The following is a 135,254-nucleotide window of genomic DNA, read 5'->3' as shown; positions in this document are numbered from 1 at the left end:
TACACTACTGTTACAACAGATATGAGTGGTGGCACTGTGGCCAAGTGGGCCTGGCACACACTCTGGCAGACAGGCAACTGCAATTAGATTACACAAGCAGACTGATGTTTCACAGTCAAAAAAGTTTTTTTTTTAAATTTACACTAATGTTACACCAGATATGAGTGGTGGCACTGGGCAAGTGGGCACAGTATACGCTGTGAGCCTGGCACACACGCTGGCAAGCAGGCAACTGCAATTAGATTACACTAGCAGATTGATGTTTAACAGTCAAAAAAGTTTTTTTTTTTAAATTTACACTACTGTTACAACAGATATTAGTGGTGGCACTGGGAAAGTGGGCCTGGCACACATTCTGGCAGGCAGGCAACTGCAATTAGATTACAGTAGCAGACTGATGTTTCACAGTCAAAAAAGTTTTTTTTTTAAATTTACACTAATGTTACACCAGATATGAGTGGTGGCACTGGGCAAGTGGGCACAGTATACGCTGTGAGCCTGGCACACACGCTGGCAGGCAGGCAACTGCAATTAGATTACACTAGCAGACTGATGTTTAACAGTCAAAAAGGTTTTTTTAAAAAAATTTACACTACTGTTACAACAGATATGAGTGGTGGCACTGTGGGCAAGTGGGCCTGGCACACACGCTGGCAGGCAGGCAGGCAACTGCAATTAGATTACACAAGCAGACTGATGTTTCACAGTCAAAAAAGTTTTTTTTTAAAATTTACACTAATGTTACACCAGCTATGAGTGGTGGCACTGGGCAAGTGGGCACAGTATATGCTGTGAGCCTGGTACACACGCTGGCAGGCAGGCAACTGCAATTAGATTACACTAGCAGACTGATGTTTAACAGTCAAAAAAGTTATTTTTTTTTAAATTTACACTACTGTTACAACAGATATGAGTGGTGACACTGTGGGCAAGTGGGCCTGGCACACATGCTGGCAGACAGGCAACTGCAATTAGATTACACTAGAAGACTGATGTTTAACAGTCAAAAAAGTTTTTTTTTTTAAATTTACACTAATGTTACCCCAAATATGAGTGGTGGCACTGGGCAAGTGGGCACAGTATACGCTGTGAGCCTGGCACACACGCTGGCAGGCAGGCAACTGCAATTAGATTACACTAGCAGACTGATGTTTAACAGTCAAAAAAGTTTTTTTTTTTAAATTTACACTACTGTTATAACAGATATGAGTGGTGGCACTGTGGGAAAGTGGGCCTGGCACACACGCTGGCAGGCAGGCAACTGCAATTAGATTACACTAGCAGACTGATGTTTCACAGTCAAAAAAGTTTTTTTTTTAAAATTTACACTACTGTTACAACAGATATGAGTAGTGGTACTGTGGGCAAGTGCGCCTGGCACACACGCTGGCAGGCAGGCAACTGCAATTAGATTACACTAGCAGACTGATGTTTCACAGTCAAAAAAGTTTTTTTTTTTTAAATTTACACTAATGTTACACCAGATATGAGTGGTGGCACTGGGCAAGTGGGCACAGTATACGCTATGAGCCTGGCACACATGCTGGCAGGCAACTGCAATTAGATTACACTAGCAGACTTATGTTTAACAGTCAAAAATTTTTTTTTTAAATTTACACTACTGTTACAACAGATATGAGTGGTGGCACTGTGGCCAAGTGGGCCTGGCACACACACTGGCAGGCAGGCAACTGCAATTAGATTACACAAGCAGACTGATGTTTCACAGTCAAAAAGTTTTTTTGTTTTAAATTTACACTAATGTTACACCAGATATGAGTGGTGGCACTGGGCAAGTGGGCACAGTATGCTCTGTGAGCCTGGCACACACGCTGGCAAGCAGGCAACTGCAATTAGATTACACTAGCAGACTGATGTTTAACAGTCAAAAAAGTTTTTTTTTAAATTTACACTAATGTTACACCAGATATGAGTGGTGGCACTGGGCAAGTGGGCACAGTATACGCTATGAGCCTGGCACACATGCTGGCAGGCAACTGCAATTAGATTACACTAGCAGACTTATGTTTAACAGTCAAAAAAGTTTTTTTTTAAATTTACACTAATGTTACACCAGATATGAGTGGTGGCACTGGGCAAGTGGGCACAGTATATGCTGTGAGCCTGGTACACACGCTGGTAGGCAGGCAACTGCAATTAGATTACACTAGCAGACTGATGTTTAACAGTCAAAAAAGTTTTTTTTAAAAAATTTACACTACTGTTACAACAGATATGAGTGGTGGCACTGTGGGCAAGTGGGGCTGGCACACACGCTGGCAGGCAGGCAACTGCAATTAGATTACACAAGCAGACTGATGTTTCACAGTCAAAAAAGTTTTTTTTTTAAAATCTACACTAATGTTAAACCAGATATGAGTGGTGGCACTGGGCAAGTGGGCACAGTATACGCTGTGAGCCTGGCACACACGCTGGCAGGCAGGCAACTGCAATTAGATTACACTAGCAGACTGATGTTTAACAGTCAAAAAAGTTTTTTTTTAAATTTACACTACTGTTACAACAGATATGAGTGGTGGCACTGTGGGCAAGTGGGCCTGGCACACACGCTGGCAGGCAGGCAGGCAACTGCAATTAGATTACACAAGCAGACTGATGTTTCACAGTCAAAAAAGTTTTTTTTTTTAAATTTACACTAATGTTACACCAGATATGAGTGGTGGCACTGGGCAAGTGGGCACAGTATATGCTGTGAGCCTGGTATACACGCTGGCAGGCAGGCAACTGCAATTAGATTACACTAGCAGACTGATGTTTAACAGTCAAAAAAGTTATTTTTTTTTAAATTTACACTACTGTTACAACAGATATGAGTGGTGACACTGTGGGCAAGTGGGCCTGGCACACATGCTGGCAGACAGGCAACTGCAATTAGATTACACTAGAAGACTGATGTTTAACAGTCAAAAAAGTTTTTTTTTTTTAAATTTACACTAATGTTACACCAGATATGAGTGGTGGCACTGGGCAAGTGGGCACAGTATACGCTGTGAGCCTGGCACACACGCTGGCAGGCAGGAAACTGCAATTAGATTACACTAGCAGACTGATGTTTAAGAGTCAAAAAAGTTTTTTTTTTTTAAATTTACACTACTGTTACAACAGATATGAGTAGTGGCACTGTGGGCAAGTGCGCCCGGCACACACGCTGGCAGGCAGGCAACTGCAATTAGATTACACAAGCAGACTGATGTTTCACAGTCAAAAAAGTTTTTTTTTTTTAAATTTACACTAATGTTACACCAGATATGAGTGGTGGCACTGGGCAAGTGGGCACAGTATACGCTATGAGCCTGGCACACATGCTGGCAGGCAACTGCAATTAGATTACACTAGCAGGCTTATGTTTAACAGTCAAATTTTTTTTTTTTTAAATTTACACTACTGTTACAACAGATATGAGTGGTGGCACTGTGGCCAAGTGGGCCTGGCACACACACTGGCAGGCAGGCAACTGCAATTAGATTACACAAGCAGACTGATGTTTCACAGTCAAAAAGTGTTTTTGTTTTAAATTTACACTAATGTTACAACACATATGAGTGGTGGCACTGGGCAAGTGGGCACAGTATACTCTGTGAGCCTGGCACACACGCTGGCAAGCAGGCAACTGCAATTAGATTACACTAGCAGACTGATGTTTAACAGTCAAAAAAGTTTTTTTTTAAATTTACACTACTGTTACAACAGATATGAGTGGTGGCACTGTGGGCAAGTGGGCCTGGCACACACGCTGGCAGGCAGGCAACTGCAATTAGATTACACAAGCAGACTGATGTTTCACAGTCAAAAAAGTTTTTTTTTTTTTAAATTTACACTAATGTTACACCAGATATGAGTGGTGGCACTGGGCAAGTGGGCACAGTTTACGCTGTGAGCCTGGCACACATGCTGGCAGGCAGGCAACTGCAATTAGATTACACTAGCAGACTGATGTTTAACAGTCAAAAAAGTTTTTTTTTTTAAATTTACACTACTGTTACCACAGATATGAGTGGTGGCACTGTGGGCAAGTGGGCCTGGCACACACGCTGGCAGGCAGGCAACTGCAATTAGATTACATTAGCAGACTGATGTTTCACAGTCAAAAAAGTTTTTTTTTTAAATTTACACTAATGTTACACCAGATATGAGTGGTGGCACTGGGCAAGTGGGCACAGTATACGATGTGAGCCTGGCACACATGCTGGCAGGCAACTGCAATTAGATTACACTAGCAGGCTTATGTTTAACAGTCAAAATTTTTTTTTTTAAATTTACACTACTGTTACAACAGATATGAGTGGTGGCACTGTGGCCAAGTGGGCCTGGCACACACACTGGCAGGCAGGCAACTGCAATTAGATTACACAAGCAGACTGATGTTTCACAGTCAAAAAGTTTTTTTGTTTTAAATTTACACTAATGTTACAACAGATATGAGTGGTGGCACTGGGCAAGTGGGCACAGTATACTCTGTGAGCCTGGCACACACGCTGGCAAGCAGGCAACTGCAATTAGATTACACTAGCAGACTGATGTTTAACAGTCAAAAAAGTTTTTTTTTAAATTTACACTACTGTTACAACAGATATGAGTGGTGGCACTGTGGGCAAGTGGGCCTGGCACACACGCTGGCAGGCAGGCAACTGCAATTAGATTACACAAGCAGACTGATGTTTCACAGTCAAAAAAGTGTTTTTTTTTTTAAATTTACACTAATGTTACACCAGATATGAGTGGTGGCACTGGGCAAGTGGGCACAGTTTACGCTGTGAGCCTGGCACACATGCTGGCAGGCAGGCAACTGCAATTAGATTACACTAGCAGACTGATGTTTAACAGTCAAAAAAGTTTTTTTTTTTAAATTTACACTACTGTTACCACAGATATGAGTGGTGGCACTGTGGGCAAGTGGGCCTGGCACACACGCTGGCAGGCAGGCAACTGCAATTAGATTACATTAGCAGACTGATGTTTCACAGTCAAAAAAGTTTTTTTTTTAAATTTACACTAATGTTACACCAGATATGAGTGGTGGCACTGGGCAAGTGGGCACAGTATACGATGTGAGCCTGGCACACACACACTGGCAGGCAACTGCAATTAGATTACACTAGCAGACTGATGTTTCACAGTCAAAAAAGTTTTTTTTTAAAAAATATACACTAATGTTACACCAGATATGAGTGGTGGCACTGGGCAAGTGGGCACAGTATATGCTATGAGCCTGGCAAACACGCTGGCAGGCAGGCAACTGCAATTAGATTACACTAGCAGACTGATGTTTCACAGTCAAAAAAGTTTTTTTTTTAAAATATACACTAATGTTACACCAGATATGAGTGGTGGCACTGGGCAAGTGGGCACAGTATACGCTGTGAGCCTGGCCCATACGCTGGCAGGCAGGCAACTGCAATTAGATTACACTAGCAGACTGATGTTTAACAGTCAAAAAAGTTTTGTTTTTTTAAATTTACACTACTGTTACAACAGATATGAGTGGTGGCACTGTGGGAAAGTGGGCCTGGCACACACGCTGGCAGGCAGGCAACTGCAATTAGATTACACTAGCAGACTGATGTTTCACAGTCAAAAAAGTTATTTTTTTTTAAATTTACACTAATGTTACACCAGATATGAGTGGTGGCACTGGGCAAGTGGGCACAGTATACGCTGTGAGCCTGGCACACACGCTGGCAAGCAGGCAACTGCAATTAGATTACACTAGCAGACTGATGTTTAACAGTCAAAAAAGCTTTTTTTTTTTAAGTTTACACTACTGTTACAACAGATATGAGTGGTGGCACTGTGGCCAAGTGGGCCTGGCACACACGCTGGCAGGTAGGCAACTGCAATTAGATTACACAAGCAGACTGATTTTTCACAGTCAAAAAAGTTTTTTTTTTTTAAATTTACACTAATGTTACACCAGATATGAGTGGTGGCACTGGGCAAAGTATACGCTGTGAGCCTGGCACACATGCTGGCAAGCAGGCAACTGCAATTAGATTACACTAGCAGACTGATGTTTAACAGTCAAAAAAGTTTTTTTTTTTTTAAATTTACACTAATGTTACACCAGATATGAGTGGTGGCACTGGGCAAAGTATACGCTGTGAGCCTGGCACACATGCTGGCAAGCAGGCAACTGCAATTAGATTACACTAGCAGACTGATGTTTAACAGTCAAAAAAGTTTTTTTTTTTTAAATTTACACTAATGTTACACCAGATATGAGTTGTGGCACTGGGCAAGTGGGCACAGTATACGCTGTGAGCCTGGCACACACGCTGGCGGGCAGGAAACTGCAATTAGATTACACAGGAAAAAAAAAGCAGCCCTAAAAGGGCTTTTTGGGTTGCTGTCCTTACAGCAGAGATCAGATGAGTCCTTCAGGACTGTAGTGGACACTGAATACACTAGCCTAGCTATCAATTTCCCTATTAAATCAGCAGCAGCTACACTGTCCCTCCTCTCACTAAGAAAGCAGCTTCCGAATGAATCTAAAATGGCTGCTGTCCAGGAGCTGGGAGGGTCTGGGAGGGAGGGTCTGCTGCTGATTGGCTGGAATGTGTCTGCAGACTATGAGATACAGGGTCAAAGTTTACTCAATGATAATGAATAGGGGGCGGATCGAACATCGCATATGTTCACCCGCCGTTGCGAACGCGAACAAGCTATGTTCGCCGGGAACTATTCGCCGGCGAACTATTCGGGACATCACTGCTTATAACCAGTTATATCTATCAATCGATCAGTAGAATATTAGAATATAAAGCAGGCAATAGAGATATTTAGATTAATTACTATTCAATGGGTATTGACTATTATCTTGTGAATGGACACAATATTTCTATAAAATAACCTTAACTCAAAATAAATTGCTTATTAAATATCACACAGGAATTATACTAGAATAATTTATAAATAGCCAGAAAGTTTAATAAATTCAATATATATAGCTTATTTAACAACATTTGTATTCACGTATGTTCAAATCTCACAATGAAATCTTAGCTTAACTCCCACAATCTACAGGAATTTCCAGGAAAAATATAATTCACTATTTTCAACCCAATAAAATCTAATATACTTAGCTTAAACCCATATGCCTAGATTACGAGTCTTGCATTAGCCTTGAAAAGCAGCGTTGAGAGGTCCCAACACTGCTTTTTAACACCCGCTGGTATTACGAGTCTGGCAGGTACAGGTGTACCACTCACTTTTTTTCTGCGACTCGAGCATACCACAAATCCACTTACGTAAATTGCGTATCCTATCTTTTGAATGTGATTTTCCTAACTCCGGTATTACGAGTCTTTGAAAAAGTGAGCGGTACACCCTCTCCTGTCAAGACTGATACCGCATTTAAAAGTCAGTAGTTAAGAGTTTTATGGGCTAACGCCATAACATAAAACTCTTAACTAAACTGCTAAAAAGTACACTAACACCCATAAACTACCTATTAACCCCTAAACCGAGGCCCCCCACATCGCAAACACTATATTAAAATGTTTAACCCCTAATCTGCCTAACCGGACATCGCCGCCACTTCAATAACTGTATTAACCCCTAAACCGCTGCACTCCCGCCTCGTAAACCCTAGTTAAATATTATTAACCCCTAATCTGCCGTCCCTAACATCGCCAACACCTACCTACATTTATTAACCCCTAATCTGCCGACCCCAAAGTCGCCGCCACTATATTAAATTTATTAACCCCAAAATTTAAGTCTAACCCTAACCCTAACACCCCCTAACTTAAATATTATTTAAATAAATCAAAATAAAATTACTACAATTAAATAAATTATTCCTATTTAAAACTAAATACTTACCTATAAAATAAACCCTAAAATAGTTACAATATAACTAATAGTTATATTTATATCTAGCTTAGGGTTTATTTTTATTTTACAAGCAACTTTGTATTTATTTTAACTAGGTACAATAGTTATTAAATAGTTATTAACTATTTAATAGCTACCTAGTTAAAATAAAGACAAATATACCTGTAAAATAAAACCTAACCTAAGTTACAATTACACCTAACACTACACTATAAATAAATAAATTACCTAAATTAACTACAATTAATTACAATTAAATTAAATAAACTAAATTACGGAAAAAACCCACTAAATTACAGTAAATAATAAAATAATTACAAGTTTTTTAAACTAATTACACCTAATCTAATCCCCCTAATAAAATAAAAAAGCCCCCCAAAATAATAAAAATCCCTACCCTATACTAAATTATAAATAACCCTTAAAAGGGCTTTTTGCGGGGCATTGCCCCAAAGTAATCAGCTCTTTTACCAGTAAAAAAAAAGACAATACCCCCCAACATTAAAACCCACCACCCACACACCCAACCCTACTCTAAAACCCACCCAATCCCCCCTTAATAAAACCTAACACTACCCCCTTGAAGATCACCCTACCTTGAGACATCTTCACCCAACCGGGCAGAAGTGGTCCTCCAGACGGTCCAAAGTCTTCATCCTATCCGGGCAGAAGAGGTCCTCCAGACGGCCAGAAGTCTTCATCTAGGCGGCATCTTCTATATTCATCCATCCGGAGCGGGTCCATCTTCAAGACATCCGACACGGAGCATCCTCTTCTTTCGATGGCGACTGGAACAATGACGGGTCCTTTAAATGACGTCATACAAGATGGCGTCCCTTCAATTCCGATTGGCTGATAGAATTCTATCAGCCAATCGGAATTAAGGTAGAAAAAATCCTATTGGCTGATCCAATCAGCCAATAGGATTGAGCTTGCATTCTATTGGCTGTTCCAATCAGCCAATAGTATGCAAGCTCAATCCTATTGGCTGTTCTAATCAGCCAATAGGATTGAACTTCCAAGATGACATTATAACTAAACAGAACTCTAAAATTGCCAATCTGCAACTGCGTCTGGACGACCTGGAAGATCGTTCCAGACGCAATAATATTCGAATTATTGGCATCCCAGAGACCCAGGAATTCCAGGACTTATATCATTTTACATCTTATACATTGCCCCAGGCCCTAGGTTTCCCCCAGCAGAGGCTTCCCATTGTCATAGAGAGAGCCCACAGAACGGGCCCTAAAAATACTCAGTCAGAGGGATCTCGCCTAAATAGAATGTGCATATTTAGAATCCTGAATTACCAAGACAAGGTTGAATATTTGAGATTATTCAAAAAAAGAAGTGAACCACTCCTGTTTGGAAATAATAGAATTTTATTATTCCAAGATTATTCGGTAGAAACCTCCTCAAAAAGAAAGATAATGGCACCGCTCTGCTCGCAACTAATTAATAAAGGCTACAATGCATGGATGGTATATCCTGCTAGCATAATTGTTGAGCAGGACGGTGCCAGAAAAATCTATCGAGAAGCCGGGGAGGTAAAATTTTTTATAAATGATAAATAGTTGACTGCTCAGCTATTTAAGGTTTACTTTTGTCCCCTATAAAATGAAGGGTGAGTTAGATCCTAAAGTCCTCTATCTCTTTTTTGAGGGATGCATGTTTAGAAGAGTTAGGGATTTCTGCTTTGATATTTTTCAAAGGTCCTCTTTTCCCTTTTTTTTTTCTCTTTTTTTCCTCTTTTTCCTGCTTATCCTTCTCCTCTTATTTTTCTGCTCTTCATCGATTTCCCCCATCCGGGTCCGTAAGAGGAAACTTTTTTCTGATTATTCTGTTAAGAGTCGGTAGTGGATATTAAATTTTTATCTTGGAATGTAGGAGGGATTGTCTCTCCTATGAAACGTAAGTTGATTATTAAGCTATTGGCGAAACAAAAACCAGATATTGCTTTTATTCAAGAGACTCATCTTACAGAACAGGAAGCCGCCAAGCTTAAGATAAAATGGGTGGGAGAGGTAATCGCCTCTTCTTCAAGCAGGAGAAAATGTGGTGTGGCAATCTTAATCAGCAAATCGCTGGATTATAAGATCATACAAGTGGAGACGGATACGACTGCAAGGTTTATTTTATTACAAATTATTATTAATAATACTAAATATGTTCTTTGTAACGTGTACGGCCCAAACAAATTCTGTAGGGAATTTTGGGAGAATGTTAAAGTTAAACTTTTTCCTTATATAAAAGAGAACCTCATATTAGGTGGAGATTTTAATATGGCCATGTGCCCAGAAGTAGATAGATTCTCACAGAAGAACCTTCCAGAGACCAGGAGAAGCTCCAAATATTTTTCTAGATTTTCTCGTAAATTACATCTCACTGATATATGGCGATGCCTTAATCCGGATCTATTAAGCTTCACATGTGAATCTAAAGCACACAGGACATTTGCCAGGATAGACTTATTTTTAATTGCCGAATCACTTTCGATTGCTAAAATAGAGGCTGGAATTGGGGAGATTGTGACCTCGGACCACTCAATCATATCTTTAACATTGAGATGCCACGACAGCAGTAAACTCAAAAGGCCTAGGACCTTTTATTATCCATGTTATCTTTATAATAATCCTAGATTTTGTCAATGGTTAAAACAGTCTTGGAAGGATTACTGTACACGTAACATTTCTTATTTTCATAAGATTGAAACCTTTTGGGAGGCATCAAAAGCGGTTTTACGTGGTGAAATCATGTCATTTCTAGATATTAAAAATAAGAAACTACGTGCCCGAGACCTGCAACTTACTAACCAGGTTAAAAAAGCCTATAAAAAATATTATGGAGATCGCTCCAATAGCAACTGGAATAAGTATATAGCCCTTAGAAAAGAGAGGGACATATTCCTGACTCAAAAACATTTAGAAGAAGAGACTAAAACCAATCTATATTTCAGGAGCTTTCACGGTAGCTCAGCTAAAAATTTAGCTAGATTGGTTAAAGCTAGGAAAAGGAAGAACTTTATCTCAAGTGTTAAAGAAGGAAATTCTAGATATACCAATACAGAAGAGATATGCGGAGTTTTCTTTAAGTATTACAAGCAATTATATTCCAAACAGGAATGCAATTTCATTAACCAAGAAAATTTTTGGGAGAAGGTCACTCTACCTAAGATACAGAAGGAAGAATTAGATTCTTTGAATGCTCCGATCACTGCTGAAGAAATATTAAGAGCCATTAATGCTTCCAAATTGAACAAAGCCGCTGGCCCTGATGGGTTTCCCACGGAGTTTTATAAAAGTCTAGCGGTAGAAATAACTCCAATCTTAGAGAAATTGTTTAACAGTTACTATATTACTGACAAACCAATTTCAAGCCTTTTCGCTGCAGCAAATATATCACTAATACTGAAAAAAGGGAAGGACCCTGAAGATCCAGCCTCATACAGGCCAATTTCAGTCCTTAATGCGGATTACAAGATCTTAACTTCTATCATCTCTTGTAGACTTGCAGGGTGCTTGGACAAACTTATACATCCCGATCAGGTCGGATTTATGACCGCGCAAAACTCCGCTAAGAATATTAGGAGATTAACTACTTTGGTAGACTATATTTGGAATAGTGATCAGTTCAAAGATAGAACTAATTTAAATGGCAATGCAGTTCTCACTTTGGATGCAGCCAAGGCTTTTGATAGCATTGCTTGGACTCATCTATTTAAAACCCTAGATAAATTTGGCTTTGCAGAAAAATTTTTACACTTTGTTCAGAAAATTCATTGGAAGCCAGAATCCTTTCTGCTGGTTAATCGGACGTTTTCTCCTAAGATAACTTTAGAGAGAGGAACAAGACAGGGTTGCCCCCTCTCACCTCTCTTGTTTAATATCGCTCTTGAACCGCTAGCAACCAGATTGAGAGAAATTTTGCCGGGGATTCCAGATTTAGACCCAAACTTAAAAGTCTTACTTTACGCGGACGACATTCTAATATGTTTACAAAATACCAGAGATACAATCCCCAAGGTCATAAATACATTGGAGGTATTCAGCTCCTTTGCGGGATACAAGTCTAACTTAGATAAAAGTGAATTTATGTGGCTAGGCAAATACACTAACCGACAAACTAATTTAATGTTTCGTACGGTTTCAGCAATAAAATATCTGGGGTTGGAGATTCATAAAAATCCTAAATACTGGTATTCAGCTAATATTGATGCGCTCTTTCAGAAGATCAAAGAAGATCTTGAGTTATGGAAGGCTTTTCCTTTATCCTTATCTGCGTCTGTCAATTTGATCAAAACTATAATCTTCCCACGGATTCTATATCCTATACAAAATCTGCCATTAATTCTAACAAATAAAGATGTACGCAGACTGAATTCCTGGTTTTCCAAGTTCATTTGGAAAGCTAAAAAACCCCGTATATCATTGGAAAAATTGTCACAAAAATTTTCTAATGCTGGTCTAGCTCTTCCTAATATCAGACATTACAATATCGCAACACTACTTAAAATAGCTATAGATTGGCTAGCTCAATCGAATAGGGTTACCTCTTTTGATTTTGAATCCCGACTGACTAATCCATGGTCTCTGAGGGCTCTTTTGCACTGTCCGATACAAGAACTTCCACAAAAAGTCTCTATATTACAATCTTTCAAAAACCCGATTTACGCATGGCAGAAGTTCTGTTCTATATTAGAATTGAATCCTTTTTTTTCAGACTTTTTACCCATTAGGGGTAACCCGCTTTTTATGCCTGGAATAGACCAAAAAGTATTCTTAGAGTGGCAGGACAGAGGCCTTAAGGATATTTATCAGTTATTGAATGATCAATCCCAGATTCTTTCTTGGGAAACTATTGTCTCAAAATACTCGCTAGGCACGGGGAATCAATTCGCCTATTTCCAGGTCCGTCATTATGTTAGCTCCCAAAGTTGGTATTCTTCAATTAGGCCTGAGTGGTCCGAGGTCAAGATCTGTATCGAAAAATTCATAGCTGGAGACATATCGATTTCTTTAATCTACGATATAATGCTCACCAAACAGGGCATATTATTGAGCGAAAATTTGGTTAATTCTTGGATAAATTGTATCTCTACAATGGATCAAGAGAAGATTTCTCGTAGCCTTGAGTTAGTAGCTAATTACCCTATTTTGGTAAGCTGGAAAGAATCTCATCTTAAATTAATGAATAGATTTTATTTATCTCCCTCCAGGTTAGCGAAATTTTATCCGCTTAAAAAGGCCGAGTGCCCGCGGTGTTCATATGGCAAAGCAGACCTTATGCACATGTTATGGCACTGCCCTAAAATAAAACAACTTTGGCAGAAAGTTCAGTTCTGGTTTAACCCCTTAATGACCACAGCACTTTTCCATTTTCTGTCCGTTTGGGACCAAGGCTATTTTTACATTTTTGCGGTGTTTGTGTTTAGCTGTAATTTTCATCTTACTCATTTACTGTACCCACACATATTATATACCGTTTTTCTCGCCATTAAATGGACTTTCTAAAGATACCATTATTTTCATCATATCTTATAATTTACTATAAAAAAAATTATAAAATATGAGGAAAAAATTGAAAAAAACACACTTTTTCTAACTTTGACCCCCAAAATCTGTTACACATCTACAACCACCAAAAAACACCCGTGCTAAATAGTTTCTAAATTTTGTCCTGAGTTTAGAAATACCCAATGTTTACATCTTCTTTGCTTTTTTTGTAAGTTATAGGGCCATAAATACAAGTTGCACTTTGCTATTTCCAAACCATTATTTTTCAAAATTAGCGCTAGTTACATTAGAACACTAATATCTTTCAGGAATCTCTGAATATCCATTGACATGTATATAATTTTTTTTAGTAGACATCCCAAAGTATTGATCTAGGCCCATTTTGGTATATTTCATGCCACCATTTCACCGCCAAATGCGATTAAATACAAAAAATCGTTCACTTTTTTACAAATTTTTTCACAAACTTTATGTTTCTCACTGAAATTATTTACAAACAGCTTGTGCAATTATGGCTTAAATGGTTGTAAATTCTTCTCTGGGATCCCCTTTGTTCAGAAATAGCAGACATATATGGCTTTGGCGTTGCTTTTTAGTAATTAGAAGGCTGCTAAATGCCACTGCGCACTACACGTATATTATGCCCAGCAGTGAAGGGGTTAATTATGGAGCATGTAGGGAGCTTCTAGGGTTAATTTTAGATTTAGTGTAGTGTAGTAGACAACCCCAAGTATTGATCTAGGCCCATTTTGGTATATTTCATGCCACCATTTCACCGCCAAATGCGATCAAATTAAAAAAAACATTACATTTTTCACAATTTTAGGTTTCTCACTGAAATCATTTACAAACAGCTTGTGCAATTATGGCACAAATGGTTGTAAATGCTTCTCTGGGATCCCCTTTGTTCAGAAATAGCAGACATATATGGCTTTGGCGTTGCTTTTTGGTAATTAGAAGGCCGCCAAATGCCGCTGCATTTCACACGTGTATTATGGCTAGCAGTGAAGGGGTTAATTATGTAGCTTGTAGGGAGCTTGCAGGGTTAATTTTAGCTTTAGTGTAGAGCTCAGCCTCCCACCTGAAACATGAGACCCCCTGATCTCTCCCAAACAGCTCTCTTCCCTCCCCCACCCCCCAATTGTCCCCGCCATCTTAAGTACTGGCAGAAACTCTGCCAGTACTAAAATAAAAGCTATATTTTTTTTTTTTTTTTTTAGCATATTTACATATGCTGCTGTGTAGGATCCCCCCTTAGCCCCCAGCCTTACTGATCCCCCACCAAAGAGCTCTCTAACCCTCCCCCTCTGCCTTAATGGGCGCCATCTTGGGTACTGGCAGCTGTCTGCCAGTACCCAGTTTAGTGAATAATGTGCCTTTTTTTTAAAATAAAAACCCTTTTCTGCAGTGTAGCTTCCCCCCCCCCCCCCAAGATCAACCCCCCACCCCTTCCACATCAATTAGCTGTTATTTACACTTTAATTCAAGTACTTTTTAAACTTGATTTTTCTGTAGTGTAGCGGTTCCCTCCCGCTCCCGCCCCGTGCACGCGCCCGCCCGCCGCCCCCCGTGCACGCGCGCGCTCCCGTGCGCGCTCCCGCCCCTCCCGCCCCCGATCCCGCCCCCCTCCACTCCACTGGGTACATCGATGGCCGCCCACCCGCCTCCCAGACTTGCTCCCACCCACCAACGATACCGGCCACCGATGTCCGGTGCAGAGAGGGCCACAGAGTGGCTCTCTCTGCATCGGATGGCCAAGGGGGGTTATTGCAGGATGCCTCCATATCGAGGCATCACTGCAATAACCGGAAAGCAGCTGGAAGCGAGCAGGATCGCTTCCAGCTGCTTTCCACACCGAGGACGTGCAGGGTACGTTCTCAGGCATTAACTGCCTTTTTCTTGAGGACGTACCCTGCACGTCCTCGGTCGTTAAGGGGTTAATAGGCAATATAATGGGGCTTACTCGTTCTCTCTGGAAGATATAATATGCTTGATACTTAATCCCATGTCAGATTTAAAAACCCGGATTTTGAATACCATTATATTAATTGTTAGATACAATATTTTCAAATCCTGGATTGCTAAAACGCCACCCAGCCTAGGGGTAATTCTTAAAGGGATACAATCCCAAATTATATACGAATCTTTTCATCTATCACAGGCTTCAGAGAAAAAAATTAAGACCTTTTTGTTAGAATGGGCACCCACTATTAAGACTTATTCATTACAACTCCAGCGGCGGATCCTGTCTCCATTTGTCTCTTCTATCAGCTTTGCTGAGCTGGTTTTGCTACAAGTATTTCCCGATTCCTGGATAAGAAATTACAGAGATATTCCATAAAGTTATGCACTACCGCTCCTATGGTCGAGCCTCACGGATCCGGAGGGCTCCTATTTATTTATTTATTTATTTTTTTTATTTATTTATTTTTTTTTTTTTTTACTTTCTTTCTTCTTTCTTTTTCTCTCGCTGGCCCTTTCTTCTCTTTTTCCCGCCCTCCCTTCTTTTTTTTTTTTCTCCCTTCTTTTTTCTCCTTTTTAGGGTTAGAATGTCTGACTTTGTGATTTAAAAATGGCAATCCAAATTGGTTTGAAAATAGTTTAGAGAGTTCTTTTTCTGCAACTAGTCTATATGATTAGATAGAAGAGACAGGTGCTAGCCGGGAACAAAAATCAATAGGTATCTGTGATGAAACTTGGTATCAGAAATTATGTTGATTAAACATCGATATCCATATATGAAGTAATATATAAGTTGCTGGAGATGTTTTTTTTTTTTTTTTTGGATGTCTTTTCTTTGGTGGGTGTTAGTGCATATTATTTGATGATTTCTATGGATGATTTTAAACATATTGACTAACGAAAAGTATAATTTATGTGACATTTCGGCATGATTATGCTTTATTGAAAATTGAGTATGATTTTATGTTATTCTGCTAATTATGTTATATTACAGTATGAATATCTTGTACTGATACGAGTCACAATGTTTATGTGGATTGTCATTTATTTTTATGCTGAATAATAAAAAACTTTAAAAAAAAAAAAAAAAAAAAGAACTTCAATCCTATTGGCTGATTGGATCCGCCAATAGGATTTTTTTCTACCTTAATTCCGATTGGCTGATAGAATTATATCAGCCAATCGGAATTGAAAGGATGCCATCTTGGATGACGTCATTTAAAGGACCCGTAATTGTTCCAGTCGCCGTCGAAAGAAGAGGATGCTCCGCGTCGGATGTCTTGAAGATGGACCCGCTTCGCTCCGGATGGATGAAGATAGAAGATGCCGCCTGGATGAAGACTTCTGGCCATCTGGAGGACCTCTTCTGCCCGGATAGGATGAAGACTTCAGACCGTCTGGAGGACCACTTCTGCACGGTTGGGTGAAGACGTCTCAAGGTAGGGTGATCTTCAAGGGGGTAGTGTTAGGTTTTATTAAGGGGGGATTGGGTGGGTTTTAGAGTAGGGTTGGGTGTGTGGGTGGTGGGTTTTAATGTTGGGGGGTATTGTCTTTTTTTTACAGGTAAAAGAGCTGATTACTTTGGGGCAATGCCCCGCAAAAAGACCTTTTAAGGGCTATTTGTAATTTAGTATAGGGTAGGGATTTTTATTATTTTGGGGGGCTTTTTAATTTTATTAGGGGGATTAGATTAGGTGTAATTAGTTTAAAAAATTTCGTAATTTAGTTTAATTTAATTGTAATTAATTGTAGTTAATTTAGGTAATTTATTTAATTATAGTGTAGTGTTAGGTGTAATTGTAACTTAGGTTAGGAGTTTTACAGGTATATTTGTCTTTATTTTAACTAGGAAGTTATTAAATAGTTAATAACTATTTAATAACTATTGTACCTAGTTAAAATAAAAACAAAGTTGCCTGTAAAATAAAAATAACTCCTAAACTAGCTACTGTAGTTAAGAGCTTTATGTTCCGGCGTTAGCACATAAAACTCTTAACTACTGACTTTTTTATGCGGTAAGAGTCTTGGAGGTAGAGGCTGTACCGCTCACTTCTTCCAAGACTCGTAATACCGGCGTTAGGCAAATCCCATTAAAAAGATAGGATACGCAATTGACGTAAGGGGATTTGCGGTAGCCAAAAGTCACGGAAGAAAAGTGAGCGGTACACCTGAACCTGCCATACTCGTAATACCAGCGGGCGTTAAAAAGCAGCGTTAGGACCCCTTAACGCTGCTTTTTAAGGCTAACGCAGAACTCGTAATCTAGCCGTATAATTTTAGCCCATGTGACGACAAGCTCTGCCCACTATGGCATACTATGTAATTAAATTGTAAATAAAAATATACCATTTGTTTGTGTCCCCATTAAATTCCAGCCAAAATTGGAATGCACATGGTTGCATTCCAGTTTTGAATAGAAGCATTTGTGAGTCATTTTGATATGTTTTATTAAAGCTAGTAGTTTGACTGCATACGGCAGTTTGGATTTGATTATACACACAGTGGAGCGGATTACTCCGGGGAACAGTGAGCTGAAACACTGAGAAATGTCAGCAGGCTTGATACAGCACTTACGAGTGCTAGAAATGTTGTGAGCACCTTTCTATAGGGTGAATCATTAGTGGAGGTCCCTGCAGTGAGTGTCTGCACTACTAGGAGAAATCCTATCTTTTTTTATCTCTCCCTTATAGAGACCTGAGAGTTGTTTGTGAGTCAGTGCGCTGAAACACTGTGAGATCTCATCATGAAACAACAAACACACATATCTACGGCGCTCACCAGCTCCACGGTATCCACGGCAGCGTTGTTGGTGTGTGCACTCTTTCGCAGTAGCCTACTGTCCACTTACGAGGGTGCAACCAGACAGCGTCCTCGTTAGAACGCCAAAGGAAATCAGAGAAAGAAAAAAGTCTGTAGCAACTCCTCTTCAAAGGAAACAAAATATCCGTAAGGTAAAACAGCAAGAAAGTTTATTAGTTTGTAGCAAGTGCAGCATAAAAACACAAACGTGAGCACAAGGCTCACACAATCAGGCAGAAGTATCCAGTAGTGCAGAAAACGGCAGACATGTTTCGTGTGGGGCCTCCACACTTGTTCACTGCTGGATATTTTGTTTCCTTTGAAGAGATCTCATCATGCCCTACAAGCACATTTGAATGCAAGCACCTTTGTGAGTATAGTTCCATAGGGTGTGAATTGGTGAAGGATATCTACTGCAATTACTACACTAGGAGGCACCCTTTCAGTTGTGTAATGAAAGAAGCTGTCTTTTAATCTGGTATTGCCCAGGAGTAGAGGGCTTCAACATAAATAATGAGAGAGAGAGAGATTGATTATTTTTCTCTGTTTGCTGGCTTGATACCGCTTGTCTGCAACACTAAGCAAGTGCAGAGTAGTATATATATATATATATATATATATATATATATATATATATATATATATATATATATTGGGAAAAGCCAATTAAATGCTAAACTCTACAGTTTGTCAAACCATTTGGTTATCATTGCAAACTGGAACCAGTAAGACCTCTTAGTCACCCAAGAGTTGGGAGAGTGCAAGGCCTGCGTGATAAAGATCGTCAGCCAGGTAGTAAGCGGCAGAGCTATGGTGTCCCGGATAGAAGTTGATTGACAGCCTACCCCTCATTGATGCTCCGCGTAATATCCTGCCTGTGCTACACAGAGTGCGAAGGTGCATGTCCACGCTGCCTCGCACCTTAGAGAGAACATTGATAGAGACTAATATCCTATAATATTAGATCATATATATGATTATATATGTTTTTGTTTTAGTGGCGCCTTCTAGGTATAGATTATTTGCATGCAGCGAAAAATGGTAACACTAAAACAGTGAAAACTTTTACTAGAAGCATTTTTCCCAATACATGTATATTGCAAATGTGTTTCTATTCAAAGATTAAATTAATCTGTTTTCATTCAAATTTTGGCAGGAACGTCCCTTTAAGCCATAAAAAAAAAACTTTGTTACCGTGTTAAACCACAAGCACACTTGCAGATTTTCTTGTATAATCCAGGTCTTTATTAGCTGCTTTGGTGCGCCACTCCTTTTGTTGTTGACGTCATGATCCACATGTCCCCCCAGCTTGGATCATGACTCGCTGCAAGGGAGAGGACAGAGGGGCCGAATCTGTGCATGCGTTAGTGTGTAAACAATTTTAATGCGCATGCGGGCCGCCATGATGTTTCTACCTTGGTAGAACATCATTATCGCGCTCACATAACAAGTCTAATAATAAGTTTGGCTTAATAGGAATTTTACAGTACAAATTCCAAAAAAAAACAAAAGAAAATGAAAAGTACAAATTACAAATATTAACATTTATAGTAGTTTTTAAAAAGTTTAAATTTTTTTTTGAGTTTACTATGCTTTTAAATTGGGACGTAGGACAGTGTATTTTGTCACAGTGATACTGAAGTCACATGGGCTAAAATATAATGTGCAATGCCTCAGAAACCAAACCAGCAGAAACGTTAAGGCACAAATCAGCACAATTGTTGCACAAATTAATAGTATATTTGTATTTGTGATTTAATTACATGGAGGGCAAAGTAGGTGGAGATTGAGGTCACATGGGATAAAATATAATGTGTAGTATCGCAGAAACCAAGCCGGCACAAACGTTCATTTTTGCTGCACAAACCAGCACAAAAACGAAAGGTATAGTTTTATTCACAATTTAAATAGATGGGATGCAAAGTTGGCGAAGATTGAAGTAACATGGAATATAATGTGCAATATCTCCAAAACCAAATAGGCAGAGATTAAAGTTCTATGACCTAAAATATACTGTGCAACATCTTAGAAACCACTATTATGCAAGACATACTTTCCCTATGTGCTGCCACTGTTAAGTGCTGCCTGGGTCAGTGGGTCCTATGGTCTCACCTGGTCCAATGATAGAGCTGGCCCTGTATATTTAATTTCACAATTTAATCACATGGGGTGCCAACTTCACACAGCTCTGGTACATTGAGGCATCACATTACTTAAAGGCACATTGTACACTTGATTTTTCTTTGCATAAATGTTTTTTAGATTATGCATTTATATAGCCCATCTGGGAGTGTTTTTGTAAAAAGTTGCAGGGCCGTTTTTAATATTGACTGGACCCTGGGCAAACATTTTCTTGCCCCCCCCCCATGCAATTTTGCTCTCCACCCCAACATCCCAAAAAACAACTAAATCATTTAAAAAAAAAAATTAAATAAATTGCAATATGTGAAACTGCACCTAAGCAGTACTAATAAATATATCCTATATAATAAAAGGCCAAGTGTGTTTGTCCGAAGCTGTCATGCGCAGTAGAGACTGCGCGCAAGGACAAACACACTTGGCCTTCCAACTGACCTGGCATCTGGCGTCAGCGTGTGGTGGAGTGGGCATGGCCGGGTGGGTGTGGCGTGGACGGGCGGGTGCGACGTGGACGGGGCCCGGGCGTGATGTGGGCGGGGACGGGCATGAGGCGGGCGGGGCCAGATGCCAGGGCTGACTGCCGAGACAGAGAGCTCTAAAGAGGGGGGATAGAGAGAGCAGAAGAGGAGGGATAAAGAGAGGGAGAGAGACAGAAAAAGAGAGGGGGGAGTGCACAAAAGAGAGGGGGGAGAGAGCAGAAAAGAGAGGGGAGAGAGCGTTAAAGAGAGGGGGAGAGAGCACAAAAGAGAGGGGGAGAGAGCACAAAAGAGAGGGGGGAGAGAGCACAAAAGAAAGGGGGAGAGAGCACAAAAGAGATGGGGAGAGAGCACAAAATAGAGGGGGAGAGAGCACAAAAGAGAGGGGGGAGAGAGCACAAAAGAGAGGGGGGAGAGAGCACAAAAGAGAGGGGGGAGAGAGCACAAAAGAGAGGGGGAGAGAGCACAAAAGAGAAGGGGGCGAGAGCGCAAAAGAGAGGGGGAGAGAGCGCAAAAGAGAGGGGGAGAGAGCACAAAAGAGAGGGGGGAGAGAGCATAAAAGAGAGGGGGATAGAGCACAAAAGAGAGGGGAGAGAGCACAAAAGAGAGGGGGAGGAGCACAAAAGAAAGGGGGAGGAGCACAAAAGAGAGGGGGAGAGAGCACAAAAGAGAGGGGGGAGAGAGCACAAAAGAGAGGGGGAGAGAGCACAAAAAAGAGGGGGAGAGAGCACAAAAAGAGAGGGGCAGAGAGCACAAAAGAGAGGGGGGAGAGAGCACAAGAGAGGGGAGAGAGCGCAAAAGAGAGGGGGAGAGAGCACAAAAGAGAGGGGAGAGAGCACAAAAGAGAGGGGAGAGAGCACAAAAGAGAGGGGAGAGAGCACAAAAAAGAGGGGGAGAGAGCGCAAAAGAGAGGGGGAGAGAGCACAAAAGAGAGGGGAAGAGAGCACAAAAGAGAGGGGGAGAGAGCACAAAAGAGAGGGGGGAGATAGCACAAAATAGAAGGGGAGAGAGCACAAAAGAGTGGGGGGAGATAGCACAAAAGAGAGGGGGGAGAGAGCACAAAAGAGAGGGGGGAGAGAGTGCAAATGAGAGGGGGGAGATGGTGCAAAAGAGAGGGGGAGAGAGCGCAAAAAAGAGGGGGAGAGAGCGCAAAAGAGAGGGGCAGAGAGTGCAAAAGAGAGGGGGAGAGAGCGCAAAAGAGAGGGGGAGAGAGAGCAAAAGAGAGGGAGAGAGACAGCAAAAGAGAGGAGAGAGAGAGCAAACGAGAGAAGAGAGAGAGCAAACGAGAGAAGAGAGAGAGATCAAACGAGAGGAGAGAGAGCAAACGAGAGGGGGGAAGAGAGAGAGCAAAAGAGAGGGAGAGAGACAGAAAAAGAGGGGGAGAGAGAGCAAAAGAGAGGGAGAGAGACAGCAAAAGAGGGGGAGAGAGAGCAAAAAGAGAGGGGGAGAGAGAAAGCAAAAGAGAGGGGGAGAGAGAGAGCAAAAGAGAGGGGGGAGAGAGAGAGCAAAAGAGAGGGGGAGAGAGAGAGAGAGAGCAAAAGAGAGGGCAGAGAGCGCAAAAGAGAGGGGGGAGAGAGAGAGAGTAAAAGAGAGGGGGAGAGAGAGAGTAAAAGAGAGGGGAGAGAGAGAGAGAGCAAAAGAGAGGGGAGAGAGAGCAAAAGAGAAGGAGAGAGACAGCAAAAGAGGGGGGAGAGAGTAAAAAGAGAGGGGGAGAGAGAGAGCAAAAGAGAGGGGAGAAAGAGAAAGCAAAAGAAAAGGGAGAAAGAGAGAGCAAAAGAGAGGGGGATAGAGAGAGAACAAGGGGTGGGACCGCTGTACTGCAAAAAATGGCCCGTGTACACAGGCTTTAGGACTAGTAAATATGTAAATTCCTCCACTGTGGATTAATTTAATATGCTTTTGAATGTGATTCTGGTGTGAGGTAAGCTGGTTAAAGAGATTTAGGGCAGCCAACAGGAGCAAAGCAAGGTAAAGACTGAGGAGGAAGCATGAAGGTGCAGACAAATATAAGTGCATTGTCTTGAACAGCAGAACTACTATGGGAAGCTGTAAAATCTGAGACAGAGAGAAAAAAACTATAAAAATAAACCTTCCCTTAATGTGTAAAGTGTCAGCATGACACTATACATCAGCCACAGCAGCACATGTAACTTCTTTGCTAGGAACAAGTTCCCTCTCACCCTGCACTAGACGCTGCTGCATGGGGAAGGGGCGTGTGTACACTTATTCTTCCCACTAACACCTTTCTACAAAGCACTGTTCCCCTAACAAACTTCATTTAGTTGATCTTAGGGCCACAGTAGAAAGAGCGGGGCTAAGGGGACCAGCAGACTGGATGCTGTCTGCCCAAGGCTGCATGGATACAGTGTGAGATGAGTCACCCAGCCTCAAGACTGAAGAGAGCAGTGTCTGCAATTCCACAGATGCTCAAATCCTCACGTGCCTGCCTCTCCAGCTTTCTGCTGCATGTGCCTACAGTCAGCCCTACCCAGAAACTATCCCCACCACAAGAGTAGTTACCTGGTAGCAGTGGTAACCCCAGCAGGACCTTTTCTGATGCAGTGGGATTGGTTGGATGCTGAGTTAGCATTCAGTGCTGCACAGTGCACATCTAAAACAGCACATGGCACTAACTTGGCATGTCACATGACACTGTAATGGTCTGGCACAGTTTCTCACAAATAAATATAAGCAGAGAACTTTTGATTGTGATAGTATTAGGACTGACTGTGTGTGCCCCCCATGTCACATGACATCAGCAGTCTGGCATACCCCAATATTTATTTATTTTTTACTCTTGGGCCCCTCAACAAAGACTGGGCCCTGGGCAGCTGTCCCTTTTGCCCTGTGTTAAAGACGGCCCTGAAAAGGTGTAGTTATGATTATTTTTAAATAACATTGTGCTGATTTTCAGACTCATAACCAAGCTCCAAACTTTTAGATGTATACTGATGTCTACAGACTCCTGATTGTGTAAAGGGTCTTTTCATATGCAGGGAAGGGGGGGGGGGGTCTGCTCTCAGTCCCTTTCAATGGGTGTCACGGTCTAACCTCATCAACAGTGCTAAATTGGGAGCTTCTAAGTACATTTTTAAAAGGTTCTATACTGGGTTTTTATATCAGTATCTCTGCATATTCTTCTTTATAGTAGTGTGTATTACATGCAGTTATTGAAAATTGGTATATACTGTCCCTTTAATGTGAAATTGCAAGCGCCATTTTAAATACATAAATAGAGATATGAAACAGTACTCCTTTAGTAAATACAAATATGTGTAATCAAAGTAAACATAAATGGAAACAGATTGTGTAGAAAAAACAGTTAACATTTTTCTTGCAAAATAAGCACTTAGAAGAGAGGAGACATCTTTTGATCTGAAAGTGATTGTAAAGTTTAATGAATAAGTGCCCGGTATCTAAAAATAATCTTAAATCTTTAAAATTATTTTAAAAATACTTACCTTTGCGTTATGGTAAACATAACGCTGATCCTTCGCCTGCTGCTCCTGCTTTCATTAGCAGATTGATGTCAAATCTGACTCAATCGTTGTGTGCACTGCCACCTTTGGCTTCCAGTTTGTGGGGCATGCAACGATTGGAGGAAGCCGGACCGTCATGGATATGCTAATGAAAGCAGGAGCTGCGGGCGGAGGATGGTATTTTAAAAAAGAAAAGTGTCTTTGTAAAGTATAATGAATGAAAGTGCCCCTGTTTTTAAGATTATTTCTAGATACCAGGCACTTTTTCATTAAACTTTACAATCACTTTAAGTTGCATTCTGCCTCTTCTGAGCATGATCAAAATAGGCTTACTGTTTCTCTAGCATTTTCTTTATATGGCAGCAGTTTTGCAACGTTATACATTAGCAGGAGCACTAGATGGCAGCACTATTTCCTGTCATGTAGTGCTTCAGGCATGTGCACACTACCTACCTAGGTATCTCATTAACACAGAATAACAAGAACAAAGCAAATTTATTCTATTATTCTATCTGAATAATTCAATATTTTTTTGGGGTTTAATGTCCCTTTAAGTTAGTAAAGTCTAAAAAATTCATGACATCAAGCTAGATAAGCCTTCTTGTAGGGCTGTGACAGGAAGTAATTGATACTGCATAAATTAAGTTGAAAAAAAATAAATACTGATGAAAGATACATAATGCAACGATTTATATGAATCTACTGCTTGGTGCTTTTTTATCACCACAATGAAATAGTATTATTATAACATAATGATTTCGCAACCATTACATATTTATCTATAAACACATAGATGCATACATTTTGTTGTTGTTTTTCTCCTTTAAAGTGACAAGTAACTACGTTTATAAAAGAATAATATGCAGTCTGTTATGGTGGATAACAAATTGCCTGCAGAGCCTTTACAGTAACAGAACTAAAAGCTACATTTTTAGGTGGGGTGTAAGGTTTACCACTTCGGCGGAGCCTATAACAGCGTTCGTGGATGAGGGCTGGGGCGGAGCCTAGTCACATTGTTGATGAGGGATGGGGCGGAGGAATGGGGCGGAGCCTAGTTTCATTTGTGGATAAGGGCTGGGGTGGAGCCTAGTTACATTGTTGATGAGGGCTGGGGCGGAGCCTAGTTACATTGTTGATGAGGAATGGGGAGGAGCCTAATTACATTTGTAGATGAGGTTAGGGCGGAGCCTCGTGACAGCACTTGTGTGAGGCCTGGGGTGGAGCTTAGTGACAGCACTGGTAGGTAGGCGCTTGGTTGGGAAGTGTTTAGGTCACAAGCACCGCAGGCCGTTCGGCATCCAGCTTATACTTGAACGCAATGTCTCTGTACAGAAACACTATCTGGTTCATTAAGGGTCTGCGGGAATATACTAGGTAAGTGTGGAGCAGTGCGGATATATAAATATATACGCTTTAAAAACTGCATGGTTCTGCCAGTGTCTAGGATTTATTTTTTTAACTGTAATGCGAGTTCTTCTGTGCTTTTAAGCTTTGCTGAGTGGGACTGTACTGCTGCCAAGGGGAGTAAAAAGTAACATATATCCAGCTAATGTGACCAAAGCAATACAATTATCCAGGAATCATAATGTTTCATTTCCGAATTGATATAAGCTCAGTGAGATGCTGATGGGGGAAACTATAATGCTTGGCATCAGAAACAAACAAACAACCTTAACCACAATGTAATGCAATGCTTCTTAAGTAATGATCTATTGACTTTGGCATCATGTAAAAGCCATGTGTTATCTGGCTAGATTCATTCACATCACTAGAATGCAGGTGGGTAAAACAATAGAAAAGGTATTCTGGAAAGCTGGTGTGATGACTGCTTTGACAGATATTCTCTGACAGGCACAGTTATAAGTATAAAATGTGATCATTTATACTGCTGCATTACCAAACTAAACTAGGTTGTGTAACAAAGTTATATCACTCCCTAGAGACTGCCCCTTTGCTGGTTACACAAGCATGCATTGTATAAGTTAGATTCACACACAGAGTGCATAGGTCAGATCCTGAAACAAGGATTTGTCTGAATTGTAATCCAATGAACTCCTGCACATGGTATTGTGCAAAAAATTGTATTTAATTTTTTTTTTCTATCAGATAAATTGGCTGAAAATTGTCCAATTAATCAGGTTTAAAAAAATAACCAATAATATTTTTTTGCACAGTCTTAGTTGCAGGAGTTGATCAGATTAAAGCAGCTAGTGCTGTGCAACTGACCAACTAATCACAGACCACCTAATTGATAATGAGATTTGTTGAGCACTATTTTTATGATCAAACTTACTGATTTGTACTTTTCATTGTAAGCAATCACTATTATTTAAAGGGACATAAACTCAAACATTTTCTTTCATGATTCAGATGGATAATACAATTTAAAAAAAAGTTTCCACTTTACTTCTATTATCAAATTTGTTTTGTTGAAGAGATATCTAGATAGGTAGCGTGCACGTTTTTGGAGCACTACATGACAGGAAATAGTGCTGTCATCCAGTGCTCTTGCTAATGAATAACATTGTAGCAAAACTGCTGCCATATAGCACTGCAGCCACGTGCACACTCCTGAACTTCCTGCTTTTCAACAAAAGATGACAAGAAAATGTTATAATAGAAGTAAAAGTTGGAAAGTTGTTTAAAAAAAAAAAAATTACGGTTTTATGTAGGCTGACCATATTGCCGCTTTAAAAAGGGACACATATGAAAAATACATATATCAGGGCTGTTTAAAGAAATGGTTTTGTATAAGAACCCTCACATATGTATTTTTCATATGTGTTCCTTCTTAAAGCAGCAATATGGTCAGCCTAGTTTTATGTCCCTTTAAATGTATACAGAAGATATTAGCACCAAGTAAAATTTGGTGTAAATGAATTGTATCTGGTATAAAGAAGTATTTTTGGCAACTTGTGCAGCTCATATTGCATCAATGCTCACGTTATACAGTGATGCTGGCATAATGAGCACTCAGAACCTGCGAGTATGAGAGCACAATGCATATGTAAGTATGCTCCACAAATCACATGCTTATTATATTGATCACTAAAACAGTAAAGGCTTTCACAAGAAGCCTTTCTTATTAATGACCTTTATTTAAAAAATGCTAATTCTAATCAAAATGTAAATGAACAATTGTACATTTCAGATGTAAAGGGACAGTAAATCGCTGGTAATTACAAGACATTGCTATAGATTAATTTATCAGCCAAGTCTAAACTTTTTTAAAAACAAAATTAACATCTTTTTTTAGTGCAATTATTTTTCAATAGCCAAACTACACCGGCCATTTGCCTTATCTGAAAGAGCCAATCTGGGCTATAGTCCACAGACGACAAGGCAAGCCACAGTCATAAATTTAGCATAAAATGAATTGTTTTGCAGTTATCTGATAAGGCCAATAATGGACTTATATGTAGCAGAGTTATCCTGAGATGTCAGCAAGGTGTATTTCAAGTTCTCCGAATTAGAACTTCAAGAGCTAAATTACACAATAAGGGGGCACAATAAATAATGACAATACAGTTGTGCATAACTAAACATTTTATATAAAATAATGTCAAGTTTTTTGTCCCTTTGACTAGAATATCCCTAGTAGTTGTCTGCACAGGCACTGATTGTCACAAACATAAAAAGCCGCCTTTATATAGGAGTTTTATTAAATACAATGTCACTTCATAGCCAAACAAAGGTATAATTTATACTATGTTTTTTACACAGGCATATTTGTTCTTTATATACCCTTTAAATGCCTTTTCATTCTGTTCTCTTAAAGAGACACTAAAGTCAAAATTGAACTTTCATGATTCACATAGAGCATGCAATTTTATGAGACTTTCCAATTTACTTCCATTATCACATTTTTTGCAGTCTTTTTATATGCACACTTATTGAGGCACCAGCTACTAATGAGCATATGCTCAAGTTCAGAGTATAAGTATACTAGTGAGTGATTGGCTGATAGCTGTCACATTATATAGTGAGTAAGTGTTATTGCATTGTCTTTATTATGCACTTGCTTATGCAATTCTACTGTACTTGGTGGTCCTTTTTTAATTTGTACAAGTACCTTCATATAGAAATCATTCTGTGTGTATTTATAGAAGTGGCTATGAGGCGGCAGCTAAACTATTTGTTGCAGAAGATTTGGAAGTTGATGTTGCTGGAAGATCCTACATGATCACTGGAGCAAACAGCGGTATAGGCAAAAGCGCAGCAACGGCAATAGCAAAGAAAGGTAATTTTGTTAGTACTTAACCACCTTCCTGACGTTCGGATGTTCCATGCTGTCCTAACCGTGCTGGGCTTTAGCGACGTTAGTACGGCATGGAACCTCCGAGCTGTTTGGCTGTACAGAAGCCAACGGTGCTTCCTGAAGGGGGTGCCTAGCGTCAAATTGTTTGTGTAACTTCAGATTATTTTTTATTACTCTGCATTGTGTTTATATTTTGAATTCATAAAGAAATACTGTACATATATTTTATAATTATCTGTCTTGTTCTCCTACATAAGTGCATATTTTGATGTTTGTTTGCCTTTAATAGGTTATATAGAGTTTCACAAGTAACTACCTTCGGATTACCTGTATGTTCAGTATATATTTTAATGACCATCATTTACTATGTTTCTCTTGAAGCAGCATATATGTACTGATAAAGGGAAATATAAAAACTTACTCCACGTTTATGGATATTGTAATATAAAATGCTCAATATTCACAGTAACCTACACCTCCTTTTTTTTTTATTACAAACTTGTTATCTATTCAAGAACAAGCTCACATCTGTTCACTTATATCCTTGTTATTATGGTATTTCTGAAGTTGTGCATTTGCACTTGTGTTAAAGTTGCGGAAGAGTATTCACTGTATTGCTAACAAACTAGCAGTGTTTTGTGTGTGTGTGTGTGTGTGTTTTTTTTTTTTTTGTTTTGTTTTTTAAACTGTTGACAGATTGTGCTCAGAATAAAGTACAGCAGATGTGATTTGCACAAGGGAGCAAGAGTAGTGTAGGTTACTCATTTGAGGCTTTCACTAATAACATCACTTTGGCAATAAGCAAGAACGACAGGGCAGCATTTTCCTTTTCATGTAAATACCATGACAAGGCCTCTGATTGGCTAGACAGGGCAGCATTTTCCTTTTCATGTAAATACCATGACAAGGCCTCTGATTGGCTAGATTGCCCAAAACACAGAAAATGGACAAAAAGAGGCCTGTTTAGAGGGTGTAGAATATATAAACTACTAAACTTAAGCTTCCTTGTGTCAAACTGTTGATAGACAATGCATTACACCACTATATTATTACAAAAGTTAAAGATTGGTTTTATTGTAATAGTACTCAAGAAGCTTGCCCATGGCCCTGTTAATATGACAGATGTTCTAGTTTGCCCGTCAAGTTTGGACCTCTCAAATAAATAAACACTTAGATTTTTTTTTTAAACTTTTGCTTTCCAACAGGTGGTACCATTCACTTGGTGTGCAGGAGTAAAGAAAGAGCTGAGGAAGCCAAAAAGGAGATTGTGGAAGCCACTGGAAATACGGTACCAACACAACTACTATTGTCATTTATTCATTAAAGGGACATGATACCCAAATGTTGAAACTCTTGAAAGTGATGCAGCATAGCTGTAAAAAGCTGACTAAAAAATATCACCTTAACATCTCTATGTAATAAATGAAGATATTTTACCTCAAATTTCCTAAGTATTCACATCCTACTGTAAAGAGACTTTAAGTAGCCAGTCAGGATGCTTGTCCTGGGACAAGCTATAGGGAGTCTGCATCTGTCATGTTCAGGCACAGCCATGCTATTTTCCTTTTAAGTTGAAGTAAGTTCTATGGAATCTCAGTGAAATATCGTGAGATCACAGCAAAGGCAAAACATTACCTCAGCACTGCTGATACTGATTGGCTATTGAGAGATATATATATATATATATATATATATATATATATATATATATATATATATATATATATATATATATATATATATATATATATATATATATATATATATATATATATATATACTTTTTTTTTTCCCAACTTGTATCTGAAGCATAACAGTTTACACAGCACTTACTCTAGTGAGCTGAGGAAATTGTGAGGTAAAATATCTTCCTTTTTTACATAGAGATGCCCAGGTGATATTTTCCTGTCGGCTTTTTAGTTATTCAAGTGATTTAGCATATGAGTATTATGTCCCCTTAAGCAGTGCTAGGTCAGGATGTTTTCTGACCCATTTCACTTGTTTTAGTTTTGCTATGTAGGAAATGCAGTTTGTGAATCTGGTTAGTCTCCCCCTCACAGGCTGTTTTTAATGTAATTGTGCTTCAAGAAGCCAGTCTTCTGAATTCACTGGATATAGAGTTGTAGTTTCTGGCTTAGGCAGCTTCTGATTTGATTTATAATTAATAGAGAAATGGCACTCCATCCCCTAAGCCAAACCCAACTTAATCCCGTGAAAAAGGAGGCTGAACATAGATGTCGAAGCGGGTGGAGAGCGAGTGCAGACTCTAAAGGGACAGTTTACTCTAACATTTTCTCCCCTTTAATTTGTTCCCAATGATCCACTTTACCTGCTGGAGTGTATTAAATTGTTTACAAGTATTTCGATTACCCTTATATTGGCATTTAAAATAGCATATTTAGCCTGTGGTATCCCCACCTATCCTGACAGTTTTTGGCCTCAAGTCAGTAGAATAAATTACACTCCCAGTGGGTTATAGAAGAGATATGGTAATAACATGTTCATTTTCCATTGTTCTCTCCACGTATTGGTGATTGGTTTATGGACAGATATAAGATAAAGAAGCAGGAATATGTACACAATGTGATAAAGTAATGAGATCTGATTATACCTACAAGCTCAACCCATGTAATTAGGTTGTGACTTCAAAACACAAAATCAGCAAATTCATATAGACAAATAAGCCTTAAAGCAAATCTCATACATTTTATACTCTGCAGCTGGTAAAAAAATTAATTGGAAACACATTAAGGGAAAAACAATTTTATAGTATACTGTCCCTTTAACTTGCATTTGCCTATAGTTTTGCTTATATATCTTTTTCTAACCGTGAAATAAGCTCCTTGTGTATTTTGAGACAAACTCACCAACTTTCACCTGGTGAGATAAAACTGTGAGGCCTGCCACAGGTGTCAAATTCTCCTCTTCTCCCCTCTGCCTCGGAAATCTGTTCATTCTTTATATAGAAGAAACACTCCTTAAGCACACCTTACGGTTGACCATCCAATTATAGGTATTTGTTATTTTGTATGCTATATTTTACCAGACTCAAACTTTTTGTACTCAACATTGATTCTGTCTAAATGTCATATGTCATGTAACATAATATCTGTTTTGTACGATCCAATTTACTTTACTTTCAATAAATTTAGTTTAAAGAAAAAAAAAAAAAAAAAAAAAAACTGAAGCATGCAGGTGTAATTATGCATGGAAGATTTGTGAGAACATGGTTCACTTCAAACATGGTCAAGGAACTCCCCTGCTCAGTATACTCACCAAATCTATATTTTTTACAATAGAAAAATAAAGTACAAATTACATTTTCCTTCTTAATATGAGGAGAGTCGACGGCTTCATTCCTTACATGTGGGAAATGCAGAACCTGGCCACCAGGAGGAGGCCAAAGGCTTAAATACCTCCCCACTTCCCTCATCCCCCAGTCATTCTTTGCCTTTCGTCACAGGAGGATGGCAAAGAAGTGTCAGAAGATTTGGAGTAGACTCTTATGGAGGGTAGTACCCTTCGTTATGGGACTGGAGTTTTAAGTAGTCTTGTCAGCCTTTCAGTTAGAGCATTGACGAATGTTATGGCCTGGAGATGCAGGAAGAGTCTTTCTTCAAATCCATCCAGACTCATTAACAGCTCCTTTAGCAATCAGCATTGACGAGTTTTGCTGCCGGCTTTTCTTCACTCAAGTCCATGTCAGAGGCGCTGCTACAATCTGTCAACTTGAAGGACCATGTCACTGTTCCACGGCATAGATTCCGGTAAGATCGTTTCATTATTTTACACACATGTTAACGATAGAAGACAGGGTCATAGTGGGACTCCTTTAACTTTATGGAATCTAGGGTTAATTTCTCCTGAGGGGGATAATTGAGCAGTGTTATTATTTATGTGGTTTCGACTGCTTTATGTGTAAGAACGTTTGGGCTCTTAGGCTGATACGGAACGTACAGTTTTTTTTCATTTTGAGAGCTACGCAGTTTCTTTATGTTAAGCTGGCACACTTTTTCCTTAGCTAGGACAGTGCCTGCATGAGTGGTATGGTCACGTTTTTTTCCACCACTTCTGATCCTGACCGGATGTCTGCGGAGAGGAGCTGGGTCATAGGAGGTGGTGAGTGCCCCAGCCATGCCAGTTGTTTTTCCTTTCTATAATTTGATATAGACTAGTTATGGAGGATTCTGATCATTTAGAGGGGGATCCCTCCGATACAGAATTTGATACCTTTGTATATTGTGAGGAGGCCCGGGTAATCCAGCCTGCTCAATTATGTTCCGTATGCCGCAATAGAGTGTTCTCATAAACCAATGTTGAGATGTTAGAGACCACTGAGCCATCCGCCTCTGAGGACTCTTCGTCCAGTGAGGTGTGTTCCCTTGATTATGTTCCTACATATGCAGTTTTCCCGAGTTTCGATCCTCCTTCGTCTGTAAGGGGTTGGTCTGGTCTCTCCTGCCCAAGGATAGTTAGTGTCCAATAAGTCCTCTGGGCATGCGGCTCCCTTTAAAGCTTCAGAGGGAAAACCTCCAGGGTCAGAATCTGCTGACTTGGGTCCTCCGACTGCGGAGGGCTTAGAATTTAGATTTAGATTGGCACGCCTGTGTTTCCTTCCGAGAGATGTTTTGGCGATGTTAGAAATTTCCAGTACTGCTCCGTCAGTTGAATCTCTGTTCTCTAAATCGGATAACGATCTTAACATCTTTCTCAATCTTGCAGTCCTCACCTCCTGTTTCTCAACCTCCTACCCTTCTAGATTGTAAGTTCCCACGGGAATAGGGCCCTTAATTCCTCCTGTATGTGTTTGTAAATGTTCTCCTGTCTCTTAGAAGTTTTATATTATTGTTTTATTTAAATGAACTGTATCCATGGACAGTGCTGCGGAATATGATGGTGCTTCATAAATAAAGTATAATAATAACTGAGACGAGTGGAGTATGGTGATATTCCTTGTTGTCTTGTTCTACTTTTTGTTTTAACTGTTTATTTAGAATCCCAGTTCCGATCTCTATGGGGGGGTTGTGTCTTATGACAGGCAGGACCCCCCCCCGGTATTCTAGAGGAATTTTTAAGCCGGAGGTTAATTTTCTTAAATTTGATTACTCAGTTGTTCTAGCTTTGCTGGAACTTAAAGGATTACTTTCTGTTATAATTTTTAAGCTAAACAACTAACATATTAAAGTTAATAAACATTAATTAAAACCTACTGACCTATATTTTCTCAAAAACGAAGTTTCATAACGTTCTAAAAGTTATATCTTTTATTCGCCGATGATGTCACGTTATCCTGCCCACTATTTTCAGCACTGCATGTTCAAAATACTTAAACCAATAACTTTGTGTTTAAAGCGCCATTTTGAAACCTAGGTATTGTAAACGGATTGGTACAGAGCAAAGGATACCCACGGAGTGGGTTTGGAAAACAATTAAATTTGCAGACGAGATTTCTGATATACGTTAGAGATATATTAATGAAATGCTATTGATAAAAAGCGTATTTGGGGCAGTTAGTTAGTAACAGGCATAGAAAATATTTACTTACAGTGGCCCTTTAAGAAGTTTTTTCTCTTTAGCCCGGAAGTGTTCCAAAAGTTACTTTGTATCCTAGATGACAGACAGGACCTGTTGTGGATACCAGTTAGGTCTCTTCCTTCTTTCTACTTAGGAGAAAGTGTGTTGTGTGTGTTTTTTTTTTTTTTTTTTTTTTTTTTTTTTTTTTTTTTTTTCTTTCTTTTAGATTCCGGTCCAGGTACAGTAGGCCCATCTATCCTAGTTAACAGGCTGGACCTGTTTTAAGGAATTTAGGTATTATCTGGGATGGATGCTTGATACTGAATCATATGGATCTAGGGTCCTAGAGGCCGGAATTGGGCTTCTTTCCTGGGCAATTGTCTCGTCATAGAAGACAAGGGATCTTTTCAGTCATTGTCCCGGTATCTATCACACTGCGGGAAGTTTTTTTTTGTTGTTTTTTTTTTCCACTGTTGGTGCATGCCCTAATAGGGGGAGGGTCTTGCCGTCCTAATTGGTTTCTATGATGTTGAAGCAGAGCCGCTTTAGTTCCTTTTTTGATGGAGAATGTAGGGTTCTCCCTTCCTTTGTTCGGAAGAAGGATGTCTTTCCTGTTTCATCCTTTTTGTGCAAATTCAGTTCTTGGGAACCATATCTTACAGTAAACCTCTTTCTGATCCTAATTTTCCTTCTTGGGATTTGGGGGTTAAGGTAGCAGTATCCTGCTTACAGATTTTACTGTAGTTCCTGGGTCTCGGCTTTTTATGGGTTCCTTACCTTCGCCTGCTGATAGACCTTCTGGGTTTTTCTCAGGTCTTTTCGATCCTCAGAGTTGCTGGTGTAGACACCAGGGTGGCTCTTGGATGCTGTTTTTGTCTTATGGACAGGAATTTTTCCTGAGATCTTGAGAAATTAGGGTTATGCCCTCCAGTCCCCCTTCTGGTCTTCGTTGATGTGGGGATGGAGAGTGATATACTCAGCTGAGGCCGAGACTCCGGCATGGAGTTGGTGTATCTATCTTAACAGATTTTCATAGTATACCGGTTGGGGAAATCAATCCCATTGTTCCGTTCAGATTTCCCTGTTCTGAGAATTTTTTTTTCTCTTAAGCTCTTTTGGGGCGGGTTTGACTCTGTCACTTCCTTGTCTGTGGGGAGAGAGAGTGTCCTAGAAAGGTCTGCGGGTTGGGAGTTTTCTTCAAATTATTCCTTTGGTTCCTCAGCAAGCATTCTTCTTGGAGTATTTGGTCTTCATACCAGATGGGGCCTCTCAGTTTTGAAGATCTTCCTTCTTCTTTCTCTCCTCCTCCTTGCATACTCCTCAGGGTTCAATGTCCCATACCATCATTCCCTGCTCGAATGTTTGTATCTAATGGGGAAAACTATCAAGATTTCAAGGCATCAGTGTTTGCTTCTGTAGCAGGAGGGTTTGAACCCAGATGGGGCATCGGCCTTTTCATCCGGAATATGCTAGACATCTAGCATTCTTTAGAGGATACTTTTTAACCTTCTGCTCTTTCGGCTATGCCACGCTTTGTTGTGGATGGTTCGATCCAGCAGGCGTCTGTGAGATAGTTGGCTCCGTTTTTATATCTACGTTGTATCGCAGTTTAGGGGCTTTGTCTCCATGGACCTTGTTACAGGGATTTGCTGGAGCGGGGTTTTTGTGTCTCTGAGGCTGACTGCGTGGAATTGAACGCATAGTCTTAGCCATGAGAGGTTTTTTTCTGAAAGGATTGTTTCATACTCTCGTTTTAGCTCATAAGCCGGTGCATCGTTGCATCTATCAAACTGGGTGCAGGACGTACTTTTTTCTGGTAATGGTGTCCTACGATGACTTAGTGGTGAGCTTTGCTGCTTTGGAAGCTGAAAGTCAATAGTTCAAATCCAGCTGTGACTATGTATTATTAATGCAGGACCTACTTTTTCTAGTAAGTAGAGCGGGATTTCCCTTGGCATAAGGCCAGGTTTTCCAGGATGCTCTGGAGAAAGGCCTTTTCTGTGGCTCCCTTAGGGGACAGATTTCAGCTCTATCGGTTTACTGCTCGAGAGGCTCACAGAGCTTCCAAATGTCCAGTCTTTGGTTCAGGCTTTGACTAGATCAGGCCTGTGTTTAGATCTAGTGCTCCTCTGGGGAGTTTACATCTTGTTCTGCAGAAGGCTCAGTTTTTGACTTATGCATGGTGTTGATTTTAAGATTTTCTGTCTTGGAAGGTTCTTTTTCTGCTGCCTATTGCTTTGGCGTGCAGAGTTCTGAGATGGCTGCCTTGCATTGTGAGTTTCCTTACCTAGTTTTTCGTGCGGCTAAGGCTGTTCTTCGTACTGGGTTACGTTTTCTTCCTATGGTCGTTTCAGATTGCAACATCAATCAGAAGATTGTAGTTCCTTCCTCGTGTTCTAATCATTCTTTTCGAAGGAGTGGTTATTTCATAACTTGGATGTGGTTCGGGCCTTTTTTTCTTGTTCGTGTCTATTCTGGGAAGCTTAAGGGGTAGGAAGCATTACTCGCTTAGCTTATGAGTCGGCGGGATACAAGCCTCCTCAGAGGATGAAGGCTCATTCAATTAGAGCTGTGGTTTCCTCTTGGGCCTTAGGAGAATGAGGCCTCTGGATTAGATTGTAGGGAGGCTACCTGGTCTTCCTTACATACTTTTTCAAGATTTTACATATTTGACTTTTTTTTTTTTTTTTTTTGCTTTTGGGAGAAAGGGTTTTGCAGGCTGTGGTGCCATCAGAATAGGGTCAGCCTCTCTTTTTGCCCTCCTGTTTTTCATTCAGTGTCCTCTAGAGCTTGGGTATATGTTTCCCACAAGTAAGAAATATAGCCATGGACTCTCTTCATATTAAGAAGTAAAACATAAATTATGCTTACCAGATAATGGTAAAAATAAATGGGCAGACTTAAATGTTGTGTTTGTTCTTCTGGCACCATTTATACCCTGATATGTCTCCTACTGTTTCTTGTTCCCTCGGCAGAATGACTGGGGGATGAGGGAAGTAGGGGAGGTATTTAAGCCTTTGGCTGGGGTGTCTTTGCCTCCTCCTGGTGGCCAGGTTCTGTATTTCCCACATGACAGTAATGAAGCCGTGGACTCTCCTCATACAGAAGGAAAGGAAATTATCTGGTAAGCATAATTTGTTTTTTACTTTTTGGTACAATTTTTTAGCTTTGTATTTGAAAATTGCTATGTAAATTATTTTTACCCCTGCATAATGTAAATTAACATTCTGCTGTGTATTTTTTATACAAATTTTGTGTACTTTACCCCACGATTAAACACTTGCAGGAAACAGGAATTCACATGGATTGTCGATGCTATCATGTGACTTCAACGTGGGGATTGGACCATGGGGTACTGCCTACTATGTTAGGCACTTCCCCTCCCCCCCAAAGTCTGATAATTTGTTTCCTAGAAGCAGAATGCTGAAAAAGCTAAAACGTTCCATGCCGTGCTAATGGTGGTAAAGCCCAGTGCTTTTAGATTGGCATAAAACGTCATAACGTTGTCTAGAAGTTTAATAAGATATTTTCTATTGTGGTTTTTTATTTTTTAAATACTTTTCAAACTTATTTTATGGAGTATGATATTGTATATAATTAGAAAATGTGTATGGAAAAACTGCTAGATTTATATAATGTTGGAAGTGTATATTTAGCTTCCTAAGTATACACAAAGATACCGACTCATATATGAAAAATGAGAAGGTCAACAACTAGTTATTATGGTGCAGACCCATTAAATAGTTATCAAACATAAGACAAGAAGAGGTTTATAATAAAACTTCATAAAAGACTGGGAATTCAGCACTCTTTTCAAATAAAGACAAAAGCAACACTTGTTGCATATAAAGAGAGGTTATTTTTATTCTCACACTGTTGGGCATAGGCCCGTTGAAATTACAGCACCCAATCAAATGGATAAAGTGAATATCATGGTTAAAAACATTAGATATGAATATATAAAGACATGTGTAAAGACATGTGGTTAGTGGAAACTGAAACTTTCATGAAGTATACCAAAACTTGTAGTGCCAATATAGATATTGTAGGTAACTATACACAGGATTTAGGTCTCAATAGTGCTTTCACAGACCTGAATAGGTTTTAATACAACTGGAAATAAGAGTTACTACAGCTGTGCATAGATGCTTGTATCCCTATAGATTCCAAAAGGTTAAAAACCAATCATCCCAATACTATTGCTAGGCATAACATAACCTTAACATATTAACACACACATGTATACATTGGGTATAGGGTATAGATCAGTTTGGTGGTTTCACAAAGATACCTAAAAGACCAAGAGCAAAAAACAGGTATAATTATAATGGTCTGGAAAGAGCAGATAAAATTAGTCTGTCTGTCGGTATCAAAATTCCCCTAAACACAGGGATATTGTGTAGCGTCTTTTACAAGGTAACATAAGCCATGACAAGCAAGGATGTGTAATGAGTCATATAGCACTTGAAGCATTAATGTTAGTACTGCAGCAAGAGGAAAGATTTTGAGCAGAAGACAAAATGACAAAGATGCAGGAGGATATCTCTTGTTGTTTAGTATACCCCTCTGTCAACTGCATCTGTGTTATGTAGGGCTTAACATGTATAAACCAGAGTGGAAGCTAAGTAGTATGGCAGGTAATGGCACAAAAAACAAAGATGCAGGAGGATTCTACGTATATGCGTCCGTATCCCTCTGTCGACTACACCTGTTTGCTGCTGGGCTTAAACACTCTCTTTTTCTGATCGTTCCATCTAACGAACAACTAGTTGAAGTGTAGAATCCGCTACAGACCAAGTAGATAGCATCAATATCCTCCAGGACGTTCTCCGAAATAAACAACCTTGCTTTGACTCACAGACTTAGTTACACGCTCAAATTTCTCCACCATCCGTTCCACTAAACTAGTGTGTCAGGACACGAGGAGCGGCCAGCCAATTGCCGACGCACGTTTCACCACCTCGTCATATTTATAAAAATAAACCTAAAATATACATTTCCCATACATGTTCTACTCTGCAACTGGTATAACAAGTCAAACACATTAAGAGGAAACCAATTTTGCAGTATACTGTCCCTTTTAAATATGCAAGGATAGTCACTCCCCCTAAGAGGGCAGCAGTTTTCCTGAGCTTATCTGCTACATTGTTTAGATCAGGTCATGAGCTCATTTACCTCTGGTCATAATGGGTGACAATCAAATCAGAAAACATAAACATATGCTGGAGGGTTTTAAAGGCTTGTATCCCTGCACTGCTATACACAAAGGGACAGTCTACACCAGAATTTTTATTGTTTTAAAAGATAGATAATCCCTTTATTACCCATTCCCCAGTTTTGCATAACCAACAGTTATAATAATATACTTTTAACCTCTGGCCCCAGTCATATTACTTACTGTATTAGACAAACTCTTAGCTGCTTAGAAACACCACACTCTAAACACTGTGCAGACAGCAAGGAGTTAAGTTACAGAGAGAGCTGAAACAGTAAATAATGGAGATAAGAGGTGAGAGCCTGGTAATACTCGGCTGCCGATGAGACTCTCACCCCCTGGTCCGTTACACTGCCTCTGCATGATTACACGACATCGTTTCCATGCAGGAGTACTGTGATACCAGCAGAACCAAACTACTAATTTCTAAACTATGTGCAGACAGTAAGAGTTACGATCTCACCTCTCTGTGCTGTCTCCATTATTTACTGTTTCAGCTCACAGTAAAAAATGGAGACAGCACAGAGAGATGAGATCGTGGTAATGCTCTGCTGCTCTCAGCTGCAGATGAGACTCTCAGCTCCCTGGTGCGCCACAGATATTAGTAATGTGCGTTACCCAGCTGGTGTAGCATAATACAGATCCTGATATCTCCGGGTCAGGTTGGATCTGTCTGTGCATTGTGCACCAAGTAGCAGCTGATTACTCTCCTAGCCACACTACTGCAGCTCATGGGTTATTGGATGTCTACAAGCCCTGATAGACATACAATAACCTCTTGCCTCCGTAGGCTGCTTCTAGCTCTGAAACCTTGTGGTGCTCTTCTACACTGAGGGAACGTAGCTTTGCCGGATCTCTCAGGGTTTAGTTAATCTGCTTGAGAGCCAGCAGAGCTAAGTTCTCTCGTTGTAGAAGAGAACCACGAGATTTCAGAGCTAGAAGAAGCAATCTACGGAGGTAAGAGGCCTACAGCAATGTGTAGATGCAATTTTAATACACAGAATGGTGTGTGTTTTTTTTTTTTTTGTTTTTTTTTTGTTTTTGTTTTTTTTTTAATGCAAGTAGCTTCCCCTCTGCATCTGATATCGGATCAATCACTAGGGGCTAGTTCACCCTACTGCCGGCCAGACTACTTACCCAACAAGCAGAGGATGGTGACAGACTATGCAGGCACCAATGCAAACTCCTACTCTAGATATAAGCATTGGTGCATGCACGGCTATATTGATAGCAAGGGGTCCCTTAAATTACAGTCACTGTCTGAGGATCTGAGCAATTGCTCTATTCAATTTGGCAAGTAGAAGTTAACTAATTTTTTTTTTTCATACCTGCCGTGACCATTTGCTGCCGCTCCTCCCGACACTCGAGTGAGTCACATGCTCTTTTCAGCAAAAGGGACTCTATGTAGACCTCACCCAGGCCCCCACATGCTCCTTTCAGCCAATGGGAGCTTAGAAGACCGTCTGTGCCTAGACACCCTAATGCTAACAGATGGGTGACGTCAAAAATCCCTTAAAGGCACAGACCAAGCATGTGCGAAGTCCTCTCAAACAGGGCAGATTACCCAAACGCCCTGCCTGTGAGTACTTTGCAAATGCAAGTTTACAAAAAAAAAAATTATTTAAGAAAAAGAAAAGCAACCTAACAACAAAACAAAAACATTCCTAATTGTGCCACAAAAATGGCTTTTTATTTTTTTTATTTTAATTTTCCTTTCCACAAAAAGCTAGTAGGGCACAGCCCATACCGTCCTTATTAAGGAGCCTCCACTGTTTATTTGTATATTAAACATGCTATAAATGAGTTTGCCTAAAAACTTGACTATGCAAACCACCTTTATTTAAAACATACATACATACATACATATGTTATTTCAGCTTTAGCTACTAAATCCTTCTTGATTTGATGTAATACATAACGTTAATAGTTCTTCATAATTATCCATGGTGGAAATCTAAACCCTAAATGAAGTAAACCTTCATCTGCCAGTACTAATTAAAGACTATAACAGAGCAATACAAATGCTGTAATGTTTGCTCTATTGCTTGAAGAGAACTGCTGATCTGAGCAGAAAACAGCCAGAGATCTAATGACTAGCTGCAGTTGCATGACCCTGCTAAATACTGGCTGTGTTCAGCTCAGGTGATGCAGTGCTTGTTCTTCCCAAACTGAAATTTTTCTATGTGTTTTAACCCCATTTGCTGGGTTTAAAGGGACAGTCTAGTCAACATTAATTGACTCAGATAGGGCATGCCATTTTAAACAACTTTCCAATTTACTTTTATCATCAAATTTGCTTTGTTCTTTTGGTATTCTTAGTTGAAGGCTAAACCTTGGTAGGCTCATATGCTAATTTCTAAGCCATTGAAGGCTGCCTCTTATCTGAATGCTTTTGACTGCTTTTCACAGCTAGAGGGTGTTAGCTCATGTGTGCCGTATAGGTAACATTGTGCTCACGTCCGCGGAGTTACATATGAGAGGGTACCGATTGGCTAAAATGCAAGTCTGTCAACAGAACAAATAAGGGGGCAGTCTTCAGAGGCTTAGATACAAGGTAACCACAGAGGTAAAAAGTATATAAATATATCTGTGTTGGTTCTGCAAAACTGGGGAATAGGTAATAAAAGGATTATCAATCTTTTGAAACAATATCGATTCTGGAGTAGACTGTCCATTTAAACAGAGTAGTGCATACATTACAAATTAGTGATTTTTGCAATATGTCTCTTTAAAGGGATAGATAAAAATTTAAATATACATGGGTGCATCTCTGTTTTAAATAGAAGCATTTTTTCAATAAACTTCCATTAGCAAAAACTTCTAGTTGTCTTTTAATGGCATACGCACACAACACCTTGTCAGAAAGTCAGCAGTGGCTTAAAGGGACAGTCTACACCAACAAATTGTTGTTTAAAAAGATAGATAACGCCTTTACTACCCATTCCTCAGCTTTGTACAGCAAACATTGTTATATTAATATACTTTATAACACCAACCCTCGCAGGGTATGTGTTTATGCCACAGAAAATAGTACTAACTTTTGCTAGAAGTATTTTTGCTAATGGAAGTATATTTCAAAAATGCTTTTATTTTACTTTGGAATGCATTTATGCACGTTTCAATTTTGACCTTTCCATTCCTTTGACTGAGTTTAACCCCTTTTGCCTGGGTTAAACGCACATTTCGGTTCAAGCAATAACAAAACACAAGCACTCTTTTTATTCTTCTTTTTTTTTTCTCTTTTTATAATTTTTATTGAGGTGAAATTTGGCATACAACAAGATATTAAAACATTCCATAAGTGTTATCACAGGTTATATAATATAAGGTTCATCAAGCAATAGATATGGAGTGAATATAGACGTTATTAGTAATGTCCGCCAATAAGATAACAAGCAAAATATTGTTAATACTATTTTATAGTAAAACAATACGGTTCACCAACAATAACTTAAGCTCCTCTACTCATTGGAAGGGCCGCTCTTGGACCCACAACCAAGTTAGATTATTGCTACAATAGGAGACTACCTGGAATAAAGAAGACCACTCATGGGTCTAATTCTATTTACCTCAAATTTTTTAGATTAACAAACTATAGGGGATTGTAACAGGAGAAGAACATGCAAACATAACCAGATTCAATCCCTTTTAGCTGCCATTACAGACAGTTTGGCTATGAAAAAAAGAGAGTAATTAAGGTGCGGTACAAGCTAGAAAAACCGCTTAGTGAGCCCCTTCAGAAGAGGTACATTATATAATATGATATGGGGGGGGGGAGGAGGTGGGAATTTAGATAAAATTAGATGAGCAAACAAACTACGATAGAGCAAAGTATTATATCTATGCGAGGGACTAGGTGTGCATGGGCTAAGGCTGAGTTCTGCTCACTGAGACCCAAGAGTCTAAGCTGACGCAGGTTACAGGGGTTATGCAGTGCCAGTATTAAATATGCGGGCAAAAAAAATATGTAGCTAAATGCTAGCGCAGGACCAGCCTACGTCAGTTAACAGGATGTCTTGGTATAATAGTAGTCTGCGCATAAGACAAGTATTTATGTATATTATGGTTCCAGCACTCCTATATATGTGGTCAAATAAAATTAATATTGAGATCACATATGTTTGCCGTGATTATACAACAGTTGTAAGTGGAATATTGGAAACATGGCTAGAGCTCTACCATAAAGCGCAGTTATAAACAGTACGCAAGTGCAGTAATTTGCATTCTGGTGGAAAACTATGTCTAGAATTATGCTAGAGAGCTATACATTTAAAAGATATAGGTGTCCCGCCGCCCCGGCCGCAGGCAGCGGAACGTCACATACATAAACTGCAGATATAGAATTATTATGTGATGAGGTGTTTAAAATATATTTATAACATGGTAGGTGTAAATAAACAGTAGGGGGCATATATATGTAGTGTAATAAGCATGAAGAGGCAGAAGTTTTTGTATAGTATAAGAGTCAAATTATCAATATAGGACCCCAACATGACAGTATCTGATTGCAAGCAACATAGTACTTGTACTTCATATGCAAACTATTATGATCTATATATCACATTTAAAGCAGTATATGTATAAAATCACAAAAATCGTAGAGATACATAGAGCTCAGCCAAACAAGCCTAGAGTCCTTAAAGGTACAACCAAATAATGTAATAACATCCTCAGTATATGCAACGTGAGCCTGTCCATGCTCTATCAACACAGAGGCAACTTTTATATATATATCTGGAACTATATAACTATAGGTGATTAAACATAATAATACAGCTTGTGCGTGAAGATAGAGGAACTTTAGGTGTTTCTGAGGGGGAAACCCCTATGTCCGCTAAAAATATATTCTGCAACTCATGCTGCATTACGCATACATCAACTAATCTAGTACATGCAACACCCTTATGTATACAAGATGTAATAGTAAAGCCCCAAACAGAAAATAATAAACTTATATTTGCTTTATAGGGCAAATAAAAAAATAGAGTCAAGGATAGAGACTGAAATGGGAGCCTAACACAAGCTCAAATCAAATAGGTAAAAGCGTTCTGTCACCCATGGGACTCAGAAATGTCTATCCCACTCCGGTTGCACATTGCTGCAGGGAACCAGCCCGGTCATCGCTGCACTGATCTGATGCCGGGAAAGGTATGGGAGAAGTACCGGGGTCATTGCCTACATCTTTATAGCTCCCGGAGAGGCATAGTGGGAAACGGGCTGTAAGTAAGTCTACAGTGATATTTAGTCCAGCTGTAAGACCTGTGCGCCCGGCTTGCTTTTTCGCGTGGCCTCACCATCCTCTTTTCAATAAGAGACGACTTTGACTTTAGCTGGGGGCGACTCAGTTTATTAGGTGACTGGCCCGCTGCAGAATCACTGAAGGCCCTCTCTGTAGATCCATTTGCGCTAGTCAAGAGAAAAGTGCTCACCGTCTCGTACTGGGTTAATCTGGTAGTCATACGGTAATGAGCCTCTGTTACCGGTATCTCCTCTAAACCACCACAGAGCGCATCCAGCAGCGGATCTTGTAATACGGAGATAGAGTTCAGCCCTCTATCAGCTTCTCGCCTCTCAAGCTCATTTTTAGTGCAGGGCAATGAGGGAGATCCCTGTGCACGCAGTGAAGATGGAGGCTGCTGCGTGGTGATCAGACCTGCTGTGTACTTCTCCTCGCAGTCAGTTAAAACAGCCGAGACAGTAGTAGAGATAACGGAAGGTCTAAAAGCCTCAGCCATTGCTTCCAAAAGAGAGTCATTATGCCGGTCTAATAAATCCTGTAGTTGAGATAGTAGGAGCGCAGCCATGCTTTCATATACTCAGCGTTTCCCTGGGAGGTAGAAAGCTAGGGTTGAAAAAGTTTAGATGTATAACGCTGCAGGTTTCCTCCAACTGTACCCAAAAGGTAGTCTTCGATATAAGTCTCCAATATAAAGACATAGGAGGGTGTCATCAATGGTAAAACTTAGTAAGATCGTGGTAGATATTAGAAGCTCTCAAGATATGCGTCCTGCTTCTGTGGAAGTTGGCTCCGCCCCCCTCATTTTATTATTCTTTTAATGTCATGAAAACACTTTTTATAGCAAGTAAATCATAATGCAAAAATGTGCTGGTTCTGTTTTCTTATTCATATATATTTCATGTTTTGTTTCTCCTCTAGAATGTTTTAGTGCATCTGTTGGATATGTCTAGTCCAAAAGAAATATGGGAATTTGCTGAGAAATTTAAATCTGAGAACAAGCTAGATGTCTTGGTAAGTTGCCAACTGTGTGTATTTCCCCCTGAGAAGGTAAATTATCACTAAAACAGTAGCAGCACCGAGGGGCATCAGAAATAATAATAAAAAAAAATATTCCATTTTATTTCATTAATATTGTATATTGGGCAAAACAAGATCAGAAGTACAATAGTTTGAGCTTTTGATCTGAATTATAACTCTTAAAAAGAAATAAAGAATCCTGAAGAATAAAATGCTGAAGGGGTAATTTTGTTGTTGATCCAGTCTTTCCTTGTTTCTGGCTTGTTAGAACTGATACATGTAACTGGATATGTACTTTTTTATTTTGAAAATGTCTTCTTATTGCCATAAGTGATTCCCCCAGAGAATGATACATTAATAGATCTCGTTATCTCAAGCCATTTAGTAAATGTGCCCAGAAGGATTTGAGTTGTTAGTGGTTTTTTTTTTTTTTTTTTATATAACTTTATAGATTATGAACATGAAAGCAAACATTTTTAAAATATTTGTTACTTGTGATTCTAGAATGTTATTACTGAGATTTTCTATCACATAATGTATGGGTGAGGGCCAACAGCAGATTCCTCATATTAGTGAGGGAGGAAGGTAGCGTCGGTGGAAGAAGACTAATAACATAGTTTAGGGGAGTATGACTAGTGATTTAGCGCATGCCGTGGAGCTGCAATCTATATATAATGTCACATATTCTATTTTTAAATTTAAAAAAAGAAAATACTGTACACATTTTTAGTTTAACAAAGAATTATGTATTAAAAGGACCTGAAAGTCAGTTAATATGTCATGATTTAAATAGAGCATTACATTTTAAGGCACTTTAAATCTGTTATCAAATTTACTTTTGTTCTTTTGGTATCCTCTGTTGAAAGCTATATGTACATTTCCTCAGTAGCAGCAATGCACTACTGGGAACTAGCTCGTGATTGGTAGCCGTAAACATTTGTATCTTGCCATGTCAGCTTTCCGTAGTTCATTGCTCTCTTTAACTGCTGCAAACGGATTAAAGGGCCATTACAATGGACAAAATGCATATGCTCTAATAAAATAAAATGTCATTTTAACACTAGCAACTCTGTGTTTAACTCTTGCAAATGAGTTACACACATAGTTAAAGTACCAACCAAGAGCCACAAATCACTGTGAAATAGAGCATGTAACAGCTAGACCAATTTTGTTCAAATATATACAGATGTGTGTGTATATGTGTGTGTATATATATATATATATATATATAATCATACACATATATCATACACATATATGCGAGGCATAGAAAGGATCTAGCTGCACCAAGCTAAATTTTAGGTGCTGCAAGGGGAAGTGGGGGCACCCATGGGTGACTTTGAGACTCTGAACTAGGACAGAGCTCTAGTTTGCACTATTATGTCCCTTTTCTCAAATTGAGCCTTCAAATATTATGCATAAAAAATTGTAGTTTCTCTGATTTTATATCAGATGTGGATAATTTAATACAATTTGATTTTTTTTTTCCTTAATGGACATTTTTACTTGGTTTGGTGACTTTTCCAGTGTATTTAAAAATAGTTTTATTTATTATTATTCACACTGATATAGGGTTACATGAAACGTAATATGATAAATTGAAAGTGATTAATCTTGAAAACTAGCACACTCTTGTGTTTTATTTATGTCTTTAGTTTTTGTTGTTGCTGTGGTTTGGCAAAATACTCATAAATCATTTTCTTTATAGATAAACAATGCAGGATGTATGGTAAATAAGAGAGAGCTAACTGAGGACGGAATAGAGAAGAACTTTGCAACCAATACATTGGGTAACTATATATGTTTTCTGAGATTAATATTTGTCTTTTTGGAAGTATAAAAATGATTTGTTATCCTTAAGTGGAGACATAAAAAGTACAAAATGTTCATGATTCAGACAAAGGGGCCTATTTATCAAGCCGTCAACCGCAAATACGCTGGAATTCCGCAGCGTAATTGTGGAGAGCTCGATTCGCCTTATTTATCAAAGGCTACAGAACGGCAAAAGTAGAATTTTGTGATGTAACATACGATCCGCCGGTCTCAGTCCGACACAGATTAATGCTTACGTCACTACAGATGTTCCGAATGCAAATTCGGCACTATCTGACTACTTTTGCTAGTTAACAAATTCCTACCAGGTACGCTCGCCACTATTCCGGCCCAGCGTACATGGCTTTCAATTCGCCACACTGGAGGTGGCGGATGCCATTGGCATCAATGGGAGTCTGAAAGCAGCGAAAGCTTATGTTCGCTGCTGCCTGATATCCCATTGATTCGTATGGGAGAATAAAAGTTATGTTTGCACCTAACATAAGCCCTGAGTCTAAACACCCCTAACCTGCCACCGCCGCCACCTACATTATACTTATTAAACCCCTAATCTGCCGCCCCAACACCGCCACCACCTAAATAAGTTATTAACCCCTAAACCCCTGGCCTCCCACATCACTAGCACTTTCTAAACCTATTAACCCCTAAACCATCAGCCCCCCACATCGCCATAAACTAAATGAAACTATTAACCGCTAAACCTAAAACCTGCTAACCTTACATTAAGTATTAACTCATCCCTATCTTATAATAAATTTAAACTTACCTTTAGATTTAAATTAAACTATATTAAACTATGAATTAATCTACCCTAACTATTATACTAAAATTATATTAAATTAATGATTAATCCAAGCTAACTTTTAAACTAAAATTATATTAAAATAAAAATGAATCTAACCTAACTTTTATACTAAAATTACATAAAACTACAAATTAAATATATATTTAAACACCTAAATTACAAAGTTACAAAAAAATAAACACTAAGTTACAAAAAATAAATGATCAAAGCTTTAAACTAATTGCACCTAATCTAAGGGCCCTATGAAAATAAAAAAGCCCCCCCAAAATAAAAAAACCCTACCCTTTAATAAACTACAAATAGCCCTTAAAAGGGCCTTTTGCGGGGCATTGCCCCAAAGTAATCACCTCTTTTACCTGTAAAAAAAAAAATTACAAATACCCCCCCAACAGTAAAACCCACCACCCACACAACCAACTCCCCACATAAAAAGCTAACTAAAAAAAAACTAAGCTTCCCATTGCCCTGAAAAGGGCATTTGGATGGGCATTGCCCTTAAAGGGCATTTAGCTCTTTTGCAGCCCAAAACCCTAATCTAAAAATAAAACCCACCCAATAAACCCTTAAAAAATCCTAACACTAACTCCTGAAGATCAACTTACAGTTTTGAAGATCCGACATCCATCCTCCAAGAAGCCGAGAGAAGTCTTCATCCAAGCGGCAAGAAGTCCTCCAAGAAGCCGGCCAAAGTCTTCATCCAAGCCCGCAGAAGTCTTCACCCAGGCGGCATCTTCTATCTTCATCCATCTGACGCGGAGCGGCTCCATCTTCAAGACATCCGACGCGGAGCATCCTCTTCTACCGACGGACTAACGACGAATGAAGGTTCCTTTAAATTACGTCATCCAAGATGGCGTCCCTTAGATTCCGATTGGCTGATAGAATTCTATCAGCCAATCGGGATTAAGGTAGAAAAAAATCCTATTGGCTGTTGCAATCAGCCAATAGGATTGAACTTCAATCCTATTGGCTGATCCAATTGGAATAGCCAATAGAATGCGAGCACAATCCTATTGGCTTAAAGGGATACTGAACCCAATTTCTTTTTTCTTTCAGATAGAGCATGCAATTTTAAGCAACTTTCTCATTTACCATCTTTGGTTCAGAACCCTGGATAGCGCTTGATGATTGGTGGCTGCATTTAGCCACCAATCATCAAGCGCTACCCAGGTGCTGAACAAAAGATGGGCCGGCTCGTATGCTTACATTCCAGCTTTTTCAAATAAAGATACCAAGAGAAGGAAGAAGAATTGATAATAGGAGTAAATTAGAAAATTGCTTAAAATCTGAATCCTGAAAGAAAAAAATGTGGGTTCAGTAACCCTTTAATGCAATACTCTTGTTGTTTTTGTAGCAACAAATAATAATGAATAAAACATAACGAAAGCGCTAAAGAGGGAAAATGATAGGTTGACCACCTTTTGGGTTTCGACTTGTGCTAGAACTCCATTTTTATATTTAGAGATTATAACTCAACATTCAATAGTGGAACACTGTCATGACATAAACCTTAAAATACGAGGAGACTAATCTACCTTGGAAGCCGCAATAAATATTTATAGAGAATGTCTGACTAAATATGTTAGGTTGTGAAATATTCAATCGAATAGATGCCATGTACACAGACTAAGCCAACATATTAATTTAAGAGGAGGGGAATGTGAGGAAATATACAGGAAGCAGATAACTCAGGGCATCTATAGCTTAGCATATTCACTAGTATGAAATAATGCAGGCTTATTAATAATATTAAAGGGACAGTCTACTTGAAATATTTCAACATCAGCTAATATGCCATATTCAACGAGAATGAATTACTGTTATATCAACTAAATGCATTACAGCTCATCGCATTTACTAAATGTGCATATAAAAAAAACACATAATATCTAGTGGCATGTATAGGAAGATGCATAAACATACAAAACTATTTATAAAACCCAAATATACAGTATAAATGTAATAAATTAGACTAGATAAGGCAGACCATGGGGAAAAAAACAAAACTGTCACCCTAACTAACTCTAACCAAACCTAATTGAACATCGTATACACATTTTGAAGCATGAAACTAAAATTAAATGCAGTTCTTATATTGTAACTAAACTTAGTACTAGAATCAGGTAACCTGTGCAGAGCACTTCTCACATATAATGCTAAGGTATAACTAAACTTATGGAGTGTTAATCACATAATATCAAGTCAATATCGTCAGACTGCATGTAGGTAACCTAAAGTAACACCTAAACTTGTAATATGCAGTAGAAACATATGGGGAAACATAGTATAAGAAAATGATAGAGAAACAGGATCGTTAGCTGCAACTTCTGCTCTGCATGTCTGTAATTGCAGAATTCCATAGGGGAAACTCCATCTTAGATCTAATAGGTTTCGTGGCTAAAGTTAGTAACAAAACAAAAAAAAATGTTGTCCAAGTAACTTAGTCTGTGATAGCGCCACCAAAAAAGTGTGCAATATACAGCACATCTTGGGCACCTTCCTGAAGTAACATCTGTTCGAGATTTTTGGGGGTTAAGTCTAGCTGTACAACAAGGCTAACTTCCTCCTCCAGATCGTTGCTTACAATCTGTGTTTGGAAGCCTCCAATTGTCGCGTTAGAGTGAGCCGTTCCTGATGAAATATGCTAACTAGCAGGAGATTCTGGTAAGTCACTGCATGGATAGGAAGGAGTAGCTATCAATCTGATATCGGTTCTATTATGAATCTCCATCCAGGCCAATGAGCTTATGTCTTATACCCAAAGGCCGGCCACATCCCCTGTTTATTGGTCACTAATAGATGAGGGACCTCCTTTTTTTTTTTTTTTTCTTTTTTTTTCACTAGGGCTTTCGGTAATAAATCAAAGGATCTCTCATCTGGAGTACGTAGCTGCCTCCTTTCTCTTTTTGTGGCATAAGAGGATTCTCAACTGCTTCTTTCTCGGTGTCCCCCGTATAGGCCCTTGCTGCATCCACTGTACATATCGGAGCCACATGAGATAGGTTAGGACCACAGGGTAGGTATGTCGCTTGACAATATCAGCAAATGCTGGACAACAGTTAGCTCTTCCATAGCTTGGTCCCCTCTCTCACTGTCAAGGCTCAAAGTGAACTGCGTAGAAATGGTCTTAAGCAGTTTTGCGTAGTATTTGTCAAGAACCGCTGCCAAGCTATTTTGAAGTGCATTCATCATCCGCATTTGCATTACGTTAAAGAATAATAAGATCTCTTAGACTTCAAATGATTCAATAAAGATATATTTGCAATCTTCCTTTAAACATCTGTGGTAGGTGATGCAGCACTTTTCACTGCTAGTAACCTTGAAACATGCGGAAGCCCAAACAACACGGTTGAACAGATTTACAGTTGAGACATCCCTGGCTTGTGGTCAGTGTCCATGCAGTTTTTGAAGAACATATGAAGGTCCACCTTCTCTAAATGTACTCTCAAACTTCCCTGGGGGTTCCTAGGACACCTCAGCTAAAAACAATCCTGCTATTGTAAACACATTTTAAGGTGAAATAACCCCTAAAAGCCCTGTTAAAATCAGGAGCTCTTCACAAACACGTCCTCCGCAGCAGCTACAGGCTCCACCCCTTATGCTCATTTTATTGTGGCAGGTATTTTTTTTCCTGGCACATTTCATCATTTCATTTTCCTTGTGATAGTTCAGTGAGTAAACAGCTGACCAGCCAAGAAAGGGAATTAGTCTGTCCTGTTAGCAGTGCATATCTATGTGCAAATGGGGATAAACACATAGGTAAAGTACTGCTCGGGATCCAAAGAGAACTTATGTTCAAGTGGAAAATGCAGCTGATTCAGTCAGCATCACTAGATCCTCAGTCAGCAGAAGCAGCCCTTGAATTATTTGTACATAATAGTGCACTTCCTCTAACTTTTCACTTTTTTTAAATTTAAAGGGTTACAAACCCCAAAACATTTATTTAATGATTCAGATAGAGAATACAATTTTAAACAACATTCCAATTTACTATTATTATTTGTATAGCGCTGCTAAATTCAGTTTTCTAATTATCTAATTTGCTTCATTCTTTAGGTATTCTTTGTTGAACAAATACCAATGCACATGGGTGAGCCAATCACATGAGGCAATCTATGTGCAGCCACCAATCAGCAGCTACGGAGGCTATTTAGATATGCTTTTCAACAAAGGATATAAAGAGTGGAGCAAATTACAGAAGTAAATTGGAAAGTTGTTTAAAATTTGCACACTCTTTCTAAATCATGAAGGGAAAAAAAATGGGTGTTGTGTCCCTTTTAACCCCTTAGTGACCACAGCACTTTTCAATTTTCTTACCGTTTGGGACCAGGGCTTTTTTTTACATTTTTGCAATGTTTGTGTTTAGCTGTAATTTTCCTCTTACTCATTTACTGTACCCACACATATTATATACTGTTTTTCTCACCATTAAATGGACTTTCTAAAGATACCATTATTTTCATCAGATCTTATAATTTACTATAAAAAATAAAAAAAAATGATGAAAAAATTGAAAAAAACAATTTTCTAAATTTGACCCCCAAAATCTGTTGGACATCTACAACCACCAAAAAACACTGATGCTAAATAGTTTCTAAATCCTTGTCCTGAGTTTCGAAATACCCAATGTTTACATGTTCTTTGCAAGTTATAGGGCAATAAGTAGCACTTTGCTATTTCCAAACCATTTTTTTCTTCAAAATTGGTGATAATTACATTGTAACACTGATATCTGTCAGGAATCCCTGAATATCTGTTCACGTGTATGTATGTGTGTATGTGTTGTGGGGTTTTTTTTTTTTTGGCAACCCAAAGTATTGATCTAGGCCCATTTTGGTATATTTGATGCAACCATTTTAACGTCAAATTGCAATCAAATAAAAAAAATTGTTAACTTTTTCACTAACTTTAGGTTTCTCTTTGAAATTATTTACAAACAGCTTGTGCAATTATGGCACACATGGTTGTAAATGCTTCTCTGGGATCCCCTTTGTTCAGAAATAGCAGACATTTATGACTTTGGCATTACTTTTTGGTAATTAGAAGGCCGTTAAATGCCACTGCGCACCACACTTGTATTATGCCCAGCTATGAATGGGGTTAATTAGGTAGCTTGTAGGGTTAATTTTAGCTTTAGTGTAGTGATCAGCCACCCACCTGACACATCCTACTCCCTGTCACCTCCTTGCATCAGTGTGCTTAAAAAGGGTATTGCAGTGATGCCTCAATATCGAGGCATCACTGCAATACCCTGGAAGCGATCACGATTACTTCCAGCGCTTAAAACCCCAGAGGACGTTCCAGGCACCTCCTTGGTCATTAACTGACACTTTTTGTGGGACGTGCCTGGAATGTCCTCGTCGCTAAGGGGTTAAACAGTCTTTTACTGATCTTGTGTTTACTGCTGCTCTTTCATATACATAATAGAAACATTTTGAGTACTATATCCCTTTAAACTATATCTTTGCTTTATTATTTTAGAAACTTACAGATAAGGGACACTACGCAGCTAGGAAACTGCCTAATGAAGTACAGAGCATGCTGTACATTTTATCAAACCCTGACCTATCGGCTCCTGCTCAGACCTCAGCAACTCCCATCTATGTGCAAAGGAAGCCTTATTAAATAATTATATTCGCCAGCAGCCTTTTTTTAGCATAGAAAAGCACTATTTGTTAATGTTTTTGCACAATTTAAATTGTGTGTGTGTGTGTGTGTGTATATAATGCCACTGAATATTTTTTTCTTTGTTTAGTGTTTTTTGTGAGTTTGCCTTTTAAGGAGCTGCTGAACAACTAAAAGTATTTTTCAATAAAATGGGTTGATCTAAAATCTGTGGTAAATATGTTGTCCTAAAGTTTCTTTTGATTAGTACAGATCTGGTGGAATGCTAACATTTAGTAAGTGTTTTGTTGGCCTGCTGCCAGCTCTGGAACCTGAACAATCTACGGAGCAAACCAATATACTGTAAGCACTAATTAGAAGATGGAATGACCTACCTCCCTGCGGACATTCTGGTCTGTGTAATTGCATCACTTCATTTAGTGGTCGTATATTAAAGCGAGTAACATGAAAGTAATTTGATTTACAAATACAATTGGCTATTTCTATATCTGGTAATGTGTTTTTTTTTTGTATTTTTGTCAAGATCATTTAAAATTGACGGTGACCCAAATGTTTGAAGAAAAAACAAACAACCTAGATCTACCATGTTTATAAGTCAACAATGAAGCCTGGATAATTTTCTGTGCCAGAGGTTTAATAGTTCTACGGTAGCATTCATAAGTGCACATAATAGTTTCATGTTGTGCTGTTACAACTGCAGGAGAATGGATTAGTACAAGTAGAATCGCGATACATGCAGATAACGTTGTGACCGGTCACACATGATCCCTGTTTGCAATAGGAATGTATAAGTGGCAGAACCATTGGTATGAATATTGTAGAGGAAGGCTACTAAACTATTATTGCAAAAAGAGTTATGGAGTAGAGGTGATCCAAAGAAAGTGTGACCCATAATGTCTTCCATAGGTGCCACAGACCCAGGATAATGTCATATGCTATAGGGGAGAGGAGTCTCTGATCTTCCCAGTGCCTGCCCATAGCAGTGCTCTTCCACCTGGGAATTGTAGTCCAATATTAAAAAATAGCTAATATTAAAATCTTTTAATGTTTAATATTAAGTTATGTAATTTGTGCTTTGGATAGCAGAAAATGTATACCACTGCCCCCACCAGGATACTTTTATAATGCCCAACTGGCTGGCAAAAACTTTCTATGGAGAACACTGAATAGTACATGTGTCAGAAAAAGGCCTTTCAGATGATTTCCGACTCCCCTATCATAGGTCTTCTGGGTAATGGATGGATAATTTGTTTTAACTTTTCTTTAGCCGTTTTATATACTGTAACATTTCCATTATGTAGTAATATCATCTAACATAGCATCTATAAACATAAAACTTTACATTTATAGTGGTTTTGGGCACTCCGTAGTGCAAAGTTTACTAGTGAAAAAAAAAACCTATAGCACACATGAATATTGTTGAAACATTATTACACTTGCACATTAAGTTTATTATTTATGGACTGATAATTTACTTGTAAATAATTAATATACAGCTCATATTCTCTCCCCCTTCAGGCATGTACATTCTTACAACCGCTCTCATTCCAGCATTGGAGAAAGCAGAAGATGCGAGAGTGGTGAGAATTTTTGCTTTGTTTGATATCTGCTCTGATATGGGTCTTATAAAGCTGTAAATAAACACAGTAACATGGATTTAAAACAAGCCCAAAAACATTAACTAACTGAATAAAAATATTGCACCGTAGAATGGCAATATTCAATCGATCTACATAGGTCATGAGGTACATTATGACAGCCTGCTTATATGTACAAAAACTGTCTAAACCCTGTTATAATTTGTGTAAACATATTGAGTAAATATTCTATAACATATAAAAACGTCTACTTTAACCTCTCTTTAATTCTGTTTTACTGGAGAGACCAAGCCCTGTGGTGACACTGGAGTAACACTTGCTTGGCAGTATAATGCAGACGTCACTAATACTGCTTTTATGCTTCGGTTTTCTTGTGAAATAATCTTAAATATTTTACCAAACTGCAAACTTTGCTACCTCCTTGCACAACCTTGCACCTTTTTAGTATGATTTAGAGAAATAATGGATATGTGAATACATTTTTGATAAATACAACTGGATGTTACTTTGGGTACATCTCATTCTCTTGTGACCAGATCACTCAGAGGTATTCTATAAATGGGCTATTTTTCTGTAGCTTGTGGTATAGATTATTGCTTAAAGGGACATAAAAATGCAAAAAGAAAAGTCTGTTAGAGCATTTTATTAATGCACTGTTGATTGCATATAACCCTGCATAAGGGTTAAAATCCACTCCCGAGCTGTAATACACTACTGGGAGCTAGCTGGTGATTTGTGGCCAGAGCACGGGGTATTAGAATGGCACAGCTAGATTAAAAAGTAAGTTCCAGAACATCTTTATTAGAAGTGATCAATTTAAAGTCCATCTAAAATTAAAGCTTAAATCCTGGATCTTATGTTAAAACATTAAGTTTACCGTCACTTTAAGAGCCTTAAAGGTGCGCAAGAATAGGGTCTTTGTGTACTAAATGTGAATATTTCAAAATGTACCTGCTTTTAGAAGAAGCTAACCATTCCTAATACCACTTCTAATTTGCTGAAATTGTCAGATAAATTTGCAACATACAGAGTGTAATATAGTAGGAACCAGACTGCAAATTTTCATCATTTGACCTGTGTTAAAACACCCATATGTAGGCTCTTTAATCTAATGTTAAATCCAGCCCCACATGTCGTGCTACTAATTAATGTAAATATTGTGAATAAAGTAACTAACTGCATCTGAGATTCAAGAATTATGGTTTTGTAAAACATTCTTTATAAAGCATTGTTAGAGGATTCATTACCGATGGTTTAGTATAAGGGCATCACTGGGAGATAGGCAGAACTTCAAACTATAGAACAGGAAACCTATCCCACTCATTTCTTCCTCCAGTTTTTGAAGTTAAATTTAAAAGGACATGAGATCTTTTCATGATTTGTGTCCGAGATATATTGTTTCCTTTTGTTGATGAGTTAACTTTACCATAGTCTTATCCTCCTCTTTTTTTTTTTTTTTTTTTTTTTTTTTTTCTCCAGTTCCGTTAGACCATCTTCTCTGTCAAACGTTCTAGGTAATAGGGATAGAGCCCCATCATTGAGTGATTTTACTCACTCACATGATAAGAATTCTATTCTGACCACATTTTGGAATCTAACTTTGGAATTTCTGATAAATTATGGACTTCAATGCTCTTAACAAGTTTTTCATACCAGAAGAGAGGTCGGTGGAGAGGGGTGAATATGTATGCCCCTGTGCGCCAGGGATTGATAAATGGAGCTCTGTTTTTGTTTTTGTTTTTTTTTTACCTGTAAAACCTTTTGATCCTTTGGTCAAAATAACAAAATTACAAAAATGTTCTGTAGGGTCTATTTTAGGAATATATTCCGAACTACATGGAATAGTCATCCTGCAGATGCAGCAAGTTATTTCTAATCTTATAGATTGTCATGTTCTGTCTCAGGATATTTTGTGAGAGCCTCATTGTCTGGAACAGTTGCGTTTTTTTTTTTTTTTGTTTTTTTTTCAAACAAGCTTTATTTAAAGATATGCAATTACAATCCATGGACAATGTATAAACCGAAAACATACATTTAGGGATATAAGTATCGCTTTTGAAATGTAATTCGTCTTACAATTAGGTCAAAATAACATCTACATCAGTGTGGCAGTTCAAAAGTTCTCAAGTCTTCATATATGATTCCTGCCCGCTCCTAAGGGCGTACTAGATGCTCAATTGCAAGTTCAACTGTCCATATATGTTGGGGGATCAAAGCTTGGTTTTTTGTAACAATATTGCGTAACGTGGAGATATTAGAACCTTTAACATTAGTAAAGAAAATAATAACAAAAAGAAAAAAGCTCCAATCGGAGAAGCCCATATACACCAGGCCCATAAAGAAAGAGTAAGGAGAGAGAGAGAAAAAATAAAAAAAAAATAAACCAAAGGAGAATTTGTGAAGGGGGGAAGAGGGGGAAGAAGGATTCCCAGGATGAAACCCAAGTTATTCAGTGGTAGACTGTTTACATGCTCGGAGATCAGCAAATAGTTTAATCAGGAAGGGGGGATTTCCACATAGCCATCAGGGATTCCTAAACGTCAATTTGATTGCTCTGGAGATAATGTAATTTTTCTAGTATTAGCAGTTCATTCACGGCAGATCTCCACTCTGCGAGAGTGGGCACCTCCCCCGATTTCCATAATCTGGGGATCAGTCTTTTCGCTCCTGTTAGCATGATCAAAAGAAGGGCCCGACCCTGCCTGCCCATGGAGTCCGGTAAATGCAAAAACAAAATGGTCTCAAGGGAGTTTGATATGTGTACATTCAAAATTCTAAACATCTCCTCTATGACTATTGTCCAATATGTCGTCAACTTAGGGCAGGACCACCATATATGTGAGTGTTCCTATCTCGCCGCATCCCCTCCAACATGCCGCTGAGGCAGTCGGAAAGAATCGGCGTAACCGGGAAGGAGTATAGTACCATCTAGTGTGTAATTTAAGTTGTATCTCTTGAACCACTGCGGAAACGGAGGAGTGCTTAATCAATCTAAATGACTTGAGCCATTCTTCCTCTCCAACCACATTGTTAAGGTCTCTATTCCATGCGTCGGTGTATGTCGGTAATTGTATGTCAGGCGGCAAGAGAAGCAATTTATATATTTTTGATATAAGTCTTTTAGATGGTGTAGAGCTAGTGCATAAGGTTTCAAACGGAGTGAGTTCCCTAATGAAATCAGATTTATTATTGTGATGTGATAGAAAGTGTGAGAGTTGGTGGTATCTCAACCAGGATGAGAATATGTAATCGGAGTGTTCCTTCATTTCATGTTGAGATTTGAGTCTCCCATTAGTCAATGCGAAGTGTAAAGCGCCTATTCTCAGGTTGTATGGTTTATCTCTGATTCTACTTAGTTCGTAGTAGGGTAGGTCAGGATTTTCCAGAATCGGAATTAGTGGAGAAATGAGTTATGATATGTGTGCTGGTTGATATTAATCTATCCCATTCCAGTAGGGTTTCTGATATTAAATGATACTTTTGTAATATTTTTGGGCGCTTGTTTGTAGGGGTCCAAGCCAGAGAGGCGACATTGTTATAGTGAAGAATCTGCCCATCTATTCAAGAAGACAAATCGTCGGTAATCTCCTTAATAGATAAATAGTTATTTTTATAGAGGTCTGCTGCATTTGCTGATAAGTAAATGCCCAAATATTTCAGTTTTGTAGTAGCAAGGGGGACTTTGTGGAATTGTGCTAGGAATTGGGTCTGTTCGGGAGGGGAGCTAATGTTGAGAAGTTCTGACTTTGAAAGATTTAAATGGAAATTGGAAAGATCTCCATATTCCCTGAATTCTGATAATAATTCTGGAATTGATCTGTCTATATTGGTAAGTGTATACAGAATATTGTCGGCATATAATGCCTGTTTATGCTCAGTATCACCAATATAGATCCCACTAATATTAGGATTGAGGCGTATATTTTGAGCTAAAGCTTCAATTGATAATGCAAAAAGTAAAGGTGATAATGGGCATCCTTGACGGGTCCCATTAGTGATTTTAAAGGTGTCTGATAAAGTTCCATTTATTCTAATCCGGGCGTTAGGTGCCGAATAAAGAGCAAAAGACTAAGTCAAGAAAGGGGTTTCCAAAGTTCATGGCCTTCATGACCTGACGCAGGAAGAGCCAATCGACCCGGTCGAAGGCCTTCTCTGCGTCAGTCGAAAATAGTGCCATAGGCAATCCTTCAATTTGAGCATAATTAAGTATCTGGATTACCTTAACTGTATTGTCACGCGCCTCCCTACCAGGCACAAACCCTACCTGATCTGGGGAGACGAGATTCGGGAGAAATTTATTAAGGCGATTTGCTAAAATTTTGGAAAGAATTTTGATGTCCAAATTTAGTAGGGAGATAGGTCTGAAATTGGCTGGACTATTAGGGGGTTTGCCTGGCTTAGGCAAAACTGTAATGTGTGCCTCTAACATTTTTTTTTTGGAAAGTTCTGGCTGTTCGGTCAAGTTGTTAAAAAGTTGTAGCATTAAAGGCCCTAATATTTCAATATAAGATTTATAATACTTTATAGAGAACCCATCTGGGCCTGGACTCTTCCCGCTAGGGAAATCCTTAATGGCCTGTAGGAGTTCCTCTGCGGAAATTTGTGAGTCCAAAAAGTTTCTCTGTTCAGCGTCTAACTGCAGTAGGGACAACGCTGCCAAATACTGGTCTATCAGTTGCATTCTGTCCGAGTTATCTCTATTATGCGCTGTTGGGTCTGCAGGTTGTCTTATATTATATAACGTTTGATAGTAAGAATGGAAGGATTTAGCTATTTGTTTGCTGCCCTTGATCACTGAGCCATCCGTATTTTGAATTAAGTGTATGTGTGTTTTTAGTTGCCTTCTACGCACTGCCCTGGCCAGTAGCTTCCCTGGCTTGTTTCCATCCTCATAGTATTGCTGTTTTGTATGTAAGAGTTTACGATAAGTGTCAGTTAAAAGTGTTCTTAGTTCCCCTCTAGCATTATTTAAAGCTTCTTTAGTCTCCTTGTCAGATAAATCTCCTTTTATGTTTCTCTTCCAATTGTGCTATAGTATGCAGTATTTCTGTCTGTTTTAATCTATGTGATTTAGTGAGTCGGGCTTTGTGTTTCATGAATTCTCCCCGTATGACACATTTATGTGCCTCCCAGACAGTTGCGATTGAGGTATGTATAGGGTTATTATGTGATAGATAGTCTTCAAGGGACTTTTGGATGTCAAGTTTAATCATAGGATCATTTATTAGATAATCATCTAGTCTCCATATATATGTCGTGGGGTGAAGGTCAGGCCATTGAACCTGGCATGTCACCGGAGCGTGGTCTGACCAAGTTATGTGACCTATTGAACAATCGGTAACCATATCCAGTCCAGTAGAGTCTGTGTAAAAATAGTCTATGCGTAGGCTGACCATATTGCCGCTTTAAGAAGGAACACATATGAAAAATACTTATGTGAGGGTTCTTATACAAAACCATTTCTTTAAACAGCCCTGAAAACAGCCCTGACATATGTATTTTTCATATGTGTCCCTTTTTAAAGCGGCAATATGGTCAGCCTATCTATGCGAGAATATTTGTGTGGTGGAGAATAATATGTGTAATCTTTATGAGATGGATGTAATGTATGCCACACGTCATGGAGTTGGAGGTTTAAAATTGTGTTTTTTACAGATTTCAGTACTTTAGGAGGAGTGCTAGCTGTGCCATTGGATGTGTCTGACAGAGCATCCATTGTTAAGTTAAAGTCTCCTGACAGGAAGACCGGGCCCCTCGCATGATCCAACAGAAGTTTTGAAATTTTAGACATAAAAACATGTTGATCAATATTTGGGCTGTACAGAGTGGCCAATGTTATTGGGTGCTCATATAATGAACCCGTTAGAATCAAATATCTCCCTTCCGGGTCTCTTACTGTGTGTAATATTTTCAAAGATACAACATGGTGAATTAATATGCCCACGCCTCCTTGTTTAGATTGACCTGAAGCGAATAGGGCAGTGGGGTATTGCTGGTTGGACCATTTCGGTTCTTTTCCTTTTCGGAAGTGCGTCTCCTGAAGAAACAACACATGACTACACAGACTTTTTAAAGACCTAAAGGCTATAGATCTTTTGCCTGGATTGTTTAGGCCTTTAGCATTAATTGTAGTCAATGTTAGGCCATGCAGGCCGAATTTACTCTGTTTCCTGTCCATCCTGGGAAGAGAAGGGAAGAAAGAGAGAGGAAAAAAAAAGAGGACAACTCTAAGAAGTTAGAGAAGACAAGTAAGGTGAAGAAAGGGAAGTCAAGTTAGAAAGTTTTTGGACCTGTTGTATACTCTCGGGCCAATTAGTTATGCAATTTAGGACAAAAATAAACTTTCTAATTCAAAATATTCAACAACTGTTAAAGTACAGTAAATTATTATTGAAAGTTTTTTCAATCGGGGTAGTAATCCTCAAGCCTGTACAAAAAAAAGAGAAAGAATGATAAACTTTGGACTCCATATAACAGTGATTTACATTTACCGGGGAGTATATTGTATTTGCCTTCTCTCTGTATCAGAGAGCTTTAGAAAATTTACAGAGGACATAGTATTAGAAGGCGGGATAAAGAGAAAGAGGAGGAGAGAAGGGTAAGAAGATTTGAAAGGGTGATGGCAGGAGGATAGTGAGAAAATTAAGTAGAGTAGAGTGGGAAAAGGAAGGCTAAGAGAAGAGGAGAGAGAAGAGTGTGAGGAAGAGTACTCAGAAGGAAGAGGGAAAGCTATGTTAAGGTATGGGAGGGGATGTGTGAGGTATAGTATAATTACTGAATGGTTAAATGATACATTGACCCCTGCTTATGGATCTATCACCATATCAGTTATCTGTCTATTTGGAATCTAATATATTTGTAGTGACGATACAAACTATTCATAGGTTAGAATGGGTTATTTTGCTGTTTAGTTTCGTACTACCTTTGGCTAAGACAACATTGGTTATAACTTACATCTATTGCAAACATAGCATATAATAACATTTAAAACCTACAAAGATTGAAACTAACGTCAAAAATTATCATTGAAGGGTATCACGCTAACAAATAGTATTCAAGGGAGCAAATACCCACATTTTTAATCCCATCTGTACCGAACACATTTTTTGATGGTTCAGATCATATTGCCCTGTTTACATACCCTCCCATCTACCATTTATTTAAGTCACAGAAAATGTCTATTACAGCTTGTCTGTTGGCATTCACTCAAAATTTGCGCTAATCGCACCATGAAAGGATACAGCTCGTAGAGTTCAAAACAGAGAGTCAAACTTAGAAACCAGAATGATTAGGGTAACTTGTGGGCTAACTTTACTTTAGCCTTCTGCTGTAATGTTCTCTTAAGTGAGGAGACCTATTCTAGAGGTAGGCCTCTTTGTGGGAGATCCGCATCTATGGACAGTCCAGAGAGGAAGGCTCGCTCATCTGATCCTGGATGAAAAATGAAAGATTTGTTCTGGTATGCAGCAACCAAGGAAACTGGGAAGCCCCATCGATATTGAATTTTATGTGCACGTAATTTAGCTGTAATGTGGCCCAGTTCCCTTCTTTTCTGAAGGGTTGTTGGTGATAAATCAGAAAATTTTTGCAATTCCTCGCCTGCATGGTGGACTGGGTGTTTAAGGCGAGCACATCTAAGGATGTCTTCCTTGTCTCTATAATTCAAGAAACGTACAATAATGTCCCTAGGAGGAGCTTTAGGCAGTGGTCTAGCCCTCAGGGCACGGTGTGCACGCTCCAAAATTATATCTGGTGAAGATGGAGAGTCTTTTAAGGTTCTAAATAAACTTTGGAGGTAGCCATTGATGGCAGGAGGATGGATAGTCTCTGAGATTCCTCTAAATCGCAAATTATTGCGTCGGCCTCTATTATCTAGGTCTTCTATTTTATCAGCAAGTTGTTGGATTTCTTCTGAGTTGCTCTGAATGTCATTGCCCATTGAAGTGATTGATGTTGTATGTTCGTGTTGCTTGACCTCTGCCTGAGAGACTCTGCTATCTAATGCTGAGATATCCTTCCTTAGTTCATTAAAAAGATTTCTCATCTCCTGAACTGCTTCTTTAATGTCCTCCTTTGAAGAGAGATTTTTAAGGTCATCTTTTGTGATTATGTTTTGTATTGGTATATCCAAACCCTGTTGCTGCATGGTGTTAACTTGTGAGACTACTTCTGTAGTGACTTCAGGTGAGGATGAAGTGGATGTGTCCACTTGTTTTAGGAATTTATTCAAAGTACCAATTGAGTTATTTTTTTCCGCCTTATGCTGTTTTTTGCACGGCATCCCTCAGTGTCTTTATCCCAAGGTTGGTACTGGAGATATTAAGCTAACCTTTCTAAGATATTCATCTTTCTTTAGGCAGTTTAATATATGAAAAAGTGCCTGATTGCAAAGATGGGTATAAAAATCTTCAGAGCAGGCACTTTATCTGTGATTAATTTTAGTTTACCAGTAGTGCTTCTATCAATATTGTCTTTTGTAGTGACACCTATGCAGCTTTTGTGTTAGAGAGGAATTTATAAGCTATTTGTGATAGTAGACCCTCCACAACTCAATTGCTCCGTTACAGGTCCCTGGGGTTTAATATACTTCAAGTATTTGGATTCCCTATTTCAATCCTGAGTTACAGGCCTAGTGTGAAGGGTTAAGTATATTAAGAGATGTATGATCCTGTTTATTCAGGTATGAGTCTTTGTTTCGTTTTTTTTTTTTTGTGCTTTTTATTAGCCAACTCGTGGATTTACAGTGTCACTCTCGCACCTCTCATTAGCCCTGATCCGGGAGCAGTCTCTAAATCAGATGATGGGTTTCTGGTAAATACTCCTGATATAGTTGTAGTACTATCGGAAAGGACCCCACTTAAAAATGTTATTTGTGTAACGCTCAAAATGAGCCGTTAGCCTGGTCTGAGCTGCTTCATAGATCCCCAAAATGGCGCGATGCGCACTTAGGCCTAGTTGCTCCGCTGCGATGCGGTGTAAAGGCAGATGTGGCTGGCTTACCCGGAATGATGTCTAAGCGTATCCGTTTCCAAAACTCTTGCCTTTATTATGCTGCGGTATTTATCTGCCTCCTTCACGGGTGTATGCCAGGGAAGTAGTTCTGTTCGTTCGGCCCTGCTGTCGTGGGCTCTCTATCCCAGCGCTGATGTTTATGGCGCAGCTTGAGCTGTAGGCAGATGCTGTGATCCTGTAGCGTTAATGCGATCCTCACTTTGTCCTTTTATATGGCTTTTGTAGATAGATTGTGCCTCAATACTCCCACTGATAGTAAAATATATAAGCAAATGGAGTGATTATATACTTATATCATACTTTGTACGGCTTGAGGGTTGAGGAGCTCTCCTACAACACAGCCATCTCCCAGCGTGGCTTGGCTCCGCCCTTTCTCGGAACAGTTGCTTTAAATGAAGATTAGTAGAAGCCATATAGATTGAAAAGATATCAGATTTCTGTAAATAACAAAATACTTTGATTAAGCAAATACTTGCAGGGTATTTTTAATATATACTATTCAGGTATGTTATGTCCACATACGCCAGGAGTGGAAAGGAACAAACAAGTAAGAACTGATATAGGTTCAAAAGGAAAGTCTTTCTCCTGGTAATAACTGAAGTGCAGGATTTGCACAAAGCAGGAAACAACCTTGTAAACAGGTAGCAAGTTCAATGGTATAGAGGCCAATTTAACAAATGTCTTGCGGACCTGATCCGATAGTGCAGATCAGGTCCGCAAGACATTGCTGAATGCAAAGAGCAATACGCTCTCCGTATTCAGCATTGCACCAGCATCTCACAAGAGCAGCTGGTGCAACGCCGCCCCCTGCAGACTCGCGGCCAATGGCCCGCCAGCAGGGAGTGTCAGTCAACCCGATCGTACTCGATCGGGTTGAATTCTGGCGATTCCTGACCGCCTGCTCAGAGCAGGTGGACAGGGTTATGGAGCAGCGGTCTTTGTGACCGCTGATCCATAACTTGTGTTTCTGGAGAGTCTGAAGACTCTCCAGAAACACGGGCCCTCAAGCTCCATTCAGAGCTTGATAGATAGGCCCCAAAGTCTTTCTCCTGGTAATAACTGAAGTGCAGGAATCAAACTTGTAAACAGGTTTAAAGGTAAAGGCTTTGTTCTGGTAATAACTGAAGTGCAGGATTTGTAGAAAGCAGGAAACAAACCTGTAAACTGGTGCAAAGGTGAAGTCTTCCTCCAAAAATGTACAGAAAACCTAACAGCCAGCCTTAAATAGGGAGGTTTTGTAGAGGATTGGTTCTGAGTAAATCCAAAATTGAGAGCAACTATGATTTGCATAGGTGTAATTACAAGTAAGACAAGTACTCATTTAACAGATCTTTTAAGTTACATGCTATTGCACTTGAAACTCCTAAACTGCTAGAACTGGCTGTGGCTCAACATACAAGCAAACAGAGTATTAAACACAGAGCCACAGGTTCAAATCCCTGCACAGCCCTTTTGAGCAGAATGCCTCCCAGACCTTTTCTCTTTAGTCTGGAGGCTTGGTTCTGGACAGACGCCCCCTCCAAAGAGCGTACTCTGTGCGCTCAAAGCCTGTTCAAACATCTGACGATAGGTTTTACAAACCAGTGTTCCATTTGAAGCCCTAATACATTCAGATAAAGTTGATTCTTTCCTTGGAACAGCTGCCTGAGTTTGGGGACCCATAGAAGATTCCACTGTAGGCATAACAAGAGTTGAAATACAAAGATCGGTTTGATTTGGAGGTTACTGATTATGCCCAGCAGCTTGCAATGGACTGGCTGATGGGTAGAGTACCTCCGGGTAGGATATGACCTCTCCTTCAGTGTCAAGGAATTCATTATCTTTGTCATATATATCCAAATCAACCATCTCATCCAATTCTTTCTCAGTCAATGAGTAGCTGGGTGAAGGAGGTGCAGGGAGGTGTGGATCTTTAGATTTGGCAGAGTCTGATTCAGCTGGAAGGTTTGTCACTTATGTCTGATGAGTGACTTTTGTTAGAAAGATCTCCAGCCAGGGCAGAGACAAGGTAATATGCTGGATTTCCATGAAGTATTTTTGCAGAGTTCCCCAATGTGGTTGATGCAGAAACAGACGGAGTGGCATGGGTAGTGGATGTAGTTGGAGTTGTACTCCCAACGACCATCCATTTCAAATCTGGTACCATTTCTTGAAGCGTGTTAGAAATGGTTGCTTGTAGAATAGATGTATTCTCTGTAGCTGGGTCCTCTCCAGGGGTATCATTCAGTTTGCTAGTGGAAGTATCATTTGTTCCCTTGGCATCACAGTCCATTTTAGATTTGGCTGTATCTTGACTCAATCCTCTAGGGGGTCTTACTGGACACCCTGTGATGTGGTGACCAGTTCCCCCACAATAGAAACAGAGGTTAAGTTGTCTTCGCCAAGTCTTTTCCTCTTCTGTTAAGGGTTCTTTACAACCTTTTGTTGATCGGGAGGTAACTTCAGACAAGTTTTTTTGGTTGGGAGACATAACGTTTCCACCAGCTCCATAAAGTTAATCCGTATGTCCTTAAACTTTAATACTGATTCCAATACAGCAATAATCCCAGAGGGCTCTCTTTTATGGTCTTGACATTCTGTCATGTTCTGTCTCAGGATATTTTGTGAGAGCCTCGTTGTCTGGAACAGTTGCTTTAAATGAAGATTAGTAGAAGCCATATAGATTGAAAAGATATCAGATTTTATTTAAATAACAAAATACTTTGATTAAGCAAATACTTGCAGGGTATTTTTAATATATACTATTCAGGTATGTTATGTCCACATATGCCAGGAGTGGAAAGGAACAAACAAGTAAGCACAGATGCAGGTTCAAAAGGAAAGTCTTTCACCTGGTAATAACTGAAGTGCAGGATTTGCACAAAGCAGGAAACAACCTTGTAAACCGGTAGCAGGTTTAAAGGTAAAGTCTTTCTCCAAAAATGTACTGAAGTACAGAAAACAGGTTCTGGCTTGTGACAAAACAGAAACAATGTCAAGACCATATGCAGCCTAACAGCCAGCCTTAAATAGGGAGGTTTTGTACAGGATTGGTTCTGAGTAAATCCAAAATTGAGAGCACCTTTTGATTTGCATAGGTGTAATTACAAGTAAGACAAGTACTCATTTCACAGAGCTTTTAAGTTGCATGCTATTGCACTTGAAACTCCTAAACTACTAGAACTGGCTGTACTGCCCTTTTGAGCAGAATGCCTCCCAGACCTTTTATTTTTAGTCTGGAGGCTTGGTTCATGACATAGATATAGGAATAGACAGAATATTTTTTTTTTTATTGAAAAATGCGTAGGCTAACTACCTATCGCCTAGATTTAGAGTTTTGCGGCCAAAGGGGTGCGTTAGCTACGTGTGCTTTTTTCTGGCCGCACCTTTTAAATACCGCTGGTATTTAGAGTTCACAGAATGGCTGCGTTAGGCTCCAAAAAAGGAGCGTGTAGCATATTTACCGCAACTTCAACTCTAGGATTCTATCAGCCAATCGGAATTAAGGTAGGAAAATTCTGATTGGCTGATGGAATCAGCCAATCAGATTGAGCTCGCATTCTATTGGCTGATCGGAACAGCCAATAGAATGCGAGCTCAATCTGATTGGCTGATCGGATCAGCCAATCGTATTGAACTTGAATCTGATAGGCTGATTCCATCAGCCATTCAGAATTTTCCTACCTTAATTCCGATTGGCTGATAGAATCCTATCAGCCAATCGGAATTCGATGGACGCCATCTTGGATGATGTCATTTAAAGGAACCGTCATTCGGCTAGTAGGCGTCGTTAGAAGATGATGGATCCGCTTCGGCTGGGAAGAAGATGGCTCCGCTCCGGAAGAAAGAAGATTGAAGATGCTGCTTGATAGAAGACTTCATCCCGATGATGGACTTCCGACTTCAGCCCGATGATGGATTTCTTCAGCCGCCGCTTGGATCCAGACTTCAGCCCGAGGATGGACGTCACTCTTCAGCCCCCCGCTTGGGCTTGGATCAACACTTCCGAGGCTTGGATCAAGACTTCCGAGGACGGATCGGTGAACCTGGTATGGTGAAGATAAGGTAGGAAGATCTTCAGGGGCTTAGTGTTAGGTTTATTTAAGGGGGGTTTGGGTTAGATTAGGGGTATGTGGGTGGTGGGTTGTAATGTTGGGGGGGGGGGTATTGTATGGTTTTTTTTGTTTTTTTTTACAGGCAAAAGAGCTGAATTCTTTGGGGCATGCCCCGCAAAGGGCCCTGTTCAGGGCTGGTAAGGTAAAAGAGCTTTGAACTTTTTTAATTTAGAATAGGGTAGGGCATTTTTTTTATTTTGGGGGGCTTTGTTAATTTATTAGGGGGCTTAGAGTAGGTGTAATTAGTTTAAAATTGTTGTAATATTTTTCTAATGTTTGTAAATATTTTTTTATTTTTTGTAACTTAGTTATTTTTTATTTTTTGTACTTTAGTTAGTTTATTTCATTGTATTTATTTGTAGATATTGTATTTAATTAATTTATTGATAGTGTAGTGTTAGGTATTTTATTTAATTTATTGATAGTGTAGTGTTAGGTTTAATTGTAACTTAGGTTAGGATTTATTTTGCAGGTCATTTTGCAATTATTTTAACTATTTTAGCTATTAAATAGTTCTTAACTATTTAATAGCTATTGTACCTGGTTAAAATAAATACAAAGTTACCTGTAAAATAAATATAAATCCTAAAATAGCTATAATATAATTATAATTTATATTGTAGCTATATTAGGGTTTATTTTACAGGTAAGTATTTAGCTTTAAATAGGAATAATTTATTTAATAAGAGTTAATTTATTTCGTTAGATTTAAATTATATTTAACTTAAGGGGGTGTTAGTGTTAGGGTTAGACTTGGCTTTAGGGGTTAATCCATTTATTACAGTAGCGGCGAGATTCGGTCGGCAGATTAGGGGTTAATAATTGAAGTTGGGTGTCGGCGATGTTAGGGAGGGCAGATTAGGGGTTAATACTATTATAGGGTTATTGAGGCGGGAGTGAGGCGGATTAGGGGTTAATAAGTGTAGGCAGGTGGCGGCGACGTTGAGGGGGGCAGATTAGGGGTTAATAAATATAATATAGGGGTCGGCGGTGTTAGGGGCAGCAGATTAGGGGTACATAAGGATAACTTAGGTGGCGGCGCTTTGCGGTCGGCAGATTAGGGGTTAATTATTGTAGCTGGCGGCGACGTTGTGGGGGGCAGGTTAGGGGTTAATAAATATAATATAGGGGTCGGCTGTGTTAGGGGCAGCAGATTAGGGGTACATAAGGATAAGGTAGGTGGCGGTCGGCAGATTAGGGGTTAAAAAAATTTAATAGAGTGGCGGCGATGTGGGGGGACCTCGGTTTAGGGGTACATAGGTAGTTTATGGGTGTTAGTGTACTTTAGAGCACAGTAGTTAAAAGCTTTATGAACCGGCGTTAGCCCAGAAAGCTCTTAACTACTGACATTTTTCTGCGGCTGGAGTTTTGTCGTTAGATTTCTAACGCTCACTTCTGCCACGACTCTAAATACCGGCGTTAGAAAGATCCCATTGAAAAGATAGGATACGCAATTGACTTAAGGGGATCTGCGGTATGAAAAGTCGCGGCTGGAAAGTGAGCGTTAGACCCTTTCCTGACTGACTCCAAATACCAGAGGGCGGTAAAAACCAGCGTTAGGAGCCTCTAACGCTGGTTTTCACGGCTACCGCCCAACTCTAAATCTAGGCCTATGTTATTTGTACATGTAGTCTTGTTTTATTTTTCTTTGTTAATACCTTTCTCTGTTTATAGACAGGACAGAGTTGGAATTAAGTTTGGATACATTTGCTATTATATTGTTGTAGGTAAATGTCTCATCAGGAGGGATGCTTGTTCAAAAGCTGGATGTGTCAGACCTGCAGTTTGAAAAGGGAACATTTGATGGAACAATGGCTTATGCACAAAATAAGGTAATGTTCTTCCTTCTGAGTCTGGTTCATTTCAGAAATTACAGGTTTTTTAGAATAGCAACTGTAGGAAGTTATTACAATTTTTATGGCTATACTATAATTGGCAGATATAGTATTTACATTTAAATTAGTGACGTGCTAACATTTTTATTAAAGGGACAGTAGAGTAAAAAAAACCTTTCATGATTTTAAATAGGGAATGTAATTTTAAACAACTTTCCAATTTACTTTTATCACAAATTTTTGCTTTTTTCTCTTGGTATTCTTAGTTAAAAGCTAAACCTAAGAGGTTCATATGCTAATTTCTATCATGTAATTGGCAAGAGTCCATGAGCTAGTGACGTATGGGATATACAATCCTACCAGGAGGGGCAAAGTTTCCCAAACCTCAAAATACCTATAAATACACCCCTCGCCACACCCACAATTCAGTTTTACAAACTTTGCCTCCTATGGAGGTGGTGAAGAAAATTTGTGCTTGATTATTATGATTTCTTCTATAAGCGCTTCTAAGCGTTCTGAATCCCAATTCCTCTCAGAGTACAGTGTTTGTCAGAGGGATGTGAAGAGAGTATCGCCTATTGATTTTATGGTTTTCCTTGTGGGAAATCTTTTCAAGGGTTCTCTGTTATCGGTCGTAGGGATTCATCTCCTATCTCCCTTTTCTGATTGACAATACACTCTTATACCATTACCTCTACTGATAGTTTTCAGTACTAGTTTGGCTGTCTGCTATATGGGGATGGGTGTCTTTCGGTAAGTATGTATCATTATTTTAAGACCCTCTCAGCTATGGTTTGGCACTTTATGTATTAATATACAGTTTTAAATATATGTATTTTACTTATATTTGCAATGAGTCAGGTCTATGTATATTTCCCTTTGCAGTCTAAACAGTTTCAGTATAGGAATCATGTGTGGGAAGTTTATTTAAACTCTTTTCTTACCTGGGGTTCAGTCTTTTTTTAATTTGACTTTCTTTTTTTCGCTAGCAAATCTAGGCTCGCGAGGGTGCAAAATGCTGGGATTCTTTATTGCGTCATTTTTGGCGCAACTTTTTTTGGCGTAAAGTTGTGCCTTTGATGGCGCAAATTTCATAATTTCCTGCATCTTTGACGCTAGTTGTTTTAACTTTTTGCGTAATGAGTCATTTTTTTGTGCCAAATTTTAGTTATTTTACTCCTCCCTCTATTGCTCGCTATTTTCATGAACTTTGAAAGCTATTATGCCTGCTTTTGTTTTTCTCTACTGAAACTGTTACATTGTGGAAATTGAATGTTTTGACCAATGTTTTTTCTTTTTCTGTTACATTTTGCGAGATGTCTCATTCTGATCCCGACTCTTATGTTACTGTAGAAGCTATGATGCTCTGGAACACAATTCTACTAAGCTAAGTGTGTTCTTGTCATTTTTTTAAGCTGTTATTTCTTCAGCTCAATTATGTGGCATTTATCATGTTTTATGCTTGCAATGTTTCTACATGTACAATAACATTTACTGTTTGTTTTTTTTAAGTGTTTTTTATTGAGGAAACGACACATTATTACATACACGGCAGATAAAGGTACAAACAATATCTCAAAAATTGACAACCAGATAAGCACAATACTATACCAATACACTATACAGTTGTCTTGGCAGCCAATCTTTCCTGTTCCCCATTTTGGTTTTTAAAGATTTGTTGTGTCATCAAGGGATGCTAGCTCCACTGGTGGGAGCAGATTCTTTGGAAATGTGGATGACACCAGAGTTCATCTATGGTAGTGTCAGTTGACAGCACAGAAAGGAATCTGGTTTAAATGCTATATCCAGGCGACTCTCAGATAACAGTGCAAGTATAATAGGACATTAACTCAAAACAGTATATAACAACAATTACTCTAATAAAATTTTCAGTTCTGGTCAAGTACCCGAAATCAGGATACATTTAGTAAACTTGCGTAGGCATCTTAATTTTAAATAGTAAGGTACAGAAGTATAGACACTTTTTTTTTTTTTTTTTTTTTTTTTTTTTTTTCTTTCTTTCTTTTGTATTTAGGGCCCGAAGAATCTTTTATGACATATATAGGGGCAAGCTTTAAACAGGTTCTTCGAACTGAGCAGAGGCTACGAAACTCTGCCAGAGTATAAATGCGGAGGAAAATGTACTCGTCCCTTACCGCATAGGAGGGGGGGGACGCAGTAATGAGTGATAAACTAGCGATGATATGCTCCACAACTGCTGGCCTGCGCCATGGACACAACTATCATAGTTATGAAGAGCTTTAGGTAATATTAAACATAGATACATTTAATCCAGTGAGATCCAGATGAACATAAATATTAATGATAATGGCTGCTTAAAAACTATTCAGAGAAATGTATACAAACTTTTGCATATCTTTGCAAGAAGCAATCAATACATACAAGATAGGTACTTTTCTAAGGAATAGTTTATCTAAATGGTAAACATTTATAGCACAGGCTAGCAACTAGCACACAGTGAATATGTAAAAACTGCTGGTCTCTAGATCCTTATTATTATTCTGGAATAGAGGTAGTTAAATAGGACTTCTCAAAGCCCATTAGATTACTAGGGGTACACGATATACAGTGGATAGTCTAACAGACTAGTATACCAACAAGGCATAGTTTAGGTATTAAAATTATAAGCTGCATGAATTTGTACCACCATGTTCTGCTAGAAAAAAAGGGATTTGAAACATAAACTAATTTCTTAAGAGAATAAAAACAGTAAGATGTTAAGCAATAACCCGGATACATATGAGAGGTATTCTTAGGCAACTAAATAAGTACAGTCATTGTCGTTAGATCTCTATGAGATTTACATATAATGTCAACAGCAAAAGTAGTTAGTAGCACAGTCTGCATAATCTCTGATGTTATTCTTCATAAATGCAGATTTAATGATTCTAACTTTTAAGGCAGTTGTTTGGCAAGCCCAAACCTTAAGTTCGATCAGGAGCGCCTAGGGTAGGTAGGATTGAGCAGCAGTCCAAAACATTTGGCATCCACTGCCTCTATCAGGTTTTCATCCGACACCGACTTTCATGATGTCCCAACCAAACCTACCGGAACTTCGAGAAGGCGTCCGCCGCATAAGGGTAGCAGAGCGGCTGCAATGAAAAACCAGACAGTGAAGAAAGAGTCCACATGTCTAGGCAGAGTGTCTCTGTAGTTAGGACTTCTTGGACGGGCACAGCCATAAACCCTCGCACAGACATCTCGAGGGCCCCGCTTCTAGCGTTCCCCACAGCCGCTCCGTCCTTAATGTGTAGAAAGGTTCTATGCTAATCGCAGGCACTGACCGCATCTCCCAGATGAAAGGGATATGGTACACGGCCATTGCTCTTGCGAATTGAGGTAGGTTCTGGAGGATAAGCAGTCTCCGATAAAGGATGTCGGGTAGGAGACCCCTGGGAAACAATCACGGGTTTACCCGGAGCCACAGCCTCTCCTGCACAGAATTCAGCGCTACTCTCTTCAGCGCTTCTCTCTTCCTCATCTTGAAGTGCAACGGCTGCAATAAGCCGGTCAAATCTGCCCCTGAGGTTGCGGTCATACTCCTTAAAAAGAGCTAGAATAGTCATGTGGGGATCTTCCATGTTAGTTCCTCTGCGTGGCAAGGCCGCACTAAGTCTCTCCTCCAATGGGTCATGAAAAATCTGCTGAGTCTTCTCAAATCTGTTTTGCAAGCTCTTAGACAGGGCTCATAATATATCTGCCATTTAATATGGGTTATCAGGGCAAAAAGAACCCCTTAATTATCAATTGGAGCCAGGAGCAGGTTATATGTGCGTCTAGTTGCTTTGGTGACTAGCTCCACCCCCCTTTACTGTTTTTTTTACATATTCAGTTCATGTAGTTGATTTCATCTGCAAACATCACATATTGGTGCTTATATCATAAAAGATTATGACTGCTATTATGCCTTTAAATAAACTTACCAGGTCTTTTCAAAATTGTTAAGATTTATTTAATTTTGTTCTGACCGACGGCATATTTAATTTTATTCTACTGATGAAGGTTTCTTTGGCTCAAAGGATCCTGTATCAGACAGTTGGTTAAAAATTCTCCTTATTTTTATATTTGAACATTTTTTGTTCTTTGTTAAGGAAATGTTTTCTATATATAGCTTATAGGAGTCTAGTCCTCCTTTTTCAAATCTGGATTTTAAGATTTTTTTGCTTTGAGGTTTTTTCCTATTCAATATACTATCTGTATTATATTCTAGAGAATGCTTATTCTGATTCCCTCTTGGAACTGTACTACTATTTCTTCTATAAGGTACAACGAGTCCACGGATTCATCCTTTACTTGTGAGAAAAGTTCTTCAAGCAGTGGTGCCTTCTGTTTAACCATCTGTCTTGTCCCTCCCGTTCATCCGTGTCCTGTAGCTTTGGTATTGTATCCCACAAGTAAAGGATGAATCCGTGGACTCGTCGTACCTTATAGAAGAAAAGTAAATTTATGCTTGCCTGATAAATTAATTTCTTCTATGGTACGAGTCCACGGCCCGCCCTGTCATTTTAAGACAGATTATATTTTTTTATTTTAAACTTCAGTCACCTCTGCTTGAAGAATTTTTCTCACAAGTAAAGGATGAATCCGTGGACTCGTCGTACCATAGAAGAAATTAATTTGTCAGGTAAGCATAAATTTACTTTTCTATGGAAATTGGTATTTGTTTTCAGGATTCTTTAGAATTTGAATATAACCTTAGTAGAGCATATTCACGTACTGTTTATTTTTAGCTCAGCTTTATCTGTGGCTGACATTGCTGTTCTCTCAACCTTTGAACAGTTGGCATTCAGCAGTTTCAGATTCTTAAGTATATAACTCCTATTTACTTTAGATGTATTCATTTAATTATGTTTACTATATTTATTATATCTATCTTGTTAGGATAATAATTTGTTTGATTTCTATTATCTCTACTATTTCTGGAGGTTTAGAGGTGTGTGGTTTTTTTTTTTTTGGTTTTTTTTCTGCCCTACTTTTAGTCCGGTGATGTAGATCAGTTGGTAAATGTTTTGTTCGTTCTTCCTGGATTGTATTCTTAATGGATGCAAGTTTTACAGGTTGGGGAGCTGTCTGAGGATCTTTTGACAGCACAAGGGGTTTGGAAACTCCAAGAGGCAAGGTTTTCATTCGATATTTTAGAACTCTGTGCCATTTTTTCTGAGCTCTTTCAGGCTTGGTCTCCTTTAGGAGAGAACTTAAATTTTTTGCCTTCAGACATACAATATCACAACTGTGGCATATATCAATCAACAATAGGGACTGGTAGTTCCTTAGCAATTAGAATTCCTAGGATTTTTCAGTTTTTCAGGATGGTTTGAATAAGTTTGTCTGCAAAGTTTTTGAAGGGACAAATCTCTGTTCTTTCTTTTTTATATTCTAGAAAGCCTGTTAAAACTTCCTGATATTCACTGTTTTGTTCAGGCTTTGGTTGGTATCAAGCCTGTTCATTTATTAATTTCTCCGTTTTGGAGTCTTATTTGGTTTGAAAATTATCTACTTTCTTGGAAAGTGTTGTTTATTTTGACTATCTCTTCTGCTATAAGAGTTTCTGATTTATCAGCTCTTGTGTGTCTCCTTATCTTTTTTTTTTTTTTTTTTTTTCATCTAGATAAGTTGTTTTGTGGACTTCCTAAGGTTGTGAATTTGAACAACATTAGTAGAGAAATTGTTGTTCCTCCTTTGTGTCCTAATCCTAAAGAATTCTTTGTGAGTTCATTACATCCTTTGGATGTGGTAAGAGCTTTATAATTATATATCAAGGTTACTAGGATTTCAGAAGACTTCTAGTCTATCTGCTGTTTTTCTGGTTCCAGAAAAGGTTAGGAAGCCTCTTCCATTTCTTTGGCATCCTAATTAAAGCTTTTGTTTTTCAAGGCTTATTTCAAGGCAGGGCAGGCTTCGCCTCAGAGATTTACAGCTCATTCTACTAAGTTCAGTTGCCTTTTCTTGGGCTTTTTCAGAATGACGCTTAGGTTGATTACATTTGCAAATCAATAATTTGGTCTTTGCATACTTTTATTGTTTTTACCATTTTTATGTATTTGCTTCTTCTGAAGCAGTCTTTGGTAGAAAAAGTTCTTCAGGCAGCTGTTTCAGTTTGATTCTACTGCTTTTGATTTAAGTTTTTTGAGAAACTTAATTATTGTGTGGTTTTCATTTCTCAGTGGAATTAGCTGTTTTATCCCTCTGTAGTGACTCTTCTGTGGACTTCCACATCTTGGGTATTTCTATCCCATACGTCACTAGCTCATGGACTCTTGCCAAATACATGAAACAACGTAATTTATGTAAGAACTTACCTGATAAATGCATTTCTTTCATATTGGCAAGAGTTCATGAGGCCCACCCTTTTTATGGTGGTTATGATATTTTGTATAAAAGCACAATTATTTTTCCTGTTCCTCTTTTTGTATGCTTTTCTACTCCTTATTTTATCACCCCACTACTTGGCTATTTGTTAAACTGATTTGTGGGTGTGGTGAGGGGTGTATTTATAGGCATTTTGAGGTTTGGGAAACTTTGCCCCTCCTGGTAGGAATGTATATCCCATACGTCACTAGTTCATGGACTCTTGCAAATATGAAAGAAATGAATTTATCAGGTAAGTTCTTAATAAATTATGTTTTCTTAGACCTTGAAGACTGCCTCTACTCTGAATGCATTTTGAGCACTAGAGGGCATTAGTTCATGTGTTTCATATAGATAACATTGAGCTCATGCACGTGTAGTTACCCTGGAGATAGCACTGATTGGCTAAAATGCAAGTCTGTCAAAAGAACTTAAATAAGGGGGCAGTTTGCAGAGGCATAGATACAAGGTAATCACAGAGGTAAAAGTATATTACTGTAACCGTGTTAGTTATGCAAAACTGGGGAATGGGCAATTAAGGGATTATCTTTCTTTTTAAACATCAAAAATTCTGGTGTTGACTGTCCCTTTAAGTAGCTGTGCATAAATAATTACATTTGTTGTGCCAGTCTTGTTAGAATGGTGTCCTGGGGTAACTAACATTTTTCTCCTCCAGTACATTAGAGTAGGAAGATGTTTTTCAAGTGTATGGTTGTGGAACTGTGTGGTTTGCAGAGTAATTTGATAATATTATGTGACTTAAAAGTGACAACCGGGAGATTACAAAAGTGTGTTTTGGAAAAAAAATTCTAGTGATCTGTTTTACTGCTAATATTGGTTCAGCTTCTCATGTTTTCCTATATTCTATGTTTAAAAAATATAAGGGTGGGGTAAAGCGCTAAAAAAGCAAAGATACCAGGAGGATGATACCACTTGTATATATAAAAAACCCCAATTAGCTCCAAAGTATTACAATTCTAGAATGGTGTATATATAATACAAATTTATGAAATTAAGCCTATACGGTTTATTTTATATATATATATATATATATATATATATATATATATATATATATATATATATATATATATATATATATATATATATATATATATATATATATATATATATATATATATATATATATATATATATATATATACACACACCATTCTAGAATTTTTATACTTTGGAGCTTATAAAATAGTTTTTTATATATAAGTGGTATCATCCTCCTGGTATCTTTGCTTTTTTAGCGCTTTACCCCTACCCCTATATTTTTTTTATATCAATCTGGGAAGAGATAGATTGGGATAGAGCTTAAGAGATACCTAATTGAATCGCTAAAGCTAATTTCTTTCATGTAATTGGGGCAAGAGTCCATGAGCTAGTGACGTATGGGATATACAATCTTACCAGGAGGGGCAAAGTTTCCCAAACCAAATGCATATAAATACACCCCTCACCACACCCACAATTCAGTTTTTACAAACGTTGCCTCCTATGGAGGTGGTGAAGTAAGTTTGTGCTTAGATTTCTACGTTGACATGCGCTTCTCAGCATTTTGAAGCCCGATTCCTCTTAGAGTACAGCGAATGTCAGAGGCATGTGAAGAGAGTATCCCCTATTGAATGCAATGGTCTTCCTAACGGGGATCTATTTCATAGGTTCTCTGTTATCGGTCGTAGAGATTCATCTCCTTCCTCCCTTTTCAGATCGACGATATACTCTCATATACCATTACCTCTACTGATAACTGTTTCAGTACTGGTTTGGCTATCTGCTTTATGTGGATGGGTGTCTTTTTGGTAAGTATGTTTATTACTTAAGACACCCCAGCTATGGTTTGGCACTTTATGTATTTATATAAAGTTCTAAATATATGTATTGTACTTATATTTGCCATGAGTCCGGTTCATGTATTTCCTTGTGCAGACTGTCAGTTTCATATTTGGGGAAAATTAACATTTTAAGAGATATTTTTCTTACCTGGGGTTTAGTCTTTTTTTCAAAATTGACTACATTTTTCTTGCAGATTGCGGGCAGTATTAGGGCCGCGGGTGCGCCAAATGCTAGACTTTATTGCGTCATTCTTGGCGCAATAATTTTTTGACACGAAAGTACGTCCGTTGACGCAAGTTCGTCATTTCCGGCGTCATAGTTGACGCCGAGTTCCTTACACAGGGTTGCATCGTTAGTGACGCGAGTGTGTCATTTAATTAATTTAATACCCCAATGTTATTTGCCTCTTGCCATTTTCTATGTCAGAGGGCTATGCTATTTGCATTTTTTTCCCCATTCCTGAAACTGTCATATAAGGAAATTGACTAATTTTGCTTAATATGTTGGTTTTTATTTTACATTTTTGCAAGATGTTTTAATCTGATCCTACCGCAGAAGTATCTGTTGGAACTTTGCTGCCTGATGTTGGTTCTACTAAAGCTAAGTGTATTCTATTTCCGAATGTCATTTGTATTGGTTATCATGATAAACTTTTACATGCAGATATTGTGTCCATCAGTAAATAGTACATTGCCTGTTGTTGTTCCTTCAACTTTTTAATGTACATGTTATACCTATGAAATTTAAAGAATTTGTTACTGATTCTTTTCAGAAGGCTTTGTCTGCTATTCTGCCTTCTAATTAATATAAGGTCTTTTAAAACGTCTCATAAGGTTGATGAAATTTCTAATGACCGACAACATAATGAATTATCCTCCTCTGATGAGGATCTATCTGATTCAGAAGATCCTTCCTCAGATATTGACACTAACAAATCTACTTATTTATTTAAAATGAAGTATTTTCGTTCTTTGTTAAAGAAGTGTTAATTATTTTGGATATCATGGAAACTAGTCCTCTTGATATTAGAACTAGTAAATTATGTTTTTAAACCTCCTGTGGTTACTACATAGGTTTTTTCTTGTTCCTGATGCTATCTCTGATCTGATTTCTAAGGAATGGAATAAGCCGTTTTACCAGCAATTTCTATAGAGTTTTGGGAAAAGATCCTCAAAGTTGATGGGGCTATTTCTACTCTTGCTGAACGTACCTTTATTCCTATACAAGATAGTACTTAAGTTCCTTTTAGATAGGAAACTTGAATCTTATCTAAGGAAAGCTTATTTATATTCAGGTCGTCTCCGGCCTGCAATTTCTTTGGCTGATGTTGCAGCTGCATCAACATTTTTGTTGGAGAATTAGCGCAACAAGAATTTGATTCTGATTTATCTAGCATTGTTCGCTTACTGCAACATATTAATCGGTTCTGATGCCATTTTTTTATATCATCAAGATTGATGTTAGATCTATGTTTTTAGCTAGAAGAGTTTTGAGGCTTAAATCTTGGAATGCTGATATGACTTTTTAAGTCTAGATTGCTATCTCTTTCTTTCCAAGGTAATAAGAGACCTAAGGGTAAATATAGAGCTTCTAATCATTTTCGTTCTTTTTGTCAAATAAGGAACAAAAACCTAATCCTTCCCCATGGAATCTGTTTCCAATTGGAAACCTTCCTTAATTGGAATAAATCCAACCCATTTAAGAAACCAAAAGCCAGCCCCTAAGTCCGGGGCTCAACTGGTAGGGGGCAGATTAAGGGTTTTTTCAAGGATGTTTGGATAAATTCTGTCCAAAATCAATGGTTTCAGAGTATTGTCTCTCAGGTGTATCGAATAGGATTCTGAGTAAATCCTCCTGTGAGAAGATTTTTTTTTTTTTTCTCTCACTTATCCCAGCAAATCCAGTTAAAGCTCAGGCTTTCCTGAAGTGTGTTTCCGACCTGGAGTTCAGGGGTAGTCATGCCAGTTCCTTTTCAGGAACAAGGTCTGGGGTTTTATTCAAATCTATTCATTGTCCCAAAGAAGGAAATTTCATTCCGACCAATTCTGGATCTGAAAATTTTGAATCGTTATGTAAGCGTACCAACTTTCAAATGGTGACTTTAAGGACTGTTCTGCCTTTTATTCAGCAAGGACATTTTAGGTCCACAATGGACTTGCAGAATGTGTACCTTCATATTCCGATTCATTCAGATCATTATCAGTTCCTGAGATTCTTTCCTAGACAAGCATTACCAATTTGTTGCTCTTCCATTTGGACTAGCAACCGCTCAAATATTTTTTTTTTAAAGGTTCTAGGTGCCCTGCTTTATGGAAACCAGAGAGCAGGGTATTGCGGTGTTTCCTTATTTGGACGATATCTTGGTACTAGCTCAGTCTTTACGTTCTGCAGAATCTCACACAAATCAACTAGTGTTGTTTCTTCGAAAACATGGTTGGAGGATCAATTTACCTAAGTTTCTTGATTCCTCAGACTTTGTTTGCTGAATCCATGGTGCAGGGATTATACAAGATATCACAATTAATATCCTTAAATCCCAATGTTTGACACTCTCTGACGTGGTGGTAAAAACACCAGAGTTTAGTTAAAGGGGCTTCTTTGTTCGGCTAACCTGAACTATGATCAATACAGATGCAAGTCTTTCCGGTTAGGGAACTGTTTGGGGATCTCTGACAGCACAAGGGGTTTGGAAATCTCAAGAGGCGAGATTACCAATCAATATTTTAGAACTCCGTGCAATTTCAGAGCTCTTCAGTTTTGGCCTCTGTTGAAGAGAGAACCGTTCATTTATTTTCAAACAGACAATATCACAGACAGTGGCATTTGTCAATCAGCAGGGTGGACTCAGTCCACAAGCTATGAAAGTAGTATCTCGGATACTTGCCGTCAGACTTTACATCCTGCGGAGTGGTCCCTCCATCCAGATGTGTTTTCTCAGATTGTTCAGATAAGGGGTCTTCTAGAGATAGATCTGATGGCCTCTCATCTAAACAAGAGACTTCCCAGATGCCTGTCCAGGTCCAGGGATTTTCAGGCGGAAGCAGTGGGTGCGCTGACACTTCCTTGGTGTTATCAACCTGCTTATATTTTCCTGCCTCTAGTTCTTCTTACAAGAGTGATTTCCAAAATCATCATGGAACTATCGTTTGTGTTGCTGGTGGCTCCAGCATGGCCTCACAGGTTTTGGTATGCGGGTCTTGTTTGGATGTCCAGCTGCCAACCTTGGCCACTTCCATTAAGGCCGGACCTACTGTCTCAAGGTCCGTTTTTCCATCAGGTTCTCAAATCATTAAATTTGAAGGTATGGAAATTGATCGCTTAGTGCTAAGTCATAGAGGTTTCTCTGACTCAGTGATTAATACTATGTTACAGGCTCGTAAATCTGTTTCTCAAAAGATTTATTATCGAGTTTGGAAGACTTACATTTCATGGTGTTCTTCTCATAAATTTGTACAGGCTTTATTTCGTATTAAGCCTGTCATTAAATCAATCTCTCCTCCTTGGAGTCTTAATTTGGGTTTGAGGGCTTTACATGCGCCTCCATATTGAGCCTATGCATTCTTTGGACATTAAACTACTTTCTTGGAAAGTGTTGTTCCTTTTGGCCATCTCTTCTGCTAGAAGAGTTTCTGAGCTATCTGCTCTTTCTTGTGAATCTCCTTTTCTGATTTTTCATCAGGATAAGGCGGATTTGCGGACTTCATTTAAATTTTTTCCTAAGGTTGTGAATTCTAACAACATTAGTAGAGAAATTGTTGTCCCTTCCTTGTGTCCTAATCCTAAGAATACTTTGGAAAGATCCTCACATTCTTTGGATGTGGTGAGAGCTTTGAAATATTATGTTGAAGCTAACTAAAGATTTCAGGAAGACTTCTAGTCTATTTGTTATATTTTCTGGTCCTAGGAAAGGTCAGAAGGCTTCTGCTATTTCCTTGGCTTCTTGGTTAAAACTTTTGATTCTTCAGGCTTATTTGGAGTCGGGTCAGGCCCCGCCTCAGAGAATTACAGCTCATTCTACTAGATCAGTCTCCACTTCGTGGGCTTTTAAGAATGAAGCTTCAGTTGCTCAAATTTGCAAAGCGACAACTTGGTCTTCTTTTCATACATTTACTAAATTCTACCGTTTTGATGTATTTGCTTCTTCAAAAGCAGTTTTTGGTAGAAAAGTTCTTCAGGCAGCTGTTTCAGTTTAAACATCAGCAGAAGAATCAAAGTTTTTTCTTGTCATTAAAAGAATAAACTTATATTTTGGGTTGTGGATTATTTTTTTCAGCGGAAAATGGCTGTTTGTTTTTGTCCCTTCCTCTCTAGTGACTCTTGCGTGGAGTTCCACATCTTGGGTATTGATATCCCATATGTCACTAGCTCATGGACTCTTGCCAATTACATGAAAGAAAACATAATTTATGTAAGAATTTACCTGATAAATTCATTTCTTTCATATTGGCAAGAGTCCATGAGGCCTACCCTTTTTATGGTGGTTATGATTTTTTTGTATAAAGCACAATTATTTCCAAATTCCTTTGATGCTTTTTACTCCTTTCTTTATCACCCCACTACTTGGCTATTCGTTAAACTGAATTGTGGGTGTGGTGAGGGGTGTATTTATAGGCATTTGAGGTTTGGGAAACTTTGCCCCTCCTGGTAGGATTGTATATCCCATACGTCACTAGCTCATGGACTCTTGCCAATATGAAAGAAATTAATTTATCAGGTAAATTCTTACATAAATTATGTTATTTTGGTAAACTATATTCTATGTTTCACAAAACAATTCATCCCATTTTTCCTTCTCTGTGTAACCCACTAAAATGGACATTAAAACTGCTGGGCACAGGTACAATATGATGGTTACTACTGCTTTTATTTTAACTCCTGTGTCTCTAGCTTTTTCTTAAACCCTTACAGGTGCCGGTTGGTCAAGCTTCATACTGAGTGCCACCATCTTGGAGTTCAGGTGCTTTTTGATACCTGATACAAGTGTGCATGATACAAAGCAAGGGCTTTACATTTTTGTAGTGGCTGCATTGCTCTATATAAACTTTTAAAATATATTTAAAAAAAACTGCAAAAATGTTTTCCACATACTGTGTGTGCGCTAACACACAGTGTATGATACAGCTGTGAAAAAGCCGAGAACGTAAACTGAAAAGATGCAAAGCTTCACCAGCTGTCACCTGTAAAGGGTTAAAATAAGAAAACTCTGTAGAGAGTTGCAGGCATAGAAGGAAAAGCAATATCATGGTAATAAGTAACTATTCTGTTAAATTTGAGCCTTGCCGTTTTAATGTCACTTTTAAATTTTGGTCACTGTTTTAGATCTGACCCAGCACTTTAGTACCTCCGTAATAGAAGGATTGGTTCCATGTTGCAGGTGACTAGCATTAAATGGATGAATGGGTTGGGGCACTGGGAAGAACGCCCATAGGAAATGTTATCATTTTAACCACGATGAGCTGATGAAGCCAACATCATTCTCTGAATTGTATTATTAGTAGATACCATGTTCATTAAACACCAATATTTTATCCCCACACAGAGACAGCAAATCGTATTAACTGAGCAATGGGCTAAGTCTTACCCAAAGATCCATTTCTCTGTCATGCACCCAGGCTGGGCTGACACACCAGGTACAATTGTTAGTTTACTGTGCACATTGAATAACAAGTTTTTTTTTGTTTTTTTTTAGTTATATTGTTTTACTATGCATACAACTACTGTCTGTGGCCTATATTTAACAAGGTCTGGCGGACCTGATCCGACAGTGCGGATCAGGTCCGCCAGACCTCGCTGAATACGGAGAGCAATACGCTCTCCGTATTCAGCATTGCACCAGCCGCTCACAAGAGCTGCTGGTGCCACGCCTCTCCCTGCTGACTCGCGGCCAATCGGCTGCCAGCAGGGAGCTGTCAATCAACCTGATCGTACTCGATCGGGTTGAATTGCGGCGATGTCTGTCCGCCTGCTCAGAGCAGGCGGACAGGGTTATGGAGCAGCGGTCTTTAGACCGCTGCTTCATAACTGGTGTTTCTGGCGAGTCTGAAGACTCGACAGAAACACGGGCCCACAAGCTCCCTACAGAGCTTGTTAAATGGGCCCCTGTGTCTTCAATTTGTGCTGCACTGTTTTACTGCAGTGCTATTTAGCTCTAACTTAGATAATCCATTAAAAAAGAAGCTACCTGAGAATTTTCAAAGCTCAAAAGATCCTAGCAGACATTTTATTTCAGGTTTTTAAAAAAAAATAAAAAAAAAATACACAAATAATTTGGTTTTATCATTAGTAATTTGTTGCTTATATGATTTTTATCTTTCTAAACAATGCAGTAGGGTTTTCTTTGTGCAGTCAAGAAGGTTGCTTTTGGCCCACCTAATAATTTTGGACTTCAAGAGAATGGCAGAGAAGTCCTATTTTTTTTCTGTAAAAAATTATGTATTGCAAATATATACTAATGAAGATGTGCTTAATCACTGTAAAAACAAATGTGTTCAAAAGCACTTGCATACATATCAATATGTAATTATTTATCCATTAAGATTTTCCCATTATGTGACTTGTTTATATAGTATGGTTTCCTTAATATTATATCTGATCTTTGAATATTCACATTGGTCTTATTTTTTTATTTAAAAGCGGTGAGGTCTTCAATGCCTGATTTTCATGCAAAAATGAAGAATAAGTTACGAACTGAAGATGAAGGAGCGGACACAATTATTTGGCTGGCAATATCCCCTGCTGTAACAAAGTTTGCAAGTGGCCTCTTTTTTCAAGGTTTGTTTGTGGGGGGTTTTCTTTCCTTCATTGGAATACATACTGTAGAACAAGGATGTTTAGTTTTTTCCAAATGAAGGGTCACATTTTAATATTTATTTCATTAGATGAGTCCGCAGAGTCAGAACATGGTGTGAAAGAATTCCTGCCACTGGGTGGAGCTTTTAACCTCACCCAGTTTGTTCTTTGCCTCCCAGGTGAAAGATGAAGATAGAGGTTATCCTGAATATACATTTTTGGATTTATTTGGGAGTTCAGACTCATAGCCCCATTGGATATCCATATTTACTACAAAAGGGGCATAGGAGTACCAGGTTATAAGCACAGTAATTTACTGTTGGGTTTTCAGACATAACTACCTGCAGGTGTCGCTGGGGTATGTACTTTAGTTTCCTCCTGCAGGACTTAAAGTACTTTCCTGTCAGTTCCTCTGCGGTTACCTGTACAGGACTGGATGGGCTCTCTACTGGATAAAGCTGCATTTAAATGTATAAGCTCAGTGATTACCAGCACTCTAACACACAGACGATTTGTAGATACTTACACACACACACACACACACTATAGCATAGCCTTGGGGATGCCCTGCAAACTGACATTTTTTCTCCAACATAGGTGTGTCCGGTCCACGGCGTCATCCTTACTTGTGGGATATTCTCTTCCCCAACAGGAAATGGCAAAGAGCCCAGCAAAGCTGGTCACATGATCCCTCCTAGGCTCCGCCTACCCCAGTCATTCTCTTTGCCGTTGTACAGGCAACATCTCCACGGAGATGGCTTAGAGTTTTTTAGTGTTTAACTGTAGTTTTTATTATTCAATCAAGAGTTTGTTATTTTGAAATAGTGCTGGTATGTACTATTTACTCAGAAACAGAAAAGTGATGAAGAATTCTGTTTGTATGAGGAAAATGATTTTAGCAACCGTCACTAAAATCCATGGCTGTTCCACACAGGACTGTTGAGAGCAATTAACTTCAGTTGGGGGAACAGTGAGCAGTCTCTTGCTGCTTGAGGTATGACACATTCTAACAAGACGATGTAATGCTGGAAGCTGTCATTTTCCCTATGGGATCCGGTAAGCCATGTTTATTACGATCGTAAATAAGGGCTTCACAAGGGCTTATTAAGACTGTAGACTTTTTCTGGGCTAAATCGATTCATTATTAAATACATATTTAGCCTTGAGGAATCATTTTATCTGGGTATTTTGATATAATAATATCGGCAGGCACTGTTTTAGACACCTTATTCTTTAGGGGCTTTCCCAAAGCATAGGCAGAGCCTCATTTTCGCGCCGGTGTTGCGCACTTGTTTTTGAGAGGCATGGCATGCAGTCGCATGTGAGAGGAGCTCTGATACTTAGAAAAGACTTTCTGAAGGCGTCTTTTGGTATCGTATTCCCCTTTGGGCTTGGTTGGGTCTCAGCAAAGCAGATACCAGGGACTGTAAAGGGGTTAAAGTTCAAAACGGCTCCGGTTCCGTTATTTTAAGGGTTAAAGCTTCCAAATTTGGTGTGCAATACTTTTAAGGCTTTAAGACACTGGTGAAAATTTGGTGAATTTTGAACAATTCCTTCATGTTTTTTCGCAATTGCAGTAATAAAGTGTGTTCAGTTTAAAATTTAAAGTGACAGTAACGGTTTTATTTTAAAACGTTTTTTGTACCTTGTTATCAAGTTTATGCCTGTTTAACATGTCTGAACTACCAGATAGACTGTGTTCTGAATGTGGGGAAGCCAGAATTCCTATTCATTTAAATAAATGTGATTTATGTGACAATGACAATGATGCCCAAGATGATTCCTCAAGTGAGGGGAGTAAGCATGGTACTGCATCATTCCCTCCTTCGTCTACACGAGTCTTGCCCACTCAGGAGGCCCCTAGTACATCTAGCGCGCCAATACTCCTTACTATGCAACAATTAACGGCTGTAATGGATAATTCTGTCAAAAACATTTTAGCCAAAATGAACACTTATCAGCGTAAGCGCGACTGCTCTGTTTTAGATACTGAAGAGCATGACGACGCTGATAATAATATTTCTGAAGGGCCCCTAACCCAGTCTGATGGGGCCAGGGAGGTTTTGTCTGAGGGAGAAATTACTGATTCAGGGAACATTTCTCAACAAGCTGAACCTGATGTGATTACATTTAAATTTAAGTTGGAACATCTCCGCATTCTGCTTAAGGAGGTATTATCCACTCTGGATGATTGTGACAAGTTGGTCATCCCAGAGAAACTATGTAAAATGGACAAGTTCCTAGAGGTGCCGGGGCTCCCAGAAGCTTTTCCTATACCCAAGCGGGTGGCGGACATTGTTAATAAAGAATGGGAAAGGCCCGGTATTCCTTTCGTCCCTCCCCCCATATTTAAAAAATTGTTTCCTATGGTCGACCCCAGAAAGGACTTATGGCAGACAGTCCCCAAGGTCGAGGGAGCGGTTTCCACTTTAAACAAACGCACCACTATACCCATAGAGGATAGTTGTGTTTTCAAAGATCCTATGGATAAAAAATTAGAAGGTTTGCTTAAAAAGATGTTTGTTCAGCAGGGTTACCTTCTACAACCAATTTCATGCATTGTCCCTGTCGCTACAGCCGCATGTTTCTGGTTCGATGAGCTGATAAAGGCGGTTGATAGTGATTCTCCTCCTTATGAGGAGATTATGGACAGAATCAATGCTCTCAAATTGGCTAATTCTTTCACCCTAGACGCCACTTTGCAATTGGCTAGGTTAGCGGCTAAGAATTCTGGGTTTGCTATTGTGGCGCGCAGAGCGCTTTGGTTGAAATCTTGGTCGGCTGATGCGTCTTCCAAGAACAAGCTACTTAACATTCCTTTCAAGGGGAAAACGCTGTTTGGCCCTGACTTGAAAGAGATTATCTCTGATATCACTGGGGGTAAGGGCCACGCCCTTCCTCAGGATCGGCCTTTCAAGGCAAAAAATAAACCTAATTTTCGTCCCTTTCGTAGAAACGGACCAGCCCAAGGTGCTACGTCCTCTAAGCAAGAGGGTAATACTTCTCAAGCCAAGCCAGCTTGGAGACCAATGCAAGGCTGGAACAAGGGAAAGCAGGCCAAGAAACCTGCCACTGCTACCAAGACAGCATGAAATGTTGGCCCCCGATCCGGGACCGGATCTGGTGGGGGGCAGACTCTCTCTCTTCGCTCAGGCTTGGGCAAGAGATGTTCTGGATCCTTGGGCGCTAGAAATAGTCTCCCAAGGTTATCTTCTGGAATTCAAGGGACTTCCCCCAAGGGGGAGGTTCCACAGGTCTCAGTTGTCTTCAGACCACATAAAACGACAGGCATTCTTACATTGTGTAGAAGACCTGTTAAGAATGGGAGTGATTCATCCTGTTCCATTAAGAGAACAAGGGATGGGGTTCTACTCCAATCTGTTCATAGTTCCCAAAAAAGAGGGAACGTTCAGACCAATCTTAGATCTCAAGATCTTAAACAAGTTTCTCAAGGTTCCATCGTTCAAGATGGAAACCATTCGAACTATTCTTCCTTCCATCCAGGAAGGTCAATTCATGACCACAGTGGATTTAAAGGATGCGTATCTACATATTCCTATCCACAAGGAACATCATCGGTTCCTAAGGTTCGCATTCCTGGACAAGCATTACCAGTTCGTGGCGCTTCCTTTCGGATTAGCCACTGCTCCAAGGATTTTCACAAAGGTACTAGGGTCCCTTCTAGCTGTGCTAAGACCAAGGGGCATTGCTGTAGTACCTTACTTGGACGACATTCTGATTCAAGCGTCGTCCCTTCCTCAAGCAAAGGCTCACACGGACATTGTCCTGGCCTTTCTCAGATCTCACGGATGGAAAGTGAACGTGGAAAAGAGTTCTCTATCTCCGTCAACAAGGGTTCCCTTCTTGGGAACAATAATAGACTCCTTAGAAATGAGGATTTTTCTGACAGAGGCCAGAAAAACAAAACTTCTAGACTCTTGTCGGATACTTCATTCCGTTCCTCTTCCTTCCATAGCGCAGTGCATGGAAGTGATCGGTTTGATGGTAGCGGCAATGGACATAGTTCCTTTTGCGCGCATTCATCTAAGACCATTACAACTGTGCATGCTCAGTCAGTGGAATGGGGACTATACAGACTTGTCTCCGAAGATACAAGTAAATCAGAGGACCAGAGACTCACTCCGTTGGTGGCTGTCCCTGGACAACCTGTCACAAGGGATGACATTCCGCAGACCGGAGTGGGTCATCGTCACGACCGACGCCAGTCTGATGGGCTGGGGCGCGGTCTGGGGATCCCTGAAAGCTCAGGGTCTTTGGTCTCGGGAAGAATCTCTTCTACCGATAAATATTCTGGAACTGAGAGCGATATTCAATGCTCTCAAGGCTTGGCCTCAGCTAGCGAGGGCCAAGTTCATACGGTTTCAATCAGACAACATGACAACTGTTGCGTACATCAACCATCAGGGGGGAACAAGGAGTTCCCTAGCGATGGAAGAAGTGACCAAAATCATTCTATGGGCGGAGTCTCACTCCTGCCACCTGTCTGCTATCCACATCCCAGGAGTGGAAAATTGGGAAGCGGATTTTCTGAGTCGTCAGACATTGCATCCGGGGGAGTGGGAACTCCATCCGGAAATCTTTGCCCAAGTCACTCAGCTGTGGGGCATTCCAGACATGGATCTGATGGCCTCTCGTCAGAACTTCAAAGTTCCTTGCTACGGGTCCAGATCCAGGGATCCCAAGGCGGCTCTAGTGGATGCACTAGTAGCACCTTGGACCTTCAAACTAGCTTATGTGTTCCCGCCGTTTCCTCTCATCCTCAGGCTGGTAGCCAGGATCAATCAGGAGAGGGCGTCGGTGATCTTGATAGCTCCTGCGTGGCCACGCAGGACTTGGTATGCAGATCTGGTGAATATGTCATCGGCTCCACCTTGGAAGCTACCTTTGAGACGAGACCTTCTTGTTCAGGGTCCGTTCGAACATCCGAACCTGGTTTCACTCCAGCTGACTGCTTGGAGATTGAACGCTTGATCTTATCGAAGCGAGGGTTCTCAGATTCTGTTATCGATACTCTTGTTCAGGCCAGAAAGCCTGTAACTAGAAAGATTTACCACAAAATTTGGAAAAAATATATCTGTTGGTGTGAATCTAAAGGATTCCCTTGGGACAAGGTTAAGATTCCTAAGATTCTATCCTTCCTTCAAGAAGGATTGGAAAAAGGATTATCGGCTAGTTCCCTGAAGGGACAGATTTCTGCCTTGTCTGTGTTACTTCACAAAAAGCTGGCAGCTGTGCCAGATGTGCAAGCCTTTGTTCAGGCTCTGGTTAGAATTAAGCCTGTTTACAAACCTTTGACTCCTCCTTGGAGTCTCAACTTAGTTCTTTCAGTTCTTCAGGGGGTTCCGTTTGAACCCCTACATTCCGTTGATATTAAGTTATTATCTTGGAAAGTTTTGTTTTTAGTTGCGATTTCTTCTGCTAGAAGAGTTTCAGAATTATCTGCTCTGCAGTGTTCTCCTCCTTATCTGGTGTTCCATGCAGATAAGGTGGTTTTACGTACTAAACCTGGTTTTCTTCCAAAAGTTGTTTCTAACAAAAACATTAACCAGGAGATTATCGTACCTTCTCTGTGTCCGAAACCAGTGTCAAAGAAGGAACGTTTGTTGCACAATCTGGATGTTGTTCGCGCTCTAAAATTCTATTTAGATGCTACAAAGGATTTTAGACAAACATCTTCCTTGTTTGTTGTTTATTCCGGTAAAAGGAGAGGTCAAAAAGCAACTTCTACCTCTCTCTCTTTTTGGATTAAAAGCATCATCAGATTGGCTTACGAGACTGCCGGACGGCAGCCTCCCGAAAGAATCACGGCTCATTCCACTAGGGCTGTGGCTTCCACATGGGCCTTCAAGAACGAGGCTTCTGTTGATCAGATATGTAGGGCAGCGACTTGGTCTTCACTGCACACTTTTACCAAATTTTACAAGTTTGATACTTTTGCTTCTTCTGAGGCTATTTTTGGGAGAAAGGTTTTGCAAGCCGTGGTGCCTTCCATTTAGGTGACCTGATTTGCTCCCTCCCTTCATCCGTGTCCTAAAGCTTTGGTATTGGTTCCCACAAGTAAGGATGACGCCGTGGACCGGACACACCTATGTTGGAGAAAACAGAATTTATGTTTACCTGATAAATTACTTTCTCCAACGGTGTGTCCGGTCCACGGCCCGCCCTGGTTTTTTTAATCAGGTCTGATAATTTATTTTCTTTAACTACAGTCACCACGGTACCATATGGTTTCTCCTATGCAAATATTCCTCCTTAACGTCGGTCGAATGACTGGGGTAGGCGGAGCCTAGGAGGGATCATGTGACCAGCTTTGCTGGGCTCTTTGCCATTTCCTGTTGGGGAAGAGAATATCCCACAAGTAAGGATGACGCCGTGGACCGGACACACCGTTGGAGAAAGTAATTTATCAGGTAAACATAAATTCTGTTTTTTTTTTCCTAACAAAAAGCACTTGAAATGTCAGAGATCCTTCTCCTGACTATGCGACTTCCTCTGTACTCCTTTTTTAGAATAAAACAAAATGTTTATGGCCCTTTAAAGAACTGCAAAAATGCTTACTGCTGAGCATAGCAGTTGCAGTCTCTTCACTCCTGGGACCTCAAATTTGTATTTCTATTATGCATGTACCTCAGCAAACAGCAGTTCATACTAACGATGTGTCCTGCTCCAGTATTCATTATTTAGGGTCTATCTACTGATTTTACCCCTGAGTTTAAAAATAATTTGCATTGTACTATGAAATTTTAGCAAATGTTCCCAGACCAAGTAAGTGTACGCGCAAATCTGTGATATCCTACACTGAGAACGAGAAACAAATATCTGCATTAAAAGTAGTAGCAGTTTCTATAGACTTGCGCTCTACTATGGCTGAAATTCTAGCGACTCTTCCCAGACCAAGTAAGTGTTGGTGCAAGTCTGTGGAAATTGATACTACTAACGCAGATACTTCAGTTTCTCATTCTCAGTGTCTGATTTATCACAAACTCTCTCCCGGATTCTGATTCAGATAACTCTGGAGTCTGGTTGAAAAGAAGTGTCCTCTGATACTAACGAGCCTGCACCTAATTCTGATGCAGACTCCTCTTTCAGGTTTAAGGTGAATCATATCCACTTTTTGCTGCATGAGGTACGTAAAACTCTGGGTTTATCTGATAAGGCTGCTGAAGACAAACCAGTTAACTCTAATTTTTAAGGCTCCTCCAAAACCCTTGAGGTTTAACAGTCATCATTGCAAAGGAATGGAAAAACCTTCTATTCTTTTTAAACCTACTAACAGGTTCAAAAGGATGTATCCTATTATAGACAGAATATGGACTTATGGGAGTCTATCCCATTTTTACTTTAGCAAAGCGCACTACTATTCCCCCTAGAGGATGTACCTCTTTCAAGGATCAAATGGATCTCAAGAAAACTTTTTCTACAAACGGGACTTTTCCAGTCTGTGGTTGCAATAACCTGTGCTGCTGGTGTGCCTCATCTTTATGGTATGATTCGTTCGCTCAGCTAACTACTAACACATTTTCTTTAGATGATATTCAAAACTGTATTGAGTTCTTAAAATGTCAAATGCAATACAATACAAGAAGAGCCTTGTAGCTGAAATATTGGTCTGCTGACAGGGTCTCTAAAAATAGGCTGCTGTCTCTTTCCTTCCAAGGGTAGATTCTCTTTTGATCTGGCTTAGATTAAATTATTTTCACGGTTACTGGTGGTAAGTGAGCTTTTCTTTCTCAAGATAAAAAAATGCTGTCCTTCCCTGACAGATCAGTCTTCCACCATTAAGAAGACATACTCCTCTAAGCCTGCCTGGAAGAATTGTTCTTCCTGGCCAAAATCTAAGCAGAATAAGAAATTAAACTATAATCCTAAATCCGCATGAAGTTGCTGCCCCCATACCCGACACTTGTCTGGTAGGAAGCAGATTGAGTCTGTTTCTCAATGCCTGGACTCGTTCTGTACAGGGAATCTTCAGACCCATCTTGGATCTGAAATCTCTATGGAATTTTTTTTTTTTTTTTTTTTTTTAAGAGTTCCTACCTTCAAGATAGAAACAATACGTACAATTTTACTCTGATCCAACAAGGGTCAGTTTGAAAGATGCGTATCTGCATATTCCAATACAGAAAGATCACTATCAGTTCCTATTTTCTCCTGTTAAGTGTAGTCAGTCCACGGGTCATCCATTACTTATGGGATTATATCTCCTCCCTAACAGGAAGTGCAAGAGGATCACCCAAGCAGAGCTGCTATATAGCTCCTCCCCTCTACGTCATACCCAGTCATTCTCTTGCACCTAACTAATAGATAGGACGTGTGAGAGGACTGTGGTTGTTAAACTTAGTTTTTATTTCTTCAATCAAAAGTTTGTTATTTTAAACAGCACCGGAGTGTGTTGTTTTTTCTCAGGCAGCATTAGAAGAAGAATCTACCTGAGTTTGTGTATGATCTTAGCGGTCGTAACTAAGATCCACTTGCTGTTCTCGGCCATTCTGAGGAGTGAGGTAACTTCAGAACAGGGGACAGCAGGCAGGGTTCACCTGCAAGGAGGTATGTTGCAGTATATTATTTTCTAAGGAATGGAATTGACTGAGAAAATACTGCTAATACCGATGTAATGTAAGTGCAGCCTTAAATGCAGTAGTAGCGACTGGTATCAGGCTGATATGTATGTATGTTTACACTGAGGTATTTCTGGGGAATGGAACTTCACTAAGAAAATACTGTATACATTTAACTTATATTTGAGCCTCCACTGCAGTGAAAGCGACTAGCAGCAGGCTTATTAATAACATTTCATAATTTTATTTTTAAAACGTTTACTGGCATGTTAATCGTTTTTTTTCTGAGGTACTTGGTGATAAAACTTTATGGGCATGATTTTTACCACATGGCTGTCGTTTGTTTCTGAATAAAATCAGTTTACTGAGCTTCCCCACTGTTGTATTATGAGTGGGAGGGGCCTATTTTAGAGCTTTATTGCGCAGTAAAAATTCAGTCAGTCTTCCTATTTCTTCCTCCATGATCCAGGACGTCTCTACAGAGCCCAGGGGTCTCCAAAACTAGTTTTGAGGGAGGTAATCACTCACAGCAGACCTGTGAGAGTGTGTTTTGACTGTGATAAAAACGTTTATATTAAATTGTTATCCGTTTTTGGGTACTAAGGGGTTAATCATCCATTTGCTGGTGGGTGCAATCCTTTGCTAACTTAATGCATTTACTGTGAAAATTTGGTTGCTATAACTAATTTGGTTCATTGTTATTTCAACTGTGACAGTTTTTTGTGCTTCTTAAAGGCACAGTAACGTTTTTTATATTGCTTGTAAATTTATTTGAAAAGTATTTTCCAAGCTTGCTAGTCTCATTGCTAGTTTGTTTAAACATGTCTGACACAGATGAATCTTTGTTCAATATGTTTAAAGGCCAATGTGGAGCCCAATAGAAATTTGTGTACTAATTGCATTGATGCTACTTTAAATAAAAGCCAATCTGTACATGTAAAGAAAATTTCACCAGACAACGAGGGGGAAGTTATGCCGACTAACTCTCCTCACGTGTCAGTACCTTCGCCTCCCGCTCAGGAGGTGCGTGATATTGTGGCGCCAAGTACATCAGGGCGGCCCTTACAAATCACTTTGCAAGACATGGCTAATGTTATGACTGAAGTACTATCTAAATTGCCAGAATTTAGGGGTAAACGCGATCACTCTGGGGTAAGAACAGAGTGCGCTGATAATAATAGAGCCATGTCTGATACTGCGTCACAATTTGCAGAACATGAGGACGGAGAGCTTCATTCTTTGGGTGACGGATCTGATCCAAGTAAACTGGACTCAGACATTTCAAATTTTAAATTTAAGCTTGAGAACCTCCGTGTATTACTAGGGGAGGTATTAGCGGCTCTGAATGATTGTAACACGGTTGCAATTCCAGAGAAATTATGTAGGCTGGATAGATACTATGCGGTACTGGTGTGTACTGACGTTTTTCCTATACCTAAGAGGCTTACAGAGATTATTAGCAAGGAGTGGGATAGGCCCGGTGTGCCCTTTTCCCCCCCCTCCTATATTTAGAAAAATGTTTCCAATAGACGCCACCACACGGGACTTATGGCAGACGGTCCCTAAGGTGGAGGGAGCAGTTTCTACTCTGGCTAAGCGCACCACTATCCCGGTGGAGGATAGCTGTGCTTTTTCAGATCCAATGGATAAAAAGTTAGAGGGTTACCTTAAGAAAATGTTTGTTCAACAAGGTTTTATATTACAACCCCTTGCATGCATTGCGCCTGTCATGGCTGCGGCGGCATTCTGGTTTGAGTCTCTGGAAGAGACCATTAGCTCAGCTCCATTGGATGAGATTATAGACAAGCTTAAAGTCCTTAAGCTAGCTAATTCATTTATTTCTGATGCCGTAGTACACTTAACTAAGCTTACAGCTAAGAACTCCGGATTCGCCATTCAAGCGCGTAGAGCGCTGTGGCTTAAATCCTGGTCAGCCGATGTGACTTCTAAATCTAAATTGCTTAACATACCTTTCAAAGGGCAGACATTATTCGGGCCCGGTTTGAAAGAAATTATCGCTGACATTACTGGAGGTAAGGGCCATGCCCTGCCTCAAGACAGGGCCAAACCAAGGGCTAAACAGTCTAATTTTCGTGCCTTTCGTAACTTCAAGGCAGGAGCAGCATCAACTTCCTCCGCTCCAAGACAGGAAGGAACTGTTGCTCGCTACAAACAGGGCTGGAAACCTAACCAGTCCTGGAACAAGGGCAAGCAGGCCAGAAAGCCTGCTGCTGCCCCTAAGACAGCATGAAGTGAGGGCCCCCGATCCGGAAACGGATCTAGTGGGGGGCAGACTTTCTCTCTTCGCCCAGGCTTGGGCAAGAGATGTCCAGGATCCCTGGGCGTTAGAGATCATATCTCAGGGATATCTTCTGGACTTCAAAGCTTCTCCTCCAAAAGGGAGATTTCATCTTTCAAGGTTGTCAGCAAACCAGATAAAGAAAGAGGCGTTTCTACGCTGTGTACAAGACCTTTTACTAATGGGAGTGATCCACCCAGTTCCGCGGTCGGAACACGGACAAGGGTTTTACTCAAATCTGTTTGTGGTTCCCAAAAAAGACGGAACCTTCAGACCAATCTTGGACTTAAAGATCCTAAACAAATTTCTAAGAGTTCCATCGTTCAAAATGGAAACTATTCGGACCATTTTACCTATGATCCAAAAGGGTCAGTACATGACCACAGTGGATTTAAAGGATGCCTACCTTCACATACCAATTCACAAGGATCATTACCGGTATCTAAGGTTTGCCTTCCTAGACAGGCATTACCAGTTTGTAGCTCTTCCCTTCGGGTTAGCTACAGCTCCAAGAATCTTTACAAAGGTTCTGGGCTCTCTTCTGGCGGTACTAAGACCGCGAGGAATAGCGGTAGCTCCGTACCTAGACGACATTCTGATACAAGCGTCAAGTTTCCAAACTGCCAAGTCTCATACAGAGTTAGTTCTGGCATTTCTAAGGTCGCATGGGTGGGGTGGAAGGTGAACGTAGAAAAGAGTTCTCTATTGCCACTCACAAGAGTTCCCTTCTTGGGGACTCTTATAGATTCTGTAGAAATGAAAATTTACCTGACAGAGGACAGGTTATCAAAACTTCTAAATGCTTGCCGTGTCCTTCATTCCATTCAACACCCGTCAGTGGCTCAATGCATGGAGGTAATCGGTTTAATGGTAGCGGCAATGGACATAGTACCTTTTGCACGCCTGCATCTCAGACCGCTGCAATTGTGCATGCTAAGTCAGTGGAATGGGGATTACTCAGATTTGTCCCCTATGCTGAATCTGGATCAAGAGACCAGAGATTCTCTTCTATGGTGGCTTTCTCGGCCACATCTGTCCAGGGGGATGCCCTTCAGCAGGCCAGATTGGACGATTGTAACAACAGACGCCAGCCTGCTAGGATGGGGCGCTGTCTGGAATTCCCTGAAGGCTCAGGGATCATGGACTCAGGAGGAGAGACTCCTTCCAATAAACATTCTGGAATTAAGAGCAGTTTTCAATGCCCTTCTGGCTTGGCCTCAGTTAGCAACTCTGAGGTTCATCAGGTTTCAGTCGGACAACATCACGACTGTGGCTTACATCAACCATCAGGGAGGGACAAGGAGTTCCCTAGCGATGATGGAAGTCTCAAAGATAATTCGCTGGGCAGAGTCTCACTCTTGCCACCTGTCAGCGATCCACATCCCATGCGTGGAGAACTGGGAGGCGGATTTCCTAAGTCGCCAGACTTTTCATCCGGGGGAGTGGGAACTTCATCCGGAGGGGTTTGCCCAACTGCTTCAGCATTGGGGCAAACCAGATCTGGATCTCATGGCGTCTCGCCAGAACGCCAAGCTTCCTTGTTACGGATCCAGGTCCAGGGACCCGGGAGCGGTACTGATAGATGCTCTGACAGCACCTTGGGTTTTCAACATGGCTTATGTGTTTCCACCCTTCCCGATGCTTCCTCGATTGATTGCCAGGATCAAACAGGAGAGAGCATCGATAATTCTAATAGCGCCTGCGTGGCCATGCAGGACCTGGTATGCAGATCTAGTGGACATGTCGTCCTGTCCACCTTGGTCTCTGCCTCTGAGACAGGACCTTCTGATTCAGGGTCCTTTCAAACATCCAAATCTAATTTCTCTGAGGCTGACTGCATGGAGATTGAACGCTTGATTCTATCAAAGCGGGGATTCTCGGAGTCAGTGATTGATACCTTAATACAGGCTAGGAAACCTGTTACCAGGAAAATTTACCATAAAATATGGCGTAAATACTTACATTGGTGCGAATCCAAGAGTTACTCATGGAGTAAGGTTAGGATTCCTAGGATATTGTCTTTTCTACAAGAAGGTTTAGAAAAGGGTTTATCTGCTAGTTCGTTAAAGGGACAGATCTCAGCTCTGTCTATCCTTTTACACAAACGTCTGTCAGAAGTTCCAGACGTTCAGGCTTTTTGTCAGGCTTTGGCTAGGATTAAGCCTGTGTTTAAGACTGTTGCTCCACCGTGAAGCTTAAACTTAGTTCTTAACGTTCTGCAAGGTGTTCCGTTTGAACCCCTTCATTCCATTGATATCAAGCTGTTATCTTGGAAAGTTCTGTTTTTAATGGCTATTTCCTCGGCTCGAAGAGTCTCTGAGTTATCGGCCTTACATTGTGATTCTCCTTATCTGATTTTTCATTCAGACAAGGTAGTTCTGCGTACTAAACCTGGGTTCTTACCTAAGGTAGTCACTAACAGGAATATCAATCAAGAGATTGTTGTTCCATCATTGTGCCCTAACCCTTCTTCAAAGAAGGAACGACTTCTGCACAATCTAGACGTCGTCCATGCCCTGAAATTTTATTTGCAGGCAACTAAGGATTTTCGTCAAACTTCTTCCCTGTTTGTCGTTTATTCTGGACAAAGGAGAGGTCAAAAAGCTTCGGCTACCTCTCTTTTTGGCTTCGTAGCATAATACGTTTAGCATATGAGACTGCTGGACAGCAGCCTCCTGAAAGGATTACAGCTCATTCTACTAGAGCTGTGGCTTCCACTTGGGCCTTTAAGAATGAGGCCTCTGTTGAACAGATTTGCAAGGCTGCAACTTGGTCTTCACTTCATACTTTTTCAAAATTTTACAAATTTGACACTTTTGCTTCTTCGGAGGCTGTTTTTGGGAGAAAGGTTCTACAGGCAGTGGTTCCTTCCGTGTAAAGATCCTGCCTTTCCCTCCCGTCATCCGTGTACTTTTAGCTTTGGTATTGGTATCCCATAAGTAATGGATGACCCGTGGACTGACTACACTTAACAGGAGAAAACATAATTTATGCTTACCTGATAAATTCCTTTCTCCTGTAGTGTAGTCAGTCCACGGCCCGCCCTGTTGTTTACGGCAGGTCTAAAAAATTTTTATCTTAAACTCCAGTCACCACTGCACCCTATAGTTTCTCCTTTCTCGTTTGGTTTCGATCGAATGACTGGGTATGACGTAGAGGGGAGGAGCTATATAGCAGCTCTGCTTGGGTGATCCTCTTGCACTTCCTGTTAGGGAGGAGATATAATCCCATAAGTAATGGATGACCCGTGGACTGACTACACTACAGGAGAAAGGAATTTATCAGGTAAGCATAAATTATGTTTTTTGCTTTCCACAATAAACCTTTTCAATTTGTCAACCTTCAATTTGGGTTAGCCACTGCCCCCTGCATATTTTACAAAGATTCTGGGAGCTTTACTGGCAGTTATCAGAACTCAGGGCATATCAGTTGCCCTGTACCGGGACAATATTTTTCTGCAAGCTCCTTTTTTTAGTCTTAAACTATAGCTCACACTCACAGGCTGTTGCTATTTCTCCAGGAGCACTTCCCCTGGGAGTTTCAATAGACCCTGTGTCGGTGTGTTTGTCTTTAACAGAGCCTAGACGCTTAAACCGTCAAGGGGCTTGTTGTCTTCTCCAATGTACTGCTTCTCCAACTGTGGCCCAGTGTATGAAAGTATTTGGACTGATGGTAGTGGCTTTGGACGCAGTTCTATTTGCTTGCTTTCACTTACATCCTCTCCAACTGTCAATGGACATATAATTTTCTGCAGTTAGAGCAGCAGATTGTTCTGGATTTGTCAGACAATCCTTATCCTGGTGGATTGAATATCCTTCTTTGATCCTTTGGGCATCTTATCTTCGCTTTCATAGGCTGTGGGGACTACAGATGCCAGCCTATTGGGATGGGGCACTGTCTAGGAGTCTGGTCACCTCCTGGAGGCAAAGTTACCTATCAACATCTTAGATCTCCTCAGTCTTGGCCATTTCTGAAGAAAGAAAAGTTTATCTGCTTTCAGTCAGACAAGAAATGTCCTGGTGGTGGCATATATAAATCAAGGAGCACACACGTAGCCCCTTAGCTATGTAAGAGGTATCTCAAATTCTAATTTGGGTGGAACAGAATAAATGTTCTTTGTCTGCAATTCAAATCTCTGGTGTAAAGAATTGGGAGGCGGGACTATCTCAGCTGTCGGTTCATCCGGGAGAGAGGTCTATTCATCAAGATATTTTTCAGTCGGCTAGTGTCAAGATGGGGTCTAACAGAGAGAGACATCATGACTTCTCACTTGAACCACAATCTACCTCTTTATTGTGCCAGATCCAAGGACCCAAAGGCTCACACAATAGATGCCCTAGTCTGTCCTTGTAACTTTGATCTGGCTTATCTGTTCCCACCATTTGTTCTTCTCCCAAGAATAATTGCTCGGATCAAGCAAGAATCTGCTTTGATTATTCTAATAGTTCCAGCTTAGGTCCTGTCTCTGAGGAAGAGGCAAAAGAGGAGAACTGGGCTATTGTCCTATGGTCCTCTTTTTCCACCCAGATTTCAAATCACTAAATTTGATGGCATGGAGGTTAAACGCCTGATTTTCAACCATAGAGGTTTCTCAGATGCTTTTATTAACACCTTAATTCAGGCCAGGAAATCTAACTCCAAAAAAATTTGGAATGTATATTTGGTGTTTGCACAAGATTTCCTTCCATAAGGCAGGGAAGAGTCCACATCTTCATTCCTTACTGTTGGGAAATACAACACCTGGCCACCAGGAGGAGGCATAGACACCCCAGCCAAAGGCTTAATTATCCCACCCACTTCCCCTATCCTCTAGTCATTCTTTGCCTTTCGTCACTATAGGAGGTGGCAGAGAAGTTTCAGAAGATTTGGATAGTCCTGTAATGGGTATGTTGTATGTTTTCTTCAAGAAAGGACTGGAGTTTATAAGTAATCATGTCAACCTCTTAGTGAGAGTATTGATGAAAGACGAGTCTACAGATGCAGGGAAAGTTTTTTTTTTTTTTTTTTTTTTTTTTTTTTTTTTTTTTCTGCAAACCCATCCTGACTGTCGCTTACAGCTCCTGAGCAATTAGTGTTGAAGTAGTTTGACTGCTTGCTGTTACACTCAAGTCAATGTCAGAAGCGCTACTGCAAAACTGTCACACTTGAGAGGCTGTGCCTGTTCCACCGCATGGATCCTGGAGGGTAAGACCGTTTATATTTTAAAACTCTCTATACAGGGTCACAGTGTGGCTCCCTTATACTTCGATAGGCTCAAGGGTTAATATCTTCAGGGAGATTATTTTAATAGCTTGGGGAATTATATCTGCTTTATGTGAGTTTTTTGGGGCTCATAGACTGTTGTTTTTTTTTTTTTTTTTTGGCTTGGAACAAACCGGTTTAACTTTCGTTTTTGAAGTGTTGCGCAGCTCATAGTAGCTTAGCGCCCTTTTTCATAGCAGGTGAAGTACTGTCTTAAGCACCATGTGACCGGGTGCAGTCTCTTTCATATACTAAGATCCTGCTACAGACAACATTCCTGACGAGAGAGTTTTCACTGTTAGCTGTCTGGGTCTAGGAGGTGGTGAGTGCCCCAGCAATTGGGATTTTTTTTTTTTTTTTTATTTTTTTTTTAAATTAAAGCTTTTTGTTTGCCCTTCTGTGGGTATATACAAAGCTATGGAGGACTCTGATACTACATTAGAAGGTTCTTCTTCTTCGTCGTCTTCGTTTTCCCACTCAATTTTGTTCCATGTGCCTAAACACTGTTCTAAAGTCTAAGAAGGGAGACAAGCCTGCTAATACTCCATAGTGCTATTAGCCCTTCTGTGCCTTCTACTTCTCAGGAATCTGGGTCCTGAGAAATTACTACCCTTTCTACAATACCCGCTCCACATGCAGTTCCCTGTGGCTCAACTAATCCTCCATCTGGAGGGGGCCTTTTTCCAGTGGACTTTACCATGCAGTTACCATCAGCAGTGTCTGCGGCCCTAAGTGCCTTACCCAGCTCTAACAAACGCAAGAGAAAGGTTAAACATAGTTCTCCTGACCTAGAGTCCTCTAAATATCTGTCGGATTTAGCTACTATATCCCAGCTATCCGAGGATGAGTTAACCTCTGTAACTTCAGAGGGGGGACTTTCTGAGTTGGAGACTTCAGTTTCTAAAGCTTCTTCAGCGGAGGAACCCTTCTTTAGATTTAAAATTGAGCATCTGTGTTTTTTATTAAAGGAGGTTCTGTCTACACTAGAGGTTCCCGAGGCTACACTCCCTGAGGAACCTAAGATCATAAACCCTGTCTAATTTAGGGAACATAGGAAGGTCCCTCAGACTTTTCCTTTGCCAGTTAAGATGGCGAACATTATTAGTAACTAATGGGAAAGTGTAGAAACTTGTTTTCCCCTTTGTCTACCTTTGAAAAAATTATTCACGGTCCTTGACTCTCAATTAGATTTGTGGGGCTCCATCCCTAAGGTGAATGGCGCTATCTCTATGCTTGTTAAGCATACTACTATCCCTCTGGAGGATAGTTCTTCTTCTTTTAGATAGCCTATGGATAAGAAAATGGAAACCTTTTCTGAGGAAGATGTTTCAACATACAGGGTTTTTATTTCAACCGGCAGCAGCTGTAGCCACGGTTACTGTAGCAGCTACCTACTGGTGCGACACTTTTTTGGAGCTCATTGAGGTGGAGACTCCCCTTAGATATTCAGAAGAGAATTAAAGCACTGAGAATTGCCAACTCCTTAATCTGTGACACGAATATGCAGATTATTTACATAAATGCAAAGGCTGCTGGCTTTGCGGTTCTAGCCCGCCAAGCTCTCTGGTTGAAGTCTTGGTCTGAGGATATGACTTCTAAATTAAGACTCCTTTCTCTTCCTTTCAAGGTTACCGGAGGGAAAGGTGCCTTCCTACCGCAGGATAAGAATAGGCCTAAGGGACAGCAACTGTCTAATTGCCGTCCCTTTCGTGCTGTCAAGTCACAACGAAAGCAGTCCTCAAAGTCTGAGCAGCCCAAGAGTACTTAGAAGCCGGCTCACTCTTGGAATAAGTCCAAACAGACTAAGAAGCCAGCTGAGAACAAATCGGCATGAAGGGGCGGCCCCCAATCCGGGATCGGATCGAGTAGGTGGCAGACTGTCTTTTTTCAGACACTTGGTTCCAGGACGTAGAGGACCCTTCGGTCCTGGAGGTTGTATCTCAAGGATACAGAATAGGATTTAAGTCTCATCTGCCCAGGGGCAGATTCCTACTCTCCAGTCTGTCTACAAGACCAGAAAAGAGGCGTGCCTTCTTAGGTTGCATACGGGATCTCTCCTCTCTTGGAGTAATTGTCCTGGTACCTACAGCAGAAAGAGGTTTGTGGTTTTATTCAAAACTTTTCGTGGTTCCAAAGGAGGGAACTTTTCATCCAATTCTGGACCTAAAGTGCCTAAACCAGTGTCTGTGTTCCATTTTTCAAGATGGAGACAATACAGTCAATCCTTCCTCTGGTTCAGAAAGGACAGTTTATGACCACAATAGACCTGAAGGATGCATACCTTCATGTCTCAATTCACAGGGCACATTTTTAGTTCCTGAGGTTTTCTTTTCTGGACCAGCACTTCCAATTCATAGCTCTTCAGTTTGGCCTAGCTACTGCTCCATGAATATTTACAAAGGTTCTGGGGGCTCTTCTAGCTGCTTCCAGAACACGTGATATTGCAGTAGCACCTTACCTGGACGATATCTTGGTACAGGCACCATCTTTTCATCTAGCTGAAGAACATTCATAGTCCCTTCTCAATCTTTTTCGATCACATGGATGGAAGATAAACTTGGAAAATAGTTCTTATTCCAAGTACAAGGGTGAATTTTCTGGGAATCCATATCCATGAGAATATTCCACACAGATCAGAGATGTTGCAAGCTAACTTCTGCATGTCTTGCCCTCCAGACCTCCTCGAGACCCTCAGTGGCTCAGTGTATGGAGGTAATTGGACTCATGGTGTCCTTCATGGACATCATTCCTTTTGCCAGAATCCATCTCAGACCCTTAAAACTATGCATGCTGAGACAATGGAACGGCGACCATTCAGATCTGTCTCAACAGATCATGCTGGACAGCCAGTCGAGACTCCCTCTCCTTTTGGCTCTGTCCAGATCATCTGTCCCAAGGCACATGCTTTTTGAGACTGTCCTGGGAGATTGTGACTACGGATGCAAGCCTTTTCGGCTGGGGAGCCGTTTGGGGTTCCAAGAAGGCATAAGGTCTGTGGACTCGGGGGTCCTCCCTTCCGATCAATATTTTGAAAATCCGGGCAATCTTCAATGCCTTGAAGGCTTGGCCCCTTCTGGGTTCGTCCCGGTTTCAGATTCCAATCAGACAATATAACCTCGGTTGCCTACATCAACCATCAGGGGGGGGGGAAGCAGACCTCATCAGCAGGCAATCCTTTCACCTAGGGGAATGGTCTCTTCATCCCAAAGAGGCATCCTGCCTCAATACCAAGCTACCCAGGTACGGGGCGAGGGATCCTCAGGTGGAACTGATGCCCTATCGGTACCATGGAGGTTCAGACTTATATCTTTTTCCTTCATTACTGCTTTTTCCTCGTGTGGTGGCTCGTATCAAGCAGGAGCGAGCAGCTGTGATTCTGATCGCTTTGTTGTGGCTGTGAAGGACATGGTTTGCGGATCTGGTGGGGATGTTCTCATCTCCTCAGTGGAGGTTACCTTGTTGCAGAGTTCTGCTGATACAGGGTCCCTTCGTTCATCGAAATCTAGATTCTCTGAGGCTGACTGCATAGGGATTGAATGCTTAGTCTTAGCCAAGAGAAAGTTCTCTGAGAGTGTTATTGACACTGGTTCAAGCTCGTAAGCCAGTTACTCGTCGTATCTACCATAAAGTGTGGAGGACTTACTTGTATCGGTGTGAAGAGCGTGGCTTTTGCTGACATAAGGTTAAGGTTGCCAGAATTTTATCTTTTCTCCGGGATGGACTGGAGAAAGGTCTATCTGCTAGTTCCCTGTCAGTGTTACTGCACAAAAGATTGGCTGAGCTTCCGGAAGTGCAGTCCTTGTTAAGGCTCTGGCTAGGATCAGACCCATGTTTAGATCTGGGGCTCCGCCTTGGAGCCCCTATCTTGTTCTTAGTGTTTTTTGCAGCAGGCTCCGTTTGAGCCTATGCATACTGTTAATATTAAATTATCTTGGAAGGTTCTTTTTTTTTATTGCCTATTGCTTCTGTGCACAGAGTTTCTGAGATTTCTGCTTTGCAGTGTGATTCCCCCTTATCTGGTTTTTCATTCTAAGGCGGTTTTACATACTACACTAGGGTTCCTCTATAAGGTTGGTGTTGAATCGTAACATTAATCAATAAATTGTTGTTCCTTCCTTGTGTCCTAATCCTTCTTCAGCGAAGGAACGTTTGCTTCACAATCTAGATGTGGTTCATGCCTTGAAGTTCTATCTTCAGGCTACTAAGGAATTCAGACAATCTTCCTCTGTCATTTATGCAGGGAAGCGTAAGGGGCAGAAGGCTACTACGACTTCTCTATCTTTCTGGTTGAGGAGTGTCATCCGTTTAGCTTATTAGATAGCGGGACGAGAGCCTCCTGAGAGGATAACGGCTAATTCCACTAGAGCAGTGGCTTCCTCTTGGGCTTTTAAGAATGAAGCCTCAATGGATCAGATTTGTAAGGCGGCTACCTGATCCTCCTTACACCCTTTTTCTAAATTTTGCAAGTTTTGTTTATTTTCCTCGGCTGAAGCAGCTTTCGGGAGCAGTTTTGCAGGCTGTGGTGCCCTCAGAATAGGGTCCGCCTCTTTTTTTTTTTTTTTTTTTTCTGTTCCCTCCCGTTATTCATTCAGTGTCCTCTGGAGCCTGGGTATAGTTTTCCCAACAGTAAGGAATGAAGTTGTGGACTCTCCCTGCCTTATGGAAGGAAAACATAATTTATGCTTACCAGATAAATTCCTTTTCTTCCTGGCAGGGAGGGTCCACGACGCCGTCCCTAATTTTTTTAAAAATTTTTTTTTTTGATGGGCGGCTCCCTTTTTTATTTTCTTCTGGCACCTTTTATACCCTGATGTGTCTCCTACTTTTCTTTGTTCCCTCTGCAGAATGACTGGGGGATAGGGGAAGTGGGAGGGATATTTAAGCCTTTGGCTGGGGTGTCTTTGCCTCCTCCTGGTGGCCAGGTGTTGTATTTCCCAATGGTAAGGAATAAAGTCCTGGACTCTCCTGCCAGGAAGGAAAGGAATTTATCTGGTAAGAATAAATTATGTTATTCAATTGAAATTCCTTGAATTCTTTCATTTCTACAGGATGGACTAGAGAGGTTTGACTGACTGTTCTTTGAATGGTCAGATTTCAGCTTTATCTGTTCTTTTCCACAAGAAACTAGCTAGACTTTTTTTTTGTCCAGGCTTTGGTGAGAATTAGGCCTCTTTCTGCTCCATGGAATCTCAATTTGGTACTTTCACTGCTGCCAGGGCCTCCTTTAGAGCTTATGCACTCCCTAGAAATTAAGTTGTTGTCCTAGAAAGTCCTTTTCCTTCTAGACATTTCTCAGTTTTCACAAGGACAAGGCTTTGCTCTGTACAAAATATGATTTTCTTCCAAAGGTAGTTTCATCTGAAAATATCAGTCAGGAAATGATTGTTCCTCCTTGGTGTCCTGATCCTTTTTAATTCTAAGTAGCGACTTCTACATAATCTTGATGTAGTCAGAACATTAGTTTTAGTTTCAGGCTACTATGGACTTTAGACAATCTTCTAGCCTGTTTACTATTCTGGTCCTCGTTAGGGTCAGAAGGCTGCTACTGCTGTAGCTCTTCGTGGCTCAACCAGCTAATTCATAAAGCTTACTTGGTGGTGGGAAATTCTTCGCCAAAACGTATTACAGATTATTCAACCAGAAGTTGCTAGCCTCTTTGGAACAGATTCGCAAAGCTGCAACATATTCTCTAAATAATTTTTTTTTTTCTTTCAAATGTTACTGTTTTGATGTGTTTGCTTCCTCAGAAACGGCCTTAAAGGGACACTAAACCCAATTTTTTCCTTTCATGATTCAGGTAGAGAATACAATTTTAAATAACATTCCAATTTACTTTAATATTATCTAATTTGCTTTATTATTTAGATATCCATTGTTGAAGAAATAGCATTGCACATGGGTGAGCCAATCACACAAGGCATCTTTATGCAGCCACCAATCAGAAGCTACTGAGCATATCTAGATATGCTTTTCCGCAAAGGATATCAAGGAAATGAAGCAAATTAGATAATAGAAGTAAATTAGAAAGTTGTTTAAAATTGCATGCTCTTTCTAAATCATGAAAGAAAAAATGTGGGTTTCATGTCCCTTTAAGCATACATTTTGTTTTCCCCCCTATTTTCAATGTCAGATAATATATAGTATTTTATTTAAACAAAAATAACAAATGTTATACGTGCATATTTTTATTCACAAATGAATAGCAAATTACACTTTTTAACCAACTTTTTAATCCATTCATTCTTCAAAAGGGATACTTTATATTGATAAATCAGTATTTTTTATTATTCAAACAAATTTTTTGTTCATTTTATTGATGTAATAATTTAGTTAAGTGCCACTTATTTATGAAAATTAAAAAATACATAAAATGTAGCATACAAATATTTTAGATATATGGTACCTCTAAACTATATTGGATTTTGCATTATACTCTCGGTTTAGGAGTGCTCTTCTGCTATACTCTTTTCACTATATATGTGTCTCTGTTTCACAAAGTGAGGCTGGGCACCGCCCAGCTATGCCCTGTACAGCCTTGACCTATGGCAGCCTAGTCCTGTCTTGACCCCTCCCCTGGGCTGCTAATCTCCCTGACTCCTCCCCTTGCTTCATAGCAGAAATTCACTGATCTAGACACTCAAAACCAATTTCTCTTGCTAACCCCAGTTTTTAACATTTCCCGTCTCCAGATCGGAAACCTGTTTCTACTCATTTACCCTTGGCAAGCACTCACTCCTCTCCTGAAGATGAAGAGAAACTTCTGCAAGCATTGGAAGAATTTTCAAAAAGATTCTCACCTGGAGTTTGTAAATTGTAAAATATGCTTTATATCTTGCAGCACAACTGACTGGTATAGCTCTCTATAAAAGAGGGAGTTCATCTGTGTATAATTTTGCCTAGCAATGCAGCCCTCTGTGGTTGCCTAGGATTGAAATGAATATACAGTTTAAATAAGCAGTATTCATACTGTGCACTGATTTTTATATGTAGTATTGATTACTACATTTAGTCATGAAGGAAGGAATAAAGTCTGGTTATGTAGCTGCTTGCTTATAGTGGGCTACCAAGAAACCTCTTGAGAGATAATTTGCAAAAGAAAAAACGAACTAAATAATCTCTTGAACATTACTAATATGGTATACACACTAATTTAGTACTGTCATACCTTTAACCCCTGATACATATCCATTGCTTCTTTTGAAAAACGAAATGTGCCACTCCCTAAAAAGGCCAAAAAGTAAACCCTATGTTATGAAAATGCTGCAAACACTAAACCAGCTATTTGAATTGCAGCATTTGCAGGTTACAGAATTGCATTTTGGCCTCTCTATGATGCACAATTTTTATTCATAAAAATATATTTCAATTATTCCTGCTATACATACTGTATATGGTGGTCCTCTTTAACAGACACGTTTTCTTCTAAAGGTCGCTACACTTAAAGATTTGATAAAATTACTTTTTTTTTTTTTTTTTTTTTTTACATGCCGCACATTGTTTTCGATTAATTAAATTGTCTTTTTGTGATGTTTATCAAATCTCATGTGGTGAGAACTTATTTAAATTTTCCTGGTCAGTCTTACATTTACAACATCCGTAGCATTTTTATTTGTGTGTGTGTGTATGTATATGTATGTGTGTATATATATATATATATATATATATATATATATTTCCTGTACAAATGACAGCACTCTCAGGTCTTTTTTCAAAATGAGATCAACAAAATTCTCTTTTTTAATGGAACGTTTTCGAGGAGCTTGTCCCCATCATCAGCATAACATTCAAGTGTAACAAAACATATATTTATACAAACAAACCAATTAATCAAATCTTAATAACCTGTGTCTCCCTTGGTGTCCCAGAAAACCGCCAACCACTCGTGTTTGGAACGCACTATGCGTTCCAGTGCTTTGTAACCGGAAGTACCTCATGTCATGTGACTTCCGGTTTCGTATATTCACAATATACCTTATCCGTGCAGCATTTACATATTTCCAACTTATACTCTTAAGTACTTTTGCTTACTATATGCCTGTTATTCTCCTATAGACATTTCATTGCCTTATTTTACTTGTGATCTTGTGATACACTGACTTGTCACTACTGCAGCGTAATCTAATCACTCTCACACTAGTGTGCTGATTTGTGCAAACTTTATATTTTTGCATTCCACTTTCTCTGTAGTTTATATACTGTGTATTGTGTGGGTATTAACTTTTATGTGTTTATTTGCAATAGTTTGTGTTAATTGTGCCTTTTTTATTTATCTCGGTTACCATGGTTACCCAGTAGTGCTGGCTATGTATTCTCTATGTATCTTGCAATCTTTATGTAGCCATATTCCATTAATTCCTTTATTGCACTTAGACTTAGAGGTCTATTAGTTGCCCCACTGCAATCTAATATGCATGTGTATTTACTCTTCCCCTAGGTGCACGTATTGCGTTACTCAGCCCCTCTTTCCTTAGACCCTTGTGTCTTAAAAGGTGTCTGCTTAGAGGCTAGTGATCTACTTGTGCCTATAGGCACCTTGCATCTTTTACACATACATTTCTGACATATAGTTTCTTCAGTTTCTATTCTATTATCATATTATTTTGTACATTTAAATGTAGCATGTCCTCTTATTTAGTGCTTTTATTATTTTTTCTCTATGTTGTTGTTTGTTATTTATTTTACTAAGGTTGTCTCTTTGTATACAGGATTTTCAAGTGTCCCCACTGTGGTGCATCTGTCTCCTAGACTTCTACGCCTTGGATCTGTGTGCATAGCCATTCCACTTCCAGTTATCAGTCTATTTCCGTCCTGCTGTGTCTTTAGATGTTGTTCATCCTTTCCATGCTTATCTTTTGTTGTAATAGGCTACTGTGTATCAAGGTTATGGGAGTTGTTGTTTTACTGGTAACCTGCCCCTTCTGTGTCTTACTCCAAGAGTAGTGGGAGGCACTTTCATGTCTCCCCCTGCTCTGATCTAAGGTATATGACTAGGGCACTACCCCCCTTGGGGTCTGTGTCTCAGCCCCACCTTGATCCGGTGCACAGTATCTGGCCATCGTACCTTTGTATGTATCTCCTACCTACACCAGTGCCTTAAAATCTGGTGCTGAGTTGAGCCCCCCTGGGTGTATTGTGCCCAGTCTATACATCCATTCTGCTTCTCGTCTGAGAAGGGCTTTATTACGATCGCCTCCTCTGTCAAGCTGGGGGATGTGGTCAATTAGGATGTATCTGATGCTGGAGACTTGATGTTGTTTTTGAGTGCAATGTCTGGCTACAGGTTGGTCTGAATTGCCTGTGTCTAGTGCCACCCTTATCGCCCGCCTGTGGTTAGCCATTCTTTCACGTAATGTCCCACTGGTCTTACCAATATAGAATTTGGCACATGGGCAGTAGAGTAGGTAGATTACATGTGTTGTATTGCACGACAGAGTGTTTGATGTGATACACCTTGTTAGTATGCGGATGGTGGAAGGTCTTAGTGGCCATTAGGCCATTGCACGTTGTGCAGCCCAGGCATTTATATGAACCTTTGATGTTAACCTTTTCTTTCTTTAGATAGCATTTTTTGGGGTCTGTTTTGACCAGCAGGTCCCTTAGATTTGTACCCCGCCTGTATGCAATCATCGGTGTGAGATTATGTGCAAATCTTAGTTTTGGGTCCGATTGTATCACAGGCCAATGTTTCCTTAGGATCTTGCCAGCATCACTGGTATTTGGTGAAAATGTAGTTGCCATTATGAGCCTGTTAGTTGTATCTTTGTTTTTTTCTAACAAGGTGTATCACATCAAACACTCTCTGTCGTGCAATACAACACATGTAATCTACCTACTCTACTGCCCATGTGCCAAATTCTATATTGGTAAGACCAGTGGGACATTACGTGAAAGAATGGCTAACCACAGGCGGGCGATAAGGGTGGCACTAGACACAGGCAATTCAGACCAACCTGTAGCCAGACATTGCACTCAAAAACAACATCAAGTCTCCAGCATCAGATACATCCTAATTGACCACATCCCCCAGCTTGACAGAGGAGGCGATCGTAATAAAGCCCTTCTCAGACGAGAAGCAGAATGGATGTATAGACTGGGCACAATACACCCAGGGGGGCTCAACTCAGCACCAGATTTTAAGGCACTGGTGTAGGTAGGAGATACATACAAAGGTACGATGGCCAGATACTGTGCACCGGATCAAGGTGGGGCTGAGACACAGACCCCAAGGGGGGTAGTGCCCTAGTCATATACCTTAGATCAGAGCAGGGGGAGACATGAAAGTGCCTCCCACTACTCTTGGAGTAAGACACAGAAGGGGCAGGTTACCAGTAAAACAACAACTCCCATAACCTTGATACACAGTAGCCTATTACAACAAAAGATAAGCATGGAAAGGATGAACAACATCTAAAGACACAGCAGGACGGAAATAGACTGATAACTGGAAGTGGAATGGCTATGCACACAGATCCAAGGCGTAGAAGTCTAGGAGACAGATGCACCACAGTGGGGACACTTGAAAATCCTGTATACAAAGAGACAACCTTAGTAAAATAAATAACAAACAACAACATAGAGAAAAAATAATAAAAGCACTAAATAAGAGGACATGCTACATTTAAATGTACAAAATAATATGATAATAGAATAGAAACTGAAGAAACTATATGTCAGAAATGTATGTGTAAAAGATGCAAGGTGCCTATAGGCACAAGTAGATCACTAGCCTCTAAGCAGACACCTTTTAAGACACAAGGGTCTAAGGAAAGAGGGGCTGAGTAACGCAATACGTGCACCTAGGGGAAGAGTAAATACACATGCATATTAGATTGCAGTGGGGCAACTAATAGACCTCTAAGTCTAAGTGCAATAAAGGAATTAATGGAATATGGCTACATAAAGATTGCAAGATACATAGAGAATACATAGCCAGCACTACTGGGTAACCATGGTAACCGAGATAAATAAAAAAGGCACAATTAACACAAACTATTGCAAATAAACACATAAAAGTTAATACCCACACAATACACAGTATATAAACTACAGAGAAAGTGGAATGCAAAAATATAAAGTTTGCACAAATCAGCACACTAGTGTGAGAGTGATTAGATTACGCTGCAGTAGTGACAAGTCAGTGTATCACAAGATCACAAGTAAAATAAGGCAATGAAATGTCTATAGGAGAATAACAGGCATATAGTAAGCAAAAGTACTTAAGAGTATAAGTTGGAAATATGTAAATGCTGCACGGATAAGGTATATTGTGAATATACGAAACCGGAAGTCACATGACATGAGGTACTTCCGGTTACAAAGCACTGGAACGCATAGTGCGTTCCAAACACGAGTGGTTGGCGGTTTTCTGGGACACCAAGGGAGACACAGGTTATTAAGATTTGATTAATTGGTTTGTTTGTATAAATATATGTTTTGTTACACTTGAATGTTATGCTGATGATGGGGACAAGCTCCTCGAAAACGTTCCATTAAAAAAGAGAATTTTGTTGATCTCATTTTGAAAAAAGACCTGAGAGTGCTGTCATTTGTACAGGAAATATTTAAGGCATCATAGCACCCAGGCAGACGACCTTTGGAGGGTATAACCTGTGTGGTATGGACGGTATTATATATATATATATATATATATATATATATATATATATATATATATATATATATATATATATATATATATATATATATATATATATATATATATATATATATATATAATCTCACAATGTATTGCCAAGCACTCAATTCCTTCTATAGTCTATAATGCCTGGGTGCTATCCTTATAATCTTCAATATAATTCAAACATCATGGAAGGGCACTCGCAGGTCTTAAAACATAGTTGATTTTATTGACAACTCACAAAATCCAGAAGTTGACGTTTCGGGTTAACAGTAAGACTTTTTCAAGACAACATGTTCTACAAAGATAAAGGCAAAACAAAAAACTATAACTATTGTCACCCAGTGATACAAGACATTCCCCCAAAAAATAAAAATAGCAAACCAAAACAAGAATAGAATTAACACACTTCACTACACACCACAAAATACAACTTGGACCAGCGTGTCACGTAGTCATTTATATTTCTTAAATAAAAGGGTCAAGCAGTGAATATGAATACCCTCTTTAGTTCAATTAACGAACCTGCATTACAATATAAGGTCTAAGAAAATGCCAAAGATTTTGCATGATTTCTCTCCATGCTAGCAAACTTTGAATGTAGGCTCAGAGTGGTTTGTTTGACACACATTAAGGGCCTGATATTCAAAACATTGCCCATGCTCACACTGTGCAGCATATGTATATATGCCTCTGAAACAATAACATTTCCTACACGCTTTTTTTGATAATGTAAGTATATTGCAAAAATGCTTCTAGTTAAGCTACAGTTTCTGCATATACCTTTCAATATTGACTATGTACCTTTTTCAAATAGTTTTATAATTATTTTTTGGGTTTTTAGCCCAATTTTCTGTTTTACAGGAGGTCTTCTTTTTTAAAATCTATTTACAGATTCTGTTTGTAAACTAATAAGCAGTTGTTAATCAGCTTTATAAAGCTAATGTTCAAACATTTTTATGGTTGGAAATGCTGTGCTTTAGCTGTGTTTTTGAGCATTTCTAGCATTTACTGGCAATTCTAACCAAACTCTGCTGGCAAAAAAACTCTGTACATATAATTTCCTATATAAAATGCTAAATTACTTGGATCTACCTCTATTATACGGACTTGATGCCCGATTATGGGACATGATACCCAGATGTTTAACATTAGAAGTGATGCATTATATCTGTAAAAAGCTGACTTTAAGCAGCCAATTGGGATGCTAGTCCTAGGACTTGCAAGAGAGCACAAATCTGGCATGCACAATCACTTTCTTTCCCTTCTTAGTTTACGGAAGTTTGCAACAAAAGAGCTTTAAGTGCAATCACAAGAGATCACAGTAAAGCAGTGTGAGAACTTGGTACTGATGATGGCTGTTTTATTTATATATTTTTTCCACATTGTAAATGACTGTGAAAATAGTTTTTAGGTAAAATATCTTCCTTTTGTACATAAAGGTGTGATATTTTCTTGTACTTAAAATCATTTGTATAAAAGATGACAAGTATCAACGTCCCTTTTAACAGTCGTTTAGACTTGTGCCTCTCATTTCCTATGCAGAAGAACAACATACACGTTAAACCTCTGTTTGTACATACTTTAGCTTAATTACAGTAGCTGAACAAATAATTAACGTATGCTTAATATATATCTCATCTGATGCTAAATGGAACAAGTTAAAATAGTGCTAACTAGGTGCTAAAAATAAGTTGCTAACGTGCTGTATAGTACCTCCATAATTTTTTTTTTCTTATTTTTATAAAGTGAATACACATTATTAATTTTATATAAAAAAGGCGTATGTAGTGAGTGTTGGCAGGTTCGTTATAGTCCAAAAATTAGATGCTACAATTCATTATAGCATGTCATTTTTTTCCAGATATGACCCTTTAAATAGTCTAGAGATATTGGTCAGGCTAATGCAGCAAATACAACTTGAAATGCCTAGATCATACATAAGGGTATCTTGAATATTAGATGTTGTTTAAAGGGACAGTCCCCAGTTTTGCACAGACAACATGGTTATATTAATATAATTTTTACCTCTGTGATTACCTTGTATCTAAGTATCTTCTGACAGCCCACTGATCACATGACTTTATTTATTTACTTGCATTTAAGCCAATTAGTGCTGTTAGAATCCATGGACATGAGCTCAATGGTATCTATGTGGCTTACGTGAACTAGCACTCCCCTGTTGTGAAAAGCCAATACAAAACATGTGATCTAGGGGCTGTCTTTAGTGACTTAGGAAAAAAAAGCAGAAATGTAGATGCTTAAAGGTTATAAAGTATATTAATATAACCATTTTTTTTTTTTTAGTGCAAAGCTGGGGAATGGTTAGTGAAGGCGTTATCTATCTTTGTAAACCATAACAATTTTTGTGTTGACTGTCCCTTTAAGATAGCCTGGGCTGGCTAAATTAGTTAGTGGCTGTGTAGAACAAGATAAGTGCATGAACAATGTGCCTTCAAGTGGATTTGTTCATCAAAAACTCCCATCACCAAATGGATACTATGAACTAATATCCCTTTCATAGATTGTATATTTTGCTCTCTGGGTTTTGACCACAAAGCAATGTTTACCAACGAGCATATAACTACATCTTTTAATTGCAGCTGGTACAAGCTTCAAGCTCTAAAGTGCTCTCTAATCCCTTACCAAGCAGATATTTATTTGTCATTACACTGAAGTTTTTTTTCTGTACACTATTTTTTTTTTTTTTTTTAACAACCTCAAAGAATCTGTTTTGATTTGGAAAATATAAATGATATTTTGTAACTGCTGTTGGTTGCTTAATTACTAATAATAAAATCTTTAATATGAATATTTAATTTGTTTTTGTTTAATTTTGTTTGTTAAACATGCCTTTTTCTAGCATTGTAGTAGCACTTTTTTTTTTTTTTTAATCAAAAAGAAAAAAAAATCCTCGAACAAATTTTTTTTTTTCCCCCCTCTAATCAAAACGTTGACACATATTTATGTAGTATTTTGGGTAAGCCAAGGTGGCACAAGGCACTATACCCTGAGTCCCATAAAGTTACAAGTGAAAGAGGAACCCTGACTTCTAGATGTCCTGGGATGTCAAATAACCCCCCACCCCCGGAAACTGAAAATTAAATAAGAAACAAATAGAAAAAGTCACATTCATAGAGTAGACAAACAGAACAGGAGATATTCGTATAGAAAATGTTGGTTCAACTCACATTTGGAAGAGCACATAAATGTGCATATCATGCAGTCTGGATCTTCTGAGTTGTCTCCGATTGCAGGAGACTCAACCACTTCAAGCGTTCCAAACCTTCTGCAGACGTCAAGACGACTTGCAGCTCAACACCAGGGAAACAGCCGACAAGTTCTGAAATATGCAGCTGGCTAGATGGCCACTCACAAGCACAGTGGATACATAGAAGGGGTGAAGTAAAAGATTTATTAAAACAAAAGTTGCAAAAGCAACGCATTTCTCAGTGCCATGCCATAGCAGTTTCATCAGGAGGATTTGGAACATTTGAAGTGTTGACAAGTCTCCTGCAACCAGAGGCGAGTACGGACAACTCAGAAGTACCGGCCTGCCTGATATGCACATTTATGTGCTCTTCCAAAAGTGAGTTGAACCAACATTTTTTCTGTAAGTAAATATCTCCTGTACTGTTTGTCTACCCTATGAGGCAGTGCCTTCTATTTGTTTCTTAGGATTTCTATGTGTCTTACCGAACATTCAAGAAGAGCTGCCTGTATTGTATTTTCTTAATGCATTTTCCTGTCCTGAGTGATGATGGACTGATATACTGAAAATAGTCACAATAAAATTGTATAAAAATGTCCTATATCAGTCATGTTGTAGTCTTTACTATTTTTGGGACTTTATTTGGTCTAATTGGCCTTGTGGTTTGCCACATCCACCCTCTGGCACCCCTACACACATACACTAGCTTCTGGCACTATATTTTTTTTGAAAATCAAATAGTTTTTAGGTTAACTATTTATTTATTTAATTCACTTTCTTTAAAAAAAAAAATTTGTGTAAAGGTTTTTGTAAACAGTACTAGTAGGATTTCCACAAAAATAACCCATATAAATTATAGTTGGGGTAAAAATAACACTTCTAGTTCTTGGCAAGAACAGTCTGCAATATCTACATGAAAAAAACCAATGATCTTTAAAAGGATACTAAACCCAAAATTTTTCTTTTATGATTCAGGTATGCAATGCAATTTTAAACATTCCAATTTACTTCTATTATCTAATTTGCTTCATTCCTTAGATATCCTTTGTTGAATAAATATCAATGCACATGGCTGAGCCAATTACACGAGGCATCTATGTGCAGCCACCAATCAGCAGCTACTGAGCCTATCTAGATATGCCTTTCAGCAAAGGATATAAAGAGAATGAAGCAAATTAGATAATAAAAGTAAATTAGAAAGTTGTTTAAAATTGCATGCTATTTCTAATTCGTGAAATAAAAAATTTGGGTTTCATATACCTTTTTAAATCGATGATCTGAAAAGTAACCACCTTAGGAAGAGAAGAAACGTTAACCTCAACTCTATCCACTATGGAGATAACACATGGCATATTGTAAAAGCCACATGTCATAAAAGTCAACAACGCTTAAAAACAAAAATGATGATGAATCCTGAAGAACCAAATTCATTTTAAATTTGTAAAATAAAATAAATTATTGGCAACGACTGAATAAAGGTGGTTGGATTTAACCACCAATCAGGTTTTGGAGCTTTTATTCCACTGAAAATAAAACTAAACTACAGAAACCTGAACTTTTAAAGGCAATGGCTAAATACCTATTTCTTAAGACATGGTGAGTCCATGGAATCATCAGTTACTATTGGTAATATCACTCCTGGCCAGCAGGAGGGAGGCAAAGAGCACCACAGCAAAGCTGTTAAGTATCACTTCCCTTCCCACAACCCCCAGTCATTGTCTTTGCCTTCAGTGCAAGGAGGAGGTGAGGTTTTTGGTGTCTGAAGAAGATTGGATTTAAAGGGACACTGTACCCAAAAATTTTCTTTTGTGATTCAGATTGAGCATGAAATTTTAAGCAACTTTCTAATTTACTCCTATTATCAAATTTTCTTCATTCTCTTGGTATCTTTATTTGAAATGCAAGAATGTAAGTTTAGATGCCGGCCCATTTTTGGTGAACAACCTAGGTTGTCCTTGCTGTTTGGTGGATAAATTCATCCACCAAAAAAAAACTGCTGTCCGAGTACTGAAACCAAAAAAAAGCTTAGATGCCTTCTTTTTCAAATAATGATAGCAAGAGAATGAAGAAAAATTGATAATAGGAGTAAATTAGAAAGTTGCTTAAAATTGCATGCTCTTTCTGAATTACAAAAGAAAAATTTTGGGTACAGTGTCCCTTTAAGTCACTTCAATCAAGATGTTATTATTTTGAAAGCCAGAGTAGGTTTGCTCTGATCTTTCCTTTCAAGTTTGGGTATAGCCGTACTCTGTTAGTCTCTTCAGTAGGGCAGTGGTGGCATTAAAGCAGTTAGGAACTTGTAAGGTGGTGTTTTCCTAACATTTTTGCTGCCCAAGGTATAGAAAGCCTGAGTAGGTTTTCTTTCTTTTCTCTACAGATCTCTGAGGAGTGGCATCCTCTTATATCAGGTAGGCTGTCTTCCTGCCGGACAGCTAGACTGCAGGTAAGTGCCTTTTCGTCTTCTGGGTAAGAGACCGTCTCTTAAAGGGTTAAGAGCCTTCTCTGCAACATTATGTGGGACAGATATATCCTTTAGAAGGATATTTTAGACAGGACGCAGGCACTTATGGTGACAGGAGACTAGGGGTTTATAAAGAATCCCCCGATTGTCTGGTATCATGTGTAAGTTTAGAGGCAACTAAGGGGTTAATGAAACGTCTATTTTTATCTTATGTTTGGAACTTGTATTTATAGCTCTTTCAGGGTTAGCTTCAGTTTTGAGACTTTTTTGTTGTTGTGCTCTGTATTTTGGCTGCGCAGTTCGATGGCTGTTTCCTAGCGGTCTTTTTAAGGAGGCAGCCTCAGAGTTCAGCGAAATTGTACTTTACTTGGCACAGGGTCAAGCAGACTTTTCTGATGGATTGTCGCATGGTAGAATGAAGCGCGATGTTAAAAAATAATTGCACGCTTTTATTCCCATTCTGTTGCTGTGTCTCCACCTCCTTCTTAACAGAGAAGAAGCTGCGGTGCCATTTCAGTCTCTTGCCGGGTCGGTCATGTGACCCCACCTCTGTCTCCAGCTGAGAATGGAGCTTACATAGCTTTTTATTAAACAGCGCAATTTTAATGTGAAAATCCTATACAATGCAAACTATAGTGTAGATATAAAACGTTCCTTAACATGTTTATGGAGAACGTTTATTAGGATATGGTGTTCTTTATTTTATGAGCGCAAACATCACTGCATATTATACTGCCTGTTAAAACGTCCCTTAATTTAACTGTTTTAAAGTGTCTTGTTTTTTTCTTTATAATATTTAGATATTAATATTGAATTTAACTTTGCCTCAGTTTTTTTCTTTTGCAGAGAATTCTGATTTTTTTTTAGACACTAATATTGTTTTCAGATATGCAATTATGTGTTCTTGTTTTGCTGGATCTCTTGAGATAGGGATAACGCGTTGCCTCTGAACCCAATGTCTCCCAGGATAATACTGTGTAGGCATTACCTCAGTTTCTCCTTACACGTCCCAAGCCTTTATGGTGTCACCTGCTGTGCCCTGTGGTTCCTCATTATCTCCTGGAGGAGTTATTTGCTGCAGAATTTGCTGCTCAGGTATTGTTTGGGTATATTTGGCATTATCTGCTTTTCCTATTTTTAGGGGAAAATCGCAGGAGGAATATTAGAGATTCAGATAGTAAGGTTTCTGTACCGCCTGCTGCTGCTACACTGATTGCCAAACAAACTTTAGGGAGCGCTCAGACACAACAGCTGTTCATGTCGTAGATTTCTGCAGTGGCCTTCATGTAGAATGTCCCTCCTCCAATGACGTTGTGATGACGTAGTAGCATAAAAGACTCTCACAGCTGGTGCGAGGACAAGAGCGATCCACCTCCGCTCCAACGAATCCAACAAACACAGTAGTCAGCGCACCCAGCAAAAGAAGAGACTGTAGGCACACGGAACTTGCTTCAGTGAGTTTAATGTAATGCATATCATATTACATTACAGGGCATGAAGTGTATAATGGCTGGCAACACCAGTCAAAAGTGAACAGGTCAGACGCGTTTCCTAATGTGTATAACACATACTCCTCAGTGACCGTACTGAGCACCCACTATAGAGAGCCTTATATTTATGCAGGAAATCCTCCCATTTAATTACCGGTCCAATAGAGAAGGACCCTGTCACGGCCAATAAAGTGGGTGTGTAGTAGGGGAAAGTGTTTAAAGCCAATTACTTACAAAACTATAAGTTCTAAGATATTAAAGTATCGTTCAAAAAAATTAAATAACATAACAAGTATGCTAATAAAATGCTAAATCACAAAAAGAACCTTGAATTTTGTATTGTTAAAGTAAAAGAAAATAGTATAAATAACTAATCTATCTTTATGTGTAGAAAAACAGAATGCCAACGAAATTTAAAGTGACAGTAGGGTCCTAAAACCACAATGTTGCAAACAAATCAAAGCAACAATATAATATTATATTATTATTGATCAACATAAAGTTTGACATCCCACTCTGAGTTCAAACCAATAGGCAAGCGGGTATCCAGATGAAAAATCCAAAACACCTCTCTTTTGCTGAGAATTATTCCTCTGTTACCTCCTCTCGGGTGTCTGGGAATCATTTGGATAGCCTGGAATGTCAACAATGAACTGTCAGAGTTATGATATCTTTTGAAGTGCAGGGATACTGGAGTAGTAGACTCCGGGTCCTCTATGGAGCGTAAATGTTCCAGAAAACGGTCCTTGAGGGCACGGGTCGTTTGATCTACATATTGCCTGAGACATCCCTTGCATGTCAGAAGATAAATAACATAGCAAGAATTACAAGTCATATGTTCTCGAATCTGGAAAAATGTATTAGTAGCAGTGGACACAAAACTAGTTCCAAAAGAGGCATAGGAACAAGACTTGCATCTCCTGCTGCCACATTTGAAAAATCCTGGTTTAATAGAAAACATAATTTATGTAAGAACTTACCTGATAAATTCATTTCTTTCATATTGGCAAGAGTCCATGAGCTAGTGACATATGGGATATACAATCCTACCAGGAGGGGCAAAGTTTCCCAAACCTCAAAATGCCTATAAATACACCCCTCACCACACCCACAATTCAGTTTAACAAATAGCCAAGCAGTGGGGTGATAAAGAAAGGAGTAGAAAGCATCAACAAAGGAAATTTGGAAATAATTGTGCTTTATACAAAAAATCATAACCACCATAAAAAGGGTGGGCCTCATGGACTTGCCAATATGAAAGAAATGAATTTATCAGGTAAGTTCTTACATAAATTATGTTTTCTTTCATGAAATTGGCAAGAGTCCATGAGCTAGTGACATATGGGATATCAATACCCAAGATGTGGAGTCTTCCACTCAAGAGTCACTAGAGAGGGAGGGAATAAAACAAAAAAGTCATATTCCGCTGAGAAAATAATCCACAACCCAAAAATAAGTTATTTTCACTTTTGAAAGAAAAAAACTTAAATCAAAAAGCAGAAGAATCAAACTGAAACAGCTGCCTGAAGAACTTTTCTACCAAAAACTGCTTCCGAAGAAGCAAATACATCAAAATGGTAGAATTTAGTAAATGTATGCAAAGAGGACCAAGTGGCTGCTTTGCAAATCTGATCAACTGAAGCTTCATTCTTAAAAGCCCATGAAGTACAGACTGATCTAGTAGAATGAGCTGTAATTCTCTGAGGCAGGGTTTGACCCGACTCCAAATAAGCTTGATGAATCAAAAGTTTCAACCAAGAAGCCAAGGAAATAGCAGAAGCTTTCTGACCTTTCCTAGGACCAGAAAATAAAACAAATAGACTAGAAGTCTTCCTGAAATTTTTAGTAGCTTCCACATAATATTTCAAAGCTCTTACCACATCCAAAGAATGTAAGGATCTCTCCAAAGAATTCTTAGGATTAGGACATAAAGAAGGGACAACAATTTATCTACTAATGTTGTTAGAATTCACAACCTTAGGTAAAAATTGAAAAGAAGTCAGCAAAACTGCCTTATCCTGATGAAAAATCAGAAAAGGAGACTCACAAGAAAGAATAGATAGCTCAGAAACTCTTCTAGCAGAAGAGATAGCCAAAAGGAACAACACTTTCCAAGAAAGTAGTTTGATCTCCAAAGAATGCATAGGTTCAAATGGAGGAGCCTGTAAAGCCCTCAGAACCAAATTAAGACTCCAAGGAGGAGAAATTGACTTAATGACAGGCTTAATACAAACTAAAGCCTGTACAAAACGGTGTATATCAGGAAGTATAGCAATTTTTCTGTGAAATAAAACAGAAAGAGCAGAGATTTGTCCTTTCAAGGAACTTGCAGACAAACCCTTATCCAAACCATCCTGAAGAAACTGCAAAATTCTAGGAATTCTAAAAGAATGCCAGGAGAAATTATGAGAAGAACACCATGAAATGTAAGTCTTCCAAACTCTATAATAAATCTTTCTAGAGACAGATTTACGAGCTTGTAACATAGTATTAATCACTGAATCAGAGAAACCTCTATGACTTAGAACCAAGCGTTGAATTTCCATACCTTCAAATTTAATGATTTGAGATCCTGATGGAAAAACGGACCTTGAGATAGTAGGTCTGGCCGTAACGGAAGTGGCCAAGGCGCGCAACTGGACATCTGAACCAGATCCGCATACCAAAACCTGTGTGGCCATGCTGGAGCCACCAGCAACACAAAAGAGTGTTCCATGATGATTTTGGAAATCACTTTTGGAAGGAGAACTAGAGGCGGGAAGATGTGAACAGGTTGATAACTCCAATGAAGTGTCAGCGCATCCACTGCTTCCGCCTGAACATCCCTGGACCTGGACAGGTATCTGGGAAGTTTCTTGTTTAGATGAGAGGCCATGAGATCTATCTCTGGAAGACCCCACATCTGAACAATCTGAGAAAACACATCTGGATGGAGAGACCACTCCCCTGGATGTAAAGTCTGGCGGCTGAGATAATCCGCCTCCCAATTGTCTACACCTGGGATATGCACTGCAGAGATTAGACAGGAGCTGGATTCTTCCCAAGCAAGTATCCGAGATACTTCTTTCATAGCTTGGGGACTGTGAGTCCCACCCTGATGATTGACATAAGCCACAGTTAAGCAACAAATGAACGGTTCTCTCTTTAGTAGAGGCCAGAACTGAAGAGCTCTGAGAATTGCACGGAGTTCTAAAATATTTATTGGTAATCTCGCCTCTTGAGATTTCCAAACCCCTTGTGCTTTCAGAGACCCCCAAACAGCTCCCCAACCTGAAAGACTCGCATCTGTTGTGATCACAGTCCAGGTTGGGCGAACAAAAGAAGCCCCTTGAACCAAACGATGGTGATGTATCCACCATGTCAGAGAGTGTCGTACATTGGGATTCAAGGATATTAATTGTGATATCTTTGTATAATCCCTGCACCATTGATTCAGCATACAAAATGTGAAAACGAGCAAAGCGGATTGCGTCCGATGCTGCAGTCATGAGACCTAAAACTTCCATGCACATAGCCACTGAAGGGAATGACTGAGACTGAAGGAGCCGACATGCTGCGACCAATCTTAAACGTCTCTTGTCTGTTATATTCAGTGTCAATGACTCTGTCTCTATCTGGAAGCCTAAAAAGGTGACCTTTGTCTGAGGAATCAAGAAACTTTTTGGTAAATTGATCCTCCAACCATGTTTCCGAAGAAACAACACTAGTTGATTCGTGTGAGATTCTGCAGTATGTAAAGACTGAGCTAGTACCAAGATATCGTCCAAATAAGGAAACACCGCAATACCCTGTTCTCTGATTACAGATAGTAGGGCACCCAGAACCTTTTGAAAAGATTCTTGGAGCTGTTGCTAGGCCAAATGGAAGAGCAACAAATTGGTAATGCTTGTCTAGAAAAGAGAATCTCAGAAACTGAAAGTGTTCTGGATGAATCGGAATATGAAGGTATGCATCCTGCAAGTCTATTGTGGACATATAATGTCCTTGCTGAACAAAAGGCAGAATAGTCCTTATTGTCACCATCTTGAAAGTTGGTACTCTTACATAACGATTCAAAATTTTCAGATCCAGAACTGGTCTGAACAAATTTTCTTTCTTTGGTACAATGAATAGGTTTGAATAAAACCCCAAACCTTGTTCCTGAGGAAGGTACATGTTTTGTATCACGCAAGGCACAAACATTGGGGAATTTACTATCCCCATCTATGCTGCCAAGATTCCATCTGAGTCTGCGGTTATGCATGTTCAGATAGTGGACTTGGGGATCTTGTGACTCTGTCTCGGAGGATAGATTCTTCCCTGTGGATCAGAGAGGGGAATTGGGGTTGAGCGCTCGCTTAGCTTGCGATAGGTAGCGGGATCGTTGCCCACATTCTCCAGAATCTTTTTTTGGTTTTCTCAGGAGCATCTGTCTCGGAGCACATACTTCCAGAGACCTTTCTGAGCAATAGTGACCATGGTGCTAGCCCATTGGGTTGGTGATTATGGACCTGGGAGATGTCTGCTCTCCCCATAACTTTCTTGGAGTTGAGTTATCTTCAATGCTCTGATGGCTTGGCTTCAGTCGCCCTATGTGCTGGTCAGGTTTTAGTTGAACATTTTCATCTCAGTGGTTACATTATCTGCCTGGGAGGAACCTGGATTTCCTTTGCCATGGATTGTTTGGTGGGCAGACACTCACTTTTGTTGCTTATCCACTTTCCACTCCTGGTATTCACTCCTGATAAATTCTCTGGCGGTTCCTTGGGATTTCAGGCTAGTATACCTGTTTCTTACGGTTGCTCTCCTTCCTTGAGTCATCGTATCAAACAGGAGAGAGCGTCGGTATTGCTAAAAGTCTCTGCGTGGTCTCACAGGATCTGGTATGCAGACCTAGTGGAAATGCCATTTCCTCTACAATGGAGACCTCCTCTGAGGAAGGACCTTCCGATTAAGGTTCCCTTCTTTCATATAAATTTTGTTTCTCTGAAGCTGTTTGCTTGGAGATTGAATACTTAGTTCTATCTAAGCATAGTTTTTCTGAGTCAGTCATGGAGAGCATGATTCAGGTTTGTAAGCCTGTTGCGAGGAAGATTTACCATAAGATATGACGTAAATATCTTTTTTTAGTGTGAATCCAAGGGCTATTCTTGAAATAGGGTCAGGATTCTTAGAATTTTTTCCTTTATACAGGAATACCTCTTAGAGAGATTTTGTCTGTCCGTTCTCTGAAGGGGTCTGATTTCTGCATTATCTTTTTTTGCTGCATAAACGCCTGGCGGACGCGCCAGATATGCACTCTTTTTGTCAGGCCTTGGTCAGTATTAGGCCTGTGTTTAAATCTGTTGCACCTCCTGGGAGCATTAACTGCTTTTAATATCTATGGAATGCAAAGGCTCAAACTGAGCTTACTGGAAAACTTTAAGTTGTTACCTTGGAAGGTTTTGTTTCTTAGTGCTATCTCTTCTGCTCAGAGTGTCGGAACTCTCAGCTTTGCGGTGTAACTCGACTTATCTTTCATGCCGATGAGGCGGTTCTTCGTATTAGTTAGGTTCTTTCCTAAAGTTGGTTTCGGGAAAAAAAAATTTAATCGGGAAATTGTGGTTCCTTCTATTTTCATAGTTCTTCTTTTCTAAAGAACGTTTGTTGCACAAATTAGAGGTTGTGCATGCTTTTAAAGATTTTATTTCTGGCGAATAAGGATTTTCGCCAGTCTTCTGTCCTGTTTGTTTGTTTCTCTGGGAAACATTAAGGTCAGAAAGCTACTGCTACTACTTTTTCTCTGGTCGAGTAGTATAATCGGTTTTTGAGACTGCTGGGCAGCAGGCTCCTGAGAGAATTACAGCTCATTCCGCTAGGGCTGACTTTCTTTTGGGTTTTCAAAGACATAGCTTCTCTGGTACAGTTTTGCAAGGCTGCAACATGGTCTTCTCTGCATACCCTGTCCAAATTTTTTAAATTTGATATTTTGCCTCGGCTGAGGTTCTTTGGGAGAAAGCTTCTTCAAGCAGTGGTGCCTTCTGTTTAGGTTACCTGTCTTTTCCCTTCCTAATGATCTGTGTCCTCTATCTTTGATATTGATTCCCAACAGTAATTGATGATTCCGTGGACTCACTGTCTTAAGAAAGAAAAAAAATTTATGCTTACCTGATAAATTTATTTATTTCTTGACACGGTGAGTCCACTGCCCGCCCTTACTTTCAGACAGTTTTTTGTTTTTTTTATATAAACCTCCGGCACCTCTACACCTTGTGTTATTTCCTTTTTCTCCTTTTCCTACAGTCGAATGACTGGGGGTTGTGGGAAGGGAAGTGCTGGCCAGGAGTGAAATTCCCAACAGTAACTGATGATTCCGTGGACTCACCGTGTCAAGAAAGAAATACATTTATCAGGTAAGCATAAATTTTGTATTTTATCTTAGTGAAATTCCAAAATTTGTGCCCTAGGACTTTTTTCACACTCGTCCCATTTGGAGAAAATCAGTGTTTTTTTGTGTTTTTTTTTAACTATCAATTGCTAATGGGTCTGCAAAAAAACACCTAAGTATTCACAAAGGTTTGTAAATGAATGTATCCCCATAAATAAAAGATTTGAAACTGAGGACATAATTATTAACTCCTGGTACAGACGTCTGAAATACAGGGAGTGCAGAATTATTAGGCAAGTTGTATTTTTGAGGATTAATTTTATTATTGAAAAACAACCATGTTCTCAATTAACCCAAAAAACTCATTAATATCAAAGCTGAATAGTTTTGGAAGTAGTTTTTAGTTTGTTTTTAGTTATAGCTATTTTAGGGGGATATCTGTGTGTGCAGGTGACTATTACTGTGCATAATTATTAGGCAACGTAACAAAAAACAAATATATACCCATTTCAATTATTTATTTTTACCAGTGAAACCAATATAACATCTAAACATTCACAAATATACATTTCTGACATTCAAAAACAAAACAAAAACAAATCAGTGACCAATATAGCCACCTTTCTTTGCAAGGACACTCAAAAGCCTGCCATCCATGTAACATCTAAACATTCACAAATATACATTTCTGACATTCAAAAACAAAACAAAAACAAATCAGTGACCAATATAGCCACCTTTCTTTGCAAGGACACTCAAAAGCCTGCCATCCATGGATTCTGTCAGTGTTTTGATTTGTTCACCATCAACATTGCGTGCAGCAGCAACCACAGCCTCCCAGACACTGTTCAGAGAGGTGTACTGTTTTCCCTCCTTGTAAATCTCACATTTGATGATGGACCACAGGTTCTCAATGGGGTTCAGATCAGGTGAACAAGGAGGCCATGTCATTAGATTTTCTTCTTTTATACCCTTTCTTGCCAGCCACGCTGTGGAGTACTTGGACGCGTGTGATGGAGCATTGTCCTGCATGAAAATCATGTTTTTCTTGAAGGATGCAGACTTCTTCCTGTACCACTGCTTGAAGAAGGTGTCTTCCAGAAACTGGCAGTAGGACTGGGAGTTGAGCTTGACTCCATCCTCAACCCGAAAAGGCCCCACAAGCTCATCTTTGATGATACCAGCCCAAACCAATACTCCACCTCCACCTTGCTGGCGTCTGAGTCAGACTGGAGCTCTCTGCCCTTTACCAATCCAGCCACGGGCCCATCCATCTGGCCCATCAAGACTCACTCTCATTTCATCAGTCCATAAAACCTTAGAAAAATCAGTCTTGAGATATTTCTTGGCCCAGTCTTATCGTTTCAGCTTGTGTGTCTTGTTCAGTGGTGGTCGTCTTTCAGCCTTTCTTACCTTGGCCATGTCTCTGAGTATTGCACACCTTGTGCTTTTGGGCACTCCAGTGATGTTACAGCTCTGAAATATGGCCAAACTGGTGGCAAGTGGCATCTTGGCAGCTGCACGCTTGACTTTTCTCAGTTCATGGGCAGTTATTTTGCGCCTTGGTTTTTTCCACACGCTTCTTACGACCCTGTTGACTATTTTGAATGAAACACTTGATTGTTCGATGATCACGCTTCAGAAGCTTTGCAATTTTAAGAGTGCTGCATCCCTCTGCAAGATATCTCACTATTTTTGACTTTTCTGAGCCTGTCAAGTCCTTCTTTTGACCCATTTTGCCAAAGGAAAGGAAGTTGCCTAATAATTATGCACACCTGATATAGGGTGTTGATGTCATTAGACCACACCCCTTCTCATTACAGAGATGCACATCACCTAATATGCTTAATTGGTAGTAGGCTTTCGAGCCTATACAGCTTGGAGTAAGACAACATGCATAAAGAGGATGATGTGGTCAAAATACTCATTTGCCTAATAATTCTGCACTCCCTGTAGTTTATTTTGGTACCAAGTTCGGGTCAAGAAAAATCTCCTTTGTTTTGTTTGATTTTCCAAATAATGTGAGCTAGAACATAAGCCAGTGTGAACTGCATCCTTCCGCATGTTTACCTGATCTGCTTTGATATTGCCTGTCAGAGGCCAGGAGCACCATGTTGCAGGGTCAGTGAAAAACAGTATGATTGAGCAAGTGTTCTGCTCCCTTTTCTCTCGAGTGGGGTTGATGAAAGGATAATTTAAAAAATTACATTTTTATTAAATAAATACCTTGTATGTAAATGTCATTTTGCTTTTAATGTAATAAAAAAATGTCATTGGGTTCATTTTAGTGTGTAATACCCATTTATTTTTAATGGTTGTGAGAGTCCATGAAATTCCTTACTGTTGGGAATTCGTCTCCTGGCCACAAAGAGGAGGCAGACACCCTACATTAAAAAAAAAACTTTAATATCTCTCCCACTTTCTGTTCCCTCACTATTTCTTTGCCTATCTAAAGAGACAGGCGAAGACAGAGGTGCTTTGTACTTATTGGATTTTAACCTCCGTTTCCCCTCAATTGATAGTTCCTAGAAGAGAGGGAAATAGGAGAGTACTTGGCTGTGCAATGTAAATCTTCTCTCTAGAGTTTTGGTCACAAGCCTGACTTGGGTGTCGCTGGGATGTTCCTTAGCCGCCTTCTGTTTGGCCATGCTGATGTACCCTCATTATATCCTCCACTGTTAGTAAAAGTGCAGGATGGGTTTTCTACTCTACCCTCAGTATATCCTCTGTTAGTAACAGTGCAGCATGGGTTTTTCTACACTACCCTCAGTATATCCTCTGTTAGTTACAGTGCAGCATGGGTTTTTCTACACTACCCTCGGTATATCCTCTGTTAGTAACAGTGCAGCATGGGTTTTTCTACTCTACACTCAGTATATCCTCTGTTACTTACAGTGCAGGATTGGCTTCTGCTGTACCATCAGTATATCCTCTGTTAGTAACAGTGCAGGATTGGTTTTCTACTCTACCCTCAGTATATCCTCTGTTAGTTACAGTGCAGGATTGGCTTCTGCTGTATCCTCTGTTAGTAACAGTGCAGCATGGGTTTTCTACTGTACCCTCAATATATCCTCTGTTAGGTACAGTGCAGGATTGGCTTCTGCTGTGCCCTCAGTATATCCTCTGTTAGGTACAGTGCAGGATTGGCTTCTGCTGTACCCTCAGTATACCCTCTGTTAGTAACAGTGCAGGATGGGTTTTCTACTCTACCCTGAGTATATCCTCTGTTAGTTACAGTGCAGGATGGGTTTTCTACTCTACTCTCAGTATATCCTCTATTAATTACAGTGCAGGATGGGTTTTCTACTCTACCCTCAGTATATCCTCTGTTAGTTACAGTGCAGCATAGGTTTTCTACTCTACCCTCAGTATAACCTCTGTTAGTTACAGAGCAGGATTGGCTTCTGCTGTACCCTCAGTATATCCTCTGTTAGTTACAGGACACAATGGACTCTCTACTGTATCCTCAGGATTATTAACTGGCTAAGCACAGAGAAGGGGACCTCATTTGGGTACCTACATGGTTTTTAATGCCCACAAGCTATCTGTAGGTACCTTGGTATCTCATGCATTCTATGTCATGCAGTATGAGGCTGAACTCGCTATCAGTACCTTGGCTGTGTTTCATCAACTGAACAGGAGGTACATACATATGTCATCATACTCAAGTTGGCAGAACGTAATGGTACTAGGCTGTTCTTTTGATCAGTGTTTCATAATTTGCTCGGTGCATGTTTTATTGGTCATTTAAAATATATTAGGCATGTGGGACCCACCTCTTAATTTTGTGTCTGCTACGTTTTTAATCTAGTACGTAGGTACCGGGGCTAACTCCTTTTTTCAGCGTGGGCATTATTTCTCCCTAGGAGTGTTAGTCTCCCGCTGCAGATTGCTTTAATGCTCTTTCCACTAATTTCTGGCGGTCTCCTCTCACAGTGCGGGAGTTTGCTCTCCAGAGGGGTCTATTCTCGTGTGCAAAGCGCATAATTTAAACAAAGCGCCCTTTGTTTAAATTATGGAGGTCGTGATTCGCATCGCTCTCACTGGTCCTCTGTGAAGCGCTACACTGGAGGGGATAAAATACTTTACTGGGGGCAGGGGGATACTCTTTCAGGGTATGTAAGCAGTTTAACAAACTCACATATATTGTGGCCTTTTAACCTTGCCAGTGTTTAAAACACACTTTCTTATCAGCATTACCAGTGCTTAAACATACTTTCCCTTCTTATGAGGAGAGTCCACGGCATCATTCCTTACTGTTGGGGAAATACTGAACCTGGCCACCAGGAGGAGGCAAAGATACCCCAGCCAAAAGCTTAAACACTCTCCCTACTTACCTCATATCCCAGTCATTCTTTGCCTTTCATCACAGGAGGTTGGCAGAGAAGTGGCAGAAGATTCGGAGTAGTTCCTTATGAAGAGTATCTACCCTTCAAATTGGGACTGGAGTTTTAAGTAGTCTTGTCAGCCTCTCAGTGAGAGCATTGACGAATGTTAGTCTGGAGATGCAGGGAGAGTCTTTCTGCGAGCGCATCCAGACTCGTATTAACAGCTCCTAAGCAATCAGTGTTGACGAGTTTCACTGCCTGCTTCCATAACTCAAGTTCATGTCAGGAGCGGTGCTACAAGACTGTCAAACTTGAGAGGCTGTGTTTCTGTTCCACGTCAAAGATTCCGGTAAGATCGTTTCATTTTTTTTACACATATGATAACGCAAGAAGACAGGATCACAGTGTGGCTCCTTTTATCTGTATGGAATCAAAGGTTAATATCTCCGGAGGGGGATTATTGAAAAGGGGGGGCTAATCACATAAGTTTATTTGATTATGCTGCGACGTGTGAGATGTGGCCCAGGCAGATGTTGGAACATACAGGGTTTTTTACTTTAGGTTTTGGAGCTGCACAGCCTAAAAGGCTTGGCACGCTTTTTTAATATTATAGCAGGGGCAGTCCTGCATTGCGCACCATGTGGCCGGGTGTGGTCACACTTATTTCCTCTTTCCTGACCGTTTCTCTGTTTGGCCTGGGTCATAGGAGGTGGTGAGTGCCCCAGCCATTGGGGGTATAAAGGTGCCATTTTCCATCTTAATATGGGAAGAGTCAACAGCTGCATTCCTTACTTATGGGAAATACTGAACCTGGCCACCAGGAGGAGGCAAAGACACCCCAGCCAAAGGCTTAAATACCTCTCCCACTTCCTCATAACCCCAGTCATTCTTTGCCTTTCGTCACAGGAGGTTGGCAGAGAAGTGTTAGAAGATTTCGGAGTAGTCTCTTATGGAGGGTAGTACTCTTCGAGATGGGACTGGAGTTTTAACTAGTCCTGTCAGCCTCTCAGTGAGAGAATGGATGAAAGCCCGGAGATGCAGGGAGAGTCTTTCTGGGAAACCATCCCAACTCATATTAACAGCTCCATAAGCAATCAGCGTTGTCTAGTTTCGCTGCCTGCTTTCTTCACTCAAGTCCATGTCAGAAGCGATGCTACTATCTATCACACTTGAAGGGCCATGTTCCTGTTCCACGGCATAGATTCGTTTCATATCTTATACATGTCTGATAACGCAAGAAGACAGGGTCACAGTGTGACTCCTTTTATCTGTATAGAATCAAGGGAGATTATTGAACAGGGGGGAATAATCTTATATGTTTATATGATTTTATGCTGCTTTATGTGTGAGATGTTATGGGCTCATAGGCTGTTATGGAATATACAGGTTTCACTTTCACTTTGAAAGCCATGCCGCTTACAAGCTTGGCGCGCTTTCTCATAGCAGAGACGGTCCTGCATTGTGCACCATGTGATTCATTCCCTTTTTTTCCTGACTGGGCGTCTATCAGAGAGGAGTCATAAATCTCTGTATTGTCTGGGTCATAGGAGGTAGTGAGTGCCCCAACCATTGGGGTATAAGGGTGCTGTTTTTTTGAATAAAATAAAGATGTGTTTTTTTTTCTCTCTGGTTATTGCACTAGCGATGGAGGATACTCCATATGAGTCATTCCTGTTTATATGGTGAGGAGGCCTTAGTTCCGCTCTCTCAATTATGTTCCATATACCTTGATAATGTGATAACAAACATGTTTGATACCACGGTGCCGTCCACCTCTGAGGAGTTGTCAACCAGTGAGGTGTGTACCCTACATTCTTATATCTCTACAAATGCAGTTTTCCCGTAGCATTGCTGATCCTCCATCTGGAGGGGGCCTTTTTTCACCAGACATTACTGCGCAGTTCAGATGGCGGTGTCTGCTGCCTTTAATGCTTTACTTCGCCTTGCTAAGCGCAAGTGAAAGGTTAAATATTGCACTCCTTCCCAGAGTTCATCAGATAATTTATTGGATTTAACTGAGGGTTATCCGAGGATGAAGTTCTTTCTGAGACTTCAGAGTATGAATATTCTGGGTCGGAGTCTGCTGCCTCTAAACCTCCGGCTGCGGAGGAACCATACTTTAGTTTAGGAATTTGCGCTTTCTTCCAAAGGAAGTATTTGGCGAATTCAGAGGTTCCAGAGGCCAAATTGCCTGATGAACCTTTAATTCCTAAATTGGATAGAGTTTGAGGACAGGGTGGTACCTTAACCTTCCCTGCTCCTGTTAGATGGTGAACATTATTAAGAATGAATGAGACAGGATTGGATTCCTTTTCCCCCTCTTCTCCCTTTAACAAATTGTCCCAGTTGCTGGACTCTCAATGGAGTTGTGAGGTTCAGTCCCTAAATGGAATGACGTTATCTTTGCTCTTGCTAAACGTACTACTATCCCGCTTGAGGATAGTTCTTAGTTTGAAGAGCCCATGGATAAAAGATGGAAACTCTGTTAAGAAAGATGTTTCAACATACAGGATATTTGTTTCAACTGGCGGCGGCTGTTGCCGCGGTTACTGGAGAAACTACCGTCTGGTGTCACTCCTTATAGGATTGATCAGGATGGAGGATCCCCTCGACGTTACTCAGAAAAGATTTACGGCCTTGAGAGTTGTTAATTCTTTTATCTGTGCTGCTATTTGGCAGTTAATGCGCTTGAATATGGCTCTCAAGGCTATCAGCTTTTTCTGTTCAGGCCCGTCAGGCTCTGGCTGAAGTCATGGTCTGCGGATATGACTTCTAAGTCAAAACTTCTTCCCTCCCTTTAAGGGAATGATTTTGTCTGGTCCAGGCCTGGACTCAATTATCTCTACGGTCACAAGGGGCAAGGGTGCCCTCCTACCGCAAGAGTATATGAACTAATCTAAGGGATGATTTTCATACTGATAAAGCCCATGTCAGAAGTCCTCTGCTAAGCCAGAGCAAACCAAGAGCTCTTGGAAGCCGGCTCAGTCCTGGAATAAATCCAAGCAGAGCAAGAATCCAGCCGAGTCTACGTCGGCATGGATGGGATGTCCCTGGTCCTCTTCTGGTTCGTGTAGGGGGCATTATGTTGCTCTTTTCAGTCGCTTGGTTCAGGAACGTGCAGGATCCATGGGTCCTGGAGGTCATAGCTCAGGGTTACAAGATAGGTTTTAAGTCTTAGCCACCCAAGGGCAGATTCCTCCTGCCTTCCTGACCAGGAAGGAGGGAAGCCTTTCTGGGGTGTGTACGGGATCTGTCCTCTAGGAGTTATTGTCCTGGTGCCTATCGCAGTGAGAGGTTTGGGATGCTATTCAAACCTTTTCGTGGTCCCTAAGTAGGAGGGAACTCTCCATCTGATTCTGGACCTAAAGTGCTTAAACAGGTTTTTAAATGTCCCCTTGTTTAAAATGGAGACAATAAGGTCCGTCTCAAGACCATCCTGGGTGATTGTGACTACGGTTGCGAGTCTGTCAGGATGGGGAGCTGTTTGGGGTGCCAGGAAGGCACAGGAACTCTGGTCTCAGGAGGTAAAGCTCCCTCCTTATCTCATTTTGGATCAGGCAATATACAATGCTCTGAAGGCTTTGGCCTCTGCTGTGTTCGTCCCAGTTAATCAAATTCCAATCAAACAATATATCCTCGGTGGCTTACATCAACCATCGGGGGGGAAGAAGAAGCTCCCTAGTTTTGAGGGAAGTATCTCACATCCTGGTGTGGGGGAGGACCCGCATTTGTTCACTGTCAGCGATCCACATTCCGGGTGTGGACAACTGGAAATCGGATTTCCTCAGCAGGCAATCCTTCATCCAGGAGAATGGTTTCTCCATCCCGAGTGTTTGCAGAAGGAAGATCTTATAACGTCTCAATACCAAGTTTCCCAGATAGGGATCAAGGTACAGGGATTCTCAGGCAGAGCTAACAGATGCATTGGCGTTGCTTTGGAGGTTCAATCCAATTTATCCTTTCAGACCGTTACCACTGCTTCCTAATGTAGTGACTCGAGTCAAGCAGGCATCAGTGATGCTGACTGCTCCGTCTTAGCTGCAAAGGATATGGTTCACGGATCTAGTGGGGATGTCATCTCCTTCATGGAAGTTACCTTGTCGCAGGGACCTGCTGACCAAGGTCTCTTTGTTCATCAATGTCTAGATTTTCTGAGGCTGACTGCGTGGCGATTGAACGCTTAGTCCTAGCCAAGAGAGGGTTTTACTCCCATTCAAGCTTGTAAGCTGGTTGCTCGTCGCATCTATCTACTTATTCTGTTCTCCAGGATGAACTGGAGAAGGGCTTTTCTGCAAGTCCCCTGAAGGGACAGTTTTTGGTCCTGTCTGTGTTACTGCACAAGAGGTTTGCAGAGCTTCCAGATGTGCAGCCATTTGTTAAGGCTCTGCTTG

General features: G+C 39.8%; 1 protein-coding gene across 1 annotated transcript; it reads left to right on the top strand.

Moving 5' to 3' along the window:
* Positions 1-25,462: 25,462 nt before the first annotated feature.
* On the top strand, positions 25,463-108,927 carry DHRS12 (dehydrogenase/reductase 12). Its single transcript, XM_053708380.1, has 10 exons — positions 25,463-25,596; positions 28,329-28,462; positions 29,686-29,768; positions 45,367-45,459; positions 47,174-47,255; positions 55,247-55,308; positions 70,160-70,264; positions 84,021-84,111; positions 85,115-85,252; positions 108,079-108,927. The coding sequence occupies exons 1-10, from the start codon at positions 25,541-25,543 to the stop codon at positions 108,204-108,206; spliced, it is 972 nt and encodes a 323-aa protein (XP_053564355.1). The 5' UTR covers positions 25,463-25,540; the 3' UTR covers positions 108,207-108,927.
* Positions 108,928-135,254: the final 26,327 nt, after the last annotated feature.

This window comes from Bombina bombina, chromosome 3 (assembly GCF_027579735.1).
Source record: "Bombina bombina isolate aBomBom1 chromosome 3, aBomBom1.pri, whole genome shotgun sequence".
Taxonomy (NCBI): domain Eukaryota; kingdom Metazoa; phylum Chordata; class Amphibia; order Anura; family Bombinatoridae; genus Bombina; species Bombina bombina.
Note: the sequence above shows the minus strand (reverse complement) of the source record. Positions and strands in the feature narration are given on the sequence as shown.

Coding starts and splice junctions, on each gene's coding strand:
- DHRS12 (XM_053708380.1), top strand. CDS start 25,541: ATGTCTCTGTACAGAAACACTATCTGGTTCATTAAGGGTCTGCGGGAA. Junction 29,769..45,366: donor TGGAAGCCACTGGAAATACG/GTACCAACACAA, acceptor TTTCTCCTCTAG/AATGTTTTAGTGCATCTGTT. Junction 47,256..55,246: donor CTTTGCAACCAATACATTGG/GTAACTATATAT, acceptor CTCCCCCTTCAG/GCATGTACATTCTTACAACC.